Below are 144,179 nucleotides of genomic sequence, written 5' to 3'. Positions count from 1 at the left end.
GAAACACTATAGAACAATTCAAAAGAGAGAAAGCAACGGTTGAATTACAAGGCTTGAAAGAGATAACATCCTCGAAAGAGCTGGAAGGATAGCAGAGTGGAAAACACGTATCTCCGAAATATCTTGAGCACTCTGGAGCAATTGAATAGCGAGAGGTGAATGAATATGAGGTGCCCCGGTATGAAAAGGTATTGAAAAGAGGAAAAGATATGATCAACAAAGCTTGACTTGAAACCACCGGAGAAGATAAAGAAACGAAGAATGATGAGCTAGAAGCTCCGTTAGTATCTTCATGAGAAACACCGGATACGAATATTGATAGAAGAGAATGGAGAGACTTCAGAAGAATAAAAGGATACTTGATTTAAGAAATTTGAGTCCTTAAAGAAAAACAAGGGAGGGAGGGCGGGAAAAACAAAGGCAACTAGGAGACGAATGAAACAAACACCGTTGAGAAAAATGATAATTGATCTTGCTGATGTTGAAATGATCGGATCCACTTGAAGAGAAAACACGCCGGTTGGAAAAAGAATTGGCATGACCATCTCGATGATCAAGAAGGATTGGTATCCACATAGAAATATGAGAGCACCACTTAGGAAAGGTATGGAATCAACATTTGACTTCGAAGCAACTCGAATACCACAACTCAAAACAAAACAAAGGATTGGCTTGCAGAATAAGCCGGAACAAACATATGATAGAGATTTCGTCCGAAGTTTTTGTGGTGGGGCCTACACGGGCTTGATCGTACATCACCATCATGTACAAGGCAGTGCACATGACATACGAAGCGTCCCCGAGTCGGCATAGCCAAGGACTCTTTAAGACACAACGAGACCACTGTAAAACCAACCGTGAATAGGCGGACCACTAGACGTCGAACCCCAATTTCATATCATACATCTGTCGGAAAGATATCCTAAGAGCTACTTGAATTCCCACATATAAACTTCCGAACCTTTTCGGTTATGCAATCAGGTGTTGGGGATACAGGGGAAGCATAATATCTCACCCAAACTAGCAAAATCCTACATCCAGCTGTATCCATCCTTCAACACATAACCAAGAAACCTTCGGAAATCGTCTACCTCAACCTTCGAAAAGCATCCGTTATACAAGTTATGGCGATACTCCCGAACTCCCGCCCCAGTACTGGGTGGCGTCGAGGTTATCTCACCAACGAACTGCATAAAAGAGATTTTCGATGTCGGCGAAACTAAACTCAGGTATTCCAGAACTGCAACGATAAAATTATGACGACAACACCTCAGAGCTCAACTCCCCGGGACACTTCCACAAAACCCCTGACAGGAGGCACCAAGACAATGTTCTCATCATAAAACCATCGGAACGATTCCAAAATACCCGCGTGATCCTAAATTTTTTTAGTGAAATCTGAGAAGAGAAGAGTCAAAACTCTACATCAGGATGCCTTACCAGAGCGATGAAAGGACTGGGAAGTAAAAAGAATTCCTAAACTCTTCGATATATAATTCCTAAATGACTCAAAACATTTTTTTTCTAGACACAACTCGGCCGCTAAAAACGATCAAGCAATGGGGCTCCTAAGGTCAGGGAAGGCTCTGATACCAACTTGTAACACCCTCGACGCGACTATAACTCCCATGTGTCGAGGCACGACTTAGAGGCATAATCGCATTGAAGGCATATGTCGCAAGTGAGGTAATCTTCACACAACCCATGTAATACATAATTGGCTTACACTCGCCACTTCACACAATTACATGAATAAAGCATTACATCAACCAGATACAATCAAGGTCGACTAGGGAACCAAAATAAAAGAAGAACCCCAAATGCGACAAAGGCCCCCGATCGACCCCAACTGGGCTCCACTACTGATCAACTAGAACGAAACAACACAAAGGACAAGATCTTCAACGAGCTCCTCCTGAGCTTGGTTGCGTCATCTGCGCGGACTCATCGGCACCTGCAAGCTGGTTTTGGAAGTATCTGTGAGCCACGGGGACTCAACAATCTCGCACCCTCGCGATCAGGACTATTTAAGCTTATAGGAAGGTAAAGGTATGAGGTGGAGCTGCAGCAAGCGACTAGCATATATGGTGGCTAACCTATTCGCAAAAGAGAGCGAGAAGAGAAGGCAAAGCACGGTCGATAAAACTATGATCAAGAAGTGATCCTGGACTACCTACGTCAACCATAACTCCAACAACCGTGTTCACTTCCCGGACTCCGCCGGAAAGAGACCATCACGGCTACACACGCGGTTGATTCATTTTAATTAAGGTCGACTTCAGGTTTTCTACAACCGGACGTTAACAAATTCCCATCTGCCCATAACCGCGGGCACGGCTTTCGAAAGTTCAAATCCCTGCAGGGGTGTCCCAACTTAGCCCATCACAAGCTCTCACGGTCAACGAAGGAATAGACCTCCACCCGAGACGTTCCGATCAGACTCGGTATCCCGGTACAACAAGACATTTCGACAGGGTAAAACTAAACCAGCAACACCGCCCGAATGCGCCGACAAATCTCGATAGGAGCTGCACATATCTCTTTCTCAGGGCACACTCAGATTATCCTAGGTACGGGTAGGCCAGCCCAGAGTTGCCCCTGGTGGTCACCGGTAGCTGACAGTTGGACCAACACTCAGAGGAGCACTGGCCCGGGGGGGGGGGGGTTAAAATAATGATGACCCTTGAGTCCGCGAAACCCAAGGGAAAAAGAGGCTAGGTGGCGAATGGTAAAACCAATGTTGGGCATTGCTGGAAGAGCTTTACTTAAGGTGAACTGTCAAGGGGTTACCATAATAGCCCAACCGCGTAAGGAACGCAAAATCCGGGAACATAACACCAATATGACGGAAACTAGGGCGGCAAGAGTGGAACAAAACACCAGGCATAAGGCCGAGCCTTCCACCCTTTACCAAGTATATATATGCATTAATTAAATAAGATATATTGTGATATCCCAACAAGTAAACATGCTCCAAAAAGGAAACAACATCTCCATGTTCCAACAAAGAACAAACTTCAATCTTCACCTGCAACTAACAACGCTATAAGAGGGGCTGAGCAAAGCGGTAACATAGCCAATCAACGGTTTGCTAGGACATGGTGGGTTAGAGGTTTGACATGGCAACTGGGAGGCTGACAAGCAAATGGTAGGCATCGTAGCATTGGCATGGCAAAGAACAAGCAAACTAGCATAGCAAAGATAGTAGTGATTTCAAGGGTATGATCATCTTGCCTGAGATCCCGCAAGGAAGAAGAACGAGTCCATGAAGAAGACAAACGGACGTAGTCGAACGGATCCTCACAAACTCGACGTTAACGGAACCAACCCGAAGAAGCAACACCGGAAAGAAGCAAACAATCATGGTAAACAACCATCACATAAACATGGCATGATGCACAATCAAGTATGATGCATGTCCGGTTTAATGAAGCATGGCATGGCGAGGTGCACAAGCAAACCTACAACTTAAATGGAGCTCAATATGCATCGGGATGCATATTGACAAAACACCACATCAATTATTTAGTTCTCTCTCGTTTATGTACCCAACAATATTAAATATTGTTAAACATGGCAAGAGAGTGAAGCAAAGTAAATCTACCTATCTAGTCAAGGTTAAATGAGGCCGGAAGCAACGAACAACAATTCCGGAAACTCCTCATGAGCATATATTAGGTTAGGTCCTGTTCTGCCCTAAACATTATTTTAGAGTTGTTAAACATGCAAAGTAAGGCCGCCATGTTAAACTAGGCAAAATTCTACCCCATTTACATATAAAGATTATTTAAATCCGAGCTACGGTTATTTAGTTATGAATTAAATCATTTTAACATGGCATAGGAGCAAATTAATGCAAACAACATTTTAAGCATTTCAAACATAGATGAAAGTTGGATATTATTAATCTACACAAAATTCTGAGCAAGTTTCATATATAAAACATTTTAAACCGATGCACGGTTAGTGGGTTATTAGATGCATGAACTAGGAGGACTATTCTGCAAAACTGGCAATCCCTGGATAAATGGGCAAAATCGCACCGCAGAAAAAAAACATGAATCGGGCCGAATCTGGGCAAGCCCAACAGCAGAAGGAAAAAAATGGGGCGCTGGGTGCTCTCTCACCACGGGCTTCGGCCCGGCTGGATGGGAAGCAGGCCGAGGCGGGGGTGGCGCGCTGGGCCGGATGGAGCTGGCCTGGGAGGCCAAGGCGGCGCTGGGCCTTGGCGCCTGCGACTGAAGAGGAGGCCTGGCGCTGGCTGCGGGAAGCTGGGCCGGCGATGCTGGGCCTTGGAGCTTCGGCCCATGCGGGGAGGAGGCGGAGGCGCTCGTCTCCCTCGATCCCGATGGGATCCCAGGAGGCAAGGGCGGCGGCGCCCGAGGTCAACGGCGAGTCGGCAGCGGCGGCTTGCCGTCGGGGAGGAGTAGTGGAGGCCCCTGAGGTGCGGATCCGGACGGGATCCGTCCGTTTCCGGCCACGGTGGTGAAGATCCGGCGACGGAGGCAGCGAGGCGGCGAGAGTTGGCGCCGGCGACGAGGCTCGGAGGCGGCGGCGGAGGAAGACTGGGGCGGCGGCGGATCTGAGTGGCGGCGGGGAGACTCGGGCGGCGGCGACCGATTGGGCCTGGCGCGGTGGAGGAGGAGAGAGAGGACGGCGGCGCTGACGTGGCACGCCGTGGTTGGTCGCGGCGGGCGGCGCGGACATGTCCGGGCGCGGCGAGGACGCGTCTGGCGGCGCGAGGGGAGGAGTTTTTAGGGTTCATCCGTGAATTTCGGGAGGGGAGCACATATTTATAGGTAGAGGGAGCTAGGAGAGTCCAAACGAGGTGCGGTTTTCGGCCACGCGATCGTGATCAAACGACCGAGATGATGGAGCAGAGTTAGGTGGGTTTTGGGCCAAATTGGAAGGGTGTTGAGGTGCAACACACACGAGGCCTTCTCGGTCCCTCGGTTAACCGTTGGAGTATCAAACGAATTCCAAATGATATGAAACTTGACAGGCGGTCTACCGGTAGTAAACCAAGGCCGCTTGGCAAGTCTCGGTCCAATCTGGAAATGTTTAAACCGCACACATGAAAGAAAGGTAGAAACGACCACCGGAGGAGAACGAAGCGCCGGATTGCAAAATGGACAACGGGGAAAATGCTCGGATGCATGAGACGAACACATATGCAAATGAAATGCACATGATGACATGATATGCAATGCATGACACGCAAGCAATGACAAGGCAACAACAGCGAATAATTGAACGACACCTGGCACATCGGTCTCGGGGCGTTACACGGTGTCTCTCTACAACGCCTCCTCAAGCCGTCTATCAAGCCGTCTCCAGAGTCCGATTCCATCTTCGTGCCCCTGACCCCGACGCGGGCGGCTCGAAGAACCAAGCAGGTGACCGGGGACTTCGATAGTCGGACAGGGGGCATCAGCAGGCGGCTCGAGGACTTCCGTAGTTACGCCCGACCCGAGGACTGCCACATCCGGCTCGGGGGCTACGGTAGTCGGCCCGGAGACTACACCAACACAACAGGCGGTGGCCGACTCCAGCATTTCACCACCCAGCCCGCCCGCCCTGGTCGCAGTAGCCGTGCTGGCAATAGAAGAAGTCGCAGCTCCATCATGGGCTCAATCCATCCTCAACTTCCTAATAAACCAAGATCTGCCGGCTGACGAAATAGAGGCAAGACAAGTCCAACGCCGAGCCGGAGCATACACAATCGTCAACAGAGAACTCATCAAGCGCAGTGTCACTGGAGTCCTCCAGTGATGCGTCGAGCAAGAGAAGGGCATCACAATCCTCAGAGACATCCACCAAGGAGAATGCGGCCACCATGCGGCCTCAAGATCACTCGTCGCCAAAGCCTTCCGCCATGGTTTCTTTTGGCCGGCTGCTTTGGATGATGCCAAGGGGTTAGTTAAACATTGCAAAGGATGCCAACTCTTTAGCTCCAAGCAACACATGCCAGCTTCAGCACTCAAGACCATTCCCCTCACTTGGCCCTTCGCCGTTTGGGGACTGGACATGGTGGGCCCATTCAAGACGGCGTGCGGCGGCATGACACACCTGCTTGTCGCCATGGACAAATTCACCAAATGGATTGAGGCAAAGCCGATCAAGAACCTGAATGGGCCAACTGCCGTGACATTTATCGCAGATATAACAACTCGATACGGCGTGCCACACAACATCATCACCGACAATGGCACGAATTTCACCAAGGGAGCCTTGGCACGCTTCTGCGCGACGCAAGGCATCCGGTTGGACTTAGCGTCCGTTGCCCACCCGCAGTCAAACGGCCAGGTCGAGAGAGCCAACGGCCTCATCCTTTTCGGCATCAAGCCACGACTGGTCGTACCACTGGAGCGTTCAGCCGACTGTTGGCTCGATGAGCTGCCGGCCGTCCTCTGGAGTCTGCGCACTACACCAAACAAGTCAACCGGCTTCACTCCTTTCTTCCTCGTGTATGGTGCCAAGGCGGTCATCCCAACTGACATCGAGTTTGACTCGCCTTGGGTAACCATGTACACGGAAGCGGAGGCCAAGGAAGCACGAGAAGACGGCGTCGACCTGCTGGAAGAAGGCCGGCTGTTAGCCCTCAGCCGGTCTTCCATCTATCAGCAGGGCCTGCGCCGCTACCACAGCCGGAAGGTCAAGCCAAGATCCTTCCAAGAGGGCGATCTTGTGCTCCGGCTGATCCAGCGAACAGCCGGCCAGCACAAGCTCTCAGCCCCTTGGGAGGGCCCCTTCGTCATCAGCAAAGCCTTAGGCAACGACTCCTACTACCTGATCGACGCGCAGAAGCCGAAGGCACGAAAGACGACTCCGGCAAGGAGTCCGAACGACCATGGAACGCCAACCTCCTCCGAAGGTTTTATAGTTGAAATGCAGTATGTATCACGCTAACTTTCGTACTAAGTACGAGACAATAGGCCCCCCGAGGAGAGCTCGGGGACTGCCATCTTTTAGCTATGAATGAAAAGTATCATGCTTATGACCTTGTCATTACATTCACTTTTTCCATCCGGCACCGGGTTCGACTAGTCGGCCCGGGGACTGGCCGCCCGGAGTTATATTAGAAGTCCTACCCGCAGTCAGACAAGTAGTGTGCCGGCTCCCAAGCCTTCTCTTGCCAAAAGTCGCAGATCGAAGAACCAGCTGTCCGGCTGGCAAGAGTTAAAGGCAGGAAAGGACGCCCATACGAAAAACGGCTAGGGACTAACGAACTAATATAACAAAAGCCGGTTTTTCTCCCACCATCGACCGACTACCAGAGTAGCCGGCGGGCCGACTTCCATTCACCTCGCTTCAATCTAAGAAAGCTCGAGTACTTGCCTTCCCAAAAGGGGAAGGCGGCAAAGGAAACAACCTAAGGATAAAAAGCATACATGAATGGAAACCAAACACGCACACAATAATATTTACATAAAAGACCTTCAAAAGGCCAGCATTCAACATAGTTCGAATACACCCCCAGTGGGTGGAACTGTGCAAGTTTAATAAAATTGTTCAAAAGGCAACAAGCAGGAAAAAACAAGGACGGCAGATTAAGCCAAGGGAGCGACTAGCGAGTCGGGCAGGTCGGTGGAGACGGCAGTGCCGGCTGGAGGAGTGGCCGGCTGGCGAACCTCGGCATGATCACCGCCTCCCGCAGAGGGCGCGCTAGCACGCGCCTTGTTGCTGGAGGCACGATCAGGCTGAGGCCGGCTGGCCGCTTCACTGGTCGGCTCAACGTCTTCGCCTTCCTCTCCTTCGTCGTCTTCGCCTTCATCGCTGGAGGCGATCTCCTCTGCCGAGTCTTCACCCGCTGCCGGGTCCAGCCCGAACCACTCCTCCGGATGGGCAACGCCGTCGTCATTAATCTCAGGAGCGAAGACGCTGATGTCAGTACACTCGGCGATCGTTGAAGCGCGCTGAGCGATAGCCGGCCGCACCTCCTCCATCTCTTCGTCGGCCTCCAGCCGCCAGGTGCGCAGCTGGTCCAGGTTCAGCCCCGGATACCAGGCTCGGACGAACTCCAGCGCCTGCCCAGCTCCAAGCCGGGCTGCCGACGCCTTCCAGGCCTTGAAGCGGCCAACCGCCACCTCCAGCCAGTCGGCAGTCCGACTCGGGGTGCGGGGAATCGTCTCGCTTGGCTAGAGGGCGGCCAACACGTGCGCCCCGGCGCGCTGGAGGCGGTGGAGCATACGGTGAGCCGGCTGCAGCCGGGCTTGGACCGCCAAGAGCTGCTCCTCAAGCGTCCGGCTCACGTCCGGCGCGATTTCAGCCCCCGCCTGCCGGCGCGCCTCGCGATGGGCCTTGATGGATTGGGTGGCGAAGACGGAGTAGCCGGGAAAGTAGTCTGCACAGAGAACAAAAAGCAGCACAAGTCAGAACACAAACCGGGGATCAAGGGGTAAGCAGGGAGTGAAGAAGGCGGCTTACTGTCGATCAGATCCTCGATACGACTGAAGCCCTCGCTCAGCGCCCGCTTCACTTCAGCCCAGCCCGCCGCTTCGGTCTCGAACTCGGCCTTCAGGGCGTCCTCGCTGTCCTGCGCCTTCTTCAGGGCCGCCTTGTGGCTCTCCTCCTGGTCAGCCAACTTCTTGGCCAGGCGGTCACGCTCCAGGACCAAGGCGTTGTACTCGGCTTCCTTGGCGCGAAGGGCGGCCTGGGCCCCGCTGAGCTGCCCCCTCAAGTCGGCATTGGCTCCTGCAAGCATGAAGACAAAGGAAAAATTAGTAAGGAAGAAGTCATCAAGGAAGATCCGACCCGGCTGCTTAGCAGTCGGCCCGAATCTCGGGGACTACACCCAGTGGGTGCACTGACGCGCCCCCACAGGAGATGAATGAGACAAACACGCACTCCGGCTGCTGGTCAGGTCCTCGGTTCTCCGGTCCAGCTCCTGAGCCTGGGAGTTGAAGGCGGCTGCGCGGAGGTTATGATACTCCTGGAAGATTATACAGGAGGCGAGGATAAGTTAAGTTGTCAGAACCTAGTAAGTTCCAAGCCGCCTGCGCAGCAGCCGGCTTGGAACTCGGGGACTACACCCAATGGGTGCGCTGACGCGCCCCCACGAAAGAAATCAAAAGAGCAAAACAACCAAGGCCAGAAGACTCACCCGGATGACGGCCCGCATCGCGAGGAACTCTTGGGTGTATTGCTGCAGCGAGGTGTCCTGAGCTTGAAGCCGGTTCCGGACCTCCTGGGCCGCCGCATTCAGCTCGCCCGTCCCCCCGCTGGGAGTCCACTCGGACGTGCTGGCGCTAGCCGCCTCCAGGGCCTCCGCCGTCTGGCTAGCGCCCGCTGCTTGGTGTGGTTCCGGCGCGGAGGCGCCACCCCCTGCGCGTCGGCGCAATGCCGGCTGCACCTCGAGGCCGGCCCCGGCCTCCGACTCGCCCCCGGACGGCTGCTCTAGCGCCGCAGCTGATTGGCCGCTTTGGCCCGCTCCAGTCGGCGTCGTCTGCGGCGCCCCCTCCACGAAGATCGCGTGGTCCTCCCTCCTCTCCATCACCGGCGGGCCTTGGTCGACCTCCTCCGACGGGGGCACGGGAATGTCAGGGGCCACGGCGCGGAGGTGAACAACGAGCAGCGGAGGCTGGTTGTGCGAGGCCTCCGCCTCCGTCTCCACGGCTGCCGCCTTCGCCCGGGCCTTGGACACCGTGTCGGCCTGCTCCTTCGTCGCCTGGGAGGTCCTTCGCTCCGCCGCCTCCCACTCCTCCCGCGCCTCCCGTGCATTCCGCTCCGTGGCTTCCCTAAGGTCGGCGCGGGGATCCACGCGGCGGGAGCCTGAGGACCCTCCAGTCGGCCCGACTACGGAGCCGCCAGGACCTCGCTCAAGAGAAAGCGGCACCCTGTCCGGCAGGCAAAGAAAGGTTTAGAAGAGCTTCGGTCAAAAAAGACAACAAAAACTATATGCAAGACATTCGACGACTTACGCCGAGATCGCCTGCGGTTGTTTCTGTTGGGGAACGTAGTAATTTCAAAATTTTCCTACGCACACGCAAGATCATGGTGATGCATAGCAACGAGAGGGGAGAGTGTTGTCTACGTACCCACGCAGACCGACTGCGGAAGCGTTGATGCAACGTAGAGGAAGTAGTCGTACGTCTTCCCGATCCGACCGATTCAAGCACCGTTACTCCGGCACCTCCGAGTTCTTAGCACACGTACAGCTCGATGACGATCCCCGGGCTCCGATCCAGCAAAGCTTCGGGGATGAGTTCCGTTAGCACAACGGCGTGGTGACGATGATGATGTTCTCCCGACGCAGGGCTTCGCCTAAGCACTACAACGATATGATCGAGGTGGTATATGGTGGCAGGGGGCACCGCACACGGCTAAGGAACGATCACGTGGATCAACTTGTGTGTTCTAGGGTGCCCCCTGCCTCCGTATATAAAGGAGCCAAGGGGGGAGGGGGCGGTCGGCCAAGGAGGGCGCGCCAAGGGAGTCCTACTCCCTCTGGGAGTAGGATTCCCCCCCCCCAATCCTAGTTGGAATAGGATTCCTTGAGGGGGGAAAGAGAGAGAGGGGGCCGGCCACCTCTCCTTGTCCTAATAGGACTAGGGGAGGGGGGAGGCGCGCGACCCACCTTGGGCTGCCCCTTTCTCCTTTCCACTAAAGCCCACTAAGGCCCATATAGCTCCCGGGGGGTTTCGGTAACCTCCTGGTACTCCGGTAAAATCCCGATTTCACCCGGAACACTTCCGATATCCAAACATAGGCTTCCAATATATCAATCTTTATGTCTCGACCATTTCGAGACTCCTCGTCATGTCTGTGATCACATCCGAGACTCCAAACTAACTTCGGTACATCAAAATGCATAAACTTGTAATAACTGTCATCGTAACATTAAGCATGCGGACCCTACGGTTCAAGAACAATGCAGACATGACTGAGACACATCTCCGGTCAATAACCAATAGCGGGACCTGGATGCCCATATTGGCTCCTACATATTCTATGAAGATCTTTATCGGTCAGACCGCATAACAACATACGTTGTTCCCTTTGTCATCGGTATGTTACTTGCCCGAGATTCGATCGTCGATATCCAATACCTAGTTCAATCTCGTTACCGGCAAGTCTCTTTACTCGTCCCGTAATACATCATCCCGCAACTAACTCATTAGTTGCAATGCTTGCAAGGCTTATGTGATGTGCATTACCGAGAGGGCCCAGAGATACCTCTCCGACTATCGGAGTGACAAATCCTATTCTGCGAAATACGCCAACCCAACATCTACCATTGGAGACACCTGTAGAGCTCCTTTATAATCACCCAGTTATGTTGTGACGTTTGGTAGCACACAAAGTGTTCCTCCGGTAAACGGGAGTTGCATAATCTCATAGTCATAGGAACATGTATAAGTCATGAAGAAAGCAATAGCAACATACTAAACGATCGGGTGCTAAGCTAATGGAATGGGTCATGTCAATCAGATCATTCAACTAATGATGTGACCTTGTTAATCAAATAACAACACTTTGTTCATGGTTAGGAAACATAACCATCTTTGATTAACGAGCTAGTCAAGTAGAGGCATACTAGTGACACTAAGTTTGTCTATGTATTCACACATGTATTATGTTTTCGGTTAATACAATTCTAGCATGAATAATAAACATTTATCATGATATAAGGAAATAAATAATAACTTTATTATTGCCTCTAGGGCATATTTCCTTCAGTTTCACCGCCTTGCGGAAGCGGGCCGCCTTCGCGGCCGCCTCATCCCGCTTGGTCGCCGCCGTGGAAGCCTTGGATTTCTTCGGCCGGCTGCCGAAGAAGGTCGACGTGGCCCGGCGCTTCTGCGCGCCATCACGGGCAGCCGGCACGGTAGACGAGCCCGCGCCTTGATGATCAGGCGCCGGCTGGCGGTGTGGGGCGACTTCGACCTCGTCGTCGTCCGGCCAGTCTTCGAAGCTGGCCCCAAGCCCCGCGCCTTCGGCCTCGTCGCCTTCCCCCACAATGGCGTCTTCCATGGCGGCCGCTCCCAGGTCCGGATCGTCGGTGTCGTCCACCGTGCGATCGGGGAGGAGTTGGCGCTCTACCCCCGTGGCCCCGGCTGTCGGCGGAAGAAGAGGGTTCTGCTAAAGGCAAACCAATTGATCAAGAGCCGGCTATCATGAGGCCGGCTACAAAAAGGAAGAAAAGAAGAAAAAACTTATGGCAGGCGGAGGGTTGGCGCGGGAATACGGCTCCTTGCCGTATCGCCAATCCTCGGCGAGCTTGCAGTTGGAGATGTAGTTCACCATATAAGACACCTCTGCATGAGGCATCTCCCTAGTGCTCAGCCGGCACGGGTCGAAGCGGCCGCTCATCTGGCAAATCATGTGAGGCCGGCCTTGGAGCGGAAGTACCCGGCGCTCCACGAAGGCGGCCACCAAGTCGGCTCCGGTCAGGCCCTCCGACTGGATCATCACCCGAAGCCGGGAGACGGCTGCGTTCCCGGCCTGAGACAGCGACCTGGCCCGGTAGCTCCACGAAGGTTGCCTCCCAGCCGGCAGGCCGGCTACGTAAGCCGGCAGGTTGACGTAGTTGCCTTGCTGGGCGACGTTCTTCACATAAAAATAGGACTTCTGCCAGAGCTTCACCGACTAGATCAGCGGGATGGACGGGAACAGATTGTTCTCGCTCGCCCGCCTCATGGCAATGAAGGCTCCGCAGGGGGCGGGCACGCCCGCGACGATGGTGCCGAGCTTGCTCTGGAAGAATTCCCCCCAGAGCTCGAGAGTGGGGAGAACCCCAAGAAAGCCCTCGCACAGGGTGACGAAAGCCGACAGCAGCATCACCGCGTTAGGCGTGAGGTGATGCGGCTGGAGGTGGTAGAATTCGAGGAAGGCTCGAAGGAATCCGCTCGCCGGGAGGCCGAAGCCGCGTAGGTAGTGCGAGCGGAAGATCACCCGCTCGCCCTCCTCCGGTGCCGGCGAAATCTCCCTCGCCGGCGCTTGACGAACCCGCATGAAGTTCTCGCCCGGCAGGCGCCGCGTCCAGCGGAGGAACTCGACGTGGTCCTCATGGACGTTGGAGCCATCCCACGAGCTCGACATCGCCATGGGAGCAGTGCGGCGGGGAGCAAGACGAAGCGACGGCGGAACGGCGCGGCAAAGGGTTGCTGCGGCGAAGAGAAGAAGAAGGAGGGCGAGAAGGGGCGGAGTGAGGGAGAGCGCGCGAGCCTCTGCCGCTCCCCCTCCTCCTCCTACTTATAGACCTGCGCGGCGGAGCCGAGGAGGCGCGGCGTGGGTGAACGTGGGGATCAACTGCGCCCACTCCCCCACGTCCCGCGATTATTGTGCCTTGATGGCAGAATAAAACCGTCGTGGGAAGGCGAGCGGTCCATGAGGGCCACAGAAGATCCGCGCGCGGGCCGAGGCCTACGAGTGGCGGGCCCGGGCCTGCGGCGGCGTCCCGACGCGCGCGTGCGTTGGCAGGATTTCCTTGCCATGTGGCCCGCGGAATGGCGGGCGGTCAGCTCGCAGGGCGACCCACGCTCCCACCTACGAGAAACGAAGCTTTCCGAAGACGGCGCGCACAAGCAAAGCCGGTCCCTCGGGATAGGAAGCTGACCTAGCTTCTCGTCCCTTTGTCAGCCTCGAAGCTCGATCAGCTTCGGGGACTACTGTCGGAGTAAATAACCATGGGTAGCCTAGCCGGCTCCCCCTAACCCTTCTGAAAAAATTACGAGCCGATCCGGCCCTCAAGAAACCAAGACACGGGGCCGCCTTCCCCTTGCCGGCTGTCTCCCAGGCCGGCTATCGGAAGGCGGCCCGACTTCAGCCCTCATGAAGAAAGCCACAGGAGGGCCGGCTCCGAGAAGCCGGCCGCGAGAAGGCCGACTCCAAGAAGCCGGCTCCCATAAAGCGGTCAAGATCGTACCCTCGAAGTCTGCATCCACATAACGGCGATGTGACGGGGCGTGGCTACAGTGAAGCCTGCCACCCCCGAATCCCGGAGCACGCCTGGCGCAGTGCGCCGTACGGGTGGCCATGACCCGTCCGGCGCGGCACTGTTGCCACGTTGACCCTGATGTCATCCACGACGGGCTGCCAGCGCGGCCCATGGGCGGTGGGCCCCTTTGGGCAGAGAGACACCCGAAGGTGGCCAGGCCTCCCCCAGTCGGCCCAAGATAGAGCCGGCTCCCCACAGCCGGCTTGCCACCTACCTCGAAGGAGACGCCCCATTAAGGAGACAAGACACGGTGAGGCTACAACGATCACCCGCCGGACGGCGGCACTGTAGCCACGCCCACCTCGGCGAAGCCCTCGTCACCAAGATTGAGCAACAGTAACCAGCCCCCGACAAGGCCCTGGACAGTGGGGCCTGCCTGTCGACCAAGGAGCCAGCAGCCGGCGGGACCCACCAGCCGGCGGGCCCCAGCAGTCGGCGCAGAAGCCGGCGATTGTAGACACAGACGGCTGGGCCCCACGCCCAGCCGGATTACCATTGTACCCCCGGGGGGTAGGCCTATATAAACCCCCCGGGACACCCATGCAAAGGGTTGATCCCTGCTAGTCTTAGACACCACATAGGGAGGAGAAGAGAGCGAGCCGTGCCCTTCTTCCTCCTCTCGCCGAACAGCTCAAGGAGCATCGTGTAGCTACTTGTTCATCTAGTGATCATGCGGAGACCCTGCAGAGCAGCAGTAGGGGTGTTGTCTCCACGGAGAGCCCCGAAGCTGGGTAAGATTCGCCAGCGTGTATGTCTTCGCCTCATCCCGTTTCCAGGCACCGGCGACGTCTTACTGGCTCCCACAATGATAAGCCACCCGTTGGCATATGTCGCACCTACCACCCGACATGCTCGCATGGCCTTGTGGCTAGGCCGTACTGATAGACGAGAACGTGATGGCGCACATACAACTGGACGACGGCAACCTTCTGATCTTTCTCAGGATGACCACTGGTGTACTAGAGGTCGAAGCCGACCACTTTGTACTTGCCATCCTCAGCAAGCAATCGCTCCATGATGTTGACGGAGTCCTCCACCACGGCCGGGTCGATGGCATACACCACCAAGAGGTCCCTAGTCTTAGTAATTAGTATACGCCATGTATTTGTTGAAGCAACTCTAGATGGTCCAACACATATTTTTATTTGTATATAAATTTTGTAAAATATGTTTCAATTGAATAAACTTAAAAAGATGATGGGAATCAGTTTAATAACGGAATACATTAATATACACATATATATTGCAAAAAAGGTTTATGTACTCTAAAAAAGGTTAATGTGCTTGAAATAAAATATTCATCTCATATTCGAAAAATATTCCTGTATACAGAGAAAAAATATATATTCAAAAGGTTTGAATAATTCTAAAAAGTTGCTCATAAGTTTCAGAATACTATGTATTAAGCAAAAAAGAAAGTTTCAGAATATGTAAAAAAAAAGCTATTTTCACAGAATATATGTTCATGAGGATCCAGTTCCATGTCCGGACTTCGGACTAAGGTTCAGTACTTGAGACGTTCAGGCGTGTCTTTCTTGGGTACAAACGTGGCTATATGATGCATCTGGCCGTAGCCGTAAGATGGAGACCCTGGTCGATGTAGAGCGTGATCATGGTCCTGTAGTTGACGCTGGCGTACTTGTCATGTAGCTCGAGCACAAAGAAGCGGAGGAGCACAGCCGCGAAGATCTTCATCTGCCTATACGCGAATTCCTTTCCCAAGCAGATCCTTGGACCAGCCTGGAAAGCTGTGAACTTGAAAGGGCTCTCCGGCAGGAACTCGCCGCACTCGTCGAGCCATCTTTCGGGCCGGAAGGCAATGGCGTCCTCGCCCCACAGCCGCTCCATCCGGCCCATGGCGTAGGGGGCGTAGAACACGATGTCTCCCTTCCCGACGCTGAAGCCATTGGGCAGAACGTCGTCTGAAAAGCACTCCTTGTTATCCTGAAAAACCCACAAAAAAACAGATATCATCACTCAGATCCGCAGTTACAATCGTACTACATGGAATCCCAACAAGTCGTGGTAGATGGATTAGATGGATGGACTCACCAACGGGAGAGAAGGGTACAGCCTCAGCGTCTCCGTTAGGGCGGCGTGCAGGTAGTGCATCTTGTTCAGCGCTTCCTCGGTGAGGCTCCGGGAGTAGTCGTCGATGGACGACGTGGCGTCGCCGGCGCCGGCAGCCTCCTTGCTTATCTTCTCCTGGACCTCCGGGTGCTTGCACATCATGTAAAGGAACCAGGCAAGCGCTCCGGCGGTCGTGTCCTTGCCGGCCATGACTATGTTCAATATGATGTCTCTCAGGTACTTGTAATCCACCTTCCCGGTTTCGCTGTTGGTTGCCAGTATGAACCTGGACAGCAGATCATCCTTCGACCCCTGTCAAGCATCAACGTAGATGCAGGTGAGAGCACGTTAGATTACAACAAGTTGATGTAGTAGTCTTACAACAAGTTGATGCAGGTGAGAGCACGTTAGATTACATACAGTGCCGTGTGCCTTGCTGCCGTCCGACATCTCGTCCGCCCTGGCCCGGATGCACTTGTACACGAACTCGTCGACGACCTTGATCCTGTGCCTGAGCGCCGCCTCGGCGCCGACGTTAAGGAACCTCGACACCTTCCAGAACGCATCGACGTAACGTAGCAGGATGAACTCGCTGGCGTCGTCGAACGCCGCGGCGAAGCGGCTCCCCTCGTCCGACCCCGACAGCGTGCCGAGGTCCACGCCGAAGGCGATGGTGAAGATGGAGTCCATCGTCGCTTTCATCAGCAGGGCCTGATCCAAGAAACATATATACACATATCGGCAGTGTTAGGTTAGGTCACAGGATGGTCTTGGATTTAATCAGAGCCAGCCAGGTTGACCTGGAAGTCCATGGGTTGCTTCGCGGCTGCGTTGCCGGCGACGATATGCGCGAGCTTGGCGGCGTTCCGGTTGAAAACGCCGCCGCTGAAGTCCCGGAGGGCCCTCGTCGAGAAGTCGTAGCTAGCGATCTTCCTCTGCTGCTTCCACTTGTCGCCGTCCACCGCGAAGATGCCGTCTCCGAAGAGATCGCCCATCTTGTCGTAGTTAGACGCGCCCTTTTAATTGTGTATGTTCAGAATATATGTCAGCAAGTATCCTGACTCCTGAGCTACTAATCATTATCTTGATCATCCTTTGAGCGTCAACTTATTTCGGACGGAGGGAGCAGTTAGCAGCTACTTGTATACCTTGCCGTAGTTGGCGAAGTTGGTCCTGAGGATGTGTTCGACCACCGCCGTGTCGGACGTGTAAATCTGCCTCCGTCCTCCCGGCGCGAGCAGCCGGAACGTCGCGTGCTCGCGGAACAGGTCCGTGAAGTAGTCGTGCAGCCGCCGGAGGTGATATACCTGGTGGAACACCGTTCCGACCACGGGCGGGTACCGCTGCGCTCCGGCGGCGCCGTGGCGGACAACGATGGTGGCAAGGTACGAGCAGATCGCTAGCACGGCGAGGCCGGCAGCCACCAGCATGGCCGGAGAGCACTCTGGCATTCCCGTCGCCATAGCTACGCACTTGCTCGCGTGTGTGTTGTGAGCTGAGCTGTGCGGGTGAGTGTGACTCGGCCTGCCAGCCGGCCGGGGCTTTTAACTATTTGGTGCCTGCTATGTTCCATTTCAGCATTAGTTAGTAATAATACATCAGCACAACGCATACATAAGACGCACAAACTAATACTCTCTCCGTTCCTAAATATAAATCTTCGTAGAGATTTCATTATGAACCACATATGGATGTATATAGATGTATTTAGAGTGTAGATTCATTTATTCCGCTCCGTATGTAGTCTATAGTGTAATCTCTACAAAGACTTGTATTTAGGAACGGAGGAAGTTCATCTCCAATTTAATATAATACGGTATCATGTCATGATACTTGATCATCTCTTTTCCCCGTCAGCCAATGATAGGACCACACGTAGATCATCGGATCCCCTCCTCCCGTCCAGATCCCCTCCTATCGTCCTCCTTCCCTCCGCCTCCCGTCCAGACCCCCTCCGCCTTCCGTCCAGATCCCTCCGCCTCCCGTCCACCTCTTCTCCAGATCCCGTCCACCTCCCTCCGGATCCCCTCCGCCTCCTGTCCGTCTTCCCTCCCGTCGTTGTCGGATCCCGACTAGGTAAAGCCCGTGCGGGGGGATGATTGCGGCGGCGGGGCGTCCCTCCGTCGCGGCTTGGAGGCGTGGCTGTGACGATGGATCTTGAGTGGGCTCCTCAGGACGAGGTGTGTGTGGCCATGGCACCGGTCACGCAGCGATGATACCTCCTCTACCTTTGGTTGTCTTCATCATCGTTCCAAAGAGATTTGGCCGGTGGGTGTTGCCTCGCGGTGGCTTCCCGGCAACGGATCAAGTGGAGGAGGAGATGGTGACCTAGCTGCTGAAGCGGGTGAGGATGCCACCATCGTCGGCGGCGCCCGCGGGTGTCATAGCCCTTGTTGGAGGCGATGGTGGGGGCGTCCCTCGCTCCATTGTTTCCGGGGAAAAATTCAGATTTGGAGGAGGCTACCATTGACGGCGGCGCCCGTGGGCGTCGTAGCCCTCGTTGGAGGCCTTGAGGGGCCTCCTGGATCGGATGATGGCGACGTCTTCGTCGTCACCCCCATGGGGGCATCATTTTTGGAGACATTCATCGGCTGGACGGACATGTGGACGACTTGGTGGTTGAGCGTCGGTAGGTGGTGGAGTGGTGCTTCATCCTACACATTGATGGCGGCGGATCTTGGCGGTGTGGCGCGGTGGAGTCTTGGCATCCGATGGGTGGCAATGGACTCATGCAGGAGGACGACGCTGTCTGGCGTAGTGATGGCGTCGACGGCAAAGAGGCCTGGCATTAGATGTTAGGTGTTGGCGCGATGTCTGTTTGATATTAGGCTCGGACATTCGGCACCCCTTCACGGGGATAGAAGTAGCGACATGTGTTGTCAAGATGGTGACTTTAGATTTACTGATGTATTAGCTTTGTAAGGACTTTGTTAATAATTAACAAAATAGCTGCATGCGTCGCCAGATGCAGAAGCCGAAAGTACATCCTCATTTTCACGTCCATTGTTACCGGCCTTACTAGGTTTTGACTTAGTTAACCGGGCCAAGTCAACTTCACGTCCATTCAGAAGTTGTATAGTATCGTGATTAAGTAAGAAGTATGATTGTTCGCATAACATAATTAATTAAGGAGTATGATGCAAGTGCAGGCCGCTAGTGCTATATGCAATTGGTATACATATAATTATAAATGTTTCTTCTTCGTGAAATGTAGTCTATGGGCAACTACGCTGACTCAACGATGAATGTGTGGCAAGACCTACCCTGTTACGTATTCTTCGAGACAATTGGAGACAATTGTACCTTTTTTCTCATGGGAGGGTGAGATCCTCGGTTGCCATGGTAGTCGGGTGCGTACTTTTCATTTGCATGTCCGCATCCACTGACATAAAAAAAAACAAAAAAAATTTTTTTGCGAGAGAAAGAGTTTTATTCTAGGGTAATAGGTTACAATCAAGAGGTAAAAGGTTCTCTATACATGGCGGGCCACTATGTAGCCATACATCAGCAATACTCTTCGTACGACTATAAAAAGCCAACCGATCTGCGATCTTATTTTGCTCACACTTAATTTTCATAGGAATAAACTCTCCATTCACCATAAGATGCTTAATTTCAGTTATCAAATGCTCATAAGCTGATCGAGATAGGGCTCGCCCGACAAAGCCGACAATGCTTCCGAAGAATCTAATTGAACAACAATAGGCTCATTACTATGCTGCACCGCCAACGCCATTCCTTGCATTAGTACATGAAGTGTAGCGACCAGACCTCAAACAGTCTGATCTCTGTGCTCCGGTGTCATCCCTGGATCAGTAATACTGACACCACACAGTACTCGGAGGATTTATAGCAGAGTAGCAATCACACACTTATTACATCGAGTGTCTCAAAAGAGAACTTATTATAATAAATATAGCTTAAGGCCATCTAATAACAATAACAGCGGAAGGCTTGAAAGATAAGTGAGTCCATCAACTTCAACGGCATCACTGAGTATAGAACCACGACCTAAAAACTCCTTAATCGTCGTCTGAAAAGTCTGCAACATTAACGTTGCAGCTTGAAACGGGTCAGCACATGGAATATGCTGGCAATGTAACACATAGAGAGTAATGGTATGAAACAGCTATACTATATGCATATTTAGCTGGTGGAAAGCTCCATGGTTACAGTTTTGCGTAAAGCCAATTTTTCCCTACTTCAAAGGAATAAATTTAATTACTATCATGGTGGTTGTTAAACATTGAGAATGGTTGACAGCATTCTCAATCCCAATTAAGCATCATCATTAAACATAACCCAACAAAATTAATTTAGAGTAACATGTTGAGATTCACATGATAATCCAAGTACTAGATACTCAAGATGTCCATAACCGGGGACACGGCTAATCATGATTAGTTTATTACACTCTGCAGAGGTTTGCGCACTTTTCCCCACAAGACTCGATCGCCTCCGTTTGGTTTCTCGCACTACATGGTGTTTGAGAAGACGGATGACCGAGACATAGTCTTTCAGAAGCGCTAGCACCTTACGATCGGGTAGACCGTACCACCTACATCCCCTACATCTGCTAGTCTACCACTGTAAGAGTTCGCACAACTTAGTCAACTATGCTAGAGCCCATAATAGCTTGTGGCTGCACACGGAAGTTTCTAGTATGAATAGTCTCATGATCCCTTTGAGCCTGGGTGGCGGTCCAAAAGAAAACAGGCAAGTCCTGGAATACCCAGGTGCCTCAATCCACCCAGATGTGTGTTTAAGTTGCCACCTTAGATAAACCATTAATTAACAATCTCACATCTGTCATGGATATCACTCACCCAATCCACGTCTACTAGCATAGCATGACATAATAAGCAAACGTAGAAGTAACTCCCAAAGATTTGATAGTAACAGGTAATAGGTACTACCTCATCTACTTCCCCTCCCATAATTTAATTAGATGCTAATCATGCAATGTGTGAGGATTGATCTAATGCAATAAAACTGGGTAGTAGAAAGGTATGATCAAAGTGTTACTTGCCTTGCTGATGATCCACGAAACCTAACGATTCGAAGTAACAAGCGGCGCACTCCGGGTATTCTATCGCAGACAAACAAACAAGCTTACAATAAGTACTCATCAATGCACATGTAAAACTCAAATAAGAGATCTAGCCAGAAGGTTTAACTTAAGAACTCTGGTTGGCAAAAAGAATCAAAACGAACGAAACAACGAAAGTCAAACGGTGAAAGAAAACAACTTCGTTCTAGTAATCTGGATCTAGGGAAAATTTTACAGTAGCAAAATCTTGTTTAAGTTGATTAAACGGATAGAGGGTTTCGAAACGAATCTCTAGGCGCTTAAATCGCCTGATTCCGATAAACGAGCGAAAAGTTATACTAAAACGAAAATCGGATCAGGATTCGTGATCAGAAAAATCGCGGATTTAATCCGAGAAAAAGAAAAACGACGAACGCTCGCTAGAACGAATGAACGGACGAACGCTCATTATTTAAATAAACCGAAAAAACCGATCTATTTAAAAAACCGAAACTAAAAAAAACGACGAAAACCGATCTAATTAAAAAAAAGTTGGCATGGAAGTCGAGGCGGCGACGAACCTCGGCGGCGGCGTGGCGTATGGGGGCGAGCGGCGGCGGCGCGGGGCTCGAGGGCGGGCGGGGCTGGCGGCTAGGGTTTCTCCGGGGGGGGGGGCTGGGCCGGCTTATATTGCCTAGTCGGGCCGGAGTCCTAGTCGGACACGGCCCGTAGGTCGGTTCGTTTTTTTTAAATTATTTTGCTCGGAATAAAAATAAAAAGAAATACTAAATGGACTCCAAAAATTTCAAAATAAATTTTCACGGGCTTCTAAAATCAAGCCGCAGAAGGTGAATATATATTTGGGACCTAAATGCAATTTTGAAAAACGCATATTTTTTCTAAATTCAAATAAAACACCGAAAAACTCCAAAATAAAATCTTATTTGATTTTATTATTAAATCCTCAATATTTCTATATTTTGAAAAAGTCATTTTATTCCCTCTCTCATATTTTTGTAATAGAAATAATTGATGATAAAATAAATAAAATCAAATGATCCTATTCTCAAAATTTGAGAAAACTCAAATATAAAAATAACGAAATTCCCAACTCTCTCTCCTTGGGTCCTTGAGTTGCGTAGAATTTCTAGGATCAACCAAAATGCAAAATAAAATATGATATGCAATGATGATCTAATGTATAACATTCCAAATTGAAAATTTGGATGTTACAAACCTACCCCCCTTAAGATGAATCTCGCCCTCGAGATTCGGGTCGGCTAGAAAATAGGTGAGGGTGGTCTTTGAGCAAATCTTCCTCTCGTTCGCAAGTGGCTTCATCCTCCGTGTGATGGCTCCACTAAACTTTGCAAAACTTGATAATCTTGCTGCGAGTGACTCGACTGGCAAACTCAAGGATCTTAATTGGTTTCTCCTCGTAGATCAAATCGTTATCCAAGTGAATCGTTTCCAAAGGCACCGTGTCTCTCTCTCAACGGTATATCAGCCATCTCCGCGTGACATTTCTTTAACTGAGAAACATGGAACACATCATGAACTCCTGACAATCCTTCGGGGAATTCCAACTTGTAGGCCACTTCTCCCATACGCTCCAAAACTCGATATGGTCCTACAAATCATGGCGCTAACTTCCCTTTAACTCCAAAACGCTTTGTTCCTCGAAGTGGAGATACTCGAAGATAAGCTCTATCTCCGACTTCGTAAACTGTCTCCTTGCGTTTAGAATCTGCATAACTTTTCTGTCTGGACTGGGCTACCTTGAGCCTATCGCGAATTAACTTCACCTTCTGTTCAGACTCTTTAATCAAGTCAGGTCCAAACAACTGGCGCTCTCCAACTTCGTCCCACGATAACGGTGTCCTGCACCTCCTTCCGTACAAAGCTTCGAAAGGGGCCATCTTTAAACTGGTTTGATAACTGTTGTTGTAAGAGAACTCTGCATATGGCAAATTATCGTCCCAACTAGATCCATAATCTAGCGCACAAGCTCTCAGCATATCCTCCAAAATCTGATTGACTCTCTCGGTCTGTCCATCTGTCTGTGGATGAAAAGCTGTACTGAATTCTAGCCTGGTTCCCAAAGTTTCGTGCAACTGCTTCCAGAACTTTGAGGTAAACTGGGTTCCTCTATCTGATACGATACTCCTTGGAACTCCATGCAAACATACGATCCTGGTCATGTATATCTTTGCCAACTTAGCACTGGTGTAAGTGGTCTTTACTGGGATGAAATGAGCTACTTTCGTCAATCGATCAACTACAACCCAAATCGAGTCATAGCCTGAACGAGTCCTGGGCAATCCCGTGATAAAATCCATGCCTAACTTATCCCACTTCCATTCGGGTATCAGCAATGGTTGTAACAATCCTGCTGGCTTCTGATGCTCTGCCTTTACTCTCTGACATACATCACAAACTGCTACATACTCCGCAATATCCTTCTTCATTCCGGTCCACCAGAAAATATCCTTCAAATCCAAATACATCTTGGTATTTCCTGGGTGAATTGAATACGGTGAATCGTGTGCCTCTTGCAAAATCAACTTCCTGATCTCCGGGTCATTGGGCACGTAAACATGGTCTTCAAACCATAGGGTGTCGTGTTCATCCTCACGAAATCCTTTAGCTTTTCCTTTGCTCAGTTTCTCCTTTATAGCGGCAATCTCTTTGTCAGCTTTCTGAGCTTCTCTGATTCTATCCATCAAAGTTGACTGAATCTCCAATGCTGCTACATAGCCTCTCGGAACTATTTCCAAACATAGTTCACGAAGATTTTCTGCTAACTCCTTGGGTATTTCTCCCGTCATTAACGTATTGACATGGCTCTTACGGCTTAATGCGTCAGCTACTACATTAGCCTTTCCGGGGTGATAATGCAATTTCATATCATAATCCTTGATAAGCTCCAACCATCTCCTTTGTCTGAGATTCAACTCCTTCTGTGTGAAAATGTACTTCAAACTCTTATGATCCGTGTACACCTCACAATGATTTCCAATGAGGAAATGTCTCCATGTTTTCAATGCATGCACTACGGCTGCTAACTCCAAATCATGCGTGGCATAATTCAACTCATGAGGCTTCAGTTGTCTTGAGGCATATGAAACAACTCTCCCTTCCTGCATAAGCACTGCTCCAAGTCCTCGACGTGAAGCGTCGCAATACACCTCATAATCTTTGGTCTGGTCTGGCAAAATCAACACTGGTGAGGTAACCAAACGTTTCTTCAACTCCTGGAAACTAGCCTCACATTCCTCTGTCCATATGAACTTGGTATCCTTCTTTAACAACTCAGTCATAGGCTTCGCAATCTTTGAGAAATTCTCAATAAATCTCCGGTAGTATCCTGCGAGTCCAAGAAAACTCCGGATCTCTCCAACTGTTGTTGGGGCTTCCCACTTGGTCACGGTTTCAACTTTAGTGGGATCAACTGCTATACCTTCTCCAGATATAACGTGTCCGAGGAATCCTACTTCCTTCAACCAAAACTCACATTTGCTGAACTTGGCATATAATTGATGTTCTCTGAGCTTTCCAAGTACCAAACGCAAATGCTCCTTATGCTCCTCTTCATTCTTCGAATAAACCAGGATATCATCAATGAACACTACGACGAACTTATCCAAAAACTCCATAAACACTTTGTTCATCATGTTCATAAAATAGGCAGGTGCGTTAGTCAGACCAAATGACATAACGGTATACTCATACAGCCCATACCTGGTGGTAAAAGCTGTCTTCGGAATATCCTGTTCTCGAATCTTCAACTGGTGGTATCCTGATCGCAGATCGATCTTGGAAAATACCTTAGCTCCTTGCAATCGATCAAACAGATCGTTGATCATTGGTAGTGGGTACTTGTTCTTGATCGTTACTTCATTCAATCCTCGATAATCAACAACCATCCTTAACGATCCATCCTTCTTCTCCACTAGAAGTACTGGCGATCCCCAAGGTGAAGAACTTGGGCGAATATATCCCTTATCCAGTAACTCCTTAATCTGCTTCTTAATTTCCACCAAATCCTTTGCTGGCATCCTATATGGTCTCTTTGATATTGGCCCTGTGCCTGGCAATAGCTCAATCAAAAACTCAATATCTCTATCCGGTGGCATGCCTGGCAACTCCTCTGGAAATACATCAGGGAAATCCCTTACCACTGGTACTTCCTCCTGCACAACTCCTGTTAGGCAATTTACTTGAGTCCTCTTTGGCACATGCCGGGATACATACTTGATCCTTCTCCCTTCTGGGGTGGTAAGCAAAATTGACTTACTAGCACATTCAATATTCCCTTCATACTTTGATAACCAATCCATGCCTAATATCACATCCAATCCTTGAGATTCCAATACTATTAGGTCTGAGGGAAAAACATAGTTACCAATCCTTAATGGTAACCGATCACACCATAGACTAGCCACATACTCTGCTCCGGGCGAGGTTACTAACATGGGTGACCTAAGGGCTTGGGTTGGTAGGTTATACTTATCCACAAATCCCCTTGAGATGTATGAATGCGATGCACCAGTATCAAAAAGAACGAGTGCAGTAAATGACTTAACCAAAAACTTACCTATTACTGCATCGGGCTGAGCTTCAACCTCCTCCACGCTAACGTGGTTCACCTGTCCCCTGTTGAAAGGGTTCGGCTTCTTCCCAGAACTTCCATTGCCATTTTGGCCTTCAGGACATTCATTGGCATAATGTCCGGTCTTCTGACACTTAAAACAAGTGACTTGGCTTAGGTCCTTCTTGGCTGGGGTTGATGGGTTGGTGCAGTTCTGGCCGTTGCTTCCTCCATTGCCATTACCATTCTTGGTGCCATTGTGATTGTGCGAGCTACCTCCTCCATGGGTATGCTGAAAATGTCCTCCCGGTCTAGGGGTAAAACGTGGCTTCTGCTGAGCTCCTGAATTGTACTTTCCTTGTCCATACTTCCTCTTGCGGTTCTCAATCTGCTGTTGCTTCCCTTCAATCATAAGAGCACGATCTACCAACTCCTGGTAGTTGTTGAAGGTTGCTACCATCAACTGCATGCTCAACTCATCATTCAGTCCTTCCAGAAACTTCTCCTGCTTAGCTGCATCCGTAGCGATGTCATCTGGGGCATAACGTGCTAGCTTACTAAAGTCCTCGACATACTGGCCAACTGTCCGTCCTCCTTGGCGCAAGTTGCGAAACTCACGCTTCTTCATGGCCATAGCTCCTGCTGAAACATGTGCAGTACGAAAAGCCTGCTGAAACTGGTCCCATGTGACAGTGTCAACTGGGAAAGTGGCTGTGAAATTCTCCCACCATGATGCTGCGGGTCCTTCTAGCTGATGTGCGGCAAACTTCACCTTCTCCGCATCTGTGCATCCTGCTGTGGTCAACTCCCTAGCTGTCTTGCGGAGCCAATCATCTGCTACTATCGGCTTGGTGCTACTAGAAAACACCGGCAGATTCAGCCTAAGAAAAACGGGCTAAGTGGTCAACAGGTGGTGGTGGTGGTGGGTTGTTGTTGTTGTTCCCCTGATTCTGATTCTGGACTAGCAACTGCATCAATGTGTTCTGCTGCTGGATCAACTGGGTGAGCTCCGGTGGAAAGGCAAATCCGGGGTCACGTCTCGGAGGCATCTGAGGGTTTAGAAAAGATGAGATATAAGAATAGAGGGGGTCTAAAGAGAAAACACTACCCATATGCACATGAGGCAAAAGCAAACAATTCACTTCAATCAATCAAACAAGGGCATACAATCGATCTAACTATCGCAAAAGTGCTCGGACTACTATATTTACATGGTGGACTACTACTACTGATGAGGTGGTCTACTAGAAATATTCTTCGGTTGCAGACTCCATGATATCTGCTCCAGCTTCATCAACATAGTCATCATCGCTACTATCTGGTTCCGAGTCGGTGCCGTCGATGATGATGTAGTCTTCCGGGCTAATCTCCTGGGTTCTTCGTCTTCATCTACTGGCGTAGGGCCTCCCATAAATATTCCAATCTTCTTGATCAGGTCGTCATTCTTCTCCACCAATACTTCAATTTCCTCTTCATAATCTTCACGTGTAGCCTTGAGTTCTTCCTCCAGTTCCTTGATTCTAGTCTTAGCCTTCTTCAGATCTATCATGTCGGCGCACATCTGGTTCTCCTGTCGTCGAATGTGCTGATTTAACTCCTGGATAAAAGCTGCGATTGATCTATCCTTCCTGGTGCTGATCATCTCCCAGTGCTCATCTCGGCGCCCACAAATCTGGTAGATAGTATCCTTGAGATCCTTGCGGTAGACTTCTCCAATGCGTCCCATGGCGATGTGAGCTGCCATGCTCTTTCCTAGACTCCAAGTTGGTGCATCAAAAGAAAACTCTATGGGCTCAGTGACTGGCATGAACGTCCTTCCTGGAACTTGAACTTGAATCATCCAGCGCTCTTCTTCAGGTAAAGTGGCGTTGTAGGTTCCCGTGAAGCTTGGTACTCCTATGTTCAGGTATCTAGTGACTTCCTTCAAGTGTCGTCCAAAGGGTGTATCTTCATCCGGTTGTGTGAACTTGTTCCTTGCATCCGCCATCCTAAAGAGTAGAAAAGATGAGAGGTCAGAAGAGAAGAGAGTGAATAGTGATCTAGGTCTTTAGCTTAGTGGTCGTGTCCTACAGTCAGCGTGTGCTCTGATACCATCTCTGTAGCGACCAGACCTCAAACAGTCTGATCTCTGTGCTCCGGTGTCATCCCTGGATCAGTAATGCTGACACCACACAGTACTCGGAGGATTTATAGCAGAGTAGCAATCACACACTTATTACATCGAGTGTCTCAAAGAGAACTTATTACAATAAATATGGCTTAAGGCCATCTAATAACGATAACAGCGGAAGGCTTGGAAGATAAGTGAGTCCATCAACTCCAACGGCATCACTGAGTATAGAACCACGACCTAAAAACTCCTTAATCGTCGTCTGAAAAGTCTGCAACATTAACGTTGCAGCCCGAAACGGGTCAGCACATGGAATATGCTGGCAAGGTAACACATAGAGAGTAATGGAATGAAACAGCTATACTATATGCATATTTGGCTGGTGGAAAGCTCTATGGTTACAGTTTTGCGTAAAGCCAATTTTTCCCTACTTCAAAGGAATAAATTTATTTAACTATCATGGTAGTTGTTAAACATTGAGAATGGTTGACAGCATTCTCAATCCCAATTAAGCATCATCATTAAACATAACCCAACAAAATTAATTTAGAGTAACATGTTGAGATTCACATGATAATCCAAGTACTAGATACTCAAGATGTCCATAACCGGGGACACGGCTAACCATGATTAGTTTATTACACTCTGCAGAGGTTTGCGCACTTTTCCCCACAAGACTCGATCGCCTCCGTTTGGTTTCTCGCACTACATGGTGTTTGAGAAGACGGATGACCGAGACATAGTCTTTCAGAAGCGCTAGCACCTTACGATCGGGTAGACCGTACCACCTACATCCCCTACATCTGCTAGTCTACCACTGTAAGAGTTCGCACAACTTAGTCAACTATGCTAGAGCCCATAATAGCTTGTGGCTGCACACGGAAGTTTCTAGTATGAATAGTCTCATGATCCCTTTGAGCCTGGGTGGCGGTCCAAAAGAAAACAGGCAAGTCCTGGAATACCCAGGTGCCTCAATCCACCCAGATGTGTGTTTAAGTTGCCACCTTAGATAAACCATTAATTAACAATCTCACATCTGTCATGGATATCACTCACCCAATCCACGTCTACTAGCATAGCATGGCATAATAAGCAAACGTAGAAGTAACTCCCAAAGGTTTGATAATAACAGGTAATAGGTACTACCTCATCTACTTCCCATCCCACAATTTAATTAGATCCTAATCATGCAATGTGTGAGGATTGATCTAATGCAATAAAACTGGGTAGTAGAAAAGGTATGATCAAAGTGTTACTTGCCTTGCTGATGATCCGCGAAACCTAACGATTCGAAGTAACAAGCGGCGCACTCCGGGTATTCTATCGCAGACAAACAAACAAGCATACAATAAGTACTCATCTAATGCACAGGTAAAACTCAAATAAGAGATCTAACCAGAAGGTTCAACTTAAGAACTCCGGTTGGCAAAAAGAATCAAATCGAACGAAACAACGAAAGTCAAACGGCGAAAGAAAACAACTTCGTTCTAGTAATCTGGATCTAGGGCAAATTTTACAGTAGCAAAATCTTGTTTAAGTTGGTTAAACGGATAGAGGGTTTCGAGACGAATCTCTAGGCGCTTGAATCGCCTGATTCCGATAAACGAGCGAAAAGTTATACTAAAACGAAAATCGGATCAGGAATCGCGATCAGAAAAATCACGGATTTAATCCGAGAAAAAGAAAAACGACGAACGCTCGCTAGAACGAACGAACGGACGAACGCTCAGTATTTAAATAAACCGGAAAAACCGATCTATTTAAAAAAACCGAAACTAAAAAAAACGATGAAAACCGATCTATTTTTTTTAAAAAATGTTGGCACGGAAGTCGAGGCGGCGGCGAACCTCGGCGGCGGCGCGGCGCGTGGGGCGAGCGTCGACGGCGCGGCGCTTGAGGGCGGGCGGGGCTGGCGGCTAGGGTTTCTCCCGGGGGGGGGGGCTGGGCCGGCTTATATTGCCTAGTCGGGCCGAGTCCTAGACGGACACGGCCCGTAGGTCGGTTCGTTTTTTTTAAATTATTCCGCTCGGAAGAAAAATAAAAAGAAATACTAAACGGACTTCAAAAATTCCGAAATAAATTTTTACGGACTTCTAAAATCAAGCCGCACAAGTTGAACATTTATTTGGGACCTAAATGCAATTTTGAAAAACGCACATTTTTCCTAAATTCAAATAAAACACCGAAAAACTCTGAAATAAAATCTTATTTGATTTTATTATTAAATCCACAATATTTCTTTATTTTGGGAAACTCATTTTATTCCTCTCTCATATTTTTGTAATAGAAATAATTGATGATAAAATAAATAAAATCAAATGATCCTATTCTCAAAATTTGAGAAAACTCAAATATAAAAATAACGAAATTCCCAACTCTCTGCGTGGGTCCTTGAGTTGCGTAGAATTTCTAGGATCAACCAAAATGCAAAATAAAATATGATATGCAATGATGATCTAATGTATAACATTCCAAATTGAAAATTTGAGATGTTACATGAAGTTCCGCCTCTAAAGCATCATTGCAATTAAATAAACACCGGTATGCAGCAAAGATCATACTCCCATCACGTCTTCTGAGAATTATACCAGCCGCCGTTGAACCATCAGACATGGAAAACACCCCATCAAAAGGTTAGTGGCACATCCATAGTTCAAGAAAATTTGGTGGCAAGAATCAAATATCTGATATGGATAGTGTCATAGACATAATTTTCCCTATTATTTATAAGAGCATATAGAAAAAAGCCAAAAACGTATTTCATAGACAGAATTTTTTTTTTGTAGGCACATACGTAAAAATCAAATGATTTTTCATATGCTCGTGTGGAAACCGTATATGTTTCCATGGATTTTTTCGATTTTTTTAAATTTTAAAATATCACTTTTGAATTTTTTTCCCTTCAAAATACCAAGCTCCTGGAGCTCGGGGAGCTGGGGCTCCATTGGCATTTACCGCGCACGATGGCCTCTGTTCGGCAGTTTGATAGCACGTGTTTTCCACCGTTGGATGGACACGGCACGGCCCAGGCTACCCCCGCCCGAGCCCGACACCCCCTTCCACGGAGCGGAGGCCCTCATTATTACAGGCGACTTTTATAGGAAAGCCCCCGAATTACCTCGGATTCCAGGATACCCATTCGGTGATACCGCGAGGGGCGTCCAGCTCCGGCTCGCCTCAACCCTAACCCCCTGCCCCCCTCCCCTCCCCTCCGGCGAGATGCCCACCGGCGCCTCAGCGTGACGCGACCCCTCGTCGGCGGCGAGGAGGGCGAATCGGGGGCGGCGGAGGGTGATTCGAGATGGAGGCGAGGCCTCGGCCTTCCGGCGTGCGGAGGGTGACCGCCAAGAAGCGGCCGAGGCCGGATGCGTCCTCCAACAGCGCGCGGAAGCTGCAGCGCCGGGAGATTGCCGCATTCCCCGAGCGCACCTTCGCCGCCAGCACCACGCGGGAGCGGTTCCGCAACATCCAGCTCCAGGTACGCCTTTTGCCCGGGTGTCTCCCTGTCAATTGTGGGCGTCATTGGCGGTGCCTGGCATGGGTTGGTGGTGGTTTAGGGTTTAGGAGAGGGTTGCTTAAAGATCTTTACTTTTTCGGATTGCGGGAGGGTTTGGAACCAGGGATGTGATTTATGAGTGCTAGGCGAGGAGGAACTGTGGCCTGCGGTCATGCTTAACAGTTAACAGGAGAAAATTTAGATTTTTGAACTACTTGTTTGTACAGCCTTTTTCTTGTGCGCCAGCTTCACTTTTGGTTAAGTAACTGTCTGACTGAGCTGTTAGGGTGCATCCTGGAATCACATCAATAGCAGTGTATTGGATGACACTAATAGGAGAAAGGATTACTTCTTGGTGTTGTATTCCAATGTGTCGATGCCTTGAACGGCCATCACTGGGATAATTTGGTCTGTATAGGAGGGCATCATATAATTTGATGAAAAAATTTGAACTTGGGCCATGAGGCCTCGCTTTGGCATTTCAATTTCCCAGTCTTGGAAAAGGATAACATTTCAGGTAACTATGAGAACATGGAAGTCATGAATAGGTTTCACAAGCTACACTTCAATGGCTGATTCAGTTAGTCTGCTCACTCACTCTATTTTGAGATTAAACCTTGACCAGTGAAGTTTGCTACCGTTCACTCACTCAGTTTTTGGCGCTTAATGCTCAGCGAGTGTTGAATTGCCTGACAGTGTGAATCTGCCAGTGACATGCCACATGCTATCTAGGATTCTTGATTTGTTTTATTTTTCTCATTCTTATTTGTAGGAAGAATTTGATACATATGATCCTAAGGAGAACAGTTCGCTACTACCTTACTTGAGGAAGCGGTCTGAAATTATCGAGATAGTTGGAGCCCGTGATATTATCTTTGCTTTATCACAGCTGGGAGTATGTGCTGCGTTCAGTAGAGGTACGCCTGTTTTGAGCTTTTGTTAATGACCGGTCCTGGTTCAAACTACCATCCTTATATTCTCTTTGTTTCCAGTGACAAACCAGCGGATTTGCTTTCTGAATGGAAGTCCAGATGAAGTCATCCGTAGTTTGTTCTATAACAAGAACAATGACTCTCTTATAACCGTATCAGTTTATGGTTCTGAAAATTTCAGTGCTTTAAGATGCAGGACAACTCGAATCGAGTGAGTTGACTTCCTATGATCCTGTTACACCGCTAGCCTTCTACTTTTGCCATATTATAGCTAAACAACATTTTACTCTCAAGGTATATACGCCGTGGAAAGCCAGATGCTGGTTTCCCTCTTTTTGAGACAGAATCGTTAAGGTGGCCAGGTTTCGTGGAATTTGATGATGTAAACGGAAAAGTGCTGACTTACTCTGCTCAAGACAGGTGATTGAACTACCTACCTTTCTAACAGGAAGAAAATATACTTTGTTCAAATTATGACTCTGTGTTCTCATTTGAAACAGTACTTACAAGGTGTTTGACTTGAAAAATTACACACTTCTGTATACGATATCTGATAAAGATGTTCAAGAGATAAAAATCAGGTAAGGAAATCTCTCTTTGTTTGTTTTCCTAATTTACATTGTTCACATTGTGCAATGATCCTGTCCTTGTTTCTATGTCACCTGGCTGTTCTCGTGCAATACTGACAGAGTATTTTTGTTTGACATCTTTTTTTCCTCATATTAGAAGTACAAGTACAAGTCACCCCTTTACGCTCAATTTGGGGTTGCTGAACTGTGTTGTGCTGAACTTATTTTATAATCTGGGTGAGAAAGTAGGTGTGGAGATAGACAAAAGTTGATTAACCAAACAGTCAATGAAATAGGCAAAAGCTGGTTAGGCAGACATGAGTATCGTAATTCAACGTGATGGCAAACAATGGCCTTAGTCCACGTAGTGACTGCACAGTACATTGGTCTGAATTCTATATTAATCTGGAGACCATATTATATGTGCAACAATTCTGTTCCAATGTTTCTCCTCTCACCTTCAATCTCATATATGTTCTAGGACGCAAATTTTTTAGCAAGTTAACTAAGAAAAAGAAGCAAAGAGTAGTAACCAAACACCCAATTATCTCAGCAAGCAGTAACAAAACACCCAAGGTCTCAGAAAGCAGTAACGAAACCTTAAATTATCTAAAAGCAGTTCAACCCAACAGGACTATCATAATCAATGCTAAATGGATTCTAACTTCATGGCTGAACGGTGAGTTGTCCTCTTTTGTAAGAGATACTTATGAGTTATGACTGCTTTGATTCGAAATGAGCTCTTGTATGAAACCAGCAATAGAAGATGGCACAGTTATAACTTGATATTGTTGGCACATTTAGAAATGCCATTCTCAATCCCTACCCGTAGGTTATGATAACCGAGGTTTCAAGATAAATATGTGTGGTTGCACTAGTGCTTCTTTGTAGAAATGATTGTCACTACAAGCCACGATTGACATAGCATATACCATATCTCTTGCACTATTTTGTGCAGCAGCAACAGGGTACCTTTCATGTGAATTGTACCACGTGAAACGGTATCATGGACGGTTTAGAGGATAACTCAAATGCATGGCTTTTCTTGTTCCCCAAATTAAGTTAGGTTTGGTTGTTATCTACTAATTGCATCCAAATGTCCATTAGCTATCCATTGTTTGGGGCTGGACTGTATATAAGCGATGCCAGCATTACCTCTCAACAGGAAACAATAAAGAATAAACAAGTACTCCCTCTGTAAGCTAATATAAGATCTTTTAGATCACTAAAAGATCTTGTATTAGTTTACAGAGGGAGTAATTTTTTCCTCTAGTCTCCTGTCTTCTCTAAAAAAGCCATGCTGCTGAACTGCCCTGGTGGCTGTATTTATTACGTAAAGATCTAAGGACCATCACATGTGCATTATGTTTGCTTTATGGAGAAGCTAATAGTTAGCATGTGGGGATGAGAGAATTGTTTCTTTGCGACTTCCAAGATGGGATTAGTGTACCTCTTTTCTTTCAAGAGAAGTTGGACACATTCAGTTTTATTTCTTGTGCACATTTCTATTCACGAGGAATTGCTCACAAAATTAGTTATAACTTATTGCTTCTTGTTTCCTTCTCACAGCCCTGGTATAATGCTATTGATATACTCTAGAAAAAAGGGCTATATTCCTCTTGAGATTCTTTCTATTGAAGATGGTAAGCGCTTGAAGTCATTCAGGCATCTTCTTCATCGCAACAAGAAGATCGATTTCATCGAGCAATTCAATGAAAAGCTTCTAGTTAAGCAGGATGGGGAGAACCTTCAAATTCTTGATGTAAGCATTTGGCCTGTATTATAGGTCGTGAGAAATAAAGCAAACCAAATTTCTATTTCTTATTTGTAACGAACTTCTGTGCAATGCTGCAGGTAACAAACTCTAAGATAACAGAAGTGAGCAGCAATGAGTTTGTGACTCCATCAGCTTTTATTTTTCTGTACGAGATGCAGTTGTTCCTGACCTTCCGTAATCGATCAGTATCAGTTTGGAATTTCCGTGGTGAACTGGTGACATCCTTTGAGGATCATTTCTTGTGGCATCCTGATTGCAATACAAACAGTATTTACATAACTAGCAACCAAGACCTAATTATCTCTTACTGCAAAGCTGAACCGGATGATCCATCTTCAGAAGACAATGGTAAACTTTAAACTTTCTGGTGCTTCAACATGTTCTGTTGAAATGTTGATGTGTTTAATTGCTAATTGATTTGTTATGGTTGCTAATCCTTCCTGGCAATGCATTTACCTTTATCCATTATACTCCTCATGTTAGACTTAGTTGCAAGCACTGTCAGTTTTCTCTTTGACGGGAGGCAGTGTTCCCGAGCTTTTTAGTTTTATATAAGTTTGATGATTCATGCATGCAATTTCAGTGCTGATCAAGTGTGTGTCACCAAAGTTTTATCTCTCCGTTTTAAAAGTCAATACAAACGCCAGAATAGGTGTTTATTTCGAGTAGCTGGTAATCACTTGATTTTGCGTGTGATGCTTTCCATAGATTCTCTACTTAGTAAGAAAGATGTGTCAGGAAGCATGTTGATGGATGCGCACGTTGCCTAATGTGCCTTTTTGTTTTGAAGTCATGTTTTCAAATGTATGCTCGAAGAAAATCTGCTCTAACTTGCTGCCTTAGATACATGGGGATGATGTATCTATCCCTGCATGATCTTATTTGTACTTTGCATCCTTGTGCAGCCTGCTCTATAAACATCAGCGATATATTGACTGGGAAATGCATGGCCAAGATAAAGGCAGGGAACCTGTGCAAACAGAAGTCGTCGAAGTTCCTGTGTACGCCTCTAGAGGCCCTCGGCGACATCACATCTCTGTACTACGATGAAGAGCGTGAGGAGATCATCACCGGCAACCATCAAGGCCTCATCCATGTGTGGTCAAATTAACAGCTTGGTCCAGTGCAGGCAGGTTACATCAGGCATCAGGGGATCCTCGTTAGTATATTTAGCTTGTAGTGGCACCAGTTTAGTGGGCAGCCTGACCTAGCCGTGGGTATCTTTCGCCGCATGGGCCTTCATGTTGGGAATGTTTGTGTATAGTACTGTAGCTCATCCATCGCCAGCCTCTTAGCTATTTATCAGCTGCCGAGTTGACATTTGTCATGTGTTTTTTGGGGGATCTGTGTAGCTTTAGGAGATGCTTATCATAGGGGCATCGAAGAGGGAAGGTTTCGGGTGTATCGCATGTAAGCATTATTGACCTTTAAGCTATTTATCCGATTCTGATTTTGGAGTGCTGTTCGATGTGCAATTTTTGTGAATTCCTCTTTAACATTACTTGTTATATGTGATGATACCAAAGGTCTACAGAATGCCCTAAGAAAATGTTGGCATTGTTTTGAGCACCTCCTGTCCCTAACCCTAGCTGCCGCCCAAAGGTCTAATCCGTGCCACCGCCTTCTCTTCCTGTCCGATGGCCTTGGCAGCAGAAAGAGGAGCGAGGACCTGTCTGATTTCTTTTCTTTTTCTTAGGTTTTGTTTTTGTGGCGGCGTACACTAAGGTGGCGGCGACGATGTCGTGCTCCAATAAGATCTCTCTGTACCTCGGCGATGTTTGATCTGGTGTCATTGAAGGGCTTAACAGAGGTAAGTATTTCTCTCAGTTATAAAATCAAGATTATCAATCTAATAGGATCAAGTAACACTATGTAAATAGCACGTGTATACAAACAATAAATACTTGCAACCCAACATGTAAAGGGATTGTCAATCCCTCAACGGTATTGAGATAGATTAAATTGTACGAGATTTAATAAATAGATCTAACTAAAACACAAAATAAAATAAATAAAATAAAATCGCGGCAAGGTATTTTTGGTTTTAATATATGATAGAAAATAGATCCCGGGCCATAGTTTTCACTAGAGATTTCTCTTGAGAAAATAATATACGGTGGGTAAACAAATTACTGTTGTGCAATTGATAGAAAAGCAAATAATTATGGTGATATTCAAGGCAATGATCATGTATATAGCCATCACGTCCAAAATTAGTAGACCGAAATGATTATGCATCTACTACTATTACTCCACACATCAATCGCTATTCAGCATGCATCTAGTGTATTAAGTTGGAAAAACGGAGTAATGCATTAATAGCAACGATGAATGATGTAGACAAGATGAATGATGTAGACAACTCATGTATGAATAAACCCCATCTTGTTACCCTTAATAGCAATGATACATGCGTGTCATGTCTTTTTCTGTCACTGAGATTGACCACCACAAGATCGAACCCATCACAAATCACCTTTTCCCATGGCAAGATAGATCAATCTAGTTGGCCAAACCAAACCAATAAATCAGAGAAGAAATACGAAACTATAACAATCATGCATAAAAGAGTTCAGTAAAGACTCAAATAATATTCATGTATAGATCTGATCATAAACTCAGAATTCATCGGATCCCAACAAACACAACGCAAAAAAGAGTTACATCAAATATATCTCCAAGAACATCGAGGGGAACATTGTATTGAAGATCAAAAAGAGAGAAGAAGCCATCTAGCTACTAACTATGAACCCGTAGGCCTGTGGTAAACTACCCACGCATCATCGGAGGGGCAACAAGGATGATGAAGAACACCTCCGTGATCGTGGTTCTGGAGCTTGCGGCGGCGGAAAAAGTATTTCGTCCACTCCCCTAGGGTTTTTGGGATTTTAGAGTATTTATAGAGGCAGAGGTAGGTCAAGGGGGTGCTTGTGGGCCCCACTACCCATCAGGGCGCCAGAGGTCCCTGGCGCACCCTGGTGTCTAGTGGGCCCCACGGGCCTCCTCTCGTCTGCTCTAGAAGCTTTCAGGGTCTCTTATCACTAGAAAAAAAATCTCCAAAAAGTTTCGTGGCAATTGGAATTCGTTTGGTATTGATATTCTGCAAAGTAAAAAACAAGCAAAAAACAACAATTGACACTGAGCAATAGGTTAATAGGTTAGTCCCAAAAAATGATATAAAGTTGCTAGTAAATGTATATGAAACGTCCAAGATTGATACTTTAATAGCATAGAACAATCAAAATTCATAGATACGTTGGAGACGTATCACCCACCGTGCTGCACCGGTGAGCACACCTGTGCCCAATTCACCTTGAAGTGGCCGCCGATGAGCTCTAGGCCGCCCGCCCAGAGGAAGCAACTGCAGACCTTGTCGATTTCCTTGAAGAACTTGATTGGCACCCTGAGCATGGTGAGCGCGTACGTTGGCACGACGGCCAGCACACTCCAAACAAGCAGCCTTCTGCCGACCATGGACAGTAGACGCCCCTTCCGCCATGCAAGACGGGCTCGAATTCGGTCTAGTATGAATTGGAGATGTACCAAGCGTAGCCTAGAGATGGTGATTAGCAGGCCTAGATATGTCATTGGGAAGCTTACAATTCTACCTCTGAAATCGTCGAGCACATCATGCAGGTCTAAGCCCTCACATCTAACCGCGGCAACAAATGTTTTCTATGGGTTTATCTTGAGGCCTGCTGCGTCACTGAATAGCTCTAGGATGGCCATGAGGTTGTCAATTTCTGGTCTACTAGGGTCAGCTAAAAGGACCACGTCGTCCACGTAGAGGCTAACCCTAGTGTTGACACAACAGTCGGGGAGGGGGGCTAACAATGGGTAGGATAAATAGCAATGTCGACAGAGGGTTTCCCTGGCGGAGGCCGCACGCGTGCATGATGGCTACACCTGGCACGCCTCTTAGGATGCAAGACGATGAGGCCGAAGACAACAGGAGCGCGACCCAGTCGCGCCAACATGCACTAAAACCTAGCCGCTACAGAAGCTCATGCAAGTAATCCCAGGCTACAAAATCAAAAGCTCTGGCTATATCCAGTTTAATGAGAAGCGCTGGTTTTCGATTTCTATGCAGAGCTCGAACAAAAGTTTGCACATACATGAAAGAATCATGTATGCATTTCTTTTTCTAGAATGCGCTTTGCACCAGCGAGATGACGCTCTGGATTACTCCTAACAGACGAATCGAGAGCACCTTAGCCAGTAGCTTGCTTATCGAGTGCATACGACTGATCGGTAGGTAGTGCCCAATCTCAGAGGCCCCATTTTTCTTCGGGAGAAGTGTGATCATGGTCGTGTTGATTGACTTGCATTTGCACCTCCCAGATGATAGAACTTCTGAAACACATGCATGATATCATCTTTGATAATTGGCCAGCAAGCTCTGTAGAACCCCCTCCCCCTCCCGAAATCCATATGGCCCTGGTGCCTTCTCGATAGGAGACATTTTGATAGCATTCCAGACCTCATCTTCAATGAACGGCATATCCAACCCTGCCCCATCGACTTATGGCAGATTCAACTCCTCCCGGTTTATCGTGTGTGACCGTGCATGCCTACCCCCAAGCAGGTTTGAGAAGTGATCATGGATGATCCGAGCCTTTTCATCATGTTCAGCAGCAACGTGGCTCCCCTCCTGCAATGAATGAATGTGGTTTTTTCTTGTCCTCGAAATTAGCTTGGCATGGAACAATTTAGTGCTTGCGTCGCCAGCGCGCAGCCAGGTGATGCGCGATGCCTGCCTCTTCCTTGTGCGCTCGAGCTCAACAACGAGGCCTAGGATTCTGTGTTTCAACATCTTCCGGAGTCTGAATTATGGCAATGTTAACTGCCTTCTTTCCTGAGCAACATCTAGTCACAACACTTGTCGGATTCAGGGCTCCGCAGACCCAAGAGGGTTCGAACTCTGGACTCGAAGGTGATGTTGGTCTTAGGCGCTGCCCGACCTAGAGGAACCCCCTGCTGCGGCTGGGCGGCCCTCACTTGCCGAAAGAGCTGTTTGACGTGGCGGCTCGAAGCCGGGGCCTGCGACCTGCCGATGATGGATGCAACCACGTGATGTGCTGGTTTCGCAAAGCGCGCGATGAACAGGCCGCGCAACTCCTCCCATGAGGTCACCGAGGACTCCGGCAGGTTGAGCAGCCAGGAGCGTGGTACGCCCGTGAGGGCCATGGGAAGCCAGTTCGACATGACCTTGTCATCGTCGCCCGCAGCCCAGACAGCCTGCGCGTACAGCCGAAGGAACTCTTCGGGGTCCGCCGCGTCATCGTACCGCGGGGGCAGCGCTGGCTTGAACTTCTTCGGCCACTACACCTGCCTCAGGCTGGGGGTAAATGCCCGGAGGCTTGCAGCGCCTCCATGGCGCCCGGAGGCCCGGCAGGCGGGGCAGCTTCTCCCATGGGAACCAGGAAGCGTAGGCGGAGCGAGGTTGATGAAGAGGCAGGACTTCGACACACCCCCTACCTGGCGCGCCAAATGTCGGATTTAGGGCTCCGCAGACCCAAGAAGGTTCATACTCTAGGGCATGCATGAAGAACTCGACCTCTCAAGCTTGCCTACGCGTCGCCCCATAGCCTAGCCTAGCCAGACTCACGTGAAGGCAAGGGAGAAGATGATCACATCAGTTTCCCCAGGTTTGGGCCACCTTGCGGTGTAAAACCCTACTTCTGCTTTGTGGTGGATTGCCTCACGAGGGATTGAGGATGAACTAATACAAGGGATGAACAACCTGGCGAGGTTCGGGGGTGAGGGAATGAGTCGATCGTCGACCGTCCCTCTCTATGGTGGTGGCTAACCTATACTTATAGTGGCCTCGGTCCTCTTCCCCAAATCGTAGGCGGGAATGAATCCCACAATGGCCAATTTGAAAGGGGGCAAGTAGTACATCTTATCCTGATGAAAGTTGGTCTTTGCTTGCAAAGCTTCTGCTCGTGACGCAGCGGTGGGCTCGACGATGACATCTCAGTCCTGCCATGCTGGTGGTCTTGGTCTCGTTGCACCGGAATGGAAGCCTTTGCCAGATTCCTCGGGAACCCACGTCTGCGCTTGCCTCCTTAGCACCAAAGAGGAAATTGCCTCCTCTGCGCCCGCTGGCGCCCGCCTGGCCTTGGTCGTCCTAGCTTGTGTCATCGCAACCTCACGAGGTTGGGTACCTGCATAGAAATCTCCGCTCCTCAGGAGGCAGCATGGGAAGGCTGATCCCTCCGGAGGTCCTGGTGTCATCCGCCTCGCGAGGGTCTTGTCTTGATGGCCTTGGAGGTGGGCGTACCAGGCCATCGAAGGAACCATGCCACGAGCCACATGTAGGCAAATCTGGGTACCCTGGTTCCTAGAACACCGACAACACTACCTCTAAAGCTATGTGGAATTTCAGACGTGCTCCACTGAAAAGTGATTTTCTCCAAATCTTAATATCCGTTGCTACCCGCTTCATTTTGATCTTGATCCGTATATATGGGTATATGTGATTAATAGGGCGCTGCCAGGATCGTGTCACTGTTTTGTGGAAATGGGGAAACTTGGGCCAGAAATTTTCATATCTGAATTTTGCCTTTCGTGGCGGTGCAACGGTGCAGTCCAGCAACAACTGGCAATGATCGAAGATAGAAGTTGATGCAGCCATCAACAATAGCCCTGGTGTTCCATCTCCCATTGCATGCTGCAAAAGAATTTGTCTATGCTGCACATTGTTGGATCCTCTCTTTCATTTGTCCATGTGAACTTTCTGTTCTTGCACTTTATCTCACGCAGCCCTGCACTGTTAGTTGCGTTTCCGAACCTCCCCATCATGCGCCTATTGATGTTGTTGTTGCTTTTTGCCCTTGCTTCAAAAATGATATTGAAATCACCACAGATCAACCATGGCTCTCCGGCGGTGGGGGAGTGAAAGTGCAACTATCCCTTGGTGGTTTTGATAATTCCTAACAACATATAGCTCATTGAGCTAATTCTACTTGAAGATAAATATTTCAGGAAAAGCTCAATGATTGGCATGGCATGGATTAGAAAGTGGACCCCTCAAAATGCTAAGGACAAAAGATTGTCTCAAGCTCAAAGCACAAGACTCTACATTTTACTTTTTGTGATCCAATATCACATTGAGTCCATAGGAAAAGCCAATACTATTAAAAGGGGGTGAGGTGTTGCTTAATGAGTTGCTTGCTCAAAATGCTTAGTGATATGCTCCAAAAACCCTCAACTACTTTCTCATATACACATATGTCCCAAACCAAAAGTAAAACTCGGCCTCACCGAAATCTTCTATCCGGCGCCACCGAGTTCACTTGACATAGCTACTGCCAGAAACCCTAGTCACTTCGGTCTCGCCGATAGGGATCTCGGTCTCACCGAGATGGGATTGCAAACTCTCTGTTTCCCTTCGTAACGTTTCGGTCCAACCGAGATGAGCGATCGGTCCCACCGAGATTGCAATGCAAACTCTCTGTTTCCCCTTCGTAACGTTTCGGTCTAACCGAGATGAGCGAATCGGTCCCACCGAGTTTGCGTGACCAACTCTCTGTTTGCCTATTATCAAAATCGGTCCCACCGAGTTTGTGTAATCGGTCTCACTAAGATTACGTTATGTCCTAACCCTAATGGAATCGGTCCCACCAGTTGACATATCGGTCCCACCGAAAATCCTAACGTTCACATTTTGAACTAAATCGGTCTGACCGAGTTATATGATTTGGTCCCACTGAGTTTGGTGATTTGTGTGTAATGGTTAGATTTTGTGTGGAGGCTATATATACCCCTCCACCCACTCTTCATTCGTGGAGAGAGCCATCAGAACATGCCTACACTTCCAACATACATTTTCTGAGATATTCCATTCCAACCACAAGTAATCAAACAAGTAATCAACCTACACTTGTGTTGAGGTCAAGAAATTCCATTCCAACCACATAAATATTGATCTCTAGCCTTCCTCAAGTTGCTTTCCACTCAAATCGTCTTTCTACCAAATCAAATCCTATGAGAGAGAGTTGAGTGTTGAGGAGACTATCACTTGAAGCACAAGAGCAAGGAGTTCATCATCAACACACCATCTATTACCTTTTGGAGAGTGGTGTCTCCTAGATTGGTTAGGTGTCACTTGGGAGCCTCTGTCAAGATTGTGGAGTTGAACCAAGGAGTTTGTACGGGCAAGGAGATCGCCTAGTTCGGGAAGATCTACCCTAGTGAGGCATGTCCTTCATGGGCAATGGCCATGGTGGGATAGACAAGGTTGCTTCTTCGTGGACCCTTTGTGGGTGGAGCCCTCCGTGGACTCGCGCAACCGTTACCCTTCGTGGGTTGAAGTCTCCATCAACGTGGATGTACGATAGCACCACCTATCGGAATCACACCAAAAATCTCCATGTCTACATTGCGTTTGCTCCCTCCAAACTCCTCCCTTTACCTTCATATGCAATTTTTTTACATTCTGCTGCTATACTCTTAGAATTGCATGTGTAGGTTGATTACTTGTTTGTGCTAAGTTGTTGAAACCTGCCAAGACTTAAAATTGGGAAAAAGGCTAGATTTTTATTTGGTCAAGTAGTCTAATCACCCCCCTCTAGACATACTTTCGATCCTATAGGGAGGGGGGTGCAGCGCTGGCCAGCTCACAAAGGAAATCCTCCTTCTAACCATCCTCTGATGGCCCATACACATTGGTTAGCCAGTACCAGTGTGAGGAGAGCAGCGAAGTTACTTTTCCTATGATTGAAAACTGCCTGGCTGCATGAGTTTGCACATTTAGAGAGGACTTGTCCCAGAATATGGCCATTCCTCTGGTTCCAATTGCAAGCAACACCGCACATGCTTCCAGGGCCGAGCCACCTACATCTCTGACCATAACCGGCGACCATAGCTCAATTTTTATTTCCTGCAAATAGAGGAGGTCGATCCTATGTGATGAAGCTATTTCGTTGATAGCCAATCTCCTTGCGGGTGCTTTCGAACCTCTAACATTCCAAGACATAATTGATGGGTTGTGGCTACTCATGGGGACACAAGAGATCACTCCGCCAACTGAAATTTCTACTAAGAAACGAACAATATACATCCATGCTAACAGGGAGGCGATGACAGCCACCAGTAGTCCCAAGATCATGCTATCGTCTATCTAGCCTAGCCGCAGTTCCATCACAATACATCGATAAACCTACTCAAACCAGCCTAGGCCTGATTGTTTGCGAAGCCTATCTAAAGATGTAACTAACATGATCACACATTGACCTCCTTGGTCCTGGCATCTCGGCCGACCATGGCAGCAGCGATCCGGAGAGCAGCAACGTCCATGTTGGTGAGCTTTGCGATGGCCTGAGGGTCGCTCTCTGTCAATGACTCATCAAAGCGCTTGATGAGGGCCACTGCAGCCTTTGTCATCATCTTGTCCTTGGGGCCTAGTGCACCAATCTCCTGGATCATCCTGAGCGTGGCCCGCTGCGCCACGAGCATGGCAGAGTGGATAGCCGCCTGCCTAGCACTCTATCTTGTCGGCACTGGACTCTCTCCGCATTTTCAAGTGCCTTCATTTTGGGCTGCTCATTGAATGTGATACCAATTTCTATGTACTCTTCCTTGGTCTCGTCAAAGTATCCTGAATGGTTTCCATTCCAGAAAAATGTGACATGGCCAAACTTAACTGTTTTAATGTCATGAATAAAAAAAAATCATAAATACAAATGTGTAAAAACATAGGATCAATGTCTAAGCACGGAATGAACTTTAGAACTCAAAACAACTGAAATAACAGTTTGCAAACATAATAATTCCCTCACAATTACCAGAATAGGGGCATCATCAGGTCAATAAAAGCTCAATGACCTTTCCGAAAAATACTCAATTGTAGATAATTTCAAGTACTGCCACTGTAGTTAAGCTTTGCCCCCGAACAACTATACTAATAGGTTCCAGAAAGTACGATAAACCAAAGAAATCACTTCTCTATTTTGGTGATTGAGAGATGATTAGCAACAAGTGTAAAGCCTCATCTGACCCCGTGTATTCACATTTTACCAAGTACTTGACCCACATTTGTTTTCAATGGGAGTATGCTATACTGACTTAAGTGATGTTGCATGTGATCAAGCACCGAGTCATGACTAACTAACGACCAGGAATTATAGTATAGAGATGAACATGAAGAACCAAGTGCCTTAGCATTTTTTAGAGAAAAGGCTATTGACCGACTTTATAGATAAAGCCATACGAATGAGTACTGGATCAACAAAGATCCACGACAAACCAAGTCTCACAGCCAAACCGCAACGAAGACAAACAAGAGTTTATAGGCGGCACGCAGGCCCAAATGAGAGAAAGGGGCATGCAAGCCACCACCTACACGACAAAAGAAACGACAGCTACGACGCAACATCATCGGCTGGGGAGGACAGCAGATTGGCAGACACCTGCACTTTGGTGATCAACCTCTCCAGCACGTCACGGTCCTCCTCCTTAGTCAATAATTTCCACCGCTGCAAGAATATAGAAATTTTGAACAAAACATGAGCAGGTTTGTTAGGGAAGACACCCTCAATAGTAAACTTGTTCCGAGTGGTCCACAGAGCCCAGCAGAGGGCACCCATCCCAGTCCAAAATAACCTCCTGGTCCGGCCACTCAGGCCATTCGAAATGGCTCGCACATCGGCAAAGTTGCCAGGAGACCAAGATCTCGAATACCAAGATCGAACACACCCCCAGGCCAGTAGGGCCAGGTCACACTTAAAGAAAATGTAGTTAGAATCTTCGAGGGAGGAGCATAAAGAGCAAAAAGTGGAGCCAGGCCCATTCCTTTTCTGAATCTGGTCAGCCGAGGGGAGCCGGCCCCGAAAGGCTTGCCATAAGAAGATTTTAATCTTAGGAGGAATCCTAGCCAACCAAATACACTTGAACCTCGAGGAGGCAGAACCAGCTATAACACGCCTATACAGAGACTTGACCGAAAACTTCCCCGAAGCCAAATGAGGCCAAGAAACGGAGTTCGCCTCCTCCAAGAACACAGGGAACAAGGCAGCAAGGCGATGCCAGTCGCCTAACTCTTCAAGAGAAAGGGACCTCCAAAAACCCAGGTCCCAACCGTTAAGAGATAGCTCAGAGATAGAGATCTCGGGGTGGGAGCAGTAAGAAAAAAGAACTGGGAAAGAGGACGCCAAGGGGGCGTCCCTGGTCCACCAATCCAACCAAAAACGAGTCGAGGCTCCATCATTGACCACGAACTTGACATTGGAACGGAACACATCCCGAACCTTGACAAGGTCTACCCAAAACTGTGAAGCCCCACTAGGAGTCGCAAACATAGGACTACCATTCGGGAAGTATTTTGCTTTTAAGATACGAAGCCACAACGCATCCGGGTTAGCCGTCATGATTCTCCACCACCATTTAACAATAAGACAAGTGTTCATCGCCTGGGTGTTCAGAATCCCAAGCCCCCAAGGCTTTTAGGTCTGCAAATGATGTCCCATTTAACCAGCCTGTATTTACGCTTGTTCTTAGCCGAATTCTAGAAAAACACACCTCTATGTTTATCAAAGACCGCATGTGTCCCTTTGGAAAGTCTAAAGAAGCCCATGGAAAACATTGGGAGGGAAGAGAGGCAAGAGTTGGTGATGGCCACTTTGCCCGCAACCGAATTGTATGTGCCTCGCCAAGGGAGAACTCTGGTCCCCACCTTGGCCACCAGAGGCTTAAACTTGCTAGAGAACAGCCGCCAAGTGGAAATAGGGAGCCCTAAGTACTTGAAAGGGAAGGTACCCATGGAGCAATTAAGCAAGCGGGAGATCCTCAGAGCCTCCGCTTCATCTACACCCGTAACAATGGCCTCACTCTTAGAAAGATTGATTTTGAGCCTCGACAAGGCTTCAAAACACAGGAGAATAAACTTGAGATTGACAATGCACGAGCCATCAGCCTCCACCAGAATGATCGTGTCGTCCGCGTACTGGAGATGAGTGAGACCCTGAGGTATTAGCTGGGAGATCACACGAGAGATATGGCCAGCCGAGGCCGCCCTGTTCAACATGCAAGAGAGTGCATCAACAAAAAAATTGAACAAGATGGGGATGCCGGATCCCCTTGCCGAAGGCCGCGACCGTTGGCAAAATAGTTGCTGATAGAGCCATTGATAGACACGATAGTGTGGCCCCCAAAAACCAGTTGCATCAGCCGATGTACTACTCCAGTCGAAACCCTTAGCGCGAAGGACTTCTCTAAGGAAATCCCAACTTACTGAATCATAAGCTTTTTCAAAATCGAGCTTAAGAATTAAGGCTTTGGAGCCCTCTTCCTGAGATCACGAACTACCTCGTGTAAACACAGGAAGCACACAGGAAGTCATCGAGGATAAACCTACCCTTTATGAAGGCAGGCTGGGATGAGTTGATGGTGCAATGAGCCACAGGGGTTAGCCTAGTCGCCATGCACTTGGCAAATAGAATGGAAAACTAGGTACTTGTCTGCAAGCGAAGGTGCGGACACCATTCTTCACCAAGTATTCTCTAGATGTCCTCTCAATCAAAGGTGGGGAAACAAGGTACTTTCTTGGAAGCTTCAACTCACCATCAATTGAAACATCCCAGCGTACTTAATTTTTGGTACACGAACACGGTCAAATTTATCAAAATCGGGAAACTCTAGTGCTTTCTCAAGCATAACAATGCGATCAACTCTGAAATTGAAAGTCACAATTGCATCACCGTCTACTATAGGACCAACCGATTTGTCATTCTCATCAACTATCACAAAGGGGAGCAAATACTGATCATTGGCCTTGGGCTCTGCTCTTAGAGTCTTCACAACTTCAAGTGCATTTTGGAATTTGTATGCTACTTCTCCAAGTACGTGGGCATCCCACCCACACTTGACCACACTCCACTCATTCTGCAATGTATCAAAAAACATGACTTCAATTTCACCAGGAAATTGTTTATTTTTTAAACTAAAATATAACATGACTGGGGTATGAAAATAAATCTTGTGAAATACGGAGTAGCTATGTAATATATACCTAATATAACAATAAAGGGAGGAATATTTCTGGGTTCTTCTTTTGTCATGGATTTATCTATACCTAATAATAATGGAAGGAAGATTTCTTTGTTCTTCTTTCATCACCCCTTTATATCCATTAATTTTATATTAACCACAAAGGTTGACACTTGAGATTTAAAAGAAGGGCCGTTTATGATCGTATGTCCGGATGTCAAGTTTTTTACGTTGAGTTTTTATCTGTCATCTTGCTTGTGAGCCACCATGCCCACAGGAATCAATCAAGGCATGCAAAATGTGTTCGAGTAGGAGAGACCATGAGAAATAAATTCATAGCATTGGTACTACATGTACTCATGAGTACATCCAATAGGGATCCAAGTTCTGATGCCGTAAGGGCATTTCTAACCAACCCCCTATCCGGTGTTAGAGGAGTAAATAATCGGTTTTATTCCACTAATGCGCACCTAACCGATACCCAGTCCATCATAAGGGAGTAAAAGTTATACTCTGACCCGTATCCCTTCCCTATTTTTACTCCACCACTCCGTCTCGGAGTAAAAATCTCGCGCCTCTCTCGCCTCGCCCTGCTGCTCCTGCGCTTAGCCGCCGGGCCTGCGATGCCGCCCCCGTGCCCGTACTAGTCGCAGTTCCGGCGAGCTCCGCGCCATGGCCTCCATGGACGAGCACTGTCGCAACATCCATTGCTGGGAGCACCATGAACACGTTGTTGATGAACCACTTCATGTTCCCGTCCAGCTTGTTCTGCGTGTTGAGCAGCTCGATGCGGTGGTCCGACGTCACCGGCGATTGGGGGCGCGCCGATGCGAGCTTTGATCTGGTGAAAGTGCAACTATCCCTGGGTGGTTTTGGTAATTCCTAACAACAAATAGCTCATTGAGCTAATGCTACTTGAAGATAAATATTTCAGGAAAAGCTCAATCATTGGCATGGCACGGATTAGAAAGTGGATCCCTCAAAATGCTAAGGACAAAAGATTGGCTCAAGCTCAAAGCACAAGACTCTACATTTTACTTTTAGTGATCCAAGATCACATTGAGTCCATAGGAAAAGCCAGTACTATTAAAAGGGGGTGAGGTGTTGCTTAACAAGTTACTTGCTCAAAATGCTTAGTGATATGCTCCAAAACACCAAAAGCACGCTCGACGTCCTTCCTAGGTCTCTCTTGCTCTTGGGAAAATATTTTCCTCTTCGCTCCGACAGGGTTGGGGATTTTCTTCACAATAGTGGTCCACTGAGGATAGATACCATCACCAAGGTAAAATCTCGGTGGCCATTGATGGTCAAGGGTTGATGGTAAAATTAACCTGGTAGTAGTTGTGGCCGTTGATGGTAAAATTAACCTATAGCGATCCGACCTCAGACGGTCAAATCTCTATGCTTCAGTGTCATCCGTGGATCGGTAATGCTGACACACACAGTACTTGAATGGATTTATAACAGAGTAGCAAGCTCATACGTCCATTTTGCATCATATGACAAGAATTATATGAGTTGTTGTTCTAAGAATGATCATGATGCCCTCATGTCCGTATTTTATTTTTATTGACACCTCTATCTCTAAACATGTGGACATATTTTTCGATTTCGGCTTTTCGCTTGAGGACAAGCGAGGTCTAAGCTTGGGGGAGTTGATACGTCCATTTTGCATCATGCTTTTATATCGATATTTATTGCATTATGGGCTATTATTACACATTATGTCACAATACTTATGCCTATTCTCTCTTATTTTACAAGGTTTACATGAAGAGGGAGAATGCCGGTAGCTGGGATTCTGGGCTGGAAAAGGAGCAAATATTAGAGACCTATGCTGCACAGCTCCAAAAGTCCTGAAACTCCACGGAAGACGTTTTCAGAATATATAAAAAATACTTAGCGGAAGAGATTCACAAGGGGGCCACACCCTGCCCACGAGGGTGGGGCCACACCCTCAGTCTAGTGGTCAAGTAGAATTGAGTAATAGAGAACTCAAATTAATTTTGCAAAAGACTGTTAGTAGATCTAGAAATAATTGGTCCAAGAAACTTGACGATGCATTATGGGCCTATAGAACTGCATATAAAAATCCTATGGGTATGTCTCCATATAAAATGGTTTATGGAAAAGCATGTCACTTACCTCTCGAACTAGAACACAAGGCATATTGGGCCATTAAAGAACTTAATTATGATTTTAAACTTGCCGGTGAGAAGAGGCTATTTGATATTAGCTCACTTGATGAATGGAGAACCCAAGCCTATGAAAATGCCAAGTTATTTAAAGAAAAAGTTAAAAGATGGCATGACAAAAGAATACAAAAGCGTGAGTTTAATGTAGGTGATTATGTATTGCTATACAACTCTCGTTTAAGATTTTTTGTAGGAAAACTTCTCTCTAAATGGGAAGGTCCTTACGTTATCGAGGAGGTCTATCGTTTCGGTGCCATAAAAATCAACAACTTCGAAGGCACAAATCCAAAGGTGGTGAACGGTCAAAGAATCAATCATTATATCTCAGGTAATCCCATAAATGTTGAAATCAATGTTATTGAAACCGTGACCCCGGAGGAATACATAAGGGACACTTTCCGGAACGTTTCAGACTCCGAAAAGGAATAGGTATGTGGTACGGTAAGTAAACCGACTCCAAAACAGTTTTAAGGCAATATTTCTCCGTTTTGGAATATTTAGAAAAATAGAAAATAAGTAGCAGCCCGGGAAGGACACGAGGGCTCCATGAGGGTGGAGGGCGCGCCCTACCCTACTGGGTGCGCCCCCTACCTCGTGGGCACCTCGTGTGCTCTCCGGACTCCGTTTTCGTACACGTTACGTATTTTGGTCGGTAAAAATTCATTATATAATCTCCCGGGGGTTTTGACTCTCGTATCACGCAAATATCTCTTGTCTTTGTTTTGAGCTGTCCTGCTGCAGACAGAGCAACATGTCGTCCCAGGATTCGGAAGGAGAAAGCCATGTGGCTGATTACCTTGCAGATCCTAAGGTCTATGGGGATGTGGAGCATTGCGGTTGGACTACGGAAGAAGAAGAGGACTATGAACCCAAGGGAAAGGAGGAGACGAGCTCAGATGAAGATGAAGTCCCACTACCTCAACCTGGGGACATGCATGTGGAGTTCAAAAAGTAAAGCCTCCCAGATAGGGTAAAGAAACCTAAGATCGTGTTTATCCCTTTTCGCCTCTTGAAGGAAAACAAGCAGGAACTATGCAAAAAGATACTGAGCCTGGAGCAGGAGATCGAGGACCTAAGGGACCAAAATTCTGTCCTCGAGCGCAAATTAAGGAAGAAGCCTACGCCATCAACAAAACCATCATCTTCTCCACCAGCAAAGAAGAATAGAGTATCTGGTATGGGCACGCCCCGGTATCATATCACCATCACTTTTATCTTTACCGTTTTCTTAGTTCGGTCCTTTTGGTAATATCTTGATCTAGTAGAGTAAAAGTTCTTAGTATGATCTAGTCGTGAGTTTTGCTTTATAATTATTCTATGTAATCGAGTCCGTGAGCTATATAATAAAGATTAGTGTTGAGTCAAGGGCTTGATTATTTTGCCATGATCCTGAGGGAATAAAAGAAAAGAGAAAGAAATAAAAAGAAACAATGAGATCATATGAGTCTTATGGAGAGTAATGAACTCACATAGAAAAGTATGATGAATAAAAGTTGTTGAGGGTTGACAAACATAGTTTTGGTCATCATTGCAATTAATAGGAAGTAATAAAGAAAGAGAGGTCTTCACATATAGATATACTATCTTGGGCATCTTTTATGATTGTGAGCGCTCATTAAAATATGACATGCTAAAAGAGTTGACGTTGGACAAGGAAGACAACGTAATGGGTTATGTTTTCTTACATCTGAGATAAATTATATTGTCATGGATCATCCAACATGGTTGAGCTTGCCTTTCCCCCCTCGTGCTAGCCAAATTCATCGCACCAAGTAGAGATACTACTTGTGCTTCCAAATACCCTTAAACCAGTTTTGCCATGAGAGTCCACCATACCTACCTATGGATTGAGTAAGATCCTCTAAGTAAGTTATCATCGGTGCAAGCAACAAAATTGTTCCCTAAATATGTATGACTTATTAGTGTGGGAGAAAATAAACTTTATACGATCGTGTGATATGGAAGAAATAAAAGCGACAAACTGCATAATAAAGGTCCATATCACAAGTGGCAATATAAAGTGACGTTCTTTCGCATTAAGATTTTGTGCATCCAACCACAAAAGTGCATGACGACCTCTGCTTCCCTCTGCGAAGGGCTTATCTTTTACTTTTATCTCCTACATTGCATAAGAGTCATGGTGATATTCACCCTTCCTCAGTATGTTGGAAATATCCTGGTATATATGGCTAATTGGATGTGAGTTTTCATGAACTATTACCGTTGACATTACCCTTGAGGTAAAACGTTGGGAGGCAAAAACTATAAGCCCCTATCTTTCTCTATGTTCGATTAAAAGTCCATACCCATAAGTATTGCGTGAGTGTCAGCAATTGTGAAAGACTATATGATAGTTGAGTATGTGGACTTGCTGAAAAGCTCTTATATATTGACACTTTCCTATGTTATGATAAATTGCAATTGCTCCAATGACTGAGATTATAGTTTGTTAGTCTTCAATGAAGTTTACTATTCATACTTGAAATTGTGATTGAATTATTACTCTAGCATAAGAAATCATATGACAAGAATTATATGAGTTGTTGTTCTAAGAATGATCATGATGCCCTCATGTCCGTATTTTATTTTTATCGACACCTCTGTCTCTAAACATGTGGACATATTTTTCGATTTAGGCTTTTCGCTTGAGGACAAGCGAGGTCTAAGCTTGGGGTAGTTGATACGTCCATTTTGCATCATGCTTTTATATCGATATTTATTGCATTATGGGCTATTATTACACATTATGTCACAATACTTATGCCTATTCTCTCTTATTTTACAAGGTTTACATGAAGAGGGAGAATGCCGGCAGCTGGGATTCTGGGCTGGAAAAGGAGCAAATATTAGAGACCTATTCTGCACAGCTCCAAAAGTCCTGAAACTCCATGGAAGACATTTTCAGAATATATAAAAAATACTCAGTGGAAGAGATTCACAAGGGGGCCACACCTGCCCACGAGGGTGGGGGCGCGCCCTACCCCCTGGGCGCGCCCCCTACCTCGTGGGCCCCCTGGTGGCCCTTTGGTGGCCATCTTCTGCTATATGAAGTCTTTCGATGGGAAAAAAATAGCAAGCCATGTTCTCAGACGAAACTCCGCCGCCACAAGGCGGAACCTTGGCGGAACCAATCTAGGGCTCTGGCGGAGCTGTTCTGCCGGGGAAACTCCCCCCCCCCGGAGGGGGAAATCATCGCCATCGTCATCACCAATGCTCCTCTCATCGGGAGAGGGCAATCTTCATCAACATCTTCATCAACACCATTTCCTCTCAAAACCCTAGTTCATCTCTTGTATCCAATTCTTGTCTCCAAGTCTGGGATTGGTGCTAGTAGGTTGCTAGTAGTGTTAATTACTCCTTGTAGTTGATGCTAGTTGGTTTAATTGGTGGAAGATCATATGTTCAGATCCTATATGCATATTAATACCCCTATTATTATGAAAATGTTTATGCTTTGTGAGTAGTTACGTTTGTTCCTGAGGACATGGAAGAAGTCTTGCTATTAGTAGTCATGTGAATTTGGTATTCGTTCGATATTTTGATGAGATGTATGTTGTCTCTCCTCTAGTGGTGTTATGTGAACGTCGACTACATGACACTTCACCATTATTTGGGCCTAGAGGAAGGCATTGGGAAGTAATAAGTAGATGATGGGTTGCTAGAGTGACAGAAGCTTAAACCCTAGTTTATGCGTTGCTTCGTAAGGGGCTGATTTGGATCCATATGTTTCATGCTATGGTTAGGTTTACCTTAATACTTTTGTTGTAGTTGCGGATGCTTACAATAGAGGTTAATCATAAGTGGGATGCTTGTCCAAGTAAGGGCAGTACCCAAGCACCGGTCCACCCACATACCAAATTATCAAAGTACCGAACGCGAATCATATGAGTGTGATGAAAACTAGCTTGACGATATTCACATGTGTCCTCGGGAGCGCTTTTCTCTATATAAGAGTTTGTCCAGGCTTGTCCTTTGCTACAAAATGGATTGGGCCACCTTGCTGCACTTTATTTACTTTTGTCACTTGTTGCTCGTTACAAATTATCCTATCACAAAACTATCTATTACCACTTATTTTAGTACTTGCAGAGAATACCTTGCTAGAAACCGCTTATCATTTCCTTCTGCTCCTCGTTGGGTTCGACACTCTTACTTATCGAAAGGACTACAATAGATCCCCTATACTTGTGGGTCATCACAAGCACACACTTATTACATCGATAATCTCAATAGAGAACTTATTACAATAAATATGGCTTAAGGCCATCTAAATAAGATAACAACAGAAGGCTTGGACGATAAAGCGAGTCCATCAACTCCAACGGCATAGCTGAGTGCACGACAAACGACCTAGCGCACCTTACTCTTCGTCTGAAAAATCTGCAACATGATATGTTGCAGCCCGGAAACGGGTCAGCACATGGAATATGCAGGCAATATAACACGGTAGAGCAATGAACAGAATAAATGCTATCACTACATGCATATATGGCTGGTGGAGGCTCTATGGTTATAATGTTTTGCGAAAAGCTGATTTTTCCCTACAACAAAGGAATATTTTTTATTTAACTATCATGGTAGTTGAAACATTGAGAAGGTACCCCCATCTCAATCCCAATTAAAAGTAATTATCAACACAACAAATTAAATTAGAGTGATGAGATCAACATGATAATCCAACAACCCGATACTCAAGTTGTCCATAACCGGGGACATGGCTAACCATGATTAGTTCGTACACTCTGTAGAGGTTTGCGCACTTTTCCCCACAAGACTCGATCTCCTCCGTTGGATTCCTCGCACTACATGGTGTTTGAGAAACGGATGATTGAGACACAGTCTTTCAGAAGCATTAACTCTAACCCCGGGTAGACAGTACCAACCTACATCCCCTACATATGCTAGCCTACTGCTATGTCTTGAGGTTGCCTTGGTTTACCCCGAAGAGGAAGGGATGATGCATCAGAGTAGCGTAAGTATTTCCCTCAGTTTTTGAGAACCGAGGTATCAATCCAGTAGGAGGCCACACTCAAGTCCCTCGTACCTGCACAAAACGATAGCTACTCGCAACCAACGCGGTTAGGGGTTGTCAATCCCTTCACGGTCACTTACGAGAGTGAGATCTGATAGATATAATATTTTTGGTATTTTTGGTATAAAGATGCAAAGTAAAAAGTAAAAACAAAGTAAAAAAGCAAAGCAAGATTAAGGTGATGGAGATTGATATGATGAGAATAGACCCGGGGGCCATAGGTTTCACTAGTGGCTTCTCTCAAGATCATAAGTATTCTACGGTGGGTGAACAAATTACTGTTGAGCAATTGACAGAATTGAGCATAGTTATGAGAATATCTAGGCATGATCATGTATATAGGCATCACGTCCGTGACAAGTAGATCGAAACGATTCTGCATCTACTACTATTACTCCACTCATTGACCGCTATCCAGCATGCATCTAGAGTATTAAGTTAAAAACATAGTAACACCTTAAGCAAGATGACATGATCTAGAGAGATAAATTCATGCAATATGAAATAAACCCCATCTTGTTATCCTCGATGGCAACGATACAATACGTGCCTTGCTGCCCCTTCTGTCACTGGATAAGGACACCACAAGATCGAACCCAAAGCTAAGCACTTCTCCCATGGCAAGAACTACCAATCTAGTTGGCCAAACCAAACGGATAATTCAAAGAGAGTTGCAAAGATAACCAATCATACATTAAAGAATTCAGAGAAGATTCAAATATTATTCATAGATAGACTTGATCATAAACCCACAATTCATCGATCTCAACAAACACACCGCAAAAAGAAGATTACATCGAATAGATCTCCACAAGAGAGGGGGAGAACTTTGTATTGAGATTCAAAGAGAGAGAAGAAGCCATCTAGCTACTAACTATGGACCCGAAGGTCTGAGGTAAACTACTCACACTTCATCGGAGAGGCTATGATGATGTAGAAGCCCTCCGTGATGACGGCCCTCTTCCGGCGGAGCTCTGAAACAGGCCCCAAGATGGGATCTCGTGGATACAGAAAGTTGCGGCGGTGGAATTAGGTTTTTGGCTCTTGTTCTGATCGTTTGGGGGTACGTGTGTATATATAGGAGGAAGAAGTACGCCAGAGGAGCAACGAGGGGCCCACGAGGCAGGGGGCGCGCCCTAGGGGGGCGCTCCCCACCCTCGTGACCGCCTCTTTTGTTCCTTGGAGCAGGGTCCAAGTCTCCTGGATCACGTTCGGTGAGAAAATCACGTTCCCGAAGATTTTATTCCGTTTGGACTCCGTTTGATATTCCGTTTCTTCGAAACACTGAAATAGGCAAAAAAACAACAATTCTGGGTTGGGCCTCCGGTTAATAGGTTAGTCCCAAAAATAATATAAAAGTGGAAAATAAAGCCCAATATAGTCCAAAATAGTAGATAATATAGCATGGAGCAATCAAAAATTATAGATACGTTGGAGACGTATCAGGCATCCCCAAGCTTAATTCCTGCTCGTCCTCGAGTAGGTAAATGATAAAAAGAGAATTTTTGATGCGGAGTGCTACTTGGCATAATTTCAATGCAAATCTTCTTAATTGTGGTATGAATATTCAGATTATAAAGATTCAAGACAAAAGTTTATATTGACATAAAAAATAATAATACTTCAAGCATACTAATAAAGCAATTATGTCTTCTCAAAATAACATGGCCAAAGAAAGTTATCCCTACAAAATCATATAGTCTGTCTATGCTCTATCTTCACCACACAAAGTATTTAAATCATGCACAACCCCGATGACAAGCAAAGCAATTGTTTCATACTCTAACTTTTTCAAAACTTTTTCAATCTTCACGCAATACATGAGCATGAGCCATGGATATAGCACTATAGGTGGAATAGAATGGTGGTTGTGGAGAAGACAAAAAGGAGAAGATAGTCTCACATCAACTAGGCGTATCAACGGGCTATGGAGATGCCCATCAATAGATATCAATGTGAGTGAGTAGGGATTGCCATGCAACGGATGCACTAGAGCTATAAGTATATGAAAGCTCAAAAAGGAACTAAGTGGGTGTGCATCCAACTTGCTTGCTCATGAAGACCTAGGGCAATTTGTGGAAGCCCATCATTGGAATATACAAGCCAAGTTCTATAATGAAAAATTCCCACTAGTATATGAAAGTGATAACATGAGAGAATCTTTACTATGAAGATCATGGTGCTACTTTGAAGCACAAGTGTGGTAAAAGGATAGTAACATTGTCCCTTCTCTCTTTTTCTCTCATTTTTTATTTTATTTGGGCCTTTTCTCTTTTTTATGGCCTCTTTTTATTTGGGCTTCTTTGGCCTCTTTTTTTCATCCGAAGTCTCATCCCGACTTATGGGGGAATCATAGTCTCCATCATTCTTTCCTCACTGGGACAATGCTCTAATAATGATGATCATCACACTTTTATTTTTCTTACAACTCAATACTTAGAACAAAATATGACTCTATATGAATGCCTCCGGCGGTGTACCGGGATATGCAATATGACAATGATGGAGTGTGTCATGATAAACGGAACGGTGGAAAGTTGCATGGCAATATATCTCGGAATGGCTATGGAAATGCGATAATAGGTAGGTATGGTGGCTGTTTTGAGGAAGGTATATGGTAGGTGTATGATACCGGCGAAAGGTGCACGGTATTAGAGAGGCTAGCAAAGGTGGAAGGGTGAGAGTGCGTATAATCCATGGACTCAACATTAGTCATAAAGAACTCATATACTTATTGCAAAAATCTAGAAGTTATCAAAGCAAAATATTACGCGCATGCTCCTAGGGGGATAGATTGGTAGGAAAAGACCATCGCTCATCACCGACCGCCACTCATAAGGAAGACAATCAATAAATAAATCATGCTCCGACTTCATCACATAACGGTTCACCATACGTGCATGCTACGGGAATCACAAACTTTAACACAAGTATTCTTTAAATTCACAACTACTCAACTAGCATGACTTTAATATTATCACCTCCATATCTCAAAACAATTATCATGCTTCAATCTTTCCTTAGGATTCAACACACTCAAAAGAAAGTTTCACAAATCTTGAATACCAAGCATATTATTATTAAGAAAATTACCATGCTATTAAGAGACTCTCAAAATAATTTAAGTGAAGCATGAGAGATCAATAGTTTCTTTAAAACAAATCCACCACCGTGCTCTAAAAGATCTAAGTGAAGCACACAGAGCAAAAATTATATTGCTCAAAAGATATAAGTGAAGCACATAGAGCAAAACTACATGGCTCAAAAGATATAAGTGAAGCACATAGAGCAAAACTACTTAGCTCAAAAGATATAAGTGAAGCACATAGAGTATTCTATCAAATTTTAATTCATGTATGGCTCTCTCAAAAGGTGTGTACAGCAAGGATGATTGTGGCATACTAAGACACAAAGACACAAATAATACAAGACGCTCCAAGCAAAACACATATCATGTTGGTGAATAAAAATATAGCTCCAAGTAAATTACCGATGGAAGTGGACGAAAGAGGGGATGCCTTCCGGGGCATCCCCAAGCTTTGACTTTTTGGTGTCCTTGGATTATCTTGGGGGTGCCATGGGCATCCCCAAGCTTAGGCTCTTGCCACTCCTTGTTCCATGATCCATCAAAAGAATTCACCCAAAACTTGAAAACTTCACAACACAAAACTCAAAATAGAAAACTCGTGAGCTCCGTTAGCGAAAGAAAACAAAAGACCACTTCAAGGTACTGTAATGAACTCATTATTTATTTATATTTGTGTTAAACCTACTGTATTCCAACTTCTCTATGGATTATAAACTATTTTACTAGCCATAGATTCATCAAAATAAGCAAACAACACACGAAAAACAGAATCTGTCAAAAACAGAACAGTCTGTAGTAATCTGTAGCTAGCGCAAGATCTGGAACACCAAAAATTCTAAAATAAACTGCTGGTCGTGAGGAATTTATCTATTAATCATCTGCAAAAAGAATTAACTAAATATCACTCTCCAAATAAAAATGACATCAGTTCTCGTGAGTGCTAAAGTTTCTGTTTTTGACAGCAAGTTCAACAAGACTTTCCCCAAGTCCTCCCAATGGTTCTACTTGGCACAAACACTAATTAAACACAAAAAACACAACCAAAACAGAGGCTAAATAATTTATTTATTACTAAGCAGGAGCAAAAAGCAAGGAATAAAAATAAAATTGGGTTGCCTCCCAACAAGCGCTATCGTTTAACGCCCCTAGCTAGGCATAAAAGCGAGGATAGATCTAGGCATTGCCATTCTTGGTTTTAAAGAGAAAGAGATAAAACTTGTTATCTATGGAATTAATATTTCTATTTTGACAAAGTACATGTCCATTAATGGTAGAAGAAATATTAAGTATGTTGCGGAAATTGGCATCTAGGCTAGCTTTTATCTCTGTAATAGATTCATTTTGGTAAGAAAGCAAGAGAGATGTGATTTCAGCTTTCTCATTAATGGGGTGCCCAAATATAGTTTTCATCCTCTCATAGGTATCTATGGGGTCCCCTTCAAGAAAACCCCCCTCTAAAATAGAATCTAAAACTTGTTTGAATGAAGCGGGTAGCCCAACATAAAAGCTTTTTAAGTAAACCTCAATTTGATATTGAGGTACATAGCTAGCCCAGATCTTTAACAGCCTATCCCAAGCATCTTTCAAATATTCATCAAGTAAATAACAAAGAATTCCAGAATCATCTTCATCAAAATTACTAAGGTTCTCATTGATAACTCCGGAAAGTTGTTCTATAGTATTCCGATTCATGAGTTTAGATAAGATAGCAGAATTGTCTAAAGCACTAGAACTTGGGAGAGAACCCCCAACTCTTCTTGGTTCTGACATGGCGAGGGAAAAAGGCAAATAGAGAGGGAGGATAGAGAGAGAGGGTGAATAAAACGAGAAGGGTGAATTGGGGGGAGAGGAAAACAAGAGGCAAATGGCAAATAATGTAATGCGAGAGATAGGGATTGTGATGGGTACTTGGTATGTTGACTTTTTGCGTAGACTCCCCAGCAACGGCGCCAGAAATCGTTCTTGCTACGTCTTGAGCTTGCATTGGTTTTCCCCGAAGAGGAAGGGATGATGCAGCAGAGTAGCGTAAGTATTTCCCTCAGTTTTTGAGAACCAATGTATCAATCCAGTAGGAGGCCACGCTCAAGTCCCTCGTACCTGCACAAAATGATAGCTACTCGCAACCAACGCGATTAGGGGTTGTCAATCCCTTCATGGTCACTTACGAGAGTGAGATCTGATAGATATAATATTTTTGGTATTTTTGGTATAAAGATGCAAAGTAAAAAGTAAAAGCAAAGTAAAAAGCAAAGCAAGATTAAAGTGATGGAGATTGATATGATGAGAATAGACCCGGGGGCCATAGGTTTCACTAGTGGCTTCTCCCAAGAGCATAAGTATTCTACGGTGAGTGAACAAATTATCTGTTGAGCAATTGATAGAATTGAGCGTAGTTATGAGAATATCTAGGTGTCGGTGTCAAAACCGGTGGATCTCGGGTAGGGGGTCCCAAACTGTGCGTCTAGGTGGATGGTAACAGGAGACCGGGGACATGATGTTTTTACCCAGGTTCGGGCCCTCTCAATGGAGGTAAAACCCTACGTCCTGCTTGATTAATATTGGTGATATGGGTAGTACAAGAGTAGATCTACCACGAGATCAGAGAGGCTAAACCCTAGAAGCTAGCCTATGGTATGATTGTATGTTCGTCCTACGGACTAAAACCCTCCGGTTTTTATAGACACCGGAGAGGGCTAGGGTTACACAGAGTCGGTTATAATGGTAGGAGATCTACATATCCGTATCGCCAAGCTTGCCTTCCACACCAAGGAAAGTCCCTTCCGGACACGGGACGAAGTCTTCAATCTGGTATCTTCATAGTCCAGGAGTCCGGCCGAAGGTATAGTCCGGCTATCCGGACACCCCCTAATCTAGGACTCCCTCAGTAGCCCCTGAACCAGGCTTCAATGACGACAAGTCCGGCGCGCATATTGTCTTCGGCATTGCAAGGCGGGTTCCTCCTCCAAGTACTTCATAGAAGATTTTGAACACAAAGGTAGTGTCCGGCTCTGCAAAATAAGTTTCCACATATTGCCATAGAGAGAATAGTATTTACACAAATCTAATCTGTTGACGTATTCCATAGCGTGACATCACACCACGGCCAGGTCTTTATTCGAATCGTTTTACTGTCCCACCATAGCACGTTTAGCGAGGTGGTTTCCTCGGCACGTCTTGTCAAAGCAGAGATCGTGTCCCCTTATTCCGGGATTATCATCAATACGGGCGTGGGTAACCCAACTGCGCCATTGATTACGGCGCTTGGGAGATAAGCGAGTTTTACCAGGCTGGTGGGGATGCATAGTCGCGTCCGCCCATATAAGGGGATAAGGATCCACCTTTTCATCCACGCCTTCTTCCTCCTTTGCCTATCCATTTCCGCGCACTCGAGCTCCAGCGCCCAAGTCCGCACACCCCACCTCAACCTTCTCCAGCCATGTCCGGAGCGGGAGGCAAGTGGATGGTCTCCTCCGTCACGGAGGGACACATCAAAAAACTGAGGAAGGCCGGATACTTGTCTAACGACATTGCGCACCGGCTTCCCGAAGAGGGGCAGCTCATCCCCACCCCTAGGCCCCATGAGAGGGTGGTGTTCCTCCCCCATTTCCTCCGCGGACTGGGCTTCCCTCTCCACCCATTTGTCCGGGGGCTCATGTTCTACTATGGCCTGGATTTCCACGATCTGGCCCCGAACTTTGTCCTCAACATCTCGGCGTTTATCGTCGTGTGCGAGGCTTTCCTCTGCATCCGCGCCCATTTCGTCCTATGGCTCAAGACTTTCAATGTCAAGCCGAAGGTGGTGCACGGCACGCAGGCCGAGTGCGGAGGCGCCATGGTGGGCAAGATGCCCAACGTCCTATGGTTCGAGGGCTCCTTCATGGAGACCCTAAAGGGGTGACAATCGGGGTGGTTTTACATCACCGAGCCGCGCGACCCTGAATGGGCCGCAGCCCCCGAGTTCCGATCCGGACCCCCTACGCGGCTCACCTCCTGGAAAGAGACGGGCCTATCGTGGGGTAAAAAAGGAGAGCTGACCGGACTCCAAACATGCGTCCAGACCCTGGTGGACAAGAAGCTCAAACTTGTCAACGTAGTCCAGGTTATGCTCATCTGCTGGATCCTCCCGTGTCAACAACGGGCTTTCAACCTGTGGGAGTTCAACTCGGTGCAGCACCGAACTCTGAGCAGGCTCTTTGACACGACGTACGAAGATACCTGGAAGGTGCTTTTCAAGGGCGCCGAGGCCCCCACATCCGCTACCGAGGATCGCGGATTCAGCACGCAGCATCACGCTAGTGCGGTAAGCTGTTTTTACCTTTTACAGGGTATTAGTTTTTCATAGTTTGACTCCATGCGGGATCTAAGCTTCCTTACCTTTGACAGGATTGGTAGGAGACGTCCGGACAGATCAACTGTCCGGCTCCTTTGCCCGAAGGCCCAGCGGACGCTCGCTTGGTGAAGCTGCTAGTTCCGGCACCCTATGTGGTGCCAGAGAAGAAGGCCAAGAAGAAGGCCACGGGGACTCGAAAGAGTGCCCGGCGCCAGGAGGTGTCGGATTCATCATCCGATGACTCCAAGACGCTCTCCTCCCATGAAGACGACGAGGAGGAAGAAGAGACCTCTCCCCCTCCAGCGGGGGGAGGGAAGAAAAGGAAGGCCGCCCCAACTGGGGAGGCCAAAGGGTCCAAGAAGGGGAAGACCCTTCCTCCAGACTACTCCACCAATGCCGATGACGGCGAAGAGGAGTGGCCGCATAGGGCCAAGCCCCTGGCGAGATCGTAAGTATTCGGACACCAGAGCAATTCATAGTGTTCCTTTCTTGCACAGCTCCTCCTTACGCCGAATATGACTATGCAGCCCGCCCAAGGCCGGGCTCGACGAGTCGTCGAGTGGCTCCCTAGATTCGTCGGATGTGAATTCACTTCCGACGGCTACCTTCCCCCACCCTACAGACGACGCCGAGGTGGCGTCCCAACAGGTTCCAAGCCAGGAGGAGGTGGTCCTCGAGGCACCGCAAGGCGACCTCCTGGACTCCAGGTGTAAAGGGGATAGAACCCCCAAGGGCTCCAAGTCCGGCCTTGAGCCGGACACCACGCTGGAACCTTCAACGGTTCCGGACTCCGGTAGGCAGCCTCCTTCCAAGAGGAGCAAGCCTACCGAGCCGGTGACCTCCGTCCAACCGGAGGCACCGGACAATTTGTGGAGCTGCTTAACGGCGCCTCCGTCGACGAGGAGCACCACACTATTATGAGTGCGGTGATCCAGAAGGTTCAGTCCGCCAAGAGCGGACTGACTGAAGCCTGTGACAGCCTTCTAACAGGCTTTGAGGTAAGTAAAGAATATGTAAAAATATTATCGCATAGATAGTAGCCCCTGATGCTCTGTTCGGCGTTCGGAAAGAAAAGCCGAATAGAGGATCTAATAACATTCATAGGAGTCTAACATAATCAAGTCAATATGCGTATGCAGGCTTCGCTGCTGGCCTCCGCCGCACTGACTGTGGAGGTGGATACGCTGAAGCAAAACCTCACGCGGTCCGAGAACGAGCTCAGCCATGCCAAGAGGCAACTCGAGGAGAAGGAAGGTAAGTAATACCTTGCGCCAGTATATAGAGAAGATGTGGTTGCAAAAAATGACAGGATCAACGTGCTATTATAGGGGCCACGACCGAGGTGGCGACCCTTAAGAAAGCGCTGTCCGAGGCCGAAAACAGAGCGGCCGCGGAGTGCACAGTGAGAGGGAAGCAGGAGGCGCGGGTGGAGGAGGTGCAGAAAGAGCTCCAGGCTCTTGTGAAAAAACACGAGAGTTTGGAGCTTGACTCAAAGATGCAAGCGTCCGAGCTTGCGGCAGCCCTCGAAAGCGCGAAGTCTGCCAAGGCCGAAGCCCAGAAAGCCCTCCAAGAAATTGAAGCGATGAAGAAGATAGCGGCGGGTAAGGCATTCATTATGCAAAGCAAGCACATGAAAGTGAATTACTTGTTACTTACCCGAGTCTGGAGCTCTCCAGGAGCATTCGCAGATTTGCCCCGCAGTGCGTTTGATGCCACCGCCTACTATCGAGCCGAGGAGGGGGGCTCGACGGAGAAGGTGTTCTGGTCTCAGTATGCTGAGGCCGGACACCTGGTGCCTTTGAGCGACCAGCTGAAGCAAATGGTCGAGCTCCACAAGGTGTCCGAACAGGCCATAAAGGGCCTCATAGTTTGGCTTTGGCCTGGAGAGGCTCTACATGGGAGCTACTTCGGGCTGGTGAGGCGGCTGGTGGATGCCTGTCCACGGCTTGAAGTAATCAAGCGCTCCATCTGCATCGAAGGTGCCCGTAGGGCGCTTGCCCGTGCTAAAGTGCACTGGGGAAAGATGGATGCGGAGAAGCTGGTGAAGGACGGGCCGCCACCGGGCAAGGAGCATCATGTCCCAGAAGCGTATTATGAGGGCGTCCTGAAGGGTGCCTACCTTATAGCGGATGAATGCTCCAGATATGTAATTTTTGAGTAAACTCGCATTTGTGATCCTGTACGCTGAAAACTTGTTCATATGCGCTAAGCAACGCTTTTGAATTTAAAATATTACCTTATGTGCGGCCGTTTATCAAATTTGAGAGACGGCGAGTCGTCGGCTTCTGCCCCCATGCCACGAGTGCTGGGGTGTTCGGGATAAACATGAGCGCTCTTTTTCCCATTCTTGGGTCCTTCGAGGGAGGCGCTCAACACAACGAACAAGGCAATCAGACTATAATGCTTGTGAAAGGGCATTTCCCTACTTTATGTTTTGGATGATGATGACAACCTTTGTGGTCTAACCGTATGCTATATGTTTCAGGTTCTCAATGCTTAGGCCTACATCGGATTGCTATTGCCTCTCGAAGGAAAAGATCGAAGACATGTCCTCTACGCTTTTATTTTCTTTGGTCGTAGAGTATCCGTACTATCAAGAGGGAATCCTCATTAGGAAGCTCTGGGGGAATCAGTTCACGTACACTTTCCTCCCCTTTCTTTGTCTTCCTCAGTTGCGTGAGAGAGAGTTTCCCCCTGTCTTTCCCTCTTGTTTCTGCTCTTCCCAGCGGTTGTACCGCTCCCTGGAGCGGTTGTACTGCTGGACCTTGACGCTCTCCAGCTTTTACCGAGCGGTTGTACTACTGCCTCCGGGCGGTGGTACCGCCACCTTGCTCAACAAAGGCTAGGACGGTGGTTCCGGCCATGCACCGCTCAAGTACCGCTCAAGGCTCTGTTTTGATGCGGTTCTCGGGCGGTGGTGGCCCGGTTGATCCGGTCAATCCTCGTTGACCGGTACCACCGGTGGTCTGAGCGGTTCTTCCGCTCAGAACTTCACTGTCCAAGAGCTCAGGGCCATGCGGTTGTTCCGGGCTTGCACCGCTCAAGTACCAGTCTCGTCTCTGTTTTGAGGCGGTAGTTGTGCGGTGGCTGGGCGGTTGGTCCGGTCATTCTCTTAACCGGTTCCACCGCCTAGTGGCCCGGTTGTACCGCTTGGTAGGGTTCGGCAGCTACACCGTGAGTCCCGGTTGTACCGGGACAAGGACCGGTTGTACCGCTGCGGGGCTGAAAACGCAACAACGGCCGGATTTTTAGGGTTATTATATAAGAGTGTTTCTCCCACCTACCACTCTCACCTTTGACCTCTCTCACTCCACCATTAATGCACTTCAAGCTCTCTTGCCCGATCTCTCTCTCTAGCCACTCAAACTTGTTGATTTGCTAGGGATTGAAGGAGGAGACCTAGATCTACACTTCCACCAAAGGATATTTGCTTCCCCCATAGTTTCTTGTGTGGATTTTGTTACTCTTGGGTGTTTGAGCACCCTAGACGGTTGAGGTCACCTCGGAGCCATATTCCATTGTGGTGAACCTTCGTGGTTTTGTTGGGAGCCTCCAATTAAGTTGTGGAGAGAGCCCCAACCTTGTTTGTAAAGGTTCGGTCGCCGCCTTCAAGGGCACCAATAGTGGAATCACGGCATCTCGCATTGTGTGAGGGCGTGAGGAGAATACGGTGGCCCTAGTGGCTTCTTGGGGAGCATTGTGCCTCCACACCGCTCCAACGGAGACGTACTTCCTCTCAAAGGGAAGGAACTTCGGCAACACATCCTTGTCTCCACCATCTCCACTCTTGGTTATCTCGTGCCCTTACTTGAGCAAGCTTATTTGTTTCATATCTCTTGCTTGCTTGTGTTCCTATCCTTGTTGCATCATATAGGTTGCTCATTTAGTTGCATATCTAGACAACCTACTTTGATGCAAAGTTTAAATTGTTAAAGAAAAGCTAAAAATCGTTAGTTGCCTATTCACCCCCCCCCTCTAGTCAACCATATCGATCCTTTCAATTGGTATCAGAGCCTCGTCTCTTTATTAAGGACTTTACCGTCCAAAGAGTATGGTTGATACCATAGACGGTGTGGAGGAACACTCCGGTGTGAATCCTATCTCGTCTACGGGCGATGGGGGAACCTCGGTCTCTCGTGAGGAGTTCAATGTGGCCTTGGAGACATTGAAAACCTCCATGACGACCGAAGTTGAGAGCATGTTTACTAAATTTCTTGACGGGCTTAAACTATCCATCGCACCGTTGAAAGTGGGTGATCCCGCCAACAAGGTGACGGATGCTATCCCCGACAAGGGGGAAGCTAGTAGTGAAAAGGCTCCTTCTTCTAGTGGTAAGAATGGCACCGACATCTTTGCCCATGTGGAACCACCACTTGTTTATGGTGGACCGGTTCCTTCCACTCATTTGAATCATGCCGGTCCTCCTCCTAAGATTGTGAAAAATGAGGACTTTGATTCTTGGGTTTGCCGCTTTAAACGTCATTTAAATCATGTGAACACTAACCTTTGGAGAATCATTGAAGAAGGTTTCTATCCACATGATCCAAGCAACTTCACTCCTCGAGAAGCCGCAGACAATCAATTCAATGAGAATGCTCTCTTCATCATTCAAGATGCAATTCCACCCGAAGACCTACCTCATCTTCGTCCCTTCGCCTTGGCCAAGGACGCATGGCATTGTGTTGTCTCTCTCTACCGGGGAAGTGCAAGCATTCAACGCTCCAACTATGAAGTGGTACAAGATGAGGCCGATGAGTTTGCAATGAAAGAAGATGAAGAACCTCGTGAGCTTTATCGGAGAGTAACCAAACTCGCGGTCTCACTACGAGATCACGGGAGCAAGGACACGGATGACAATTGGATCAAGCGCAAATTCCTCAAGGCAATGATGCCCTATCACAAGGCCATGTCCTCCGTCATTCGTCAAAGACCGTACTTCCACACTTTGACCTCAAGCGAAGTGTTGGATGAGTTTGTGGCCATGAACATTTTGGACAAGACCGCCGACAATGCGGTGCTCCGTTCTCAATGGGCAAAGAAGCCTAACCTTGCATTGAAGGCCAAGCTCACCGTTGAAGAAGAAGAAGAGGAAGAAGAGGAGAGCAACCCCGAAGATACGAAGTATGCATATCATGAACACATGGCACTTGCTTCAAGGCAATTTTGGAGCAAGAAAAACTCGAGGCCAAACTTTAGCAAAAACAACTCGAGTGGCACAAGGGGCAAGCAACGTGTAAGGACTTGCTACAATTGCGGCAACGTGAGTCATTTCGTTGCGGAATGCCTGTATGAGAAGAGGGAAGACAATGGTGGCAAGCTCATCCGAAAGGACAAGGCCAAGTCGTTCCCCAACAAGAACAACTTCACCAAGAAGACTCCTCCCAAGGCTTTGGTTGTGCAAGAAGAGTACAATGAGGATGATGACAATGATGAAGATGATGAGTCGGTTGCCATGGCCTCCGTTGCCATTGCAACAACTTCACGGGTGTCTCTCTTCGACTCACCCAATGAGAGCATCACCGCCAAGTGCCTCATGGCTAAATCCACCAACAAGGTAACCTCCAACATCAAAACTACCTTCATTAATCATCCTTCCCCGATGGATAGCATTAATGAACTTGAGGGAGCTAATGTGGAGGCTAACGAGTTTGAGGCCTTTATGGGCAAACTCAAGGGAAAATCCAAGAAGCACTTTGTTGCTCTCTTGGAACAACTTGGTGAAGCCAATGACATGATCGAGGCTCACGAAGACACCATCTCTAAGATGGAAGGGCATAGTCGTGACTATGCCGATGAGATTTCGGATCTTTCCAATGCTCTTGAGGAAGAGCGTGGTCTTCGTTTGGCTCTTGAGGAGTCACACAACGTTGATCATGCTAAGTTAAAGAAAGATTATGATCATGTCCTCATTGTTTCTCGTGTGCTAAATTCCGAGAAGGCCAAACTCGGGGTTGATCTTGCTAGACTCAAAGAGGAGTTTGATATACTTGACAAGGCCCACAAGGCCTTGAAGGGTATTCACGCTAGTCTCAAGGAGTCTCATGATCAACTCCAAGTGAAGCTAACTAAGGAGAAAGCAACTTTTCCTCATATGGTTTTAATTGATAATGCAAATGCTACTAACCCGTGTTGTGAGCATATACATCTTGTTGAGGAAAATGCTGAAGTTGAAGGAGCAACTTGAGAGAGGTCTTGCGACTTGCATACAAGGCAAGAAGAACCTCAACGATCTCTTGATCAACCAAAAGGGAGGTGTGGCCAAGGAAGGGGTTGGGTACGTGCCCGACTCCAAGAACAAGAAGAAGAATGACAAGACCAAACGACCTCCTCCCCTCATGCAAACCTTTGTGAGGGAGGGAGAGAGTGCCCCCGAGGAGAAGAAGAAGAACAATGTCAAGAAGGGCAATGTCACCCCTCTCAACAAAGCCGGCGATTTTAACCCTTCTTATGTGTTATGTCGTGCTAGTGATGGGCATGTTTATGCCAAATTTGTTGGTTCTCTTCATGAGTACATTGAATGGTCTATTTGGGTTCCTAAGACCCTTGTTACTAACATCAAAGGACCCATTACAAAATGGGTACCTAAAACCAAGCATTGATCTCTTGTAGGTGTTTGCTTCCGGTGGTGGATCATGGTTGCTCGATAGCGGAGCTACAAATCATATGACCGGAAGCAAGGACTTGGTGGTGGACGTGCACAAAGGTTCCATCTATGCCCACCAATGTCGAGTGGGGTGACGCCTCATCTTCTAAGGTATTGGGACTTGGCAAGGTGGTCATCTCTCATGATCTCACGATCGAGAAGGTCATGCTTGTTGAGTCCCTTGCATACAATTTACTTTCCGTTCGTCAACTTGCAATCATGGGCTTTGCCACTTTCTTTGATATCGATACCGTGGCCCTCTTGTGGAGCAAGACTCTTAAAGTAGCCTTTGTTGGGCATGTCGAGAACGGTCTATATGTGATTAACTTTTCGGAGCGACCCACTAAGACCGCGACATGCCTAATGGCTAAAGTTGATGTGGGATGGCTTTGGCATCGCCGTTTAGCCCATGTCAATATGAGATCTTTGCAAAGTCTCCTCAAGGGGGACCATGTCCGTGGACTAACGAATGTTAGTTTTGCTAAAGATCGTGCTTGCAGTGCCTGTATCGAAGGAAAGCTACATGAGAAGGCTCACCCTCCCACGACTATCATTTATTCAAAGAGGCCTTTGGAGCTCCTTCACATGGATCTCTTTGGGCCTCCATCCTTCGATAGTCTTGGAGGTAGGAAGTATTGCTTGGTGATTGTGGATGACTACTCAAGGTACACGTGGGTGTATTTCTTCAAGAGGAAGAGCGAGACCCAACAAACCGTCATTGACTTTGCAAATGAAGCACAACGTCAACACAATGCAAAGATCTTGACAATAAGAAGTGACAACGGCACCGAGTTCAAGAACTACACCTTGGATGAATTTCTTAGTGATGAGGGAATCAAGCATCAATATTCCGCACCATACACCCCTCAACAAAACGGTGTTGCGGAGAGGAAGAACCGGACGTTGATGGATGCGGCAAGGACCATGATGGCGGAGTTCAAGTCTCCGTACAACTTTTGGGCCGAAGCCATCAACACCGCATGTCATGCATCCAATCGGCTCTACCTCCGCAAGGGCTTGAACAAGACTCCATACGAGATACTCACTGGTAACAAGCCCAACCTCAAGTACTTCCGGGTATTCAGGTGTAAGTGTTTCATTCTCAAGAAAGGTGTTCGGTTGTCTAAATTTGAGGCTAGAGCTTATGAGGGCATATTTGTTGGTTATGCTACAAACTCTCATGCTTACCGTGTCCTCAATAAATCCACGGGACTTATTGAGGAGACGTGTAACGTGGAGTTTGATGAGAATAACGGCTCCCAAGTGGAGCAAAGTGGCACTTGTGATGTAGGTGATGAAATTCCTCCCCAAGCCATAAGAAGAATGGGTGTTGGTTTTATCCTACCCATTGAGGAACCCCTTGTGGCCGAAGGAGAAGGACAAAGCTCCACTCAAGTGGAGCCATCACCAACCCAAGGCCCACACGCTTCCGAAGAACAACAGTGAAGGCTCTCATCCTCAAGAACATGACCAAGGGCAAGATCATACTCAAGACGGTGTGGACACACCAAGTGATGCCCAAGGTCAAGTTCTCTCCCCTGAGCAAGTTCAAGATCAAGAACAAGTTCATGACGGCGCTCAAGATGATCAAGTAACCGCTCCTCAACTCACCACCGAGGAGGAATTAGAGCGTCGTGCCGCCAAGGTTGCTTCCAAGCTCTCCACCAAGGATCATCTCATGACGAATGTGCTTGGAAGCTTAAGAAAGGGGGTAAGCACTCGTAGACAATTAGCAAATTATTGTGAGCATCACGCGTTTGTCTCTTGTGTGGAACCCCACAAGGTCTATGAAGCGCTAGAAGATCCGGACTGGCTCAACGCCATGCATGAAGAACTCAACAACTTCGAGCGCAACAAAGTGTGGAGATTAGTGCCAAGACCAACCGGGAATCACAATGTCATAGGAACCAAGTGGATATTTAAGAACAAGCAAGATGCCCATGGGATTATCATTCGCAACAAGGCTCGTCTGGTAGCACAAGGCTACTCCCAAGTCGAGGGTATCGACTACGGTGAAACCTTTGCTCCCGTTGCTCGTCTTGAATCCATTCGCATGTTGATTGCATATGCTTCTCATCATAACTTTAAGTTACAACAAATGGATGTGAAGAGTGCTTTTCTTAATGGTCCCATTAATGAATTGGTTTACGTCAAGCAACCCCCCGGGTTCGAGGATCCCTACTTTCCCGATCATGTGTATCAACTCGATAAGGCACTCTATGGCCTTAAACAAGCCCCACGTGCGTGGTATGACCACCTTACCGAGTTGTTACAAGACCGTGGTTTTGAAGTTGGGCTAATCGACCCCACTCTTTTTACTAAGAAGGTCAAAGGGGAGTTGTTTGTGTGCCAATTATATGTTGATGATATTATCTTTGGTTCTCCTAACAAAGCTTTCAATGAGGAATTTGCCGCTCTCATGACCTCAAAGTTCGAGATGTCCTCCATGGGAGAGTTGAAGTTCTTTCTAGGGTTCGAAGTGAAGCAAAGAAGAGAAGGAACCTTCATCAATCAATCCAAATACACTCAAGACATGCTCAAGAGATTCAAGCTAAGTGACGTCAAGCCGGCTTCCACTCCAATGCCCACCAAGTGCCAACTTGACTTAGATCCCAATGGTAAAGTGGTGGATCAAAAGGTATATCGTTCCATGATTGGATCCTTGCTTTACCTTTGTGCATCTAGACCGGACATCATGTTGAGTGTGGGAATTTGTGCACGGTTTCAAGCCGCACCTAAGGAAAGTCACTATGTGGCGGTCAAACGAATCTTTCGATATTTGGCTCATACCCCAAACTTTGGCTTATGGTACCCAAGAGGATCAAACTTCAAGCTTGTAGGGTACTCGGATTCCGATTGGGCGGGAGACAAAGTGGATAGGAAGTCCACTTCCGGAGGGTGCCAATTCCTTGGTTGCTCTTTGGTAAGTTGGTCTTCCAAAAAGCAAAGTTGTGTGTCTCTCTCGTCCACTGAGGCGGAGTATGTTGCCGCCGGTAGTTGTTGTGCTCAACTCCTATGGATGAGGCAAACTTTAAAGGATTACGGTGTCACTTGTGACAAAGTGCCTCTTTGGTGTGACAATGAAAGTGCCATCAAGATCTCTCTCAACCCGGTGCAACACTTCAAGACGAAGCATATTGAGATCCGGTATCACTTCATCCGGGATCACATTAGGCGAGGAGAGATCGAGCTCAACTATGTCAACACTCATGATAACCTTGCAGATATCTTCACGAAGCCCTTGGATGAAACAAGATTTCGCGAGTTAAGGCATGAGCTAAATATCATTGATTCGAGCAATGTTGCTTGAACTCTTGCACACCCCACCGTACTCAACATGTTGTCTTATTTAGATGTAGGCATGAACATAGGGGGAGTGATGTTCTCTCAATGAACTCTCCCTCCCCCCATTATGCATAAATTGATCGAGTCTTTCACATTAGCCATGTTTGATGGTACTTGTGCTTCAAAGACGAGTTTTCGTCATGGACCCAAGGATAATTCTTCGCGGTGCCATACCAATTGACTCAAACATAGGTGGCCTCGGCCACCTTCCTCTCTTCGGGAGGTTGGAGTTAGCCTTGTTGTTCTCATGTTGTTTTCTCTTGTTCTGTCTTTGCTATTTGTGTTGGGTTCTCCTAGGGTGTTTCTTCTCTCCTGTTTTGCGCCCCTTCTTCCTCCCTTCGGATTGCACTCATTTGATCTTGGCTTGGGCATAGGTGGTCGGGCGGTACAACCGGTATCACGGGCGGTTCTACCGCTGGTACCGGTTTGTGCCGTCCCAATGGGTCTCCATTCGGTGCTTGGGCGGTTCCACCGCTCAAACCCACGGTAACCTACGTCCGGTACTACCGGTTGACGCCGTGCGGTACTACCGCTGCCTCCCAGGCACCGGAAGTATTGCCTCCAACCACCGGTCTGTACCAGACGAGTGGTACAACCGCTCCCTAAGCGGTTCTACCGGGGCGTGTCTACGGGCCTATATATACTCGACGGGGCTGAAGGGTTGTCTTTTTCCCTTCGTTATCGTTCCTCTTCTCTTTGCCCTAGCCGCCGACCATCTCTACCCCTGCCCCGAAGTGCGTCTCGCGCTTCGGATCCTTGGCTGTCCATGGATTCTCTCCATGAAGGCCTCCCGATCACTTCCCATGGATGGTGGTAATGCCTCGTGTTCTTTACTTCTAGATCTTTCTAGGGTTCTTCCTTGTCTAAGGCATTACTTAACTTTCCGCATTTAGTGTTCGAACTATGGTATAGAAGAGATCTTTGTTAGCCTCCTGTCTTGTTTGCAGCACTTAGAATTTGGAATATTACTTGTGTGATTCGTATGCCTCGGTTAGATCTATCTTCCCTGGTAGTGCCACTGTCAGCGGTTCTACTGCCCCTACGGGCGGTACAACCGCTGGAGCGGTACTACCGGCGGAAGACCCGGTTCAACCGGAGTATATCAACCACAAAGCACTATTCTATCTTCTCTGTTGTTGCAACATGTTCCTTTTCTGCTAGTGGGTGCAATCCTCTCATCCTTGTTGGGTTTTTGTGTGTTCTTTTCGTGTGTGTGTTCAGGTGGCTCTAGTTCTTGCTCTGCTCCTCGCAAGACCAAGAAGAGGGCACGAAGGACCTTGCGCCCGGTTGTGTCTGATGATGAAGAAGAAGTTGTGATTCCCACCAAGCCCACTCGCCGTGAAAAGTCTGCAGCTACTAAGCAACGTGTGGTTATGCCGTTGCATCGTTGGAAAGCCAAGGATTGGGAAGCCTTCCGATCAAAGAATCCATATGAGGTTCCCATTGCTCCCCGTTGGACCACTGTTCATTTCCGGAATGAGATGCAAGTGCGGATTGTTCATGAACTCTTTGAGCACAATAAGAACAGATATGCTAAGCAGTGGACAATTGATCTTGACCATTGGAGGAACAACATGGAGTATTTTGGTGAGGCATTGGCTCTCTGCGAGGAGTTTGATCTTGTCAAGCTCATGTCAGTCAACTGTGACTTTGATGTTCAACTCATCCATCAGTTCTATGCCACAGTTCATTTTGGGGAAGATGATGCGCGCACTCTCACCTTCATGTGTCGCGATGAATTGTTTCACGTTCCCTGGAGGGCATTCTGCAATGCTATTGGGTACGAGGATACCGGTCTGGAAGGAAGGGGTGGCATTTGTCCTCATGATTTTCCTGAGTCCTTGCCTAAGGAGAAGCTTGCCCCTCTGTACATTCGGGGCCGTGGGATTATTGGAGAATCCAAGGATTTGGAGAAGGTCTATGACATCATGCACCGTGTGTTCCGCAATGTGCTCTTGCCCAAGGTGGGCAATCAAGATGAGATTCATGGTTATCTGGTTGATTTGATGGTTGCTATGAAGACCATGGTGGGGACAGGAGCAACGTTTGATGTGTCAAATTGGATGTGGCATCAGATGTACAACATGGTCATCTACAGTAAAGTCCCAATCTATGCCTCGTTTGTCATGTGCCTTCTGAACTCTATGTGGGTTGTTCGTCGTCCTGGAGAGCTCCTCACTTCTCCAGACAACCTCACTGTTCATGAGGTCAAGCTCCTTAAGAAGAAGAAGCATGCCGAGCCTCACTTCCCTGAAAATGCTCCTGAGGATGTCTATGCTACTTCTGACGATGAGGACTTTGAGCTGGAGCCAGGGGCCAAGCCTTCGTGGGTGGCCAAACTTACTGCCAAGGTGAAGAAGACCTTTTGTCTCCAGGCTGACATCCAGAAGAACATGTATGAGGCACATGTCAATGAGAAGCTTGCACGGTGTCGCCAAATTGCAATGATGAGGCACCTCAACATGCCGGTTCAGAGTGGCTCTGAGAAGAGCATCACCCCAGAGGAGCGTTGGATTTCTACCCATAGCACCTGGACTGATGATGAAGCCCCTCCCCAGCCATCCTCCTCGTTTGCAGCAGCTGACAATGTCATGGAAGAATCTGATCACGATGATGATGACGACTCTGATGATGAGGATCCAGATGCGACCGAGGAGTCAGAGGAGGACGCCTGAGCTTTGGGACGCTAGCTTCGCTCTTTTCCTTTTTGGTGTCTTGATGCCAAAGGGGGAGAGAGTTCTATAGGTCTCGGGGATTTGCTTGTTTTTTGTTCGTGGACTTGTTTCGTTCCTTGCTGTGTGTGAGACTTATGTTACTTCTTTTACCTTTCCTTCATCGGCCTTTATCGTTATTATTGCACTCTAAGTATTATATTGTTTCTCCTTTTGTGCTCAGAGTGGTGAGTCTATAAAATCTAGGGGGAGTCTAGTCCTGAAAGTGTGCCCACGCTTTCTAACAGCTAGTTCCTGTTGGGGCACACATTCAGGGGGAGTTCCGTCTAGATTTCATTGACTTATCTCTTGCAAATCGTGTTGTTGTCATCATCCACCAAAAAGCGGGAGATTGAAAGGGCATTTCCCTACTTTATGTTTTGGATGATGATGACAACCCTTTGTGGTCTAATCGTATGCTATATGTTTCAGGTTCTCAATGCTTAGGCCTACATCGGATTGCTATTGCCTCTCAAAGGAAAAGATCGAAGACGTGTCCTCTACGCTTTTATTTTCTTTGGTCGTAGAGTACTCGTACTATCAAGAGGGAATCCTCATTAGGAAGCTCTGGGGGAATCAGTTTATGTACACTTTCCTCCCCTTTCTTTGTCTTCCTCAGTTGCGTGAGAGAGAGTTTCCCCTGTCTTTCCCTCTTGTTTCTGCTCTTCCCAGCGGTTGTACCGCTCCCTAGAGCGGTTGTACCGCTGGACCTTGACGCTCTCCAGCTTTGACCGAGCGGTTGTACCGCTGCCTCCGGGCGGTGGTACCGCCACCTTGCTCAACAAAGGCTAGGACGGTGGTTCCGGCCATGCACCGCTCAAGTACCGCTCAAGGCTCTGTTTTGATGCGGTTCTCGGGCGGTGGTGGCCCGGTTGATCCGGTCGATCGTCGTTGACCGGTACCACCGGTGGTCTGAGCGGTTCTTCCGCTCAAAACTTCGCCGTCCAAGAGCTCAGGGCCATGCGGTTGTTCCGGGCTTGCACCGCTCAAGTACCGGTCTCGTCTCTGTTTTGAGGCGGTAGTTGTGCGGTGGCTGGGCGGTTGGTCCGGTCATTCTCTTAACCGATTCCACCGCCTAGTGGCCCAGTTGTACCGCTTGGTAGGGTTCGGCAGCTACACCGTGAGTCCCGGTTGTATCTGGACAAGGACCGGTTGTACCGCTGCGGGGCTGAAAACGCAGCAACAGCTGGATTTTTAGGTTTACTATATAAGAGTGTTTCTCCCACCTACCACTCTCACCTTTGACCTCTCTCACTCCACCATTAATGCACTTCAAGCTCTCTTGCCCGATCTCTCTCTCTCTCTAGCCACTCAAACTTGTTGATTTGCTAGGGATTGAAGGAGGAGACCTAGATCTACACTTCCACCAAAGGATATTTGCTTCCCCCATAGTTTCTTGTGTGGATTTTGTTACTCTTGGGTGTTTGAGCACCCTAGACGGTTGAGGTCACCTCGGAGCCATATTCCATTGTGGTGATGCTTCGTGGTTTTGTTGGGAGCCTCCAATTAAGTTGTGGAGAGAGCCCCAACCTTGTTTGTAAAGGTTCGGTCGCCGCCTTCAAGGGCACCAATAGTGGAATCACGGCATCTCGCATTGTGTGAGGGCGTGAGGAGAATACAGTGGCCCTAGTGGCTTCTTGGGGAGCATTGTGCCTCCACACCACTCCAACGGAGACGTACTTCCTCTCAAAGGGAAGGAACTTCGGCAACACATCCTCGTCTCCACCGTCTCCACTCTTGGTTATCTCGTGCCCTTACTTGAGCAAGCTTATTTGTTTCATATCTCTTGCTTGCTTGTGTTCCTATCCTTGTTGCATCATATAGGTTGCTCACTTAGTTGCATATCTAGACAACCTACTTCGATGCAAAGTTTAAATTGTTAAAAAAAAGCTAAAAATTGTTAGTTGCCTATTCACCCCCCCCCCCCTCTAGTCAACCATATCGAATCTTTCAGCTTGAACACTCTCACTTAGCCATAGAGTTCTATAATTTTAAATTTCGGCGAAGCTCCTAGTGTTCGGAAGACCGAGTTCGGGGCGCTATCCACGCCTAGGCTGGACAAAGCCGACTCCTTGCTCTAAGCAACATAAGTCTTTAGGGACTCAAAAACCTCTCAAACAGCGACCAGCTCTCGCCTCATCATGACGGTCAGTTTTAGCTTTCTCTATTGAGGTGCTTAGCCCAGCTCAACTGGGGCACAATCACAGTAGTTCTCCTAGTGCTACCTTAGCCGATATAACAGAACGTAATGTACCAAAACATAGGAGCCGGGCAAACCCAACTATTGACCCAAGACATGATTCGGAGCCGATGCATATAATGCTATAAGTTCGGGGTGCCACACTTGTGAAAGTGTTCGGACTTCTCACACCGTATTGTGGGGTACTTAAGCCCCTGGCGTATTAGCCGTACCAAAGTGTACGGGTGCAACATGTCATTAATGAACATATATTCGTAAAAAGTAGTAATGCAATAATAGACGGAAGCTATGCATTGTTTATTTAAAAAAGCTGCGATCAAAGCAGAACGATACAAATAGTGCAATAGGAAAAAGATGGGACTATTTAACAAGTCCTTTCCAGGGGCGAGCTGTGGAATGGTATGTGAAACAGGTATACTGTTCGTTATAGAGACCACCTTAGAGTTCCATAGTGCAGCGTAGCTTTCTGCTTCCCTGGTTGTATCATTTGTGTGGCAATTGTACTGCCGGACAAGCCTTCCGAAGAATGGAGTCCTGAAAATGAGAGAAAATTAAGAAATCGGCAGCCCCTAGTGCGGTTTAAGCCGCGTTTCGGGCGTGCCATGATAGTGCCCCTCCCCCTGTGCCCATGGTATTTCCAGAGCGTAGTTATGTACGTGCAACACTGGTTTTGCAAGTTCGCGAGGGCTGGGGTTGGGGCCGCATTGCTACGCTTGCTCGAAACGTGCCAGGCGGTCTTGTTGTAGGTTACTCCGGGCGCGCTTGACGGTGTCCAGACGTTTGCTGGCTGGACTGGAGAATTGCCTTGAGAGGCTGTTTTGTACTTCCGCTGCGATAGCCGCCGTATGCTCCTCCGTTCGGAGAGAGCGTTCGGTGTTTCCATTGACCGTGATGACTCCTCGAGGGCCTGGCATCTTGAGCTTGAGGTATGCATAGTGCGGCACCACATTGAACTTGGCAAATGCGGTTCGCCCGAGCAGTGCGTGATAGCCACTGCGGAACGGGACTATGTCGAAGATTAACTCCTCGCTTCGGAAATTATCCGGAGATCCGAAGACCACTTCAAGTGTAACTGAGCCTGTACAGTTGGCCTCTACACCTGGTATGACGCCTTTAAAGGTCGTTTTAGTGGGTTTAACCCTTGAGGGATCGATGCCCATTTTCTGCACTGTATCCTGGTAAAGCAGGTTTAGGCTGCTGCCGCCGTCCATAATGACTCTAGTGAGGTGAAATCAGTCAATAATTGGGTCTAGAACCAATGCGGCGAATCCGCCATGACGGATGCTAGTGGGGTGGTCCCTTCGATCAAAAGTGATCGGGCATGAAGACCATGGGTTGAACTTTGGGGCGACTGGCTCCATCGCGTATACGTCCCTTAGCGCACGCTTCCGCTCCCTCTTGGGGACGTGGGTTGCGTATATCATGTTCACCATCCGCACTTGTGGGGGAAAACCTTTCTGTCCACTGCTGTTCGGCGGCCGGCGCTCCTCCTCGTCATCGCTATGCAGCCCCTTGTCTCTGCTTTTGGCATTTAACTTGCCTGCCTGCTTGAACACCCAACAATCCCTGTTGGTGTGATTGGCTGATTTTTCGGGGGTGCCATGTATCTGGCATGAGCGGTCGAGTATTCGGTCCAAACTGGACGGGCCCGGAGTATTTCTTTTGAATGGCTTTTTCCGCTGACTGGGTTTAGAGCCTCTGAATCCAGCATTAACTGCCGTATCCTCAGCATTGTCGCCGTTAATGCGGCGCTTTTGCTTGTTGCGACGTGACCTGCCACTGATGTCCTTGGTATCCGAATTACCAGGGCTCTTGGTCATGTTATTGCTGCGAGCTAGCCGGCTGTCTTCTCCCGCACAAAAGTGGGTCATAAGTGTCGTGAGGGCTGCCATAGATTTCGGCTTTTCCTGTCCTAGGTGCCGTGCAAGCCACTCGTCGCGGATGTTATGCTTGAAGGCTGCTAGGGCCTCTGCCTCCGGACAGCCGACGATTTGATTTTTCTTGGTTAGGAACCGTGTCCAAAATTGTCTGGCCGATTCCTCTGGCTGCTGAATTATGTGGCTTAGGTCATCAGCGTCTGGTGGTCGCACATAAGTGCCCTGGAAATTGTTGAGGAATGCGGCTTCCAGGTCCTCCCAACAACCAATTGATTATGCTGGCAAGCTGTTAAGCCAATGCCGAGCTGGTCCTTTAAGCTTGAGTGGGAGGTATTTGATGGCGTGTAGGTCATCACCGTGGGCCATGTGGATATGAAGGAGATAGTCCTTGATCCATACCGCGGGATCTGTTGTGCCATCGTATAATTCGATGTATACGGGTTTGAAACCCTCGGGGATTTGATGATCCATTACTTCATCTGTGAAGCATAGTGGGTGTGCAGCGCTCTGTATTGGGCTATATCACGACGCAGCTCAAACGAGCTTTGTCTACTGTGTTCGGCCCGGCCGGATTTAGTGTATCCGGAGTGACGATTACCGTCTCGTGCCATGGGCGCCCACGCGATCCGTAGATCGATCTTGTTTGCCTTGCCTTGTCCTCCAATATATCTCGTAGGTCTGGCGCGTTTTCCCGTGCCTTGGTATTTTTTGAGCGGCGCCGGGGTGCGGCTGGAGTGGAGGGCCGAGAGGCCTCTCTGTCGCGGCCACGGGGTGGCCGGTCGGCCGCATCGTGCGCTGGTGATGTAGGTTTAGGTGCTTCCTCCTCTAATCGGGGTAGCAACCTACGCTTTGGGTAGCTCTTGGAGGGGCGCTCGAGTTCATACTCTTCGGCCGCAAGGACTTCAGTCCATCTGTCGGCTAGCAAATCTTGATCAGCTCTAAGTTGTTACTGTTTTTTCTTGAGGCTTCTCACCGTGGCCATAAGCCTGCGTTTGAAACGCTCTTGTTCGACGGGATCCTCCGGCACGACAAATTCATCATCGTTGAGGCTTGCCTCGTCTTCGGAGGGAGGCATATAATTATCGTCCTCGACCTCTCTGTCTGGCGCTCTCTCATGAGGGCTGGCTTCTCCATCCTCCTGTGCTGAATCTTGCTGGAGGTGGTTGTCTTCGGCACTGACCGGGGTGTTATTATTTCCCGTGCCGGAATCACTGTTTTTGCTTTGGCGGGATTTAGAGCGGCGCCGCTGACGCTGGCGCTTAGGCTGCTTCTTGGAGGGGTCATCCTCCGCTATTCCATCGCCATTGCCTTCTTTTGGGGAGTCCACCATGTATATATCATATGATGAGGTGGCTTTCCAGTGCCCTATAGGCGCTGGTTCTTGATCGTCTCCTGCATCGGCGTCCATACCGTCGATGTCTTCGGAGTCGAAGTCGAGCATGTCGGTTAAATCATCGACAGTGGCTACGAAGTGGGTGGTGGGTGGGCTTTGAATTTCTTCATCATCCGCATCCCAACCTTGCTGACCGTAGTCCGGCCAGGGCTCTCCTGATAAAGAGAGAGACTTTAGTGAATTCAGAATATCGCCAAAGGGCGAGTGCTGAAAGATTTCCGCGGCGGTGAACTCCATGATCGGCGCCCAATCGGGTTCGATCGGTAGGGGCACGGAGGGCTTGGAGTCCGGAGAGGAGTCCGGCTCCTTGGAGTCATGGGCTTCGTAGAGAATAGGGCTGGTGTTCGGCTCGATCGCCGTAGGGATTGCAGCCCCCGAGGCGGTGTCCAACCACCCATCCTCGATTGGCACAGTTGGCTCCGAATTAAGGGTCGGAGCTGATGCGGGTGTGGCCTCCAGGGCACTATTCAACGGCAGAGCTAGATCATGCCCATCATGACAGTGCGGCACGCTCGGCTGCGGCTCGAATCCATCGAAGATCAAGTCTCCGCAGAGGTCGGCTGTGTAGCTCAAACTTCCAAATCTGACCTGATGGCCAGGGGCGTAGCTTTTGATCTGCTCCAGATGACCAAGCGAATTGGCCTGCGGTGCAAAGCCGCCGAATACGAAGATTTGTCCGGGGAGAAAGGTCTCACCCTGGATCGCATCGCTGTTGATGATCAGAGAAGCCATCGGGCCTAAAAGTGACAACACACAGGAACTCTCAATGAAAGCACCAATCTCGGTGTCAAAACCGGCGGATCTCGGGTAGGGGGTCCCGAACTGTGCGTCTAGGCGGATGGTAATAGGAGACCGGGGACACGATGTTTTACCCAGGTTCTGGCCCTCTCGATGGAGGTAAAACCCTACGTCTTGCTTGATTAATATTGATGATATGGGTAGTACAAGAGTAGATCTATCACGAGATCAGAGAGGCTAAACCCTAGAAGCTAGCCTATGGTATGATTGTATGTTCGTCCTACGGACTAAAACCCTCCGGTTTATATAGACACCGGAGAGGGCTAGGGTTACACAGAGTCAGTTACAATGGTAGGAGATCTACATATCCGTATCGCCAAGCTTGCCTTCCACGCCAAGGAAAGTCCCTTCCGGACACGGGACGAAGTCTTCAATTTGGTATCTTCATAGTCCAGGAGTCCAGCCGAAGGTATAGTCCGGCTATCCGGACACCCCCTAATCCAGGACTCACTCACTAGGCATGATCATGTATATAGGCATCACGTCCGTGACAAGTAGATCAAAATGATTCTGCATCTACTACTATTACTCCACTCATCGACCGCTATCCAGCATGCATCTAGAGTATTAAGTTAAAAACAGAGTAACGCCTTAAGCAAGATGACATGATGTAGAGAGATAAATTCATGCAATATGAAATAAACCCCATCTTGTTATCCTCGATGGCAACGATGCAATATGTGCCTTGTTGCCCCTTCTGTCACTGGGTAAGGACACCGCAAGATCGAACCCAAAGCTAAGCACTTCTCCCATGGCAAGAACTACCAATCTAGTTGGCCAAACCAAACGGATAATTTCGAAGAGACCTGCAAAGATAACCAATCATACATAAAAGAATTCAGAGAAGATTGAAATATTATTCATAGCTAGACTTGATCATAAACCCACAATTCATCGGTCTCAACAAACACACCGCAAAAAGAAGATTACATCGAATAGATCTCCACAAGAGAGGGGGAGAACTTTGTATTGAGATTCAAAGAGAGAGAAGAAGCCATCTAGCTACTAACTATGGACCCGAAGGTCTGAGGTAAACTACTCACACTTCATTGGAGAGGCTATGATGATGTAGAAGCCCTCCGTGATGACGGCCCTCTTCCGGCGGAGCTCCGGAACAGGCCCCAAGATGGGATCTCGTGGATACAGAAAGCTGCGGCGGTGGAATTAGGTTTTTGGCTCCTGTTCTGATCGTTTGGGGGTACGCGTGTATATATAGGAGGAAGAAGTACGCCGGAGGAGCAACGAGGGGCCCACAAGGCAGGGGCGCGCCCTAGGGGGGCCCACCCTTGTGACCGCCTCTTTTGTTCCTTGGAGCAGGGTTCAAGTCTCCTGGATCACGTTCGGTGAGAAAATCACGTTCCCTAAGATTTTATTCTGTTTGGACTCCGTTTGATATTCCGTTTCTTCGAAACACTGAAATAGGCAAAAAACAACAATGCTGGGTTGGGCCTCCGGTTAATAGGTTAGTCCCAAAAATAATATAAAAGTGGAAAATAAAGCCCAATATAGTCCAAAACAGTAGATAATATAGCATGGAGCAATCAAAAATTATAGATACGTTGGAGACGTATCACCTACCACTTGAAGAGGTCATGCAACCTACTCAACTATGCTAGATCCCATAATAGCTTGTGGCTGCACACGAAAGTTTCTAGCATGAATAATCTCATGATCCCTTTGAGCCTGGGTGGCGGACCATAGGAGGATCAATGGTATAACCCCGGGATCTCCTAGGACAACACTGGTATAACCCTAGGTGCCAAAACCAACAATCCACCTAGATGTGTATTAGAGTTGCCACCTTAAGTTGAAGCATTAATTAACAATCTCACATCTGTCATGGATACACTCAAACCCAATTAACGTCTACGAGCATAGCATAGCAACATAAGCTTAACACAGAGTAACTCCCAAGGGTTTGAAAATAAAACAGGTAATAAGTTCTACCTCATCATCTACTTCCCAATACCCACATGTTGTCGACTCCTAACCATGCAATGTTTGAGGGTTGTAACTAATGCATAAAACCTGGGTATGAAAAGAGTATGATCAATGTGTTACTTGCCTTGCTGACGATCTGCAAACGCTAGAGACTCGTAGTAGCACGCTTCGCACTCCGAGAATTCTATCGCAAACAAACAATAGCATAGATAACCAATCAAGCAAGGATGAACGGGTAAAACTTAAATAAGAAGATCGAATCTGAAAGCTCAACTAAAGAGATTCGATCTGCAAAAAGAAATCAATCGGATCGGATCTACGGAACTGAAACTATAGTCAAAAGAACTTCGAAATCAAATCTGCATGAAACCAAATTTTAAATTATCAAAACCTTGTTCAAGTTGATTAAACATAAAGAGGGGCTCGATATGAAGATTTTGGCGTTGGTTTCACTGGATTTGGACAAACGGTTGAAAAGTTACGAGGGTTTGAAGATTAGGGGCTAATCTACGATAAAAATATTCGCGGATAGGTCCCTGACCGAAAAAGAAAATAAAAAGAAAAAACTACGGCGCGAACGTCCGCTAACAAAACCAATGTAACGAAAATCGTTCACTAACAGATCTAACGAATGAATGTTCCTTGAATAAACTAAACCAAATAAAACCGAAATAAAACCCGATCTAAAAAAACTGATATAGGTTTTTACCGAAATAAAACCGACGAAAATCGGTGAAAAAACCAGCGGCGAACGGCGACGTCGGATGGCGGCGGGTGGCAGCGGCGGTGGCTGGCGGCGCGGGCAGCGGGCGGCGCTAGGGTTTGGGGCGGCGGGGCGGCTGGGTGGGCTGACGCGGCCTCGGCCTCGCCTTATAAAGGCCTGGCGCGGCAGTGTCCGGGTCGAGCACTGCCCGCTAGGTTGGTGCGCGTTTTTTTAAACGGACGGAGTAAAATAAATAAAAGAAATACCAAACAAAGTCCAAAAATCCTGAAATAAAATTTCATGGTCCTCTAATGATATTTCAGACAAAGTGAACATTTATTTGGGCTAAGAATGCAATTTTGAAAAATGTATATTTTTCTAATTCAAATAAAATAGCATAAAAATCTGAATAAAATTATTTATTTGATTTTAACATTTTTCCTCCAATATTTCATTTAGTTTGGAGAAGTCATATTATCTCCTCTCATATATTTTTATTATGAAATATTTTTGGAGAGAAAAATAATAAAACCGAAATGATCCTCTTTCCAATATTTGAAAAAAAATTCAAATATGAAAATAGTGAAATCCCCAACTCTCTCCGTGGGTCCATGAGTTGCTTAGAATTTTCTAGGATCTCAAAAGAAAATGCAATAAAATATGATATGCATTGATGACCTATGTATAACATTTCAAATTGAAAATTTGGGATGTTACAAACCTACCCCTCTTAAGATGAATCTCGTGCTCGAGATTCGGGTTGGCTAGAAAATAGGTGTGGGTGGTCTTTGCGTAGCTCTTCCTCTCGTTCCTAGATGGCTTCATCCTTGGTATGGTGGCTCCACTGAACTTTGCAAAACTTAATAACCTTACTGCGTGTAACTCGGCTGGCAAACTCCAAAATCTTGATTGGTTTCTCCTCGTAAGTCAAATCACTATCCAACAGAATTGCTTCCAAGGGAACTTTATCTCTTAGAGGAATATCGGCCATCTCGGCATGACACTTCTTCAACTGGGAAACGTGAGACACATCATGAACTCCTTACAGTCCTTCGGGTAACTCCAACTTGTAAGCCACTTCTCCCATACGTTCCAAAATTCGATATGGTCCTACAAATCTCGGGGCTAACTTTCCCTTAACTCCAAAGCGTTTAACTCCTCGCAGTGGTGATACATGAAGATACGCTCTGTCTCCGATTTCATAGACTACCTCCTTGCATTTGGAGTATGTGTAACTCTTCTGCTTGGACTGAGCTACCTTCAGTCTATCTCGAATCAGCTTAACCTTCTCTTCTGACTCTTTAATCAGATCTGGTCCAAACAACTGACGGTCTCCAACTTCATCCCACATCAACGGTGTTCTGCATCTTCTTCCATACAAAGCTTCGAAAGGTTCCATCTTCAAACTGGCTTGGTAACTGTTGTTGTATGAGAACTCCGTGTAGGGCAGATTGTCATCCCAACTAGATCCATAATCTAGCGCACAAGCTCTCAACATGTCCTCCAGAATCTGAGTGACTCTCTCGGTCTGTCCATCTGTCTGCGGATGAAAGGCTGTACTGAACTCTAGCCTGGTACCCAAAGTCTGGTGGAGCTGGTGCCAAAACTTCAAAGTAAACTGTGTTCCTCTATCTGATACGATGGTCCTCGGAACTCCGTGCAGACATACGATCCTGGTCATATATATCTTGGCCAACTTTGCACTTGTATAGATGGTCTTCACTGGGATAAAGTGAGCCACTTTGTTCAAATGATCCACTACTACCCAGATAGAATCATATCCGATCGGGTCCTGGGTAATCCGGTGATGAAATCCATGCCAAGCTTGTCCCACTTCCATTCGGGTATCGGCATAGGCTGCAGTAATCCTGCTGGCTTCTGATGTTCTGCCTTCACTCTCTGACATACATCACATACTGCTACATACTCGACAATATCCTTCTTCATACCAGTCACCAAAAACGCTCCTTCAAATCCAAATACATATTGTTGTTTCCGGGGTGTATCGAGTATGGTGAGTCATGAGCTTCCTGAAGTATCAGCTTCCTGATCTCTGCATTATTGGGCACATAAACACGGTCCTCAAACCACAAGGTGTCGTGCTCATCTTCACGAAAACCTTTGGCCTTTCCGTTGCTCATTCTCTCCTTTATCTCGGCAGTTTCCTTGTCATCCTTCTGAGCTTCTCGAATCTTTCCCAATAATGTTGACCGAACCTCAAATGCTGCAACAAAACCTCTAGGAACTATCTCCAAGCATAGCTCCCTGAGATCTTCAGCTAACTCCTTTGACAATCCTCCGCCTACGAGGGTATTGGCGTAACTCTTCCAGCTCAAAGCATCTGCTACGACATTGGCCTTGCCTGGATGATAATGCAACTTCATATCATAATCCTTTATAAGCTCCAACCATCTCCTCTGCCTGATATTCAACTCCTTCTATGTGAAAATATACTTCAAACTCTTATGATCTATGTACACATCACAATGATTTCCAATAAGAAAATGTCTCCAGGTCTTGAGTGCATGCACTACAGCTGCTAACTCCAAATTATGCATGGCATAATTCAACTCATGCGGTCGAAGCTGACGTGAAGCATATGAAACAACTCTTCCATCTTACATAAGTACGCCTCCAAGTCCTAAGCGAGATGCGTCGCAATACACATGGAAATCCTTGCGTATATCCGGCAGAATCAGCACCGGGGCTGTAGCCAAATGTTTCTTCAACTCTTGGAAACTTGCCTCACATTCATCTATCCACTTGTACTTGGTGTCTTTCTTCAACAACTCCGTCATGGGCTTCGCTATCTTAGAGAAATTCTCAATGAATCTCTGATAATATCCCGCGAGTCCCAGAAAACTGCGGATCTCTCCAACTGAGGTGGGTGCCAACCACTCAGTGACTGACTAAACCTTAGTAGGATCTACTGCTATACGTTCTCCTGATATAAAATGTCCAAGAAATCCAACTTCCTTCAAGCAAAACTCACATTTGCTGAACTTGGTGTATAACTGATGTTCCCTGAGCTTCTCAAGAACTAAACACAAATGCTCCTTGTGTTCCTCTTCATTCTTTGACTATACCAAAATGTCATCAATGAACACCATGAAAAATTTATCCAAGAACTCCATGAATACCTTATTCATCATACTCATGAAATAGGCTGGGGCGTTAGTCAATCCAAATGACATAACCGTGTACTCATATAGCCCGTACCTTGTGGTGAAGGTTGTGTTGGGTATATTCTGTTCTCGGATCTTCAGCTGGTGGTATCTTGATCGAAGATCGATCTTGGAAAATACTTTAGCTCCTTGCAGCTGGTCAAACAAATCATTGATCATCGGCAGTGGGTACTTGTTCTTGATCATCACTTCATTCAATGCACGATAATCAACCACCATTCTCAGAGATTTATCCTTCTTCTCAACCAAGAGCACTTGGGCTCCCCATGGTGACGAACTTCGTCGAATGTAACATTTCTCCAACAACTCCTTGATCTGCTTCTTGATCTCTTCCAGATCATTTGCGGGCATCCGGTATGGTCTCTTCGATATCGGGTCGGTGCCTGGCAATAACTCTATCAAAAACTCAATGTCTCGATCCGGCGGCATGCCTGGTAATTCCTTTGGAAATACATCCGGATAATCCTTCACTACACACACGTCCTCCTGAACAACTCCCGTGAGAGAATTTTCTTGGGTCCTGCTCGGCGAATGCCTGGATATATACTTGATCATTTTTCCCTCCGAGGTGGTGAGTAGAATTGACCTACTAGCACAGTCAATTTTTCCTCCATACTTCGATAGCCAATACATTCCTAGTATCACATCCAATCCTTGCGACTCCAAAATTATAAGGTCTGAGGGGAAAATATGGCTGCCAATGGTTACGGGCATCCGATCGCACCATCGGATGGCCATATACTCTGCACCTGGTGAGCTTACTAGCAAGGGTGTCCTAAGGGATAAGGTGCGTAACTTAAACTTGTCCACAAATCCCCTTGAAATGTATGAATGTGATGCACCAGTATCAAAAAGAACGAGAGCGGTAAATGACTTAACCAAAAACTTACCAATCACTACGTCTGGTTGCTCTTCAACCTCCTCCATGTTCACGTGGTTCACTTATCCCCTGTTGAAAGGGTTGGGCTTCTTCCCAGAGCTTCCATTCCCATTGCCATTCTTCAACTCAGGGCAATCATTGGCGTAGTGCCTAGTCTTCCCGCACTTGAAACAAGTAATGTGACTTTGATGCTTCTTGGCGGGTGTGGCTAGGTTAGAGCGGTTCTGATTGCTACTTGCTCCATTCCCATTTCCATTCTTGGAACCACTGTGGTTATGCGAACTTCCTCCATTGTGGTTATGACCTCCATGGTTATGGGTATATCCTCCCGAGTTCGGGGTAAAATGTGGCTTCTGCTGAGCTCCTGAATTGTACTTCCCTTGTCCATTCTTCCTTTTGCGGCTCTCAATTTGCTGCTGCTTTCCTTCAATCATAAGAGCCTTATCTACTAACTCCTAGTAGTTGTTAAAGGTTGCCACCATCAACTGCATACTCATCTCATCGTTCATCCCTTCCATAAATTCCTCTTGCTTTGCGGCATCTGTGGCCACATCATCCGGGGCATAGCGAGCTAACTTGCTAAACTCCTCCACGTACTGCCCCACAGTACGGTTGCCCTGGCATAAGTTGCGAAACTCACGCTTCTTCATACTCATAGCTCCAGTTGAGACATGAGCAGTGCAGAATGCTTGCTGAAACTGATCCCAGGTGACATTGGCTATAGGGAAAGTGGTCGTGTAATTCTCCCACCATGCGGCTGTGGGTCCATCCAATTGGTGTGCGGCAAAATGCACCTTCTCCGCATCTGTGCAACCGGCGGTGATCAACTCCCTTCCTATCCTGCGTAGCCAGTCATCAGCAACTATTGGCTCGGTGCTACTGGAAAACACCGGCGGCTGCAACCTCTGAAAACGGGCTAAGTTGTCGACTGGAGGTGGTGGCGGTGGGTTGTTGTTGTTGTTGTTGCCTTGGTTCTGGACTAGTAGCTGCATCAAGGCATTCTGCTGTTGGATCAACTGAGTGAGCTTCGGTGGGAAGACAAATCCGGGGTCATGTCTTGGAGGCATCCGATGAGTTTAGAGGGGAGAGATTAGAATAGAATGAGGTCTAATGAGAAAGCACTACCCATATGCACATGAGACAAACACAAACATATCACTCCAAAACAATTTCAAGCAAGGGCATACAATCGGTCTAGAACTATCATTACAGTGCTCGGACTACTACTATGTACATGGGGAAAATACTACTGATCATATGGTGGTCATCTAGAAGTTTTGATCGGTGGAAGACTCCATGATATCTGCTCCAGCTTCGTCTTCATAATAATCACCACTGGGGTCGGAGTCGGTGTCGCCGATGATGATGTAATCCTTGGGATGGTCGTCATCTCCTCCTGGCGCATGGTCTCCCATGAATACTCCTAGCTTCATTGTCAGGTCGTCATTCTTCTCCACCAGTATTGTGATTTCCTCCTCATATCTGTCGCATGTAGACTTGAGTTCCTCTTCTAGCTCCATGTTCCTAGTCATCACCTTCTTCAAATCTATCATGCTTGCGCACATCTGGTTCTCCTATCGACGAATGTGCTGGTTTAACTCCTGGATGAAAGCTGCAATGGACATGTCTCTCCTGGTGCCGATCATCTCCCATTTCTCATCTCGGCGCCCACATATCTGGTAGATAGTGTCCTTAAGCTCCTTGTGATAAACTTCGCCGATGCGTCCCATGGCGATGTGGGCTGCCATGCTTTTTCCTAGACTCCAGGTTGGTGCATCGAAGGAAAACTCTATGGGCTCAGTAACTGGCGTGAATGTCCTTCCTAGAACTTCAACTCGAATCACCCAACACTCCTCTTCTGGTAAAGTGGCGGTGTAGGTCCCGGTGAAGCTTGGTATTCCAATGTTCAGGTACCTAGTGACTTCCTTCAAGTGTCGTCCAAAGGTTGTGTCTTCATCGGGTTGTGCAAACTTGTTCCTTGTGTCCGCCATCCTATAGAGTAGAAAATGGAGAGGAGTCAGAAATGGGTAGAGAAGAGTGACCTATGGCTCATCTTAGTGGTCGTGTCCTACATTCAGCGTGTGCTATGATACCATATTGTAGCGATCCGACCTCAGACGGTCAAATCTCTGTGCTTCAGTGTCATCCCTGGATCAGTAATGCTGACACACACAGTACTTGAATGGATTTACAACAGAGTAGCAATCACACACTTATTACATCGATAGTCTCAATAGAGAACTTATTACAATAAATATGGCTTAAGGCCATCTAAATAAGATAAGAGCGGAAGGCTTGGATGATAAAGTGAGTCCATCAACTCCAACGGCATAGCTGAGTGCACGACAAACGACCTAGCGCACCTTACTCTTCGTCTGAAAAGTCTGCAACATGATATGTTGCAGCCCGGAAACGGGTCAGCACATGGAATATGCAGGCAATATAACACAGTAGAGCAATGAACAGAATAAATACTATCACTACATGCATATATGGCTGGTGGAGGCTCTATGGTTATAATGTTTTGTGAAAAGTTGATTTTTCCCTACAACAAAGGAATATATTTTTATTTAACTATCATGGTAGTTGAAACATTGAGAAGGTACCCCCATCTCAATCCCAATTAAAAGTAATTATCAACCCAACAAATTAAATTCGAGTGATGAGATCAACATGATAATCCAAGAACCAGATACTCAAGTTATCCATAACCGGGGACACGGCTAACCATGATTAGTTTGTACACTCTGCAGAGGTTTGCACACTTTTCTCCACAAGACTCGATCTCCTCCGTTGGATTCCTCGCACTACATGGTGTTTGAGAAATGGATGACCAAGTGAAAGTGCAACTATCCCTAGGTGGTTTTGGTAATTCATAACATCATATAGCTCATTGAGCTAATGCTATTCCAAGATGATTATTTCAGGAAAGCTCAATGATTGGCATGGCATGGATGTGAAAGTGGAACCCTCAAAATGCTAAGGACAAATGATTGGCTCAAGCTCAAAAGCTAAAGACTCTTCATTTTATATTTTAGTGATCCAAGATCACATTGAGTCCATAGGAAAAGCCAATACTATCAAGGAGGGATGAGGTGTTGCTTAATGAGCCTCTTGCTTCATGTGCTTAGTGATATGCTCCAAAACCCTCAACTACTTTCCCATATCCACATTTGACCTAAACCCTAAGCCAAACTCGGTCCTACCGATTCTTCCTATCCGGCGCCACTGAGTTTCACTTGTCATTAGCCACTGCCAAACCCTAGCAATTCGGTTCTACCGATAAGGATCTCGGTCTCACCGAGATGGGATTGCAAACTCTCTGTTTCCCTTTCGTAACTTTTCGGTCTCACCGAAAGAGCGAATCGGTCCCACCAAGATTGCAATGTAAACTCAGTGTTTCCCCTTTGTAACTTTCGGTCTCACCGAGTTCCACTCGGTCTCACCGAAAGAGCAAATCGGTCCCACCGAGTTTGCCTGACCAACTCTCTGGTTAGCTAATTACCAAATTCGGTCACATCGAGTTTGTGTAATCGGTCTCACCGAGATTACCTTATGCCCAAACCCTAACCATATCGGTCCTACCGAGTTGCATGTCAGTCCCACCGAAAATCTCTAACGGTCACTAGGTTTACATTTTCGATTCGACCGAGTTTATTGATTCGGTCCCACCGAGATTGGAAAACTGTGTAACGGTTGGATTTTGTGTGGAGGCTATATATACCCCTCCACCTCCTTCTCATTCGAGGAGAGAGCCATCAGAACACACACACACCATTCCAACTCATATGTTCTGAGAGAGAACCACCTAATCATGTGTTGAGACCAAGATATTCCATTCCTACCATATGAATCTTGATCTCTAGCCTTCCCAAGTTGCTTTCCACTCAAATCTTCTTTCCACTAAATCCAAATCCTATGAGAGAGAGTTGAGTGTTGGGGAGACTATTATTTGAAGCACAAGAGCAAGGAGTTCATTACCTACACACCATTTGTTACTTCTTGGAGAGTGGTGTCTCCTAGATTGGCTAGGTGTCACTTGGGAGCCTCCGACAAGATTGTGGAGTTGAACCAAGGAGTTTGTAAGGGCAAGGAGATCGCCTACTTCGTGAAGATCTACCACTAGTGAGGCAAGTCCTGTGTGGGCGATGGCCATGGTGGGATAGACAAGGTTGCTTCTTCGTGGACCCTTTGTGGGTGGAGCCCTCCATGGACCCTTCGTGGGTGGAGCCCTGTGTGGACTCGCGCAACCATTACCCTTGGGTGGAGCCCTGTGTGGACTCGCACAACCGTTACCCTTTGTGGGTTGAAGTCCCCATCAACGTGGATGTAGGATAGCACCACCTATCCGAACCACGGGAAAAACATCCATGTCTCCAATTGCGTTTGAATTCTCCAAACCCTTCCCTTTACATTCTTGCAAGTTGCATGCTTTACTTTCCGCTGCCTATATACTCTTTGCATGCTTGCTTGAATCATGTGATGATTGCTTGACTTGTCATAAATTAGCTAAAATCTGCCAAGAACTAAAATTGGGAAAAGGTTAAGTTTTTATTTGGTCAAGTAGTCTAATCACCCCCCTCTAGACATAGTTTCAATCCTACAAGTGGTATCCGAGCTTTGGTCTCCATTTGCTTTGATATCCATAGCTTTTGGTGGTCATAGCCTTGGTTTCACAACCTAGGAGAGTATGGCGTCTAGCGAGGGAAATTATCACCGTAGAGGTCCTTACTTTGATGGTACTAATTTTGCTAGTTGGAAGCATAAAATGAAAATGCATATTCTTGGACATAACCCCGCCGTTTGGGCTATTGTGTGTGTTGGTTTGCAAGGTGACTTCTTTGATGGGAGAGAACCAAACCGTGAAGCTACCGCGGATGAGTTGAAGATGTTGCAATACAATGCTCAAGCTTGTGATATTCTCTTCAATGGATTGTGCCCCGAAGAATTCAACAAAATCAGCCGTCTTGAGAATGCAAAGGAAATTTGGGACACTTTGATTGATATGCACGAAGGTACCCACTCCGTCAAGGAATCCAAGTTGGATGTGCTTCAAAGCCAACTTGACAAGTTCAAGATGAAGGATGGTGAAGGTGTCGCCGAAATGTACTCTAGGCTTGCTCTCATCACAAATGAGATTGCTGGCTTAGGAAGTGAAGAGATGACCGATAGATTCATCATCAAGAAGATTCTAAGAGCCTTGGATGGAAAATATGATACCGTGTGCACATTGATCCAAATGATGCCCAATTACAAAGATCTCAAGCCAACGGAGGTGATTGGAAGAATTGTTGCTCATGAGATGTCACTTAAGGATAAAGAGGAACTTCACAACAAATCAAGTGGTGCCTATAAAGCCTCATGTGAAGCCCCTACATCATCAAGTGAGAAACAAGACTTCAATGAAGAATTGAGCTTAATGGTGAAGAACTTCAACAAGTTCTACAAGAGTAGAAGCAAAGATAGAAGCTCCAAGTCAAGGTCCTAAAATGACAAAAGATCTTCTAGTCGAGAGCAAAACTGCTACAATTGTGGAAGACCCGGACACTATTCCAATGAGTGTACGGCTCCCTACAAGAGAAGAGAAGATTCTCCAAAAAGAAGAAGCAAAGGATCACCACCAAGAGAGAGAAGGAGTAGAGATGATCATTATGAACGAAGATACTCATGGAGAAGCAAGGATTCAGAAAGGAAGGAAAAATCATCAAGGAGCTACACAAGACGAAGACATCAAGCTCATGTTGGTGAATGGGTATCCGGCTCCGACTCCGACAGCCACTCCGAGAGAAGTTATCACTCCGACTCCGAAGATACTCAAGATGAAGGTGTTGCCGGTCTAGCACTTGTGTCAACCAACTCCTATGACATATTTGACTCACCAAATGAAGGAATTGGAAGATGCTTCATGGCCAAAGGTCCTAAGGTAACACACCCCAAGTATGTTGATTTCAATAGTGATGAAGATGACTTGTTAGGTGATGATTTGTTTGTTGACAACTCTAGTGATGAATACTATGATGAAATGTCAATTAAACATGCTAATCAAGATAAAACGAATGACAATGATAAGGAGAAGATTGAGGCCCTAACTAAAGAACTAAACACTCTTAAGTTAGCTCATGAAACCATCTTCGAAGATCATCGAGAACTTTTAAGAGCTCATGAGAAATTACGCTTTGAAAAGCTCAATCTTGAGCAAGAGCATGAGTTCTTAAAAGCAATCAATGATGATCTCCGCAAGAAAAGTTCTTCTTACATTGCCAAGCGTTTACTCTTATCCACTTACATGCCTCAAGTCAAGTCTAGTAACAAGAACAAGAAAGATTCTTCCTCTAGCAGTAACAATGATCATGCTAAATCCAATATTGTTGCTTCTAGTAGTTCTCTTGATTCCACTAATGATTCTCTTAGCCAAGTTACACTTGAGCAAGAAAATAGCTTATTGAAGGGAATTATAGAGAAAGGAGTGTACAAAAGCCTTGCTGGGAGTAAGCAATTCAAGGAAATTGTGCGCAAGCAAGGAATGCACCGGAAGAATCAAGGTGTTGGTTTTGAATGAAAGTTCAATGCCAATGGAGTTGAGTGGGAAGAAGATCAATACCCCAAGACAAAGTTTATTCCTCAACAAGAGAAGTATGATACTTCTTTCAAGGGGACACAATCTCAAGATGATCTTCCACCACAAGACTACAAGCAAAAAGGCAAGGACAAGCTTCAATAGGAAATTGATGCATTTGAAGAAGCTCCAAAGACCTTAGTCAAGTGGATTCCCAAGACTACTTCAATTTCCACTTCATCAAGTACGACTACAACTCCAAGGATTCCCATCAAGATGGTGTGGATCCAAAAGAAGAAGAACTAGAGAGTTCTTGAGGGTGACTCCGCCAACATACTTCACTCTTATCATTTTGGCAAGAACAAGTGCAATCAACTTCCACATCTTGCACTAGTTCAAGGAGTCACAAACCCTCTTGTTGGTAAGACAAGGGACAAGGTAATCTAAAAGTTTTCATGGACATCATCTTTGTGTGCATCACTCTATGTCTATGGATATCCTTGTTTGTCCCTTGTGGGACTAACCCATGTAGGTATTGAAAGTGCAATTCACTCAAATGGATAGCTCCAAGTGATCTACATCAACATTGAGCATCCACATCTTCAACATCTACATGAAGTCATCATCGACAAAACCCAAGGTTAGTTCATCCCTCTTAGGGGGGATATCACATCTAGGGGGAGCTTTACTCTAAGACTTGAGCTAAAGCAACTCTAAAGATGTGAACACAACAATGCTTTATGTAAAAGTGGTAACCCCACTTGAGCTTAAACGATGAGTATGACCTATGATCAAGTGTTCTCACTTGACTCCTAAGTCAATATACTCATATATAGATGACCTAGTCATCGCAAATTGCTTCATAGATGCTAGAATTGGTTGTGCATGCCTTGTCACATATTTCATTTGCCATCTTATTGTGTGAGCATGCTGGTTGCATATTTTACTCATTCGAGGACATCCACTTGTTGTTTTGATTGTTCGGCTTTATTTCTTTTTGCCAAGTGGATGGAAAAGAATGCCTAAGAACCTCCTCTAGCTATCTATGCTTTTCTCGTCTCAAATTCTATTCATGCTGCATCACAAAATTTGATCAAGTCAGATTCGAACCACTCTGTGTGAGGAGCGCTCGGAGTCCCCGATTCGTCATAGACTTAAACTTCCAAAACCTCTTTATGATTCTCGGTCTGACCGATACTCCACTTTCGGTCCTACCGAGATCATTAAGTTGATCTAGGTTTTCGATCTCGATGCAACCGATTTGAACCTTTCAGTCACACCGAGTTTCAGTAACTGCTTGCAATTATGAATCTCGGTGCCACCGAGTTGTTCCACTCGGTCACACCGACAGGGTCGGGCTATATATAGTCACGGGCAAAATTTTGGAAATTTCTCCAAACCCCTTCGCCCGCGCGATAGCCTGCTCTGCCCTCGTGGTCTCCGGATCGTCTTCTCGCCGCCAGCCGCCTCCAGTCGCTGGTCTCCGTCGCCGTCAACGGGAATTCTGCCCCGCCGTTGCCGCCGTAGCAAGTCCCCGCCGAACTAGGGTATGGACTTGATCTTTGTGCTATTCTCCAATCTGATTCCTAGCACATTGTGATCTTCATGATTCTTGCCACAATTGAAACACTCCTATCCAGTCAAAACGCTCATAGATTAGGTTTGATTCGAAAATTCTAGGTTTAGGTCTCCGCCGAAACCATCTCGGACCCACCGAGTTGAAAAACTCGGTCCCACCGATTTGGCTTATGCCATTGCACAAGTGAGACTCGGCCTGACCGAGAATTACTTATCGGTATGACCGATTTTGGAACTCTGTGAAACCCTAGCAGTCTCGGTGCCACCGAACTGTGACTCGGTCCTACTGAGTTCACTAGTTTAGGTTCCAAAACTGCTTCGGTATCACCGAGTTTGAAAATCGGTAGATCCGAGATGATTTCAGTGGGAAACTAAAACTAAGTTTTTGGATCATTCTTTTGCAAAAATCTCTGCATTTTGTGATGCTCATCCTTTCTACCTCATCTATAATCTGTTCACAGGGTCAGCAGTCAGTTTGCAGCATGTCTGATCAAAGTGATAGCCAAAACATGTCAGAGCAGCAGGTGCACATGAGTGAGGGCACTAGTCCCTCAAGTTCTTCAGATGAGGGCAGCAGGAGCACCCCTAGCAACTTGCCAAAGGCTGCCACAAGATAGAGGAAGAAGAGGACTTCAGATTCCGAAGATGAGGACTATGTGGCAGAGGAAGAGGCCACTTCCAAGAGAGTTGAGCCAGCTCAAGGCACAAAGCCAGGGCTGAAAATCAAAAGGCCAGCAGGCAGGCAGCCCATGTCAAAGGCAAGAGCCTCAACTGAGAAGCCCACTCCCCAAGAGCCAGTTGCTGCAGAAGGCAAGAAGAGGAAGGAAAGGGTCAAGAAGACCATAGCCAGAGTGCTAGGAAAAGCTTCCATCATGGAAGAGGAAGAGGAAGAAGAGGTAGCTGCACCAGCACCCAAGGCACCCAAGCTGATGGGTGATGCCATAAGGTCAGGGGCTACTGCATCTAAGTCCAAAGCTGCCTCCAAGCCAAAACCAAAGAGGAATACAAGGAGCATTCCTGCAGCTGAGAAGAACAAGGCCCCAGTGCCTGAGACTGTTGCTGAAGAAGAGGAAGAGAATGTCCTGAGAAAGCTAAAGCCCAAGATCCTAGACCACAACGATGCTCATCCTGTGGCTGAGGATATGAAGCTCAGGAGAGATTCAGGGCTGAGGAAGTGGAGAGAAGCAGACCCGTATGCTTCAAGGAGAAGGACTGGTGGACTACAGATTTCACACCAAGGAGCAGCAGGATTTTTATGAGACAGTGCTGCTAGATAAGAAGCCCATTGTCTGTGATATGCGATGGGTTGATTGGCAATATATCAAGGACAACGAAGAGCACTATCTTGGAGTGCAAGACAGCTTCATAGCTTGTGGAGTAGCTGACTTTGTTGGGCAGAAGCTCACAAAGTGGAATGAGGAGCTTATAATGCAGTTCTACTCCACGGCACATTTTTATCCAGATGGGAGGATCACATGGATGTCTGAAGGTACGAGGTACCAATCCACTGTTGAGGAATGGGCAAAGTTGATTAATGCCCCAGAGGAGCATGATGATGACATGGACATATATGCCAAGAAGAAGATGGACCACAACTCAATGTCCAATATGTACAAGGAGATCCCAAATGAAGCACTTGATACTTTCAAGTTTGGCTCAGTTCATTATCTTCTGTCAGGTCTGCCTATGATCAATTGGACACTAAGGCACACCTTACTGCCCAAGTCTGGAGATCACAAGATGATCAGAGGCCATGCTATCAACTTGCTACATGTGTTTGATGTGCCTCAGAAGTTCAAGGTGATGAGCCTCATAGTGGAAACAATCAAGAGGACTGCAGCAGATCAGAAGAGGAGTTGCGGATATGCCCCTCAAATTCAGGAGCTCATCAACTCCAAGATGGGCACGGGCATATATTTATTGGACAAGGAACATTTGCCCATCCGTCCAGATTTTGAGGACAATCAAGTTGTCATGACTGAGAACGAGCCATCATCTACCCAAGCATACGCAAAGAAGGAGAAGGCGAGGAAGGAGAAAGCTGCCAAGATGCCTACTCAAGAGGAGGCATCTGAGTATTTCTTGAAGACTAAACAAGAGCAGCTTGGTTACTTGATTGCATCCACGCTAAGGATTGAGCAAAGTCTAGCCACCCTCACTCAGAATCAGCAGAGCCTAGAGAGAATCATGGAACCGAAGTTCTATGACTTGGATGTCAAAGTAACGGAAGTTCAGTCTGCAGTGGAGCAGCTCCAGGAGGACATGCAGGAGAGGAGAGGCAGGACTACCACTCATGCCTTTGCCAGAGTGCCAAGAGGTCTGAGGTCGTCTGCCGTGCCAGTTGCCGACACAAGAGCCACCACCTCAGCACCAGCCACAACCTCAGTTCCACCAGCTCCAGCATCTACTTCAGCTCCAACTCCAGCGTCTACTTCAGCATCTACCGAAGCCTTCGTCCTTGGAGTGATCCGGACTCCACCACCTGAAGATCAAGCCTGAGCATCGATCTAGTGCTATGCATTTTCTAGGAACTTTTTGGTAACTTGTTGCCAAAGGGGGAGAAGATGTATAGATCATAGGCTTCGAGAGAGAGTGTGTGCTTTTCTCTCTTGCTTTATTTGGTGGTTTTTCAAACTTGTTTCCTTTTGAGTGCTTGAGATACTATGCTTGTGAGACATTGATGATCATGTGTTTGATCATAAGCTACACTTAATGCTTGCTTAATGCTATTATCTTATCTATCGTATGTGATCATTCACTATTCTTGGTGATGAGTGCATGTATTTCATTCTTATCATTATAAGCGCTCCACCAAGATGTATGTGACATGGAAGAGTAACCCATGACTCTAACTCCTTGTGCATTTGCAGTCCAAAGCAAATTTTAAATATGCACAAATTTAGGGGGAGCTCTTACTTATCACATACTTCTCAAAGAGACGATATATTTCATGCTTATTATCATTTGTCGAAGCTTTGATCTATATGTTGTCATCAATTACCAAAAAGGGGGAGATTGAAAGTGCAACTATCCCTAGGTGGTTTTGGTAATTCATAACAACATATAGCTCATTGAGCTAATGCTATTCCAAGATGATTATTTTAGGAAAGCTCAATGATTGGCATGGCATGGATGTGAAAGTGGAACCCTCAAAATGCTAAGGACAAAGGATTGGCTCAAGCTCAAAAGCTCAAGACTCTTCATTTTATATTTTAGTGATCCAAGATCACACTGAGTCCATAGGAAAAGCCAATACTATCAAGGAGGGATGAGGTGTTGCTTAATGAGCCTCTTGCTTCATGTGCTTAGTGATATGCTCCAAAACCCTCAACTACTTTCCCATATCCACATTTGACCTAAACCCTAAGCCAAACTCGGTCCTACCGATTCTTCCTATCCGGCGCCACCGAGTTTCACTTGTCATTAGCCACTGCCAAACCCTAGCAATTCGGTTCTACCGATAAGGATCTCGGTCTCACCGAGATGGGATTGCAAACTCTCTGTTTCCCTTTCGTAACTTTTCGGTCTCACCGAAAGAGCGAATCGGTCCCACCGAGATTGCAATGTAAACTCAGTGTTTCTCCTTTGTAACTTTCGGTCTCACCGAGTTCCACTCGGTCTCACCGAAAGAGCAGATCGGTCCCACCGAGTTTGCCTGACCAACTCTCTGGTTAGAGGTACTAGCTACTAGTCGAAGTCCACGAGAACACTAGTAAGACCGAAGTCTCCGCTGCAAAAACATAAATGAAGCAACATGAGTACAAAGGTACTCAGCAAGACTTACATCAGATCCTAGCATACATGCATTTGTGTCAAGGGGGTAATGTGGAGTTTAGTTGCAGCAAGCCAGCTTTGACTCTGTGGCTATCCTGTTCTACGACTACCAGAAACTCTGGAGGTGAGACAACGTACACGAGTCCACTAATCACCATTCAATACACTACTATGGATTCATCCCCGTCTCCCTACGAGAAGGCCATCCATAGCACTCACACTTGTCTTGAGCTTTTTAGGGTAACCACTTCAAGTTGTCTATGTACCATGTAAGCATCCAAGAAGTCCATAACCGCGGACCCGGCTATTCGAATAGATCATGTTAACCCTGCAGGGGTGTACTTCTTCACACACGCTCTCGCCACTTACCGCCATGTACACGTCATGTATCTCGGCAACCTTCAAGCGGAAGCCTGGCGAGGGTGTCGGCCACGACCTGACTAACCACACAAGACTCTAATCCAGGTTTATCGCCTATTCGGGTTCCATCCGCAAGGAGATCCGGCCGGGGTGTCGCTCACGGCCCCAAACGATGTGAGCAGGGTTCCCAAGCCCACCATCCGGGTGCCACTTGGTACACCGTGCCACGTGTGCCTAGTCTGTCCCAAGCCCACCCTGCCGGGTGCCACTTGGTAGAAAAATAGCACTACCTACAAACACCAGAAACTAGTTGCGACTCCTGGACAGAGACCAAGTCGGTTAATAAGTCGAGAGGGGCACTTAAGCATTCCAATGTGTGGTAGTATCGAGTCATTGGACAACATACATAGAACTCAGTGCTTAAGGACGGTTCCAGTGAGACAACCCACCATGTACTCCTACATGGCCTCTCACCGCTACCTTTACCAAATCGTGTTCACACACTTCACTCTCAGCATCAGAACATATCGTGACACTCCAATTCATTCCCAATGAATCAGACCTGACACAACTCTAAGCAATAGCAGGCATAGCATGGTAGGAACACATCAGTGGCTTCAATCAACTCCTACACATGCTAGTGGGTTTCAACTATTTACTGTGGCAATGACAGGTCATGCAGAGGAATGGGTTCAACTACCGCAGCACAAAGTAGCAGATGAATCGTTGTTGTCCTAATGCAATAACTGAGAGCAGGAGCGAGAGAGTAGGGTTTTACCGAAATGGACAAGGGGGTTTGCTTGCCTGGTAAATCAACAGAGGAGGCACTGCTTCACAGACAGGTACATTATTTTGTCACATCCCTAGTCTGGTATGACCTAGACTAGCTAGCCATTTGTGCATCATGTTTAAATCTCATTTAAATTTGAAATGAGGATTGGTGGAACCCTCAGAATCATTTTTGAAAATGACCCAAATAAAAATTTCTCCAAAAGGGTCCAAGAAAATGCTCATGTTGCCCTCTGAAAATATTGGACAGAGATAAAAATCAAACCAATATTTTTAGGAGCTCATGGATATTTAATTTTGGCCATTTGGATTAATCCGATAATTATTTGCTTTGGATTTATATTGTTATATATATGAAATATGGTCCAAAAATTATGCCATTTATAAAGGAGCTCTGGAATAATATATCTAGCTCCTGCAAAAATTGGCATAAGGTAATAAATTGATTTAGTATTTTATTAAATCAAAACAAATGTCAGAAATTTAGAAAAAGAAATAAAACAGGAAAACCTTACCTGGGCTTCTGCCTGGCGCCTCTGGCCCAGCAGCAGTAGGCCGGCCCAGCCAGCAGGCGGCCCAGCCCGCCTCCTCCTCTGTCGTCTTCGTCCTCGACAGAGGGAGGGGAGCGTGCCCGGCGCGCGCGCGCCACCGCGCCACGCCACCAGTCTCCCTGCTTGCCTGGCGCCCTCCTCGTCGCCCTGAAACGCCGGACGACGCCACGCAGCCACCCCGACCTCTCTCGCACTCTCCCTCGCCCTCCTTCTCCCCCCTGCTCTCTCTCTCTTTCTCACCGAAGCACTGCCGCTGCCGCAGCTCACCACCGACGCGCTCCCCGCCGTCCCCTCGCCCCTCCGTAGAGTTCCCGAGCTCCGCCGCGACCCCCTCTCCCTCCTCACCGAGCAAGCAACCCGGGCGAGCTCCGCTTCATCGCAATCGCCGTCGTTTTCAAGCTCCGGCCGACGAGATCGCCGTCGTCGCTCCGGCTGCCCCAAGCCTTCCCCGAGCTCGCCGACGACGCCGTTGGATCCGCGGTGAGCTCCGCCACCGTTCCCCTCTCTTCTCCCCTTCATTTCCGCGCTGTAGCACCGTTCCCCACCACGGCCGAAGCCTCTCGCCGCCGTCCATGTCGCCGTCGCCGTCTCGGCCCGCCTCCGCCCAAACCGAGCATTCCATCGCGCTCCCAGTGCCACGAGGGTGCCGCCGAGCCCCTCAGGTGGCCTCCCCGTGCCCCGCAGCCCGTTCCCGCTCGAAGCCGAGCTCCGGCCGCCGCCGCGAGCTTTGCTCCGGCGAGCTCCAGCCTCCCCCGCTACTTCCACCTGCCCCACCAGATGCGCGAGAGCCCGGGCTACGCCCCGGTGCTCTCCGACGCCGCCCCCGTGGCCTGTTCCGCGGACGCCGCCGCGTCCAGAGGTCACCGGCGGTGAGCCCCGTCGCCTGAGCCCTGCCATGTGGGCCCGGCCCGTCAGGTGGTTAGCTTAGTGCTAATCACTGTTAATTAACCCCCCCTGACACTGACAGTGGGCCCCAGCGCCACTAACTTTTAATTAGGATTAAATTAACCCCCTGTCTAACCCCCTGTCACTGACGTGTGGGCCCCACACGTCAGGTTTGACCCCATCAGCCGCAGTTGACCGCTGACGTCGTGCTGACGTCATGCTGGCGCAATATATGATTTCTGGATTTAAATTTAATCAGAAAATTCCAGAAATTGTTTTAAACTTCAAAAATTCATAACAATTCAACCGTAGCTCAGATTAAAATAATTTATATATGAAAAATTATCAGAAAAATGCAATCTTTCCATCTGTACTAGTTTCATGCATGATAAACCAACTTATACACGCTGAACATGAGAAAACACATTATGGCATATATAGGAGCTTAATTTGGAGATGCATTTGAACCTTTGGTTCAAATGGACTTCAAACCAAATGATTACTAGTTGCATTAGCTCAAACAGCATCACATCTACATGCCATGTTCATGCATCATATTGTTGCATATGATTGTGTATTGATTGCTGGCACCGTTCCTTCTCGATAGGTCCTGCTCCGGAGCTGTTCCAGAGTACCTGTCTGTGAAGCAGTGCCTCCTCTGTTGATTTACCAGGCAAGCAAACCCCCTTGTCCATTTCGATAAAACCCTACTCTCTCGCTCCTGCTCTCAGTTATTGCATTAGGACAACAACGATTCATCTGCTACTTTGTGCTGCGGTAGTTGAACCCATTCCTCTGCATGACCTGTCATTGCCACAGTAAATAGTTGAAACCCACTAGCATGTGTAGGAGTTGATTGAAGCCACTGATGTGTTCCTACCATGCTATGCCTGCTATTGCTTAGAGTTGTGTCAGGTCTGATTCATTGGGAATGAATTGGAGTGTCACGATATGTTCTGATGCTGAGAGTGAAGTGTGTGAACACGATTTGGTAAAGGTAGCGGTGAGAGGCCATGTAGGAGTACATGGTGGGTTGTCTCACTGGAACCGTCCTTAAGCACTGAGTTCTATGTATGTTGTCCAATGACTCGATACTACCACACATTGGAATGCGTAAGTGCCCCTCTCGACTTATTAACCGACTTGGTCTCTGTCCAGGAGTCGCAACTAGTTTCTGGTGTTTGTAGGTAGTGCTATTTTTCTACCAAGTGGCACCCGGCAGGGTGGGCTTGGGACAGACTAGGCACACGTGGCACGGTGTACCAAGTGGCACCCGGATGGTGGGCTTGGGAACCCTGCTCACATCGTTTGGGGCCGTGAGCGACACCCCGGCCGGATCTCCTTGCGGATGGAACCCGAATAGGCGATAAACCTGGACTAGAGTCTTGTGTGGTTAGTCAGGTCGTGGCCGACACCCTCGCCAGGCTTCCGCTTGAAGGTTGCCGAGATACATGACGTGTACATGGCGGTAAGTGGCGAGAGCGTGTGTGAAGAAGTACACCCCTGCAGGGTTAACATGATCTATTCGAATAGCCGGGTCCGCGGTTATGGACTTCTTGGATGCTTACATGGTACATAGACAACTTGAAGTGGATACTCTAAAATGCTCAAGACAAGTGTGAGTGCTATGGATGGCCTTCTCGTAGGGAGACGGGGATGAATCCATAGTAGTGTATTGTATGGTGATTAGTGGACTCGTGTACGTTGTCTCACCTCCAGAGTTTCTGGTAGTCGTAGAACAGGATAGCCACAGAGTCAAAGCTGGCTTGCTGCAACTAAACTCCACATTACCCCCTTGACACAAATGCATGTATGGTAGGATCTGATGTAAGTCTTGCTGAGTACCTTTGTACTCATGTTGCTTCATTTATGTTTTTGCAGCGGAGACTTCGGTCTTACTAGTGTTCTCGTGGACTTCGACTAGTAGCTAGTACCTCAGCTACGATCTTGATCGGATGTTGTAGATAGTCAGGCTCTTCAGCCTTTTTCATTTGTAGATGTCTGTACCCAGACATGTAATGCTTCCGCTTGTTGCTTGTATGCTCTGTATGATGGGTCTTGTGACCCCTGTTTGCAATAAATGCTATGATGGCTCTTCTGAGCCTTTATCTATATGATTGTTGAGTTATGCTGTGATGCCATGTTGTACAGCACATACTTGCATGTTATGCGTACGTGTAATGTGTATTGCTATGTGTGGGATCTGACTATCTAGTTGTTTATTCTTAGTAGCCTCTCTTACCGGGAAATGTCTCCTAGTGCTTCCACTGAGCCCTGGTAGCTTGCTACTGCTCCGGAACACTTAGGCAGGCCGGCATGTGTCCTTCTTCGATCCTGTGTCTGTCCCTTCGGGGAAATGTCACGCGATGAATACCGGAGTCCTGCTAGCCCGCTACAGCCCGGTTCACCGGAGTCCTGTTAGCCCAGTGCTACAGCCTGGATTCACTCGTTGATGACCGACACGTTCGATGCTGGGTCATGGATGCCTGTCCCTGTAAGTTAGTGCCACTTTGGGTTTACGACTAGCCATGTCAGCCCGGGCTCTTTATCATATGGATGCTAGCGACACCATCATATACGTGTGCCAAAATGCGCAAACGGTCCCGGGCAAAGGTAAGGCGACACCCGTGGGGATACCGTGCGTGAGGCCGCAAAGTGATATGAGGTGTTACATGCTAGATCGATGTGGCATTGAGTCGGGGTCCTGACAGCGTTGGTATCAGAGCCTGACTGCCTGTAGGATTACCAAGCCAAACCGGTCGAAGTTGAGTATAGAAAATCTTTAGTTATGTAAGGGAATTGATTGTGGGTTGGAACATAAGGCTCTTTTTACTCCTTATACCTCATGACCTTCTGATCTGAGTCATCCTATCTTTCCGATGGGATTAAGGAAACTAGGCTTCTCTTCCGTCTATCAGGATCACGTGTTACTACTCCGTAGCCCTTAGGATTGGTTGATCAGAGTCATACCCCAGTTTTGAGTACTTCCGGTGTAGTCTGTTTAGTACTATCTCAGAACCTTGAGTGATGATGATGAGTATGTTACCACCCCATTTTTAGTAGGATGTCCCATTCTGAGCATTTTACTGCCGTTATGCTGCCGGAATTTTCCTAGTAGTTCGAGAGATACTAATTCCTTGTCCTACATTCTACAGTCTATAGTTAATGTTGATTTCATCCCTGGGTTTCGTTTCTCAGGATGTCATCAAGTTCTATTGTTCGTGGCCAGAACCATGGAGATGCTAGGGATGAGGATCCTCCCGACCAGCCTTCATTGGCAGAGTTCATGTTAGAAATGGAGAGGAACAAGCGTGAGTCTAACCGTTTGTTGGCACGTATCGGAGAGAACACCGCACATCAGCTCAAAGGGTCTGCTACCATTCATGATTTCATTCGTTTGCACCCCCCCACCTTTCATCATTCCATCGAGCCACTCGATGCAGATGACTGGCTCCGTAGCATCACTCATAAGCTGCGTTCTGCGAACATAGCTGAAGATGACAAGGTCACTTATGCCGCATACCACCTGGAAGGTCCTGCTAGTCTTTGGTGGCAGAACTATGAGGCTTTGTTTCCAGCTGGCCAGATTCCTACCTGGAAGGATTTCACCGAGGCTTTTCGCGAGCATCACATTCCCCAGGCCCTCATCGATCGCAAGAGAGAAGAGTTCTGTAGTCTCACCCAGAATAAGATGGTTGTTGATGCTTACAGCAGAGAGTTCGAGAACCTCGCCCGTTATGCCACAGAAGAAGTGTCCATGGACGCCAAGAAGCAGGCTAGATTCCGAAGGGGTCTCAACCCCAAGTTGCGCCGTGATCTCCACCTGCATCATTGTGATACATTCCAAGCCCTTGTGAACAAGGCCATCAATGCAGAGACAGCTCAGCTCACTTACGAGGAGTCTCGTAAGCACACCCGTAATTTGGGATCTTCCTCTGCCTCTAGTTCCCAGAAGCGTCGGATTTGGGTTCCAAACTCCGCTCTTCCTTCCGGATATACACCGAGGCCATCCTATGTGGTGCCTTCCCCAGCTCAGTCGTATGTTCCACCCTTGCCTAATGGTAGACCGTTTGTCAGTGCGGGTCCATGTCCAACCTCAGGGACTTGCTTCACATGCGGGAAGCCAGGACACTATGCACGTGACTGCTCTCAGACTAGTTATGCTCCACCCCAGCCCGAGAAGACTGTTGGCTGTGTTAAGCCATCACGCAAGATGATCAGTGTCAAGTCAGCCCCTACTGAACGTGGACGTGTGCATCACGTCTCAGCTAAAGACGCTCATGATGATCCGGATGTCGTTCTTGGTACACTCCTTGTCAATTGTCACCCAGCATCAGTTCTATTCGATACTGGAGCATATCACTCCTTCATTTCCGAGAGCTATGCTAACTTGCACAACATGTCATTTTGTGATATGCCAACTCCGCTAGTCATCCAAACTCCTGGATCCAAATGGCAAACCTCTAGTGTAAGCCATGGTAACGAAATCCTTGTTGACAGACTTGTATTCCTTGCATCACTTGTAGCCCTCAAGTCCTCAGATATTAACATCATCTTGGGTATGGACTGGATGACAGCTCATCATGCCAAGATTGATTGTTACACCAGATCTGTTCAGCTTACACACCCATCTGGCAAGATAGTCACTGTCTCCACTAGAGTTGCAAAGCGTCAGCTCTATTCTCTTAATGCCAGCCCTCTTCCAGACCTTGAAGATATCCCGGTAGTCCGTGACTTTCCGGATGTCTTTCCAGAGGAACTGCCAGGTGTTCCACCTGACAGAGATGTAGAGTTCGTCATAGATCTTATCCCAGGAACAGCTCCAATCTCTAGGAGACCTTACAAGATGGCACCCTTAGAACTAGCCGAGCTTAAGAAGCAACTTGATGAGTCCTTGCAAAAGGGTTTCATCCGTCCTAGTTCTTCTCCTTGGGCTTGCCCCGTCCTCTTTGTTAAGAAGAAGGATGGTACGGACCGGATGGTTGTAGATTATCGTCCCGTTAATTTGGTCACGATAAAGAACAAGTATCCGCTCCCCAGGATCAACGACCTGTATGATCAGCTCGCTGGATCCTCAGTCTTCTCCAAGATGGATTTGAGGTTAGGATACCACCAAATTAAGATCAGAAACGGGGACATTCCCAAGACAGCCTTTGTTACTCGTTATGGTCAGTATGAGTACACCGTCATGTCCTTTGGTCTAACTAACGCTCCAGCTACATTCTCCCGCTTGATGAACTCGATCTTCATGGAGTACTTAGATAAGTTCGTCGTGGTTTACCTCGATGATATTCTTATTTACTCGAAGAACGAGGAAGAGCATGCCGAACATCTTAGACTTGTGTTAGAAAAACTCAGAGAGCACCGCCTTTATGCCAAGTTCTCCAAGTGTGAATTTTGGTTGCCAGAAGTGACCTACCTAGGCCACGTAATCTCTGGTAAGGGCATTGCTGTCAATCCCGAGAGAGTCAAGGCCGTTCTCGATTGGACTCCACCTGGAACAGTCAAACAAGTTAGGAGTTTCCTTGGTCTAGCCAGCTATTGTCGCCGCTTTGTTGAAAACTTCTCCAAAGTAGCCAAACCCCTCACGGAACTTCTCAAGAAAGATAAAAAGTTTGAGTGGTCCCCACAGTGTGAGTACAGTTTTCAGGAACTGAAAAGACGCCTGACTTCTGCTCCCATACTTGTGCCACCGGATTTCACTAAAGACTTTATTATCTACTGCGACGCCTCACGACAGGGACTAGGTTGCATTCTTATGCAGGATCGTCATGTGATTGCCTATGCATCTCGACAGTTGCATCCACATGAGGATAATTATCCTACACATGATCTAGAGCTTGCAGCCGTAGTCTATGCACTCAAGACCTGGCGACATTACCTTCTTGGTAAACGTTGCGAGATCTACACCGATCACCAGAGTCTCAAGTATATCTTCACCCAACCAGATCTGAACCTTAGGCAAAGACGTTGGTTGGAGTTGATCACAGATTATGATCTAGGGATTACCTACACCCCAGGCAAAGCCAATGTCATGGCTGATGCTCTAAGCCGTAAATCCTATTGCAACAATCTCATGTTGCAGCAAGGCCAACCACTTCTCCATGAGGAATTCTGTAAGCTTAATCTTCACATTGCTCCTCACGGATTCCTTCTACCTTGGTGGCGAAACCTACCCTTGAGGATCAGATCATCTCTGACCCAGAAGTTGATAGGGGTGTTACCCGCATTAAGAGAAACATTAAGAAGGGAGTTGGTGGATGTTTCTCTATGGATGATCGTGGTGTTGTTTTCTTTGAGAATCGCTTGGTGGTTCCCAAGAATCAACATCTTCGACAATTGATTCTTAAGGAGGCGCATGAATCTCCTCTCACGATTCATCCCGGTAGTACTAAGATGTATCAGGACCTACGCCAGAGGTTCTGGTGGACTAGGATGAAGAGAGAAATCGCTGAGTTCATTGCTAAATGTGACGTTTGTCGTCGCGTTAAGGCAGAGCATCAAAGGCCTGCTGGCACCCTTCAGCCTTTAGCTATTCCTGAATGGAAATGGGATAAAGTTGGTATGGACTTCATCACCGGCTTTCCCAGGACCAAGAGAGGGAATAACGCTATCTTCGTAGTCGTTGATCGTCTTTCCAAAGTGGCTCACTTCCTTCCTGTTCGAGAGAGTATCACTGCTAGTCAGCTTGCTGACTTATACATTTCTCGAATAGTGTCACTTCATGGTGTTCCACTAGAGATCAATTCAGACCGTGGCAGTCTTTTCACTTCTCATTTCTGGGAGAGTTTCCAAACTGCCATGGGAACCCATCTTTCCTTCAGTACCGCTTTCCACCCTCAGTCGAGTGGTCAGGTGGAACGGGTCAATCAAATTCTCGAAGACATGCTCAGAGCTTGCGTTATCTCATTCGGTATGGATTGGGAGAAATGTCTTCCTTTCGCCGAGTTTGCTTATAACAATAGCTACCAATCCAGCCTCAAGAAAGCTCCTTTTGAGGTTCTCTATGGACGAAGATGTCGAACACCTTTGAACTGGTCAGAAACCGGTGAAAGACAATTCTTTGGACCGGACATGATCCAGGAGGCAGAAGAGCAAGTTCGCATCATTCGTGAGAATTTGAAAACAGCCCAGTCTCGTCAAAAGAGTCAGTATGATCGTCATCATAAGGATATGACTTATGAAGTTGGCGAAAAGGCCTACCTTCGGGTTACTCCCTTGAAGGGTACCCATCGTTTCGGTATCAAGGGCAAGTTGGCTCCTCGTTACATTGGTCCTTTTCGTATTCTCGCCAAACGAGGAGAGGTTGCCTACCAATTGGAACTACCCCCACATCTTTCTCGAGTTCATGATGTCTTCCACGTCTCTCAACTCAGGCGTTGCTTCTCGGATCCTATCCGCGGAGTGGACCACGAAACGCTTGATCTCCAAGATAACCTCACATACCGAGAGTACCCGGTTCGCATTCTTGATCAAGCAGAGCGTGTTACCCGACGTCAGAACATCAAGTTTCTCAAAGTTCAGTGGTCTCATCATTCCGAGAGAGAAGCTACTTGGGAGCGAGAAGATCGTCTTCGACTGGAGTACCCCGCTTTCTTTCCGTCGACCCCTGAATCTCGGGACGAGATTTTTCAAGTGGGGGCGAGTTGTCACATCCCTAGTCTGGTATGACCTAGACTAGCTAGCCATTTGTGCATCATGTTTAAATCTCATTTAAATTTGAAATGAGGATTGGTGGAACCCTCAGAATCATTTTTGAAAATGACCCAAATAAAAATTTCTCCAAAAGGGTCCAAGAAAATGCTCATGTTGCCCTCTGAAAATATTGGACAGAGATAAAAATCAAACCAATATTTTTAGGAGCTCATGGATATTTAATTTTGGCCATTTGGATTAATCCGATAATTATTTGCTTTGGATATATATTGTTATATATATGAAATATGGTCCAAAAATTATGCCATTTATAAAGGAGCTCTGGAATAATATATCTAGCTCCTGCAAAAATTGGCATAAGGTAATAAATTGATTTAGTATTTTATTAAATCAAAACAAATGTCAGAAAATTTAGAAAAAGAAATAAAACAGGAAAACCTTACCTGGGCTTCTGCCTGGCGCCTCTGGCCCAGCAGCAGCAGGCCGGCCCAGCCAGCAGGCGGCCCAGCCCGCCTCCTCCTCTGTCGTCTTCGTCCTCGACAGAGGGAGGGGAGCGTGCCCGGCGCGCGCGCGCGCCACCGCGCCACGCCACCAGTCTCCCTGCTTGCCTGGCGCCCTCCTCGTCGCCCTGGAACGCCGGACGACGCCACGCAGCCACCCCGACCTCTCTCGCACTCTCCCTCGCCCTCCTTCTCCCCCCCTGCTCTCTCTCTCTCTCACCGAAGCACTGCCGCCGCCGCAGCTCACCACCGACGCGCTCCCCGCCGTCCCCTCGCCCCTCCGTAGAGTTCCCGAGCTCCGCCGCGACCCCCTCTCCCTCCTCACCGAGCAAGCAACCCGGGCGAGCTCCGCTTCATCGCAATCGCCGTCGTCTTCAAGCTCCGGCCGACGAGATCGCCGTCGTCGCTCCGGCTGCCCCAAGCCTTCCCCGAGCTCGCCGACGACGCCGTTGGATCCGCGGTGAGCTCCGCCACCGTTCCCCTCTCTTCTCCCCCTCGTTTCCGCGCCGTAGCGCCGTTCCCCACCACGGCCGAAGCCTCTCGCCGCCGTCCATGTCGCCGTCGCCGTCTCGGCCCGCCTCCGCCCAAACCGAGCATCCCTTCGCGCTCCCAGTGCCACGAGGGTGCCGCCGAGCCCCTCAGGTGGCCTCCCCGTGCCCCGCAGCCAGTTCCCGCTTGAAGCCGAGCTCCGGCCGCCGCCGCGAGCTTTGCTCCGGCGAGCTCCGGCCTCCCCCGCTCCTTCCACCTGCCCCACCAGATGCGCGAGAGCCCGGGCTACGCCCCGGTGCTCTCCGACGCCGCCCCCGTGGCCTGTTCCGCGGACGCCGCCGCGTCCAGAGGTCATCGGCGGTGAGCCCCGTCGCTTGAGCCCCGCCATGTGGGCCCGGCCCGTCAGGTGATTATCTTAGTGCTAATCACCGCTTAATTAACCCCCCCTGCGGCTGACAGTGGGCCCCAGCGCCACTAACTTTTAATTAGGATTAAATTAACCCCCTGTTTAACCCCCTGTCACTGACGTGTGGGCCCCACACGTCAGGTTTGACCCGCACCAGCCCAGTTGACTGCTGACGTCATGCTTACTCAATGCTGACGCAATATATGATTTCTGGATTTAAATTTAATCAGAAAATTCCAGAAATTGTTTTAAACTTCAAAAATTCATAACAATTCAACCGTAGCTCAGATTAAAATAATTTATATATGAAAAATTATCAGAAAAATGCAATCTTTCCATCTGTACTAGTTTCATGCATGACAAACCAACTTATACATGCTGAATATGAGAAAACACATTATGGCATATATAGGAGCTTAATTTGGAGATGCATTTGAACCTTTGGTTCAAATGGACTTCAAACCAAATGATTACTAGTTGCATTAGCTCAAACAGCATCACATCTACATGCCATGTTCATGCATCATATTGTTGCATATGATTGTGTATTGATTGCCGGCACCGTTCCTTCTCGATAGGTCCTGCTCCGGAGCTGTTCCAGAGTACCTGTCTGTGAAGCAGTGCCTCCTCTGTTGATTTACCAGGCAAGCAAACCCCCTTGTTCATTTCGATAAAACCCTACTCTCTCGCTCCTGCTCTCAGTTATTGCATTAGGACAACAACGATTCATCTGCTACTTTGTGCTGCGGTAGTTGAACCCATTCCTCTGCATGACCTGTCATTGCCACAGTAAATAGTTGAAACCCACTAGCATGTGTAGGAGTTGATTGAAGCCACTGATGTGTTCCTACCATGCTATGCCTGCTATTGCTTAGAGTTGTGTCAGGTCTGATTCATTGGGAATGAATTGGAGTGTCACGATATGTTCTGATGCTGAGAGTGAAGTGTGTGAACACGATTTGGTAAAGGTAGCGGTGAGAGGCCATGTAGGAGTACATGGTGGGTTGTCTCACTGGAACCGTCCTTAAGCACTGAGTTCTATGTATGTTGTCCAATGACTCGATACTACCACACATTGGGTTCCGGTAACTCGACCCCTCTCGACTTATTAACCAACTTGGTCTCTGTCCAGGAGTCGCAACTAGTTTCTGGTGTTTGTAGGTAGTGCTATTTTTCTACCAAGTGGCACCCGGCAGGGTGGGCTTGGGACAGACTAGGCACACGTGGCACGGTGTACCAAGTGGCACCCGGATGGTGGGCTTGGGAACCCTGCTCACATCGTTTGGGGCCGTGAGCGACACCCCGGCCGGATCTCCTTGCGGATGGAACCCGAATAGGCGATAAACCTGGGCTAGAGTCTTGTGTGGTTAGTCAGGTCGTGGCCGACACCCTCGCCAGGCTTCCGCTTGAAGGTTGCCGAGATACATGACGTGTACATGGCGGTAAGTGGCGAGAGCGTGTGTGAAGAAGTACACCCCTGCAGGGTTAACATGATCTATTCGAATAGCCGGGTCCGCGGTTATGGACTTCTTGGATGCTTACATGGTACATAGACAACTTGAAGTGGATACTCTAAAATGCTCAAGACAAGTGTGAGTGCTATGGATGGCCTTCTCGTAGGGAGACGGGGATGAATCCATAGTAGTGTATTGAATGGTGATTAGTGGACTCGTGTACGTTGTCTCACCTCCAGAGTTTCTGGTAGTCGTAGAACAGGATAGCCACAGAGTCAAAGCTGGCTTGCTGCAACTAAACTCCACATTACCCCTTGACACAAATGCATGTATGGTAGGATCTGATGTAAGTCTTGCTGAGTACCTTTGTACTCATGTTGCTTCATTTATGTTTTGCAGCGGAGACTTCGGTCTTACTAGTGTTCTCATGGACTTCGACTAGTAGCTAGTACCTCAGCTACGATCTTGATCGGATGTTGTAGATAGTCAGGCTCTTCAGCCTTTTTCATTTGTAGATGTCTGTACCCAGACATGTAATGCTTCCGCTTGTTGCTTGTATGCTCTGTATGATGGGTCTTGTGACCCCTGTTTGCAATAAATGCTATGATGGCTCTTCTGAGCCTTTATCTATATGAGTTGTTGAGTTATGCTGTGATGCCATGTTGTACAGCACATACTTGCATGTTATGCGTACGTGTAATGTGTATTGCTATGTGTGGGATCTGACTATCTAGTTGTTTATTCTTAGTAGCCTCTCTTACCGGGAAATGTCTCCTAGTGCTTCCACTGAGCCCTGGTAGCTTGCTACTGCTCCGGAACACTTAGGCAGGCCGGCATGTGTCCTTCTTCGATCCTGTGTCTGTCCCTTCGGGGAAATGTCACGCGATGAATACCGGAGTCCTGCTAGCCCGCTACAGCCCGGTTCACCGGAGTCCTGTTAGCCCAGTGCTACAGCCTGGATTCACTCGTTGATGACCGACACGTTCGATGCTGGGTCATGGATGCCTGTCCCTGTAAGTTAGTGCCACTTTGGGTTTACGACTAGCCATGTCAGCCCGGGCTCTTTATCATATGGATGCTAGCGACACCATCATATACGTGTGCCAAAATGCGCAAACGGTCCCGGGCAAAGGTAAGGCGACACCCGTGGGGATACCGTGCGTGAGGCCGCAAAGTGATATGAGGCGTTACATGCTAGATCGATGTGGCATTGAGTCGGGGTCCTGACATCCAAATTCAAATATTTATGATTTAATTCAAAAACCCTAGGATGGCCTAGGAAAATGTGCACCACTTTTGGCAGAGGTTCTGAACCAAGACAAAAATGATGGGCATTTTAGAAGGGCATTTCAGGTTCATTGAAAAAGTTTTTAGTAAACCCTAGTTGGTTTCAGAGGGGACTGGGGGTTCTGTCATCCCCATTTCAGGTTTCTGGTGAAGGAATAAACATGATGCAACACTCTAATGAATGAATAGCTAGGGTGTGACAACTCACCCCCGAGCGCTCGCAACGCCCGAGTCCACCGCAACGACCTCGCCCGAACCGCCGTCGCCGGAGATCCCCTTCAACGCCGTCGTCGCTCCGGTCCATCTCCGGCCACACCAAGGGCTTCGTCGCACTCACTGTGAGCTTAGCCATCTCCCCCTCCCTTCCGTTCTTGCTCCCGAGCCGTGTAGCGACCTCCCGGAGCTCAACCGCACCCACCGCCATGGAGCTCGTCGCCAACGTGCTCCCGGTCATCCTCCGGCCACTCCACGGTGTCCATCATACTCACCGTGTCACTTAGCACCTAGCTAGCCACTCCCCGAGCCTCACTGACCCCTCTAGCGTCAAGTTCGTCTTCGGCCGAACCCCGGTGGCCGCCAAAGTCGTCGCCGGCGCCAACTCCGGCCACCCCGACCCCAACGGACTCCACCAAGAGCTGCGGCTCGTCCTCAGCTCCACTCCGGTGGTCTCCGCGACCCATTTGGTGGCCGAAACGGCAAAAACCACTTCCGCCGCCGCGTCGGGCTCGCCGGCGGCTAAACGCTGGTGCAGCCGACCCAGGTTTGACCACGGGTGGGCCCTGGTTGACTCCCCTGAATCTATGACAGGTGGGGCCCAGCCCTGTTAATTAAACAGGTTTAGTTTTAGTTAAACTTTAATTAATCTAATCACACTGACACGCGGGACCCACTGTCAGGTTTGACCCGGACGTGTTCCGTTGACCTGCTGACGTCACACTGACGTCAGGCTGACGCAATAATTGATTTTCTGGAATTAATCTAATATAGGAAATTCCAGAATATAGTTTAAACTTCAAAAATTCATAACTTTTATTCTGTAACTCCAAATCAGACAAATTATATATGAAAAATGATCAGAAAAATCCAATCTATCCATCTGTACTATTTTCATGCATGATTAAACAAGTTAACCTGATGTTTAATGCAGAACAAGGAAAAGCACTTTAAAAGGCCATGTTTGAGTTTGAAATTTGAATCTTTGATTCAAATTGGTACAAACCCTTCTGGTCTTAGTTGCATTAGCCCAATACACTCATATTGCCATGTTTCATGCATGCATCATATTGTTGCACATTGTTTGGTGATGGTTGTGTATCGGTGTTCTTGCGGCAGGTTCTGCCTCCGAGGAGTACCGTGATTACCCTAACGAAGAACCGTATCAGTGCATCGAACCATCAGGCAAGCAACCAACCATTTGATCATATCGATACAATCCCATGTTCTCGCTCCTGCTCTCTTTTACTGCATTAAGACAACGCGTTTCAAACTGCTGTGTGCTACGGTAGTTGAACCCACTTCCTCTGCATGACCTGTCATTGCCACAGTAACTAGATGAAACCCACTAGCATGTGTTGGAGTTGATTGAGCCATATGTATGTGTTGTTCCTACCTTTCTATGCCTGCTATGCTTAGAGTCGGTCAGGTCTGGTTCATCTGGGTGATGGGCTAGAGTGAAATGATTATGTCGGTAATGAGAGTGGTGTGGTGAACACGATTTGGTAAAGGTATCGATGAGAGGCCATGTAGGAGTACATGGTGGGTTGTTTCATTGAAGCCGACCTTAAGCACTGAGATCTGTATGTGTGATTTAAGATACAGCTACTACCATGCATTGGGCCCTGAAATATGACCCCGCTCGACTTCTTATTCACCCTAGCTCTCTGTCCAGGAGTTGCAAGTAGTTTCTGGTGTTTTTAGCCTACTGGAGGCCGTGGACAGTGCTGACCGTAGGGGTGGGCTGTGATGCGGTAGGTACGTGGCCGGGTGTACCGAATACCCGTTAGGTATCTCGGGAACCCTGTTCACATCGTTCGGGGCCGTATGGGAAACCTCGGCCGGACTCCCTGCGGATGGAACCTGGATAGGCGATAAACCTGGACTAGAGGCTTAAGTGTTTAGGTAGGTCGTGGTCTACACCCACGTCAGCTTTCGCTTGAAGTCTGCCGAGCACATGTCGTGTGCAGACGCTAAGTGGTGGAAACATGTATGAAGAAGTACACCCCTGCAGGGTTACCATGATCTATTCGAATAGCCGCGTCCACGGTAAAGGACTACTTGGTTGCCTATACAGTTCATAGACAAGTAAATGGAAACTACTAAAAGCCTCAAGATAAGTGTGAGTGCCGAGGATGGCTCTTCCGTGGGAAGACGGAGGTGGATCCTCGGTAGTGTATTGAAGTGGAGAATAGTGGACTCGTGTGCGCAAAACCATTTCAAGCTGGAGTCTCGTAGGTTAGCCTAGCCAAGAGTCAAAGCTGGCTTGCTGCAATAACTCCACCAACCCTTCTTGATAATATGCATGTATGTAGGATCTGATGTAAGTCTTGCTGAGTACCTTTGTACTCATGTTGCTATAATTTACATTTCTACAGAAGACGCTGCAACCCCTTCTGATGGGTTCTACGTAGACGTTGACATCAATGAGTAGGCTAAGGCCCAGGTGGTGATCCTGAGCTTGTGAAGGACCATGTAGTATAGCTAGGCTTTCCAAGCCTCTTTTATTCTACTAGTTGTCTGTACTCAGACAAGTTACTTCCGCTGCTGGTTTGTATGACTGTATGACTTGAATGCTGGGTCGTGTGACCCGTACCTGTGTGTATGATTATGTATGGCTCCCTAAGCCTTAAATAAAGTACTTGTGTCGTAGAGTCATGTTGTGATGCCATGTTGTATTTGCACATATCGAGCATACTGTGTGTATGTTATTGAAATGCTTGGTATGTGTGGGATCTGACTATCTAGTTGTTTATCTTTAGTAGCCTCTCTTACCGGGAAATGTCTCCTAGTGTTACCACTGAGCCATGGTAGCTTGCTACTGCTCTGGAACACTTAGGCTGGCCGGCATGTGTCCGTCACACCGAGTTTGTGTAATCGGTCTCACCGAGATTACGTTATGCCCAAACCCTAACCATATCAGTCCTACCGAGTTGCATGTCAGTCCCACCGAAAATCTCTAACGGTCACTAGGTTTACATTTTCGGTCCGATCGAGTTTATTGATTCGGTCCCACCGAGATTGGAAAACTGTATAACGGTTGGATTTTGTGTGGAGGCTATATATACCCCTCCACCTCCTTCTCATTCGAGGAGAGAGCCATCAGAACACACACACCATTCCAACTCATATGTTCTGAGAGAGAACCACCTAATCATGTGTTGAGACCAAGATATTCCATTCCTACCATATGAATCTTGATCTCTAGCCTTCCCAAGTTGCTTTCCACTCAAATCTTCTTTCCACTAAATCCAAATCCTATGAGAGAGAGTTGAGTGTTGGGGAGACTATTATTTGAAGCACAAGAGCAAGGAGTTCATTACCTACACACCATTTGTTACTTCTTGGAGAGTGGTGTCTCCTAGATTGGCTAGGTGTCACTTGGGAGCCTCCGACAAGATTGTGGAGTTGAACCAAGGAGTTTGTAAGGGCAAGGAGATCGCCTACTTCGTGAAGATCTATCGCTAGTGAGGCAAGTCCTGTGTGGGCGATGGCCATGGTGGGATAGACAAGGTTGCTTCTTCGTGGACCCTTTGTGGGTGGTTGCTTCTTCATGGACCCTTCGTGGGTGGAGCCATGTGTGGACTCGCGCAACCGTTACCCTTGGGTGGAGCCATGTGTGGACTCGCGCAACCGTTACCCTTCGTGGGTTGAAGTCTCCATCAACGTGGATGTAGGATAGCACCACCTATCCGAACCACGGGAAAAACATCGGTGTCTCCAATTGCGTTTGAATTCTCCAAACCCTTCCCTTTACATTCTTGCAAGTTGCATGCTTTACTTTCCGCTGCCTATATACTCTTTGCATGCTTGCTTGAATCATGTGATGATTGCTTGACTTGTCATAAATTAGCTAAAATCTGCCAAGAACTAAAATTGGGAAAAGGTTAAGTTTTTATTTGGTCAAGTAGTCTAATTACCCCCCTCTAGACATACTTTCGATCCTACACCAAGACACAGTCTTTCAGAAGCATTAACTCTAACCCCGGGTAGACAGTACCAACATACATCCCCTACATCTGCTAGCCTACCACTTGAAGAGGTCATGCAACCTACTCAACTATGCTAGAGCCCATAATAGCTTGTGGTTGCACACGAAAGTTTCTAGCATGAATAATTTTATGATACCTTTGAGCCTGGGTGGCGGACCATAGGAGGATCACACGGTATAACCTCGGGATCTCCTAGGACAACACTGGTATAACCACAGGTGCCCAAACCAACAATCCACCCAGATGTGTATTAGAGTTGCCACCTTAAGTTGAACCATTAATTAACAATCTCACATCTGTCATGGATACACTCAAACCCAATTAACGTCTACGAGCATAGCATAACAATATAAGCTTAACGTAGAGTAACTCCCAAGGGGTTGGGAATAAAATAGGTAATAAGTTCTACCTCATCATCTACTTCCCAATACCCACATGTTATCGACTCCTAACCATGCAATGTTTGAGGGTTGTAACTAATGCATAAAAACTAGATATGAAAGGAGTATGATCAATGCGTTACTTGCCTTGCTGACGATCTGCAAACCCTAGAGACTCGTAGTAGCACGCTTCGCACTTCGGAAATTCTATCGCAAACAAACAATAGCATAAATAAGCAATCAAGCAAGGATGCACGGGTAAAACTCAAATAAGAAGATCGAATCTGAAAACTCAACTAAAGAGATTCAATCTGCAAAAATAAATCAATCGGATCGGAGCTACGGAACTGAAAGTACGGTCAAAAGAACTTCGAAAACAAATCTTCTTGAAACCAAAATTTTAAATTATCAAAACCTTGTTCAAGTTGATTAAACAGAAAGAGGGGCTCGACATGAATATTTTGGCGTTGATTTCACTGGATTTGGACAAACCGTTGAAAAGTTACGAGGGTTCGAAGATCAAGGGCTAATCTGCGATAAAAATATTCGTGGATAGGACCCTGGCCGAAAAAGAAAAGAAAAATAAAAAATTACAGCGTGAACGTCCGCTAACGGAACCAATCTAACGAAAATCGTTCACTAACAGATCTAACGAACGAACGTTCGTTGAATAAACTAAACCGAATAAAACCGAAATAAAACCCGATCTAAAAAAACCGATCTAGGTTTTTACCGAAATAAAGACGACGAAAACCGGCAAAAAAACGGCGGCAACGTACTCCGGCGGCGAACGGCGACGGCGGACGGCGACGGCAGCAGCATCGGCGGCGACAGCAGCGGCGCGGGTAGCGAGCGGCGCTAGGGTTTGGGGCGGCGGGGCTGCTGGGTGGGCTTAGGCGGCCTCGGCCTCGCCTTATAAAGGCCTGGCGCGGTAGTGTCCAGGTCGGGCACGGCCCGCTAGGTCGGTGCGTGTTTTTTTTAAAACGGACGGAGTAAAATAAATAAAAAAATACCAAACGAAGTCCAAAAATCCTGAAATAAATTTTCACGGTCCTCTAATAATATTTTGAACAAAGTGAACATTATTTGGTCTAAGAATGCATTTTTGGAAAATGCATATTTTTCTAATTCAAATAAAATAGCAATAAAATCCGAATAAAATTATTTATTTGATTTTAACATTTTCCTCCAATATTTCATTTAGTTCCGAGAAGTCGCATTATCTCCTCCTATATATTTTTATTATGAAACATTTTTGGAGAGAAAAATAATAAAACTAAAATGATCCTCTTTTCAATATTTGAAAAAAAATCAAATATGAAAAATAGTGAAATCCCCAACTCTCTCCATGGGTCCTTGAGTTGCTTAGGATTTTTCTAGGATCGCAAAACAAAATGCAATAAAATATGATATGCATTGATGACCTATGTATAACATTCCAAATTGAATATTTAAGATGTTACATAACCGGTGGGCTGTTGCCTTAGGCAAGCCTAGCAAACACCGTCGAGCGCTGAAGCACATTGATATTATTGTTTGATCCGGTCATGCCAAAAAAAGAGTGCCAGATTCAGAGATCTTGAGATGCCACAGCCTCAAGTATGACAGCGCAAGCCCTGACATGGCTCTTATATTGCCCTTGCCAAGTAGAAGGGCAGTTCTTTCACTCCCAGTGCATGCAGTCTATGTTGTCAAGCATCCCTGGGAAGCCCCTGCTGGCATTCATCGTCAACAAATGGGTTGTATCTTCAGGAGTCAGCTCTCTCAAGTACTCAGATCCAAACACAGTAATAACAGCCTTGCAGAACTTATACAGGGAGTCTAGGCATGTAGACTCGCTCATACGGACGTACTCATCAATGAGATCATTGGGCACTCTGTACGCAAGCATTCAGATGGCTGCAGTGCATTTATGATAAGAGGAGAAGCCAATCTTTCCAACGGCATCCTCTTTGCACTTGAAATAGTCATCGTAGCCGACCATCCCCTCTGTAATACGGTTGAAAAGATGCCTACTCATACGGAAACGGTGGCGGAATTTCTGATGTTTGAACAACGGGTTCGTTGTGTCAAAGTAGTCCTTTTAAAGAAGAAAATGCCCGCTCTCTCAGTTGCGATTCAATGCCGGAAGATGCCCCGGATTGGACCCACAGAACAACGGCCGCTGGCTATTGAGGTGGTGATGGACCAACACGACAGCCAAGATCTCCTCCTCCTCATCAGACGAGGAATCGTCGGAGTCGCAAAAGAAATTGTGAAAAAAGAACTCGTCGGCGAAGTCCATTTTGTACCTTGGCAAACTGTCGAACAGCTTGCGGGCGTCGACGAAGGAGACGGCCGGCGAAGGGAATCACGCTGCCCTCGGACTAGCTAGCTGCCCTGGCGGCGTCCGACGAGCATGCCGGTGTCAAGACGAAGGATCTGGCCGGGGCGGCGAGGCGGCTTCTTGGTCACGATCGTGGCTGTGCCGGGGGAGTGGAGGTAGGAAGCTTTCGGTTCCCCGGCGGCAAGACGACGGTGGTGGGCGGCGTGGGAGGTGGCGGTGTTGCAGGGGGATGTTGTGGCACCGGCAGCTGGCACAGGCACCAGAAAAATGGGCGGCAACGTCGACAATGAAGGAGGCGGGCGAGAGTTTGCTATTGGAATGGAAGAGGATGGCTAATGTGCCACCGACCAGCGGGCTAGGGAAGGAGTAGGCGGGCGCGTGCGCGTCCGTCTCGTGTCCGAGCCGACGCAAATCCGGCTAAAATATGGGCCGGGAATGGATCGACAGGCGGACGAAAAGCGGATACACGTTCGTTTGGGTCGGCGCGTTGGTCGACTTTTCTGCCCGCGTCGACCCAAACGAACACGCGTGGATGAAATGGTCGGCGCGTTGGAGTTTCTCTAAGAGCTCGCATAATGACTGTTGATTAGATCGGATGGCACAAGACACGTCCCTTCCAATGAGGTTAGCCGCAACACTAGCAGGAGTAGGATGGTGTGCACGAGCTGGAGATGACCTTGTGTTTTTTTCCGTTCCCGCTTTGACATCGTGCGACTACCACAACAAAGCGTCAGGATACACAAAACAGATGCACTGTTTGTTGTGGAGAGCTACTACCACAACCTCAAATCATCTGTTTGCCGTGGAGAGCTACTACCACAACCTCCTCAGATCATATTTATCTACCCGATCCATAGACTCAAACCGACTGGTTGATTGTTGTGGCGTGAAGGAAGGGGTACTCTGGAGGGACTTCTGCTGGGAGGACCATGTATGGACCAAATTTGCATGTAGCAACATATTATATGCTTAGCTGAAGTGATACAAATAGGGGAATAAACATATACTTACTGTATAGAAATGAATGGAAAGCAATTCAGAAAGTAAAACCAGTCAGAAACGAAAGCAATATTCAAAAACATCTGTTACTACTAGGTAACCAATTCCATAGCAGGTAGCAATAATCCTTACAAGAACATGATGGCTCAAATCATGAATAGATATGATGAAAGGTCTTTAGACTTAAACTTTAACAGAACATAGGTCTGAAGATAGTAATGAGGATTTAGTATCACTCCCACAAGCATGGAGTAAAGTCTTGGAGGCTTGGGGTATCTTGAGGAGAGGTCGCCTCTGCTCCATGCTCTGAAAACCCTCACGCTTCACCTTCTCCGCTTCAAGCTTCACGGCGAGGGTGTTATCCTGCTCAACCAGCTTCCTGTTCACTCCATCCTCAAGTGTCTCAATGACCAAGTATCCAACTGCCGAAATGACAGTTGAATACGTGGTGACTGATGCCATGAACGGGGTGGAACGAAGAAAAGCTTTGTAGAACCTCTGGCGAGTCTCCTTAGCCATTGAAGTGATCCTAAATAAAGACAAAAGAATCACAAATACAATACAAGGACAAGGGACGATATAAGGACAACATAAGGAATTACAACAACAAGGACAAGGGACAATATAAGGACAACACAAGGAATTACAACAACAAAGACAAGGGACAATCCAAGGACTTATAACAACAAGGACAAAGGGACAATACAAGACATGGGACAATCATAAATAAATACAAGGACTTGTAACGACAAGGTACCACACATAATCCGAATCACATTAAAAGAGGTACCACAAAACATACATACATTCAGCTATCCAATCTACATGCCTAATCGAACAGAAAAACACACGAATCTAGATGCCTAATCAGTGGCCATCCTTGGCCACCTCCGCCATAGTTTTATACCAAAAATTTATACTTATTTAAAGTTATTTTATGTCATGATACAATTTATAGACTATAACTTTTATTTGAGTTGGTATAGTCAACCACATAAAAAAATTGAGTATGCCAACCACATAATTTAGTTGGTATAATTAATCATTGTTATTTATCAGCAATAGTAGTGTATTTCACTAATCCTTTTATTTACGGTAAACTTAATTTAAATGGTGTAACAAAAAAAATATCTTTCAACAATATTTTGTGTCAATTCCATAAATAATATAGTGCATACTTGTACGTATGCGCAGATGTTGTCTATATTTTAGTTTCATTAAAATATCATGTTAGAAGTTTCTAAACAATAATTTCTAACTAACATCTTGATAGTGGTTCTTATTATATTATTATATGGACATACAAATAGAACCTTGTAGAGTCAAAACTTTACCATGTTTTACATATACAATAATCTTTTGAACTTGACCGTTAACAGTATAATTATTACTACTATGTTTAATATTTGTGGACCTCCTTCTGTGGGGGCCAGGGCGGTCGCCCTCTTTGACCGGCCTATTGGTCGGCCCTGTGATACATCTCCGACGTATCTATAATTTTTGATTGTTCCATGCTATTGTAGTATCAATCCTGGATGTTTTATATGCAATTATATATCTTTTTTGGACTAACATATTAACCCAGTGTCATGTGTCAGTTGCTGTTTTTTGCCTGTTTTTGGTTTTCCAGGAAATCAGTACCAAACGAAGTCCAAATGCTACGAAACTTTTTGACGATTTTTTCTGGACAAGAGAGACCCTAGAAGCTTCAGGAGGAGACCAGAAGGCAAATGAGGAGACGACAAGGCAACAGGGCGCGCCCAAGGGGGGTAGGCATGCCCTGATGCCTTGTGGGCCCCTCGTGGCTCCGTCTGAACTAATTCCACTTCTATAAATTCTCAAGTATTGGGAAACCAACAGAGAGCCACCCGAAACACTTTTTCCGCCGCCGCAAGTCTCTGTTCTTCCGTGATCCCATCTGGAGGCCTTTTTCGGTACTCTGCTGGAGGGGGAATCAGTCATGGAGGACATTTACATCAACCTTGGTGCCCTACCAATGATGTGTGAGTAATATACCACAGACCTACGGGGTTTATAGCTAGTAGCTAGGTGGCTTCTTTTCTCTCTTTGATCTTCAATATCATGTTCTCCCCGGTCTTCTTGGAGTTCTATCCGATGTAATTTCTTCTACGGTGTGTTTGTTGGGATCTAATGAATTGTGGGTTTATGATCAGATTATTCATGAGAAAATATTTGAGTCTTTTCTAAACTTATCTATGCATGATTATTATAGCTTTGTATTTCTCTCTGATCTATCCGTTTGGTTTGGCCAACTAGATTGATTTATCTTGCAATGGGAGAGATGCTTTGTAATGGGTTCAATCTTGCGGTGCTCTATATCCAAGTGACATAGTAGGGGACAAGACACGTATTTGTATTGTTGCCATTATGGGGAAACGACGGGGGTTTATTCATGTTGGTTGGATTTACTTTGTCTACATCATGTCATCTTGCTCAACGCGTTACTCTGTTTTATACTTAATACTCTAGACGCATGCTGGATAGTGGTCAATGGGTGGAGTAATAGTAGTAGATGCAGGCAGGAGTCCGTCTACTTATCTCTGACATGATGCCTATATATATGATCATTGTCTTGAATATCGTCATAACTACGCGCTTTTCTATCAATTGCCCAAGAGTAATTTGTATACCCACCGTATGCTTTGTGTTCGAGAGAGAAGCCTCTAGTGAAAACTATGGCCCCCGGGTCTACTTTTATCATATATAAAATTCAAAAATACCTTGCTGCACTTTTCTTTTTTCTTTTAATTTGTAATTTATTTTATCTACCTACCACTACGAGATTTGATACTTACAAATAACCGCCAAGAGGATTGACAACCCTCTTGATTGTGTTGGGTGCAAGTATTTGGTTTATGTGTGTAGGTGCTTCTAACGAGGTTCTGTGTGGCTCTCCTACTGGATTGATAACCATGGTTCTTAACTGAGGGAAATACTTATCTCTACTATATTGCGTCATCCTCTCCTCTTTGAGGAAATCCCAACGCGGCTCACAAGTAGCAGCAAGAATTTCACGCCGTTGCTGGGGAGACATCACCAAAACCTATCAAGTACCTTCGCATAAACAATCATCTACTTGCTCTTATTTTCATTTGCCTCTTGTTTTTATCTCCCCCACTTCTAAAACAATTTTATAAACATATAAAAATATTTCCGTTTGCTTGTTTGCTTGACTTGTCGCTATGTCTCGAGAAAACACCAAGTTGTGCGACTTTTGCAACACTAATAATAATGATTTATTAGTACTCCGGTTGGTCCTCCCTCCACTATGTAGAGTCGTGTGATATTAATGTTGCTTTGTTAAATCTTGTTATGAAAAAATAATTTTCTGGTAGTCCTAATGAAGATGATGCATCCCATATTAATACTTTCATTGAATTATGTGATATGCAAAAGAAAAAAGATGTGTATAATGATATTTTCAAGTTGAAATTATTTACATTCTCTCTACGAGATCATGCTAAAACTTGGTTTTCATCCTTGCCTCGAAATAATATCGATTCTTGGGATAAGTGTAAGGATGCTTTTATTGCCAAATATTTTCCTCCCGCTAAGATTATTTATCTTAGAAATCAAATTATGAATTTTAAGCAATTTGAGCATGAAGATGTTGCACAATCTTGGCAGATAATGAAATTGATGATAAGAAATTTTCCCACTCATGGTTTAAGCTTATGGATGATCATACGGATTTTTTATGTGAGGCTAAACTTTGTCTCAAGAAATCTTCTAGACTCTGCCGCAGGTAATACCTTTATGGAAATCACATTAGGAGAAGCTACAAAACACCTTGATAATATTATGACGAATTATTCTCAATGGCACACTAAAAGAACCCCAACTAGTAAGAAGGTAAATTCTGTTGAAGAAATTAATACTTTGAGTAATAAAATTGATGCTCTTATGAAATTGGTTGCTAGTAAAAGTGCTCATGTTGATCCCAATGATGTGCCATTTTGATTGAGCAAAATAATGATTCTATTTATGTGAATTTTGTCTCTAGAAATAATTTTAACAACAAAGCTTATAGAGGTAATTTCAATCCTAGGCCGTTTCCTAGAAATTCCTCTAATAATTATGGTAATTCCTATGGTAATTCTTATAATAATAATAATGATGATAATGATAATAATAGTAATAGGATATCCTCTAATATTGAGAACAATATTAAAGAATTGATCAATTCCCAAAAGATTTGTAATGCCATGGTAGAAGAAAAATTGAATAAAGTTGATGATATGGCTAGGAACATGGATAGAATTGCTCATGATGTGGATACTTACAAAATTAAAGTTTTGCCACCCAAGCATGATATTAATGAGTCTATAAAATCTATTTATGTCTCCATTAATGAAATTAAAGAGAGAACCGCTAGGTTGAGAGTTAAACGAGAATATCAAGAAAAAGCGATTCCGCCCGGTTTTTATCGCAATCATGATGAAGATACTAAAATGATTGGTGTCTCACCTATTGAATCTTTGTTTAGTAATATAAAACTTGATGAAAAAGGTACTGGAGACGAGTCAACTTTAGCTAGAAGGCGTCCCAATTGTTCGAAGGGGGATAACCTTAAATTAAAAAAATGATAAAAGTGGGTTTGGAGAGGAAGACTTTAACTAGTAATGTGCCAACCACTTTGGATTACAAGGACTTTAATTATGATAATTGCTCTTTAGTAGAATGTATTTCCGTGTTGCAATCCATTATAAATTCACCCAATACTTATAACGAAATAAAGCGTTCACTAAACATATTATTGAAGTTATGATAAAAGCTCATGAAGAAAAACTAGAGCTAGAGGTTTCAATACCTACAAAATTTCATGATGAATGGGAACCTACTATTAAAGTAAAGATTAAAAATTATGAATGTAACGCTCTATGTGATTTGGGTGCTAGCGTTTCCACTATACCAAAATCTTTATGTGATGTGCTAGGCCTTACCGATATGGATGAATGTTCCGTTAATTTGCACTTAGCGGATTCCACTATTAAAAAACCTTTGGGTAGAATAAATAATGTTCTCATTTTTGCAAATATAAATTATGTGCCCGTTGCTTTCATTGTGCTTGATAATTATTGCAAACCGTCTTCTCCTATAATACTTGGTAGACCTTTCCTACATACCATATGTGCTATTATTGACATGAAAGAAGGTAATATAAGATTTCAATTTCCATTTGTACGATGAAATTTTGTCACACCTAATTATAAAGTTGGATCAGCGAGGGACATTTTCTTTATGCATATGTTCATGATTTAGAGAAGGAAAGAAACGAAGAAGTCGTGGATACATTACATATTCTATGTACGCACATGCACTACTAGTTAGTCCTTGGTTGCTCACTTTTACATATACAGTCATGAGTTGCGGTTACTACTAATCCATATACATGCATGTACATAATGCATGAAGGGATAGTTGCATGCACAATAACATATTTGTAAATTAATGTGCCATGTCCACACTTCCATCAATTACCCATGTGCAAATATTATATGGACTGGATTGCACGAAGCCCACCTCTTAGACAAGGCATGCATGATGGCCCCAGCTACTGGACATAGTAAATCGATCAGGGTCACGTACGTCCTACGCGTATGTGCAGGGTTCCTATATGGCGCGTAGCTCGCCCGCTAGCGAGTGGACGCGTACCCCCCCTGAGCGTCCGCAGCTTTTTGGGCCAGCCCATATAGGGATTCCTCCCCACCGGTTTTGGGAAGCTTCTAGAACCTTCCCAGAACCGGTTTTTTCTTGTTTATTTTTACCTGTTTTTTATTTTGTATTTCCTTTTTCTTTTTACCCTTTCTGATTATTATTTTTCTTTTCCCTTTTCTTTAATGTTCTGTTTCTTTTTTTCTGAAATCGTGATTTTTTTTGGAACCGTGAATATTTTTCTTTTTCTCTTTCCTCTAATATTATGTTTCTCTTTTTTTGAAATCGTGAACATTTTTTTTTGAAATTGTGAACATTTTTATTTTTCTCTTTTCTTTAATGTTCTGTTTCTCTTTTTCTGAAACTGTGAACATTTTTCTTTTTCTCTTTTCTTTAATGTTCTGTTTTTTTTTTAAATTGTGAACATTTTTTCGAAATCGTGAACATTTTTTTGAAATCGTGGACATTTTTTGAAATCATGAACATTTTTTTGAAATTGTGAACATTTTTCTTTTTCTCTTTTCTTTAATGTTCTGTTTCTCTTTTTTGAAATCGTGAATTTTTGGAATTTTGAATAATTTTTTGAAATCGTGAACATTTTTTGAAATTATAAACATTTTTTGAATAGACGAACATTATTTCTTAAATTGCAAACATTTCTTGAATCCTTGAGAATTTATCATTTCCTGTAAAAATTTCAAATTGTGAACAATTTTTGAATTCACGAATAATTGGACAATTTGTAACTTTTTCTGAAATACTAATTATTTTTAAAAACAAAATAAAGCTGAAAACAGAAAAAAAAAGGCTAAAAAAACAAGGGGCTCCCCGCCCCGCACATGGGCCGGCCCATGAGGGCGCGCGGGGGAGCAGGGAGAGGGTACGCGCTCCCGTGGCTGCAGGGGCATTTGACAAACCGGCGCCTGCAGTTGTTTTTGCAAACCGGCGCCTGCAGGCGCACAGCACCTCCCGCAAGATGGGCCAGCCCGTTTCATTTTCGTTGTCTGTTTTCAATACCGTGCAAAAAAAGCGTACGCGCGCGCAGGGACTCGATCCTGCGAAGTCTAGGTTCCTCTGAGGAGAACTAACCACCCAGCCACCACATCCACATGTTTAGCAAGATGTTTCTCCTCTTTTCTTCTTTCACGTATATTTTCCTTTCATTTCTTTTTTCTATTTTATCTGTCCATTTTTTCTTTTTGTAATTCGTGATCGGTTCCTTCAAGCAGATGAACTTATTTCGTTTCCAAAATGCATGAACGTTTTTTCAATTTGATGAACTTTTTTTGGAATTCGATGAAGTTTTATTTGAATATAATGAACTTTTCTCCAAATTCGATGAACTTGTTTTCAAAATCGATGAACTTTTCTCAAATCCAATGAACTTTTTTTCAAATTTGATGAACTACTTTTTTAACTTTGATGAACTTTTCAAATTCGTTGAACTTTTTTCCAAAATCGGTGAACTGTTTTTGAAATTTGTGAACTATAATCAGAACCGATGAACTATTTTTTATAATTTGATGAACTTTTTTTTAGATTTTTTTTCCTAATTCGTGTTTATTTTCAAAATTTTATGAACTTTTCCGAATTCCGTGAACTTTTATTACAAATCTATGTTTTTCTTTTCCTTTTTTACGTTTTCTTTTCTGAAATGATTTATATGGTACAAAATTTATGTTAATGTTGTTCTTTAGGGGTATTTATGTTAATGTTGTACTTGAAGAAGTTATAAATAGATTTGTTTTTGGGTTCTAGGCAGCTAAGCTGTCGTGGTGCAGTGGTTATTTCGTCGTTTCTTTTGCCTATGTACGTTGGTGCGGTGGTTCGAATCCCGCTTCCTGCAAATACTTTTTCTAAAAACTACGCGCACTATCTAGACTAGTAAGTTTGTACGTGCAACACACGGCTTGACTAATGCTCTTTTCTAAGATACATATATTCCCAACACTTTGTCTGTAGTAATAGTTCTTAATGGCGGTGTAAGAAAATGATAACAATGAAAAACAGCCAACGTAACAATTCATATGACATGGTAACATACTTTCCAGCCGAAAGTCAACATGGTTTGGGCCAAATGAAAATGCAAACCTCTTGTAGCAATCTCCGCCGCCCTTTTTTTGCGAGCATAATTGCTGGTCACTTGATTTGCATAGTTTTCTTTGGCATCCAGGATCTAAGAAGAACCCTTCAAGGTTTCCTAGAAGTGTCTCACTGAGAAGAAAAAACAAGAGGTTAGACCTCAGTGCGAACAACAGAAACTACTGGCTTCGAGCTTACCCTGCTAACTTGATGCCTCATGTTCACAGTTGCTTCATGTGTCCTATTTATCCTGTGCACCCTATTATGCAAGGTGATTAGAGCTTCTGTAGCATCTTGATGGTTTCAGCAAGCCAAAGGTTCACTTTCTGAGTGATGAACTCCACATGTATTCATAATTAATTGGAGCAGTAGAAAACTGAAAACCTGGAACTATGAAATATAAGTGGATGAAATTTATGGAACCACAAAAATGCAGGAAATTTAAATATACCTATATATTCCGATTTTTAGGGCATTCAAAAGAGTGATTTTAATATGAGAAAAAAAATATTGGATGTCGGTCAATGTGCTACATATCCGAATGGTTTTCTAATCAAACTTAATTACATATATGGCACACGAAATGATAAACGCCTGGCCGTAACAGTCAAAACTCATTACCCTGTTCTAATAAAAAAAATAACACTTCACAAGAACAACTTAGCTAGATGCATAGTTATTTTTTCGAGATAGTTAGATCATTTCATTGTGAAATAGAATTATTTAAACGACATGTCTGTTTGTTCCCTGACTGCTTACCTCCAAAATATATAACAGTCATGAATATTAAGCACTTGAATATGAGCTTTGATAAGTCAAGCACATGTACACCAATGAAGAATTATGTTTTTTATTGTCTTATAAACGATAAATGTGTTGCACAGTTGGAATGGAGACATGCAGCTTCATCCCCATAAAGGTTAGAAGCTTCATTGCAGAAGTCATTCTGCCGCAAACATTCAGAACAAATCAGTATAAGGACATGCATAAGCAAATTAAAGAAAAATGACATATTAGGATTGCACCAATTTGTCTTGCTCAGATGGCTTACCAGCGAAACCTCTGTCATTGATTATTTTATTGCAACATCACAGCTGACTTCATGGAGCTCTTCAGGTCATCTTTTTTTTCTAATCTGAAACATGAACACATGGGTGATTAAAAACATTACTTTACATTCAATATGCGCATGATCCTAAATACAAGAGTTTCTGATTGTAACCTGAAGGTGTCCAAACGCATTTGTTATTTGTAATCCTGAAATTTGAATCTAGTGGTTTGCCATTGATAACCTGCATATTCTCTTGTTAAGTTGGTAATCACTAATGCTGACTTGAAACAGAACATATATGAACTTCTAAGCAATCACATCCTAACCTCCTTGTTTTGAGCTTGCCAATCCTGATTAGTGACATTCCCAAGCCCTTCATTTAGCAGAAGACTTACTTATTACCTTTCTTCTTATGTCGTCTAGATGTTGGACTTCAGTGGCTAGTAAATTATCCAGAACACCGCTAGTCAGTGGTCTTGCTCCTACGCTAGTAAAAAATCAGCCCATACTTAGTTGAGACTTCATGATAGAAGTAAGAAGGTATACATTCTATGAAGATTACAAAGCCATTTCCTAAATGCTGGAATCAGTTACAGCTCAGCAGAGACACTGGAGAAAGACAGAGGTGAAGGGGAGGATGCAGGTTGCAGCTGGTTCGGAGGACTCACAGGCGGCGATGGAGAGGTTCGACCAGCAGAGCACCAATAAGCCGAGGCTGGCTGCTGAGTCGCTCCTCCATGCCCTAGCGAAGGAAGAGATCGTCGCGCATCAATCGGCCGGAGAAGGGGCGCAACGGTGGCGAAGGGCAGTTCGCGGAGGGAGATCTTCGTCAAGATACGTAAGCGTGCTCCATTGCCCCATCTAGCGGCTGCTGCTCAGGGAGGAGGATGACCGCGCGTTCCGCCTGGTCGGCAGTGTGCTCGGCCCCGGCGCGACCGCGTCCGCGGTGTGCATCAGGGCGGAGGCATCGCCATTGCCGCGGGACACGTTCAAGGTGTGGGCTAAGGACCGCCGCCGGCGGATATCAACCGCAAGGCCGACACCGTCCTGGCGGACATCGAGGTGACAAGCAGCACGTCGCCCGGCAACGTCACAGTCGAGGAGCTCACGTCTCGCGACGGCTCCATGCCGAAGAGCTCGAACATCTCTGGGTGCTCCACCCGGTACGGTACTGCACCGTCTCCTGGAGCTCCCGCTTGACATCCTCCAGGCCGCCCACGACACCTTGGGGACCTCCACCAGACCCGTCTCCCGCAGCGCCGACGGCTTGGTCACCTCCTTGGCGTGCACCAGGTCGTCCATGATCACGGACATGGAGTTGAGCACCTCCACGTCGATGGTGTCCGCCTCGAGGTCGATCACGTCCATCTTCTGGCGGATGCACTGGAAGGCCGCCTCGGAGCAGAGCACGGCGAGGTCGGCGCCGACGAAGCAGTGCGTGTCCTTGCTGATGCGCTCCAGGTCGACGTCGTCCGAGAGGGGCATGTCCTTGGAGTGGATGCGGAGGATATCGAGGTGGCCGACCTCGTCGGGCACGCCGATATCGATCTCCTTGTCGAAGCGGCTGTCGCGCCGGAGCACGAGGTCGAGGCTGTTGGGGCGGTTGGTGGCGCCGATGACCATGACCTGCGCGCGCGGGCGGAGGCCGTCCATGAGCATGAGCAGCTGGGACACGACGCGGCGCTCCACCTCGCCGTGCGTCTTCTCGTGGTTGGGCGCGATGGCGTCGATCTCGTCCATGAAGATCATGGACGGCGCCCGGGCCTCGGCCTGGGCGAACACCTTGCGCAGGTTGTCCTCGCTCTGGCCGGCCATCATGGACATGATCTCCGGCCCGTTGACGACGATGAAGTTGGCGCCCGACTCGGCCGCGATGGCGCGCGCGAGCAGCGTCTTGCCGGTGCCGGGCGGGCCGTAGAGCAGGATCCCCTTGGGTGGCTTCACGCCCAGCGTCTTGAACAGCTTGGGGTGGCGCGAGCTGCTTCACGCCCAGCGGCAGCTCGACCAGCTCCCGGATCTGCGCGAGCTGCTTGTGGACGCCGCCAATGTCGTCGTAGCCCGGGCCGTCGAGCCTCCCCTCGTCCTCCCGCTTGACCGGGTTGGCGTCGTCGCAGAAGACCTGCATGCCCGCTGCCATGATGACGCACTCGTCAGGGTCCGTGTCGACGACCTTGATCTTCACGGCGTGCATGTGGCCGTGCACCACGAAGCGGTCGCCCTTGCGCACAGTCCGGCGCGCGCCCATGAAGTAGGCTGCATCCACGCCCAAAACAAATCAATCAACAGCTCAAGAAGACGCAAGAACAGATCAAGTAGACGCAAGAACAGACCAAGAATCAATCAACAGCTCAAGAATCGACTGACGACGGTTACTTACGCTTGACGTAGGCGTCGAACAGGTTGCCGCTGATGCCGTCAACGGAGTCCTCGAAGGGGGAGATGGCGACGCGGGCGGTGTCCTCAACACTGATCCTTGGAGTGGACGTGGCGGCCCGGTCGGCGTGTGGGCGGTGCGGGCGCTGGACGGCGCGATGGTCCGGGCAGCGTGAGTGCGGACGGCGCGGCGGCGCATGGCGCGTGGACGGAGCGGCTGTCCAGCAGCGCTTGTGGACAGGCACAGGTGGAGGTTGTCCGGCGGCGGTCGAGGCGTGGCTGGCGCGGAGTTGTAGGGAAGAGGTGGGGCGAGGTGTGGGGCGGTGGCCAAACTGCCCGACGGCGTGGTAGCGAGAGGGCAGCGACGTGTTCGGGACGATGTTAATCCAATGGGGCATATGGTGGGTAAATAATTAAGGCAATGGCATGGTGGGTAAATAATTAAGGCAATGGCATGGTGGGTAATTAAAGCATAAGCGCGTTTAGTATGCTGGAGTGATGTAGACCATCCGATTGCAGGTTTCCATGGATAGGATGATCTGGTTTTCCGTCCTCTCTTGCTTTTTATAGGATAGTAGATGAAACGAGCGGCCGGTTCCTGGCCGCAGGATCACGCCACATCGCCCCGTCGTGCGTCACGTGCCACCTTGTTGGAGCCATCATATCCTCATTGTCTCCTCCACTCCCCGACCCCACCCGTTGCGATTTCACCTCTCCGCCGCCGCTCCCACCCCTGCGTCGTCCTCCTGCTGCTCGTCCCCCCACCCCAATCCAGGAGGCGATGTGGGGTCCGCCTCGGCCTCCCGGGATCGGCCGCCGACCGCGACTGCTCCGTGGACACAGCCCGGCGCTCACCGTCGGCCCCGTCTCCTACAAGGCCGCCTCCAAGCGCGCCTTACCTGACGCCTCCCTCCCCGCGGTTGTTTCGCTGCCGCAGCTGTCGCCACAGTTGAAGGAGAGCATGGACCTCACCCGCATGCCCCGCTTCCTGCAGTCCGCGAGAGCCCACGTCTTTCCCGAAGCGCGAAGGCCGCCTCATCCAGAATCAACACGCTTATGCGATCCTCTCGTCCAGCAGCGCACGACATGGATGGATTTTGTTTACTGTGGCCTGTGAGCTTCACCGCTTCAGTTCTGAAGAAACTGTGTGCCGCCGTGCCGGCAGGCGTCAGCAGCGGCATCTAGCAACGGCAGCAGGTAGCGGCGGCATCTAGCAACGGAAGCAGCAGCAAGACATGGTTCAGTTGAGTTTCAATTTCAGCGGCGGCAGCAGCAGGTCATGGCTCATTTTACTATAGAAAAGCAAACATAAGCTAGCAACGGCAGCAGGAGCAGGCCATGGTTCAGTTTACTGTAGAAAAGCAAATACTACTATAAGCTAGCAGCGACAGAAGCACTCCTTAGTATCAAAAACGCTCTTATAAGTTGACTAAATGTCTCTTTTTAAGTTGATCTATTGTTTACTATTTTCTCTATCCCAAAATTCTTGTCTTAAATTTATCTAGATACGGATGTACCTAATACTAAAATGTGACTTGATACATCTATATTTAGACGAATCTAACACAAAAATTTTGAGACGGAGGGAGTATTTTTATTGGCATCCATAGTAGTTGCAGTTGCACATATAGTAGTCTTAGTTGGCACATGCATGGCCATAGAGTTGCACAATCTTGTCCGCATAGTCTCATATGAATTATTGTGGGAGGTTCTCACACCCTGCCATGAAGTTACACACTTTTGTCGGCCGTAGTCGCACGTGCATGGCAACAGAGTTGCATAATCCGGTCCGCATAGTCGCACATGAATTATCGTGGGAGATTCTCACACCCGGCCGCAGAGTTGCACAATCTCGCCGGCATAGTCGTACACGCATGGACACAGAGTTGCACAATCTCGTCCGCATAGTCGCACATGAATTGTCGTGGGGGTGCTCACGCATGGCCGCGGAGTTGCACACTTCGCACATGCATGGCCACGGAGTTGCACGATCTCGTCCGCATAGTCGCACATGAATTGTCGTGGGAGGTGTTCATGTCCGGCCGTGGAATTGCACACTCTCATCGGTATAGTCGCACATGCATAGCCACAGAGTTGCACAATCTCGTGCGCATAGTCGCACATAAATTATCGTGGGAGGTGCTCACACATGGTCGCGGGGTTGCACACTCTCGTCGGCACAGTTGCACATGCATGGACACAAAATTGAACAATCTTGTCTGCATAGTCGCACATGAATTATCATGGGAGGTGCTCATGTATAGCCGCGGAGTTAAAACTAAAACGTTAGTTTTTATATGAAATCTATAGTTGGATATGATCATTGGGAACTTGCACACATGATGATCATTTTTATTAGCATCTATAGTAATTTTAATTGCACACATAGTTATTTTCAGTTGGATCCGATCATTGGGAACTTGCATACATGGTTATCATTTTTGTTGGCATGTATAGTAGTTCCAATTGCACACATAATCATTCTCAGATGGGTACGATCATTGGGAAGTTGGACACACGGCGATCATTTTTGTTGGCATCTATAGTAGTTTTAGTCATTACACACATAATTGTTCTCAGTTGTATATGGTCATTTGGAAGTTACACACACGGTGATCACTTTTTGTTGGCATCTATAGTAGTTGTTGTTGCACATATAGTTGTTCTCAACGATACGATCATTGGGAAGTTACACATACAGCGATCATTTTTTTTGTGGGCTTCTATATTAGCTCTAGTTGCACATATAGTCATTCTCACACTACTATAATCTGGTTTTGTCCCGAGTTTCGATACTTCGCCAAGTTCATTTTATAGGAAACTTGGCAAACTTCTCTCTGTCAAGTTTAATTCAAAATTGGACTCGATGGTGATAAGCAACTCGGCAGAGCTATGCCTTTGCCAGGTTCCAACGAAAAACAACTAGACGAACTTAATAAACTCGGCAGAATTACATGTTCACTGAGTTTCTGCGAAAATACACTTGGCAAAGCCTGACAAGTGGACCCTGTTATACAGTAGTCTATGGAGCAGCCGGCCAAAAAGGAAGTATTTTGTCCCTAGTCTATAAAAGGAACTAAATTGTCTCCCTAATTCATATAAAAAAATTCTAATTCATATTAAAGAGAAAAAGTAGCAGGTGAACGGAAAAAATAAAATGAAATTACAAAAGCATGTGTGAACACATTTAATTGGGATCTTTGAATTTTTTTCAAAAAGTCATAACTTATAAACCATGCATCGAAATTAAGATCCGTTTTCACCGTTAAAACCCTTCCGGCGTGCTCTTCGAAACATGATCCCGCATGGATATGCTTCGATGAATTTTTTTGTGTGCAATTTACTCCCTGTTTCGGTGCAACTGTTTAAGAGTCGATGTGCAACTACTTGAGCGTCGACATGCAACTTTTGCACTACCGTGGATGTGCAGTTTTCACTGACGGAGACCTCCACCCCAAACTACCCCTAACACTTTGATGTGCAACTTCGTTTGCTGCCCAAGCCAACTACCTAGTAGTTGATGTGCTACTTCCTCCCTGCCCGTTGATGTACAATTTTCACTATTTTGCTATCTCGACCAACTGCCTAGCAGTGGATGTGCAACTTCGGATGCTGCCTCGGCCAACTTTCTAAGAGTGATGTGCAACTTTTCCCGTACCCCTATGGGCGTATAGTTTTGACTGCTAGCACCCCGTCCAAACCACATGTGCTAGTGAGATGTGCAACTTTAGCTCCATGTATATATGCAACTTTATACTGCCCTCATGGATGTAGTTTTCACCAACCAACTATCTGTTGGAAATATGCCCTAGAGGCAATAATAAAAGTATTATTATTATATTTCCTTGTTCATGATAATTGTCTTTTATTCATGCTATAACTGTATTATCCGGAAATCGTAATACACGTGTGAATACATAGACCACAATATGTCCCTAGTGAGCCTCTAGTTGACTAGCTCGTTGTGATCAACAGATAGTCATGGTTTCCTGGCTATGGACATTGGATGTCGTTGATAACGGGATCACATCATTAGGAGAATGATGTGATGGACAAGACCCAATCCTAAGACTAGCACAAAAGATCGTGTAGTTCATTTGCTAGAGCTTTGCCAATGTCAAGTATCTCTTCCTTCGACCATGAGAGCGTGTAACTCCTGGATACCGTAGGAGTGCTTTGGGTGTATCAAACGTCACAACGTAACTGGGTGACTATAAAGGTGCACTACAGGTATCTCCGAAAGTATCTATTGTTTTATGCGGATCGAGACTGGGATTTGGCACTCCGTGTAAACGGAGAGGTATCTCTGGGCCCACTCGGTAGGACATCATCATATGCGCAATTTGACCAAGGAGTTGATCACGGGATGATGTGTTACGGAACGAGTAAAGTGACTTGCCGGTAACGAGATTGAACAAGGTATTGGATACCGACGTTAACATACCGATAGACAAATGGAATTGAATACGGGATTGATTAAGTCCTTGACATCGTGGTTCATCCGATGAGATCATCGTGGAACATGTGGGAGCCATCATGGGTATCCAGATCCCGCTGTTGGTTATTGACCGGAGAACGTCTCGGTCATGTCTACATGTCTCCCGAACCCGTAGGGTCTACACACTTAAGGTTCGATGACGCTAGGGTTATAAAGGAAGTTTGTATGTGGTTACCGAATGTTGTTCGGAGTCCCGGATGAGATCCCGGACGTCACGAGGAGTTCCGGAATGGTCCGGAGGTAAAGATTTATATATGGGAAGTCCTATTTTGGCCACCGGAAAATGTTCGGGATTTTTCGGTATTGTACCGGGAAGGTTCTAGAAGGTTCCGGAGTGGGGCCCACCTGCATGGGGGGACCCACATGGACGTGGGTAGTGGGGGCAAGGCCCCACACCCCTGGTCAAGGCGCACCAAGATCCCCCCTTAGAAGGAATAAGATCATATCCCGAAGGGATAAGATCAAGATCCCTAAAAAGGGGGGATAACAATCGGTGGGGAAGGAAATAATGAGATTTCTTTCCTCCCACCTTGGCCAACGCCCCAATGGACTTGGAGGGCAAGAAACCAGCCCCTCCACCCTTATATATAGTGGGGAGGCGCATGGGAGCTATACACGAAGTTCTGGCACAGCCCTACCTCTCTCCCTACTCCTCCTCTCCCATGGTGCTTGGCGAAGCCCTGCTAGATTGCCACGCTCCTCCACCACCACCACGCCGTTGTGCTGCTGTTGGATGGAGTCTTCCTCAACCTCTCCCTCTCTCCTTGCTGGATCAAGGCGTGGGAGACGTCACCGGGCTGTACGTGTGTTGAACGCGGAGGTGCCGTCCGTTCGGCACAAGGATCATCGGTGATTTGAATCACGACGAGTACGACTCCATCAACCCCGTTCACTTGAACGCTTCCGCTTAGCGATCTACAAGGGTATGTAGATGCACTCTCTTTCTACTCGTTGCTGGTCTCTCCATAGATAGATCTTGGTGACACGTAGGAAAATTTTGAATTTCTGCTACGTTCCCCAACAGTGGCATCATGAGCTAGGTCTATTGCGTAGATTCTTTGCACGAGTAGAACACAAAGTAGTTGTGGGCGTTGATGTTGTTCAATATGCTTACCGTTACTAGTCCAATCTTGTTTCGACGGTATTGTGGGATGAAGCGGCCCGGACCGACCTTACACGTACTCTTACGTGAGACAGGTTCCACCGATTGACATGCACTTGGTGCATAAGGTGGCTAGCGGGTGCCAGTCTCTCCCACTTTAGTCGGAACGGATTCGATGAAAAGGGTCCTTATGAAGGGTAAATAGCAATTGGCATATCACGTTGTGGTCTTGCGTAGGTAAGAAGCGTTCTTGCTAGAAACCCATAGCAGCCACGTAAAACATGCAACAACAATTAGAGGACGTCTAACTTGTTTTTGCAGGGTATGCTATGTGATGTGATATGGCCAAGAAGAATGTGATGAATGATATGTGATGTATGAGATTGATCATGTTCTTGTAATAGGATTCACGACTTGCATGTCGATGAGTATGACAACCGGCGGGAGCCATAGGAGTTGTCTTTATTTATTGTATGACTTGCGTGTCATTGAAGAACGCCATGTAAACTACTTTACTTTATTGCTAAACGCGTTAGTCATAGAAGTAGAAGTAGTCGTTGGCGTGACAACTTCATGAAGACACGATGATGGAGATCATGATGATGGAGATCATGGTGTCGTGCCAGTGACGATGATGATCATGGAGCCCCGAAGATGAAGATCAAAAGGAGCAAAATGATATTGGCCATATCATGTCACTATTTGATTGCATGTGATGTTTATCATGTTTATGCATCTTGTTTGCTTAGGACGACGGTAGTAAATAAGATGATCCCTTACAAAATTTCAAGAAGTGTTCTCCCCTAACTGTGCACCGTTGCTACAGTTCGTCGCTTCTAAGCACCACGTGATGATCGGGTGTGATGGATTCTTACGTTCACATACAACGGGTGTAAGACAGTTTTACACAGCAAAAACACTTAGGGTTAACTTGACGAGCCTAGAATGTGCAGACATGGCCTCGGAACACGGAGACCGAAAGGTCGAGCATGAGTCGTATGGTAGATACGATCAACATGAAGATGTTCACCGATGATGACTAGTCCGTCTCACGTTATGATCAGACACGGCCTAGTTGACTCGGATCATGTGATCACTTAGATGACCAGAGGGATGTCTATCTAAGTGGGAGTTCATAAGATGAACTTAATTATCCTGAACATAGTCAAAAGACCTTTTGCAAATTATGTCGTAAGCTCGCGCTTTAGTTCCACTGTTTAGATATGTTCCTAGAGAAAATATAGTTGAAAGTTGATAGTAGCGATTATGCGATCAGTAGAAAGCTTATGTCCTTAATGCACCGCTCAGTGTGCTGAACCCCAACGTCGTTTGTCGATGTTGCGAACATCGGACATACACGTTTTGATAACTACGTGATAGTTCAATTAAATGGTTTAAGTAGAGGCACCAAAGACGTTTTTGAAACGTCGCGGAACATATGAGATGTTTCGAGGGCTGGAATTGGGATTTCAGGCTCGGGCCCATGTCAAGAGGTATAAGACCTCCGATGATTTTCTTAGCCTGCAAACTAAGGGAGAAAAGCTCAATCGTTGAGCTTGTGCTCAGATTGTCTGAGCACAACAATCACTTGAATCGAGTGGGAGTTGATCCTCCAGATGAGATAGTGATGTTTCCCAAAGTCATTGCCACCAAGCTGCTAGAGCTTCGTGATTAACTATAACATATCAGGGATAGATATGATGATCCTTGAAATATTCATGATGTTTGACACCGCGAAAGTAGAAATCAAGAAGGAGCATCAATTGTTGATGGTTGGTGAAACCACTAGTTTCAAGAAGGGCAAGGGAACAAAGGGATACTTCATGAAACGGCAATTCAGCTGCTGCTCTAGTGAAGAAACCCAAGGTTGAACCCAAACCCGAGACTAAGTGCTTCTGTAATAAGAGGAACAACCACTGGAGCAGCATTACCCTAGATACTTGGTAGATGAGAAGGCTGGCAAGGTCGATAGAAGTATATTGGATATACATTATGTTAATGTGTACTTTACTAGTACTCCTAGTAGCACCAGGGTATTGGATACCGGTTCGGTTGCTAAGTGTTAGTAACTCGAAATAAAAGCTACGGAATAAACGGAGACTAGCTAAAGGTGAGCTGACGATATATGTTGGAAGTGTTTCCAAGGTTGATATGATCAAGCATCGCACGCTCCCTCTACCACCGAGATTGGTGTTTGCGTTGAGCATAGACATGATTGGATTATGTCTATCGCAATACGGTTATTCATTTAAGGAGAATAATGGTTACTCTATTTTTGAATAATACCTTCAATGGTCTTGCACCTAAAGGAATGGTTTATTGAGTCTCGGTCGTAGTGATACACATTTTCATGCCAAAAGATATAAGATAGTAATGATAGTACCACTTACTTGTGGCACTGCCATGTAAGTCATAATGGTATAAAATGCATGAAGAAGCTCCATGTTGATGGATCTTTGGACTCACTCGTTTTTGAAAAGTTTGAGACATGCGAACCATGTCTATTGGTGTATATGCATGAAGAAACTCCATGCAAATGGATCGTTCGGACTCACTTGATTTTGAATCACTTGAGATATGCAAATCATACCACATGGGCAAGATGATTGAAAAGCCTCATTTTCAGTAAGATGGAACAAGATAGCAACTTGTTGGAAGTAACACATTTTGATGTGTGCAGTCGAATGAGTGCTGAGGCATGCAGTGAATATCATTATGTTCTTACTTCACAGATGATTCGAGTAAATGTTGAGTATATTTACTTGATGAAACACAAGTCTGAATTATTGAATGGTTCAAGTAATTTCAGAGTGAAGTAGCAGATCATTGTGACAAGAGGATAAAATGTCTATGATATGATCATAGAGATGAATATCTGAGTTACGAGTTTTGGCACACAATTAAGACATTGTGGAAATTGTTTCGCAATTAATACCGCCTGGAACACCATAATGTGATGGTGTGTCCGAACATCATAGTTGCACCCTATTGGATATGGTGCGTACCATGATGTCTCTTATCGAATTACCACTATCGTTCATGGGTTAGGCATTAGAGACAACCACATTCACTTTAAATAGGGCACCACGTAATTCCAATGAGATGACACCGTATGAATTATGGTTTAGAGAAACCTAAGTTGTCGTTTCTTAAAAGTTTGGGGCTGCACGCTTATATGAAAAAGTTTTAGGTTGATAAGCTCGAACCCAAAGCGGATAAAATGCATCTTCATAGGAAACCCAAAACAGTTGGGTATACCTCCTAATTCAGATCCGAAAGCAATATGGATTGTTTCTAGAATCGGGTCCTTTCTCGAGGAAAAGTTTCTCTCGAAAGAATTGAGTGGGAGGATGGTGGAGACTTGATGAGGTTATTAAACCGTCTCTTCAACTAGTGTGTGACAGGGCACAGGGAGTTGTTCCTGTGGCACCTACACCAATTGAAGTGGAAGCTTATGATATTGATCATGAAACTTCGGATCAAGTCACTCCCAAACCTCGTAGGATGACAAGGATGCGTACTACTTCAGAGTGGTACGTAATCCTGTCTTGAAGGTCATGTTGCTAGACAACAATGAACCTACGAGCTATGGAGAAGCGATGGTGGGCCCGGATTCCGATAAATGGCTTGAGGCCATAAAATCCGAGAGAGGATCCATGTATGAAAACAAAGTGTAGACTTTGGCAGAACGGCTCGATGGTCGTAAGGCTAATGAGTACAGATGGATTTCAAAAGGAAGACGGACAATGATGGTAAATGTCACCATTAAGAAAGCTCGACTTGTCGTTAAGATGTTTTCCGACAAGTTCAAGGAGTTGACTACGATGAGATTTTCTCACTCGTAGCGATGCTAAGAGTCTGTTGGAATTATATTAGCGATTACTGCATTATTTATGAAATCTTGCAGATAGGATGTCAAAACATTGTTTCCTCGAGGATTTTAATGAGGAAAGGTTGTATGTGATACAACCGGAAGGTTTTGTCAATCCCGAAAGATGCTAATAAGTATGCAAAGCTCCAGCAATCCTTCTAAGGACTGGAGTGAGCATCTCGGAGTTGGAATGTATGCTTTGATGATGATCAAAAAATTTTGGGTTTGTACAAAGTTTATGAGAAACTTGTATTTCCAAAGAAGTGAGTGGGAGCACTATAGAATTTCTGATGAGTATATGTTGTTGACATATTGTTGATCAGAAATGACGTAGAATTTCTGGAAAGCATATAGGGTTATTTTGAAAGTGTTTTTCAATGGAAAGCCTGGATTAAGCTACTTGAACATTGAGCATCAAGATCTATAAGGATAGATCAAAATGCTTAATAATACTTTCAAATGAGCACATACCTTGACATGATCTTGAAGGTGTTCAAGATGGACCAGTCAAAGAAGGAGTTCTTGCCTGAGTTGTAAGGTACGAAGTTAAGACTTAAAGCTCGACCACGGCAGAATAGAGAGAAAGGACGAAGGTCGTCCCCTATGCTTAAGACGTAGGCTCTTCATTATGCTATGCTGTGTACCGCACCTGAAGCGTGCCTTGCCATGAGTCAGTCAAGGGGTACAAGAGTGATCCAAGAATGGCTCACAGGACAGCGGTCAAAGTTATCCTTAGTAACTAGTGGACTAAGGAATTTTCTCGATTATGGAGGTGGTAAAAGAGTTCGTCGTAAAGGTTACGACGATGCAAGCTTGACACCTATCCGGATAGCTCTGAGTAGAGAGACCGGATACATATAATGGAGCAATAATTTAGAATAGCTCCAAGTAGAACAGTTGTTTGGAATAGCTCCAAATAGAGCATAGTAGCTGCATCTAGGAGATGACATAGAGATTTGTAAAGCACACACGGATCTAAAAGGTTCAGACCCGTTGACTAAAACCTCTCTCACAAGCAACATGATCAAACATAAAACTCATTGAGTGTTAATCACATAGTGATGTGAACTAGACTACTGACTCTAGTAAACTCTTGGGTATTAGTCACATGGCGATGTGACCTGTGAGTGTTAATCACATGGCGATGTGAACTAGATTATTGACTCTAGTGCAAGTGGGAGACTGTTGGAAATATGCCCTAGAGGCAATAATAAAAGTATTATTATTATATTTCCTTGTTCATGATAATTGTCTTTTATTCATGCTATAACTGTATTATCCGGAAATCGTAATACACGTGTGAATACATAGACCACAATATATCCCTAGTGAGCCTCTTGTTGACTAGCTCGTTGTGATCAACAGATAGTCATGGTTTCCTGGCTATGGACATTGTATGTCGTTGATAACGGGATCACATCATTAGGAGAATGATGTGATGGACAAGACCCAATCCTAAGACTAGCACAAAAGATCGTGTAGTTCATTTGCTAGAGCTTTGCCAATGTCA

The 144,179-nt window shown here is 46.7% G+C and overlaps 2 protein-coding genes and 2 pseudogenes across 2 annotated transcripts; 1 reads left to right on the top strand and 3 right to left on the bottom strand.

Annotated features, from left to right (window-relative positions):
• Nucleotides 1–15,386: 15,386 nt before the first annotated feature.
• LOC123058717 (cytochrome P450 704C1-like) lies at nt 15,387–17,472 on the bottom strand. Its single transcript, XM_044481413.1, has 5 exons — nt 17,158–17,472; nt 16,810–17,025; nt 16,430–16,720; nt 15,992–16,321; nt 15,387–15,883 (listed from the first exon to the last, which is right to left on the bottom strand). The coding sequence occupies exons 1-5, from the start codon at nt 17,470–17,472 to the stop codon at nt 15,491–15,493; spliced, it is 1,545 nt and encodes a 514-aa protein (XP_044337348.1). The 3' UTR covers nt 15,387–15,490.
• A 13,386-nt stretch (nt 17,473–30,858) lies between these two features.
• Nucleotides 30,859–35,974, top strand: LOC123062418 (uncharacterized). The gene is made up of 8 exons (XM_044485919.1): nt 30,859–31,217; nt 32,008–32,152; nt 32,228–32,378; nt 32,462–32,587; nt 32,668–32,748; nt 34,306–34,498; nt 34,591–34,861; nt 35,419–35,974. Exons 1-8 carry the CDS (start codon nt 31,041–31,043, stop codon nt 35,622–35,624), a joined length of 1,350 nt encoding a protein of 449 aa, XP_044341854.1. The 5' UTR covers nt 30,859–31,040; the 3' UTR covers nt 35,625–35,974.
• Nucleotides 35,975–43,738: 7,764 nt separating this feature from the next.
• Nucleotides 43,739–122,535, bottom strand: LOC123057013 (2,3-bisphosphoglycerate-independent phosphoglycerate mutase-like; annotated as a pseudogene).
• A 9,291-nt stretch (nt 122,536–131,826) lies between these two features.
• Nucleotides 131,827–133,596, bottom strand: LOC123057012 (cell division cycle protein 48 homolog; annotated as a pseudogene).
• Nucleotides 133,597–144,179: the final 10,583 nt, after the last annotated feature.

This window comes from Triticum aestivum, chromosome 3A (assembly GCF_018294505.1).
Source record: "Triticum aestivum cultivar Chinese Spring chromosome 3A, IWGSC CS RefSeq v2.1, whole genome shotgun sequence".
Lineage (NCBI taxonomy): Eukaryota > Viridiplantae > Streptophyta > Magnoliopsida > Poales > Poaceae > Triticum > Triticum aestivum.
The sequence above is the reverse complement of the archived record's forward strand: the minus strand, read 5'-3'. Positions and strand labels throughout refer to the sequence as shown.

Excerpts from the sequence above, each read along its gene's own strand:
- LOC123058717 (XM_044481413.1), bottom strand. The coding sequence starts at position 17,472 with ATGGCGACGGGAATGCCAGAGTGCTCTCCGGCCATGCTGGTGGCTGCC. Across the intron at positions 17,026-17,157 it reads ACTTCGCCAACTACGGCAAG|GGCGCGTCTAACTACGACAA; the intron begins GTATACAAGTAG and ends CACAATTAAAAG. Across the intron at positions 16,721-16,809 it reads AGCAACCCATGGACTTCCAG|GCCCTGCTGATGAAAGCGAC; the intron begins GTCAACCTGGCT and ends TTCTTGGATCAG.
- LOC123062418 (XM_044485919.1), top strand. The coding sequence starts at position 31,041 with ATGGAGGCGAGGCCTCGGCCTTCCGGCGTGCGGAGGGTGACCGCCAAG. Across the intron at positions 34,499-34,590 it reads AGAACCTTCAAATTCTTGAT|GTAACAAACTCTAAGATAAC; the intron begins GTAAGCATTTGG and ends GCAATGCTGCAG. Across the intron at positions 34,862-35,418 it reads TCCATCTTCAGAAGACAATG|CCTGCTCTATAAACATCAGC; the intron begins GTAAACTTTAAA and ends ATCCTTGTGCAG.